Source organism: Melospiza melodia, chromosome 2 (assembly GCF_035770615.1).
Source record: "Melospiza melodia melodia isolate bMelMel2 chromosome 2, bMelMel2.pri, whole genome shotgun sequence".
NCBI lineage: Eukaryota > Metazoa > Chordata > Aves > Passeriformes > Passerellidae > Melospiza > Melospiza melodia.
In genome coordinates, this window is record NC_086195.1 from 65,509,892 (window position 1) to 65,651,661 (window position 141,770).

Here is a 141,770-nt window from a genome sequence, read left to right on the forward strand (position 1 = left end):
CGGTCTCCTTTTCCCCCCTCATATGTGCCAGCGGAGCCTTGTGCTGGGGCAGGGACAGCAGGGAGGACAGCGCCGCCAGAGCCCGCCGCGAAGGAGAAGCCATGTACCGCAGAAAGATGAGAGGGTAAAAGAAATTAAAACAAAAAAAAAGAAAAAGCAGTCCAGCTTCAGCTCTGTGTTGTTGCTGCTGCTGCGGCCCGAGGGCGTCCCTGGCCGTGCAGCCCCGGGAGGGGAAGGGAGGGAGGGAGGGAGTGCTTGGTGTCCCTGCGGGCTCGGGACGGGCCGTGCTGGTGGCACTGGGAAAGGGCGAGGGAGCGCTGGTCCCTGAGCGGGACCTTGGTCCCCTGTGTCACTGCGGTGCACCAGGGGCTGCACTGGGCTCCCAGCCTGCTGGGGAAGGTGCCGGTGGCTTGGAAGCTGTCCCGGGAGCCATAAAGCAGTGAGGAGCAGCGGGCACTGGAAAGCCCCGGGAAGTGTTGGGGTGTTGGGGCAGGGCTGCGCGGAAACTGGCTGGCCCCGACGCCGGGCTGCCAGAGGGGCTGGAAGTGTCTCAGACAATTTTCTGTTCCAGGGAGGGGGAAGTTTTAATGCAAGTAAGAAAAGAAGTAAAGAAGTATAAAGAATTGTTATAAATGAGAAGCGTGACTAGGCCAATATTCAAGCAGCAATCAATTTATTAATTAATATGGTAAAGTATGAGCAATGCAGTGCTGCGTACGGCGGGAGAAGTTTTCCCTCCAACTGCACATCGATAGTTGAGGCTTACAGGTATTTATAGGGGTACTCATAACCCTTCTCAGCAGTTTCTATTCCCTATTTTTACATCACAGTTCTATACACTATTGTGATTTAGTTTTTCTCAGGATGTATCCCAGAAAGGAGCATCCCCAGATGGTGGGGTCCGGTTTCCGAAAGAAGAAAGACAAATCCCATCTGGTGAAGTCCAGCTCCTCGGATGTGGGTCCACCTTTTAATTGCAAGGACTATTGTTGGGGAGGATGGAACAGGAAAGCCTTATAAATATGATTGCCTGGCAAAAGATTTTGAGAATATAGAAACTATAAGTGAGATTGAAACGAAAGCAAGTTTTGAGTTCCCTTAGTTACTGAATAACAGGAAAACCATGGTGTGGCCGGCTGAAGGTAATCCCCTTTTGAAGAAACAAGACCCTCTGCAAGCAGGCAGGTCCAAGGGTCCGAGCAGACCCTGCCAGCTTGGCAGACAGAGCCCAAAGAGTAAGATTTAGGGTTTAAAATGTAACACAGTATGGTAATGTAGTGATTTTTATAAGTTGTATGGAAATGTTATAGGATATGCATGCTGTAGTAGATCGGTTGATAAGAATCTGAATATTCAACACTAAAGATGATTTATTGTGTTGTAACGGGAGCGTAACTGGAGCTTCGCTCTCTTCTGCACTTCTTTTTCTTCCTCTCTTTTCTCGCTCTCTTCCTCCTCTCTTCCTCTTCTCTTTTCGCGCTCACCTCTGCACTTCTTCACCCCCTCCTTTCTACATGCTCTCCGCTCTTAAACCTTTAACTCTCTTACACTTTAAGCCTCTCTTCTCTCGGGCCTGCTCCGAGCTGTGGCTGGCAGCTCCCGGCGGGCCCTTCACCCAGGCCCTTTGCAATAAACCACAAGTTCCACGAGCTGGCTTCAAAGAGATCTCGTCTCCGTCCGTTCCGACCGTGCGCGACCCCCGTCACTCCTACAGACTCTCGCACAGGCTGTCTTACAGACTTTCTTACAGACTATAAATCTCGTAACAGTGATGTCCAGCTTCCCTTGGTCGAAACTATTAATCCTTGAGTTGATGTTCATCTTCCTTTCTCAAGCTGCTTTTCACTGTTTTGTTAAGGTGTGATATAATCATGTTTCCTTTTAATATATTCTAAAGCTATAGTTTCAAAGATCCTTACAACAAGCAATATTCTAAAATTATACTTCAAAAGGTTATTATTGGAAAACTCTTTAAGGCTTAGCTACAAGCAAAGAGCAACAAGCAAAAAGCATCCTTAATGCTTTAATTCAAATGGTCCTAAATCAACTAAGGTTAATTGAGAACAAAGGATAGGTTCAAAGGCCTTCTTCCATGCTTTACTTTCCTCAGTTATTATTAGAATTTGTCTTTTTAACTGTCCCATGGTCGGTTTCCACACATATTACAATCAGAAATACACACATTGCCTGTAGGTACCTGACATGAAACACAGCTTTGTATTTCACAGAATGCACTTGGTAAAGAAGTGCCTCGGTTGTGCAAAGCATTAGCAAGGGACAAAAAAACGTGGATTAGAGAAGTTTTGACAAATTTATGCTCATGTATTTTTAGACATTGTCATTATTACTGTTATTATCGTGCAATGAGCAGAGTTTTAAATAATTTCTAATAGAAAGTGTTAGAGGAAGGAAGGAAAATTATTAAATATCTATGATGATGTGGCTTATTACACAGTTTTCGTAAGACATTCGTATTAGGAGCTGTTTTGTGAATTTTAAAATAACCTCATTGCATTCCTGTTCAAGTTATGGATGGTGGGACCATACAATAGGAAATATAGAATTACCACATTTTAAAATGTATTTTGTAATCAGTCAATACATCTTCAAGGTTTAATGTATGTTTACATCGCAGCTGCATATTAATAAAAAAGAAAATAAAGCCTAGGAGATAGTTATGTTGCTGTCATCCCTCTGTCATTTTCTGCCCTAATTCCTCTAAACATTTTGGAGTACAGTCCATTTTTCATATTATTAGTCATACTTTACAGTGCATTTCTCTGCAGCTCTCAAATTCTGAAAGGATTACAAGTTCACCTCTCTGAGATTGATGGACCTGATTTAGAAAGAAAAATTATAATGTTTTCATCTTTATAGCTTTAATTATTTGCTAACTATTAATTTTATCTCATATTTGTATCAATAGCTGTTACGTGACTGATTTTTTTTTGAGTTAGGCTCTATGTGTATGTGTGTACCATGCATGACAATGCTGAACACTTGGTGATGACTACAGGCACTTTAAAAAAGAGTCGAGGTGATTGCATGAATTGGGGCAGTGTATCTGTAAACTCACAATGTAAATATTCTCTTATCTGACTTGGGGAGAAAAATGAATACTGCCTTTCTGTATGTATTCTATAGTATGTGAGTGTTTTATCACAGTTTTAAAATTTCTCATTTGTCCTTCTGGTAGTGTTGTTTAAATTTTCATTAATCTACTATTTAAAAATAGCAAGTAATAGCTGTAGCAAATATTATTAAGAATGCAGACTTTTGGTCATATTTTACTAAGCCAATTACACCATAAATTTCACTCGGCTCAACACATCCCTAAGGTGTCTGTATCTTGAAGATTAGTGTATTTCAAGATTGTTCTAAAGAAATAAATTTATGTCCCTGAACACAGGACACCCGTTGCAATAGCTTGTTCAGAGTGTGCAGTATTTTATGGTCATAACACAGGCAAGAGGGTGCTTAAAACCTATTTAAGTAAGACTTAGAAGTTTTAACTTGTGTGTTATAATCAGATGGGAACATCTACAGGTACCTTTGAATGAATTAAATCTCTCTAATCTGTTGTGACATTGCTTTCCAAAACCTTAAAGTTATCTTCTGTAAAAATTAGATTAACTGAACTTGGCTTGAATATTGGGAGTTTAATGAATTTTCTTTGGTGAATTTCAACCAGTCACATATTTTATATATTTATTGTGAACATATGATATAATTATATTATGTATATGTTGTTGCCTTCTGATATAAGGCAAGGCGACCTGGTTTCGAGGAGCAGCACGGCGACCCAAACTCACCAGGGTCGCTCGGGCCAAGGAACACGCAGATACCAATGTGGTAGATGGTCAAAGGCCTTTATTGTCTCATCTCGTGGGGCTTTATAGTCTAAGGGGCTTCTCTACGTCAGAGGGGGTCTGCAGTACCATCTATGGTTAGTAAGGAGTGGAAAGTTACCAGGAGTGGAAAGTTACCAGCATTGTTAGGGGGGCTGCATTCCTGGTGACATTCCTGGGGTGATCTCTTATCTCAGGGGATTAGGGAAAAAGAAGTCCTACCGCTCTCCGTCACATCGGCATGATCTTCTGATCACCTGTCCCTGTCCTACTACAATATGTTGAGTTTTACATATTGCGTTTTACAGAAATTTAAGCTAAAAGACGTTAACTTCCAAATAACATAATATAAATAGAAAAAAAGCATCTCTTTAAACATCTTAAATGAGAAAGCATAAAATTTGAGTCTGTGCTTCAGTTTGTCCCTCTTGGTGTTTTTTTTTAACAAGCGACTAAAGGAATTAGGCATAATAAAATAGTTACTCCTGTACCATAATTAAACATTTGGTTACATTTACATTTACATAAATTCAATAGAAAGTCTGATAAATAAATCTGCATGTGTGGTTTCTTTGGTTGAAATAAATGGAGTTTACGTGGAGAAGATCGAGAGAGACACACCCCGTGGTTTATAAACTGGTTCCTGTGCGTATGTATTTTAGTGTGCAGGAGGCTGGGATGAGGAAGGAGACAGGGTAAGGAGACAAAGGCTTCTGACTGACTCAGATAAATGAGATACTTCTTTGCATAGGTGATAAGTCCTGCAGATAGAGAATATGTGACAGTTACTTTTTCTGCAAGATTTCATTTGTCCGTGGCTCAGACTGGGGGGTTTTGCAACTTTTTTTGTTGTGCTTTTTGTTTGTTGGTTTGGTTTGGGTTTTGGTTTGTTTGTGGGTTTTTGTTACTAATGAGTACTAATCTATAAATCAATTTACAGGCTTGTTGCTTCTCTCTTTGGAATCTGATCAGTTGCATACTGTATTTACTCTGAATTATTCTAATGTGGAAAAACATATATCTGAGGTGCATTCTCATTTATATCTCTATATTAGGCAATTGTACAAAGGCTACATAGTGCCTCTGGAGGCTTCATAGTTTATGCACTATGGATAATTACTGAGCATAAAAGATATATTGAAGACTACTGGCAGTTTTTGCATAGGTCCTTAACTAGCAGTATTTAGAAGTCCTTTCTGAACTCAGAAAATATCCATCCTGGGAGTTGCATCTTTTTGCATAAAGTACTTATTTCCTCTTCTCTCAAGCAGTACGGTGCTGACTGTGCTAATCCTTATGAAAGTACAAACAGCAAGAGAATCCAGTAAGGAAAAATATTCAGCTTCATAGTGCATTTATTATTATTTTTTTGTATTAGTTTTTACGAAATTCACGACAGCTCCCTTCATTGAAAAGTGCTACATAGGAGCCTTGTAAAAATGTCTGACAAAAAAAATATAGAGAGCTTTTAGAAACACTCCCACTGATGGGGAAGAGGACAGGCATGGGGAGGGGGAAGGCAGTGAAAGTTCTGCTTGCAGCTCTGGAGGAGGGGAGGATTAACAGTTCGAGGTTTGGTTCCTTTAGTTCCTTTACCCTGCCTGGTTATTGCCTCTCCGTTTTCCTTGCGTTGCTGTTCTCGTGCTTTGCCCTTCTCAGTTCTCCTCTGATTTCCTCCACCGTCCCCCTTTTTAATGGAGTACTAGTGAAAACAAAGCTGTAACCAGTGATTCCTGGAATTTTCTCTTCTGTTTCAGCATGTATATCTCTAAGAGAGCATTAAGAAAACACTTTGATCCCCGGGAGTATCCAAAGGAGACATACCTACTGTGCAAGCTGAAGTGGCGTGGGGGCGTCAGATCTTGGCAGCACTGGGTCAGAAATGACGATTACAACGATTGCCATGCAGAACAGTACTTCCTGGAGGAAATCTTTGAGCCAAGATACTACAATATCTGTGACATGACCTGGTACCTGTCCTATAGCCCCTGCTGGGAGTGCTGTGATGTAATTCGGGATTTCCTGGAGGAGCAGACCAACGTGAACATCTGCATACACGTGGCACGGCTGTACTACGTAAACTATCCAATAAACTGCCAGGCCCTCAGGGAACTTAACCGCTTGGAGAAAGTGACCATTAAAGCCATGGAAGCCGAAGGCAAGGTTTCCCATGCTTTGTGGGGCTGGGGAGGGGTGAGCTGGTGAACTTTGTGAATGGTGAATTGGGTATGGGCTTGCTTCTATGGTGCCCCGCGTCTACTCAGCTTCTTTGGGGGCACAACCATCACCATGCAATGAATGAGAGTCACATCCCAAAAAAGGGGTTTAAGTAGTGCAGGAGAAGAGGGGCAGGACCCTTAGCAACCAGATATCTATGAAAATTCTCTTTTGTTTAGAGATACCATCCTTATGTCACTCCTGAAGGAATGGGGGATATGGTCCTTCTCTCTTGTCCTAAATGCAGTTGCTGGGACAAGGATGGCTGAAAAGCTCCTTTGCAGTTAAGGGAGGGAAAAAAATTGCCCAGAGTGAATGATATTGGTTCCAAATATGGAGTGGACAGCATCCATCAGCTGACCTATCCATGGCCGAGCTGTCTCTGTGATATGGACACAAGGAAGTGCTTAAGAAGTCTTGCTTCCTGAGCTTCTCTGGTATCTGAATAAACTCAGGTTAATTATCTTGCTTCTATTTCTCCAGACTATGATTACTGTCGGGAGACCTTCATACAGCGAGATGTCCACTGTGATTTCTCGCCCAAGAGGTTTCAATCAGAGATACAGAGGAATCGTGTAAAGCTCGAAGACATCCTTCAGGTCAGTACACTCTGAGAGACAGAGGGGATCACATGAAATGATCTGCACTCTGGGGCAACTGAGCTGTAAAGAAGCCCTTGTTCACATGTAGCTCTAGTTGGACTGTAAAGAGTTCAGCTAGACCCTTGAGGCTTTTGAGAAAAGGAATGTACTAAAATCATGGGAACTATCTTGTCCCACTGGGAGAGAAGTACTATGGATATTTTTCCATCATATTGATGCCATCTTGGGTTTTGCCTTTTTTTCTTTTATATGTTCTCTATATTCTTCGCACATAGATTTGGAGCTCTGTAGCCTATTATTGTATTCTAGCTAGTTTTCTCAGTACTTTACTGTGCCCTTTCCCTGGGCAGGGAGACAAAACAAATTCCAGAGCTCCAAGCCCCAGGGGTTCAAGGCCTGTATCCTATCTTGGTTCTTCCTGGGATCCAATGTTGAGAACAAAGTCTTTGAGACACATTTTCATAAACAAATACAGCTAGTACCAAGGGAGGGCTCCAGAGAAGGAGCTTGACCCAGGGGAGAGATGCATTACCACTTGTCCTCCTAACTGGGGCTTTTTATCAATTATGCTGATTTCCTAAAACCAATCAAAACTATATTCACCCTGTGTGGCGGGGCTTTTGTGGACATTCTCCATAACTGCCCCTGGAGGCCTCCAAATAAAACTCCACTTTTTTTATCTTACCTTCTGTACTAAAATTATCTCAGATTTCGTTTTTAGGTTGGAAAAGGCAACAATATTATGAAGGAAAAGCTATGCAGTTTTTCTCCTTTGGGTTCCAGGGAGGGAAATTCCTTGATTTTTACCTCCAGTTCCAGTCTCACCTCAGAAACCCTCCACCAGATTCCTTTTTAACCTGGATCTGAGCATGGGTTTCAGTTTGCCAAATGGTGCCACTCAGCCCCTTTCTCTCAATGTCTGCAGTGGTCTGACTCCCCCCAGTTACGGGGCCCCTGCATGCTTCACTAAAGTCCCTGCCAGATGCCATTCAGTAACTTCTGTGACTGGTTGGAAGGGTACAGTCTCTGTGAGGTGAGAAAAGCTGTTCAAAACACAACGCCTGCACCCTGGGGAAATTCAGCCTTTGCTTGTGTTTTGTGGCAGGCCTCCTCAAGGGCAGGAGAGAGAAAGGTGTGTTCAGCAAGAGTGCTGCAAGTTTGTGGCCCTGGAGACAGGACACTTTGCTTGGATGAACAGGTCCCCGTCCTTGGCTGCGAAGGACTGTATTTTTGAAAAAATCTAGCAAAACTAATATAAGCGCTTCAGCATTTTGATTTCAATGCATTAGAATTTTCTGACAAATGCTATTTTTAGTGAATGAGAGTGAAAGAAATCTGTGGCTATGTGGGTCATTTTTTGTTTGGGAAATCCATTTTATATGGCATACGTGGAAAAGTAACATCTTGGGCTACTACAACTAATAGCCTGCTTCTGCCATGTCCATTTCAAATCACAGCAGGTTCAAAGTGCAGTTGGAGGACGTAAATGTCATACTTCTATTTCCATTTCAGGATCTTCATTTGTAGAATCAAAGAATCACAGAATATCTCAAGTTGAAAGGGAGCCAAAAGATCATCAAGTCCTTCTCCTCCCATGACTACCTAAAACTAAACAACATGACTAAAATCTTCATCCATGTTATAAACATTTATGTAGTAGTTGGTTTTCACTATAATTTGTTTAGTTTAATTATAAAATTGTAATTGTTTTCAGATAATTAGTGTAAGTCTCAAATTGCTTTTAAGTGTGGTAAAATTTGTAAGTGCTTGTGGGAACGTAAAAGGAGAAATAAGGCTTTTAACGTAAAAGGCTTTTAAAAGATGGAAGTGGGCTTGCAAAAGGTGTCTTTTAAGATATGATTATTATTGCAAAATGTATATTTAAGATAGCATAAGTGAAAAGCAGAAGACCATAAAGGAAGAGTTCCAAGCTTAAGATGGCATCAGAAGAGCACCCTGGACTGCAACTATTGAATTGTGCAAACGCTGCAAAAATCTGAAGAAAGATTGAAGTCAACCAGCCCAAAATAAATCTGCAAAATCTTCTGAGGGGGTAACACCACTGTAACAGTATAGAAGTCTGCAGACAGAAGAGGTGGGTGTGCCTGGCTGTGGCCGTGCACCCAGCGTGCGCTGTAAGTTTTACTTTGTGATTATCCCCTATTATCATTTACTAAAACTCTTAAAAATTTAAGAGGAGTGGGCTTCATTTCTGATATCAGTGAAGAATCTTTTCCTAATGTCCAGGCTGAACATCCACTAATGCAGCTTCATTCCATTTACACCAGTCCTATCACTGATCCATGGTCTCAGGATTACATAAATTTCAGGATTACCTGGTCCCAAGTGGAGAATGCAGCACTTGCACTTGTAATATTTCATACAATTGGTGGCTGCTCAGCTCTTCTGTATCCAGATCTCTCTGCAGGGCCTCTTTACCCTCAAGGGAATCCACAGATCCTCCTAGTTTAGTATCATCGGCAAGATTACTTGATTTTGGTTCCTACATTTGATTCCTTCATTCAGATGATTTATAAGAACATTGAAGATCACGGCTGTAAAAATGAGCCCCAGGGAGCCCCAGTGGTGGCAGGTCACCAGCCTGATGTAAACCCTTTGGCTGTAATTTTTTGAGCCATCAGCCACCTGCTCACCCAGAGCCCTCTGGACTTATCTCGCTGTGTGCTGGACATTTTACCCTGGTGGTAAGGTGCTGAGGCCTGAACCAGGATCCTTGAGCCTCAGTAGTGCTATCAGCAATATGATATCATTTTTTTGTTGAAACATGTATTCACCTTTCTGTATTTAGAATCTGGACAAGGCCAGGTCCATTTTTCACTACTCTATTTTTTCTATCTTTCCTTCTTCCTTTCTCCCTCTGCTTAAAAGTTCAAGTCACTGCTGCCAAAGGCTGCCCAGAGATGGCTGTTGCCACATGTTGTTCAGAAAGGTTAAATCTGCAGAAATTCAGGCTGTTCAGAAAGGTTTGCATTATTGCTGCTACAGACTGTTAAACCGATCATACAGTTTTAATTGCTGCAGCCTATAAATAAAACTTTATAATTGATGGCTTGGTGTTGTTTTGCCTTAATTTAGCCCAAGGCTATTCCAAATGTTGGCTGCGTCAGAGGAGGTGGTCCAGACGTCCCTCTCAGGACCTGATAATTGTCTCTCAGAATAACCTTCTCCATAACTTTACCAGGCACTGAAGTGAGACTGACAGGATGTAATCACCAGGGTCTTCCTTCTTACCATTCTTGAAACATTGGAACAGCACTGTCATCTTCCACTTGGCCTGGAACCTTTCCCGACTCCCAAGGCTATTGAAAAACAATGCAAGATCCTGCAATGATATTGGTCAGCTCATTCAGTGCCTTGGGATGAATCCCATATGGATTCAGGCCCCATAGATTTGTGCTCATCCATCTGGGGCAGCCACTCTTGAACCAGTTCAAAGTTGTCTCTGAATTATCATCCCCTCAGCTGCGGTTTTCTGTGTTGGGGTCCCAGGGCCCATCATCTGGCAAGAGATGGGCAGGATGCCAAAAGGAGCGTCTCTGGAGACCTGCTGTCCTCTCAGATAGCCTTGTTTCCTACCTCATGGTTGAAGAGGAACAGAAGTGAACTTAAAACCACAGAAAATGCCTCATTGGGGCAGAAAGCACAGTGCAGACACTGTATCTAGCAGTGACAGAGGGACTATTTTTCACAGAGAGCAGGCAATCCTGGCCACCAGCTGTGACTTTTCATTATCTGTCCCACTGCATTTGGGAACCCTGCATCTCACCTTCAGTGTCCGTGTATGGACCTGCTTTCACCCTGTCCTGCCATCAGCATCCACAGTTTACTGGAGCAGAACATTCCAAAATCTTATAGTTAGCCATGTAAATAAACACTTGTCACTGTTTTAAACTGATCTACTAATCACAGTAAGTGTCAGTTCTTGCTGTAATAATGTCTCATCATTAATCACTGAAACACATCTGCATTAGAAAGACTGTGCTAACCTAGAGGATTTCCCACTGTTTCAGTGGGAGCTCTGACATGTAACCAAGAGCAGTACTTGATTTTAAAATGCAGCTTCAAAAATCCACAAGTGCTCTGTTCAACAGAAGCAAATCCCCCATCCACCAAGAGGTGTGACTGTGGAATGATAATTACAGTACCCATGGTCATAGCATTTCAGCATCTCCACTCAGATAGCTAAAAGAAGTAAGTAATTATTTTTATTTGCAAGTCCATCCTGGAAGTGGGCCACTAGATATATCCACTGGAAACTCCTTGTGCTTTTAAGATGTTTTTAAAGAGGCAGGGAAAACTGATCACACAAGTTGCTATGGGGGGGCTGGGAAAGAGAAACACAGATGATGTGAAACTGCTGAACAAAATGTATAAAGTGGACCAAATGTTTCCCTTTCCGTCTCCAATCTGCTGGCACAGGCTGCCAAACAAAGGGTATCAGAGTATAATCTTCCCTGCAGCTTTGGGGGTGGTTGTTGATGCCCTGTCTGTGCCAAGGCTCATTTTCCTTAGTCCTTGTTTACACTGTCCTGTTGGCTTTGTCTTGCCAGACTCGGCCCGTTCACATCACCAGTTTTTGTTCAAAGCAAGCTTTGACATTCCAAGGTCACGAGCAAAGAACCCCAAGTTGTTTTCACAATAAAAAAAGAACAAAACTATTATTATGGTTATCTTGACCGCCCTCACTTGCGGCTTCCACTGACACACTGCCCAGGAACTGATATGGTCCAGAATGAAGAAAATTAACTCCATCCTTGATGGTGTCCAATGGCTGCAATGCCTGGTCCTGGTAGATATTTTCTGCTTTTGATGGAGGTTTTGCCTCCCATGACAGCTACGCTTTCCAGGTGAATTTTGGAGAGTTTAACCATATATTGTTGTCATTGAGCTATCCCTGAGTGCTTGGAAAAGAAAATCTCAGAGCCGCAAGTTCCTAAAGCTGCTCTGAACACTCTCCTTGGTACATGCCATAGAAAATCATTGCTTCTCAAGTGAAATCCACCTGGTTATGTTGTCCCCCTCGTATTTAAAACTCTGGTGGTTGTGTGGTGACTGACTCAGGCTCTCAAGCAGGGCATGGGCACTAATTCCCACAGGGTCTGGGGTACTTGTTCTGCTTCGTGCTTTGACAGAGTGCGTGCCTTGAAACAAAGACACAGAAAGGAAGCAAAATAAAGACAAATATATAGAACTGCTGTGACACAAAGTAGTGTGAGAAGACTGTAGAAGGACTGCTTAGAGTAGAAAAGCTTTCCAAAATAGATAAATAAAACAAGATACGTTTACTTGCAGCTTTTTCTTTTCACACTGACTCCTCATGAAGTGTCTTTAATGAGCTGGGAAATTTCTACAACCTCACCAGCTGTGAAAGAATTCCATCACAAGGATATCAGGATGTTTTGTTACCCAAGTAAGCATGCAGATAAGCCCTTCCCACCAGCCAATTATTTTTCACTTTGCCTGCATCAGAGCTCTGCCTGCGCATCCTTGTGGCTGGCTGCCGTGCCACCTCACTGTTCAGAGTCAGCCTCATAAAGCTCACCCAGCAGTGGCAGGGTGCCACCAGTTATCTTAATCTCTTATGTTTTGGTTTCCGCACATGGAGGCTGAGCAAGACTCTCAGCAAAGTGTGGTGACTCTGTGCAGGCTGCAGAAGAAATGAAAGCAAAGGTACTGGGAGAGATAAAAGAGTCATGGGTGGGTGTGCTTATCAGAGTTGCAAAGTAATATGCTGCCAAGGAGGTGGATTTGTGTATCTACACGCTTGTTTTTATATGCATTATTGCATTATTGTGCATACACATATCTGTAAATATCTGTAAGCATCTTCATGAGTGTGAGCTTATAGGTTCATACATAAACACATTTTAGCCTTCTTTAAATGTGGAGGTCACAGAATAAATCTCAAAAGGCTCTGTGTGGTTTTTCTTTCCATAAAAAAATTTAGATACCTACTGAGAAAACTCCATTAAATCCAAGTAAACACACAGTGGATTTTCCTTTTACTGTCAAATGTGTCAGCAGCAGAACACTTGAACTAACACAGGATTTACCATTTCAAATTAAGTCCAGGAGGCAGCCTGTTAGTGGAGGCTGAGACCTAAGCCTCTGTGGCATAAGCCCCAGGATTTTGTCACATTTAAATTTAACCTTTCTCTTTGCTTCCAGACTTCCACTTGGTGATTGTCACCTCTTTCCAATACATCATCCAGGTAGAGAATAGGCACCTATAAAATCCTCAGAGATTTGCAAATTAGGATTTTAGCTGATTCAAGCCTTGTCCCTTTTTGTCTTCTTTGATGTCTGATTTAACTTTCCTTCTGTGCTCCTCTTTCTCCTCTAACCTGTCCATCTTCCTAAATTTCTTCCATATGTTTCCATTTCTAGGACTCTGTCTCAGCCCAAATTTGTTATTAGATGCACATCTTGGGTTTTGAGTGTCAGATTAGCTAAAAGATGCTCGAGAAAAGGGAGTGTAATAGTCATGCTGCAGACCTGTTTTGCTGCAATCTCTTTCCTGGGAGACATCTGAGGAGACCTAGCTCCCTGATGCTCTGTCCTCCTCTCTGTCACCCAGTGTGCATCCTGGAGGCCCTTTGTAAAATGTTCTGAACAAACTGTGATGCTTTTAGGTTATTTTCCCTGCTGAATCTCATCATATATATACGGCATGTCTCTACTACCACCAAGGGGAATATTCTCATGAAGGTCTAAGGAACCTGGTGTTTAAAGGAGGCATGAGTAAGTGTCTGTCCACCATTCTATGTACCTTTTGCCGTGTATGTTCCTCCAAAATGCATTCAGGTTCACAGGGCATACAAATGAGAGTGATGGTTATTTTAAAAAACCTTTTCCTGGAGTGGTTGAGATATATTCAGATGTTACCAATAGCTCAGCATCACAAACCACCTCTGCATTCATCTCTTACATTACCTTAAGCAGTTTCTGTAAGGGGACATTATTGACTGCATGAGAAGTAGAATAAAATTTTTTTCCACAATTGTTTGAGTAATACAAGACTCCACCTATATAGATAACCCTTGCCACAGGCACGTAGCAATTTAAAGGGATACTGGATTGCTGCTGGTTGCTCATAAAAATCAAAGAACAGGTGTCCCACCTAGTTGTATGATCCTTATGAAGGTCTTCATTCTCCTCTTGACTCACTGAAGCCTAGTGCCCACAAACAGAATGTGCAAGTTCTTCTAGAAGTATGAAAATTCACTCATGTGGCAGCCTCATCTTCCTGATTTTATTTGGGCTGAAGCAACTACTAAATTGGAAAGGGATTAGTCTCCTCACATTTGGCTAACAGAGCAATATTTCCAATAATTTTTTCATTTTGGCTTTCCACCATCTCATACAGCACATTCAGCTTCCTGGAAACACCTGAAAGTGTTGCATTGCTGGTTCCTTGCTTGCACATTTTCCCTCTCCACTTTCTGTGGCACATTGGTGGTTTTCTGTCAGGAACTACTGCTGCTAATCAAGAGAGTCTTTGCAGACTAATCAGACTAATCATCTCTAAGCCTAATTCACCCCTGCTTATTTGTAAATATGTACTGTAAGGATGGGGCAGTGAAGGGAGTTTTGCAGCACCAAGCATTCCTCTCTCACCGAGAATCACACCCATGAACTCAAAACCATATTAGCCAATCATGGTTTTGTTTCAACAATCTCTTGAGTGTTTGAGTTGCTCCCCTTCACTCTTCTGTGGTAGGAAATAGTGCAACCACCAGGGAACAGTTCTGTGCTGACAAGGGAGGAGTGACCTTGCAGCAGAAGAGGCCTCAAGGGCAGACTCAGTGTTGGCACTGCCTGATGCCTGCCACAACCACTCTTCTCCTTGGCAGAGAGTCCTGCCAGTGCCTGAATCCCCACCCCCTCTGAACTTCACATTCGTGTACGCTTCCAGCTTGTTCTCTGCCCTGGTGGAAAACGAACACTTTTAAACAACAGAATACTGAGAGCTTGCTGCAGAGAATACAAATAAATCACTCCCTTAGCTTTAAAATCCCACATCCAGCTTGGCACCAAGGAAGGCAGTCTCTGCATTGTGCATCAGGCCAAAAATAATTTTGTCACAAAACCAGAAAAAAATGTGAATGACAGAGACTGACACTACCTAAGGCATTCTTTTGTAATCCCTTTCCTCTGCAAGCCAGTTTTGGGTGTGTCAGAGGAAAGCTTCTCACTAGAAACCAGCATGGTTTCAGTAATGTTTCAGGTTAAATGGGAAATATTCTTTTGCTGCATCTTGTGAGAGTTACAGAACTGATCACAGTAAGGTGATCACAGTGAGGTGATGCCCAGTTCATAATGCTGAGCAGATTTCTCAGGGCAGTGGAAGATGCCTGCTCTATTTGCATCAGTGAACTGATATCATGACCGCTTCTGCAGATACTCCACAGGTGGCTCAGGTCTTGCTCTCAGTGTCCGCATGAGTACAGAGATCTTCTCAGTTGAGATATTTCAAAAATATCTGGATGTTCCCTCACAACACGGTGTCCACTTCCAAACTCTCCTGGCTGGTGGGAAGCTTGCGTAGAGTCAGCCTGAGAGTGGCTGCGCAGTCAGTGACCACAGCTCAGAGGTCACACACGAGGAGTGTCTGCTTGATTCTGTGAGGACTCAGGCTCAAGGGGGTGTGAGCAGTGCTTGGAACGCCACGGGAGAAGTCCCACCAAGGGAAATGGCAGTGACCACCATACCCGCTGCAGTTCCACAGGCTCGCGGGTTCTGCACACGCTGTCTTCTGTTTACTCTTCCCACTGGCCTCTGCTCAACTTCCTCGTGGCATCTGGGTGTCAGAAAAGTGACGTGCCATGCCACAGCTGTGTGGCTTGGTGCCATTTGTGTAGATGTTTTTCTCTCTCATCACATTGGGGTGACTAGAGAAGATTTGCTCTTCTGTTCTGGAGCCAGAGTTTAAAAAGAAATGTAATTTCTGTCTGCACTTCAAAAAGTGGCTCACCTGTTAGGTACCTGGAAGGAAATCTTGTACTCAAGGCCAGATCAGTTTCTGAGTGGGATCACCCCCATTTGCAGTTCTTTGCTGCCAGAGGCTTGCTTTCAGCTTCAGCCAGCTGGATAGTACAAATGTGAAGTCACCATTAGGAAATGCTCAGCTAATCAGCAGCATTAATAGGGCCCAAAGATCAGTGTTATGATTCAGGAATAGAAACTGAAACTAATGTAAGACTTATAAAGGCACACCAGTCTTCCAGGAAGCAATGCACAAATCCAGAAATACCCAGGGCTGCTGTTAGTGCCAGAGGTAAGTACATTATGTGAAAGGCAGGCCTATTTCTCAATAATCATGATATTCACTGTAGTTGTATCTAAAGAAGGAGTGTAGAAACAAATGTGTATTGTTGGCATGAGGATACATAGGAGACAGATGTGGATTTCTGTTTTATATCTTTGAATACATTACTGTATCTTGAGTCTTGGGTCCAGCTTCAAAATCTTTGAATACATTACTGTATCTTGAGTCTTGGGTCCAGCTTCAAACTATTAACATAATTTTTTAACCTTGGTATGGCAAGAAGAATTCAAAATCCAAAAGAACTTTTACTGTGAAAAGATATCTCAAAGGCATTTAAGAATGGAGCAATTTAGTTAGCTAATGTATTAATCTATTTTATTTTCATTGTGATTAATAACTAGAATATTCTTCTTAAAGAATCAGGGCAATAAGGCTGTACTAGTAGTTGATCATGTCTCTGTTGATGTGGAAAACTATTTTCTTCATGTTAAAACGTAATTTTACTCTGTATAATTCAGAATTTCTCATCTTCACAAGCTAAGCTGCAGAAAAATGCCTTAAGTATCTTAATTCTAAGTATATACTAAAAGAAATCTATTATATTATGTATAATTCATAAAAACAAAAATGAAAAATAAAATTAATTATTTTTATTTTAAAAAAATTATTTTATCAAATAAAATTATGGTTCCTAAATCCTTAAGTTTCCTGTTGGTGGATTTTTACAAAATAAATAATTTGCCTTGATTACCTGCAACTGTTTTCCTCTAGACCCTCAACTGGGAAGGGATGAATAAGTCATGGGGCCAAAGTTGCTTGCCACTATGGAAGATAAAATGTGTATAATCAGGCAGGGCTGTGTTGCCACCCTGTATGTATTTGTTACCCTCTTTTCTGTACAGATTTTTTTTTCCTCGGCACTGATATTTTTTTTTTTAGTTTTTTAGAAACTTACAGATTAAGTAAAGATGGGAAGTCGGTTGTGGAAATGTTTTTGCCTGGATTGCCAAGATTATGAGTACCAATGAGAAAATGGCTCAAGCTTTGCCTGTTCTCATAGAAGTGGTTTGGAAAATTTAAAGGGATAAGACATTTGATTCTGCTCTTTGATTAGTCAGGGAAAAGCAGATTCAGTACAGCTGAAATCAGGGAATTTAAACTTGAGTATTTACACAATCAACCATAATGTGCTAAACTGAACAAGGATTTGTGTACAAAATGGTTTAAACAACCATCAAGTTCAACTTCCAGGTAGGAGTCCACACCTCTTGCATCGCAGAGTGCCTATCCTGCTGTGCTGTGATTACTTATTGAACCCTTTTAGAGAAAAGAGATTTGAGAGGGTGTGTATAGAACTGAAAGGTGTCTGGACAGAATGGGCAGAGGCAATTTTGTTTTCTGACCTGCTCTCCTCAGTGATTCACAAATCTTTTCTACACAGGTCCCTCATCCAGAGAGAACAACCAAGGGTAAGAGATGCAGCTCTGTCACTCACTGCTGCCTGAGCCACTTGGCAATTTCCAGAGACACCCTTTTGCCTTGTTTTATTCTTACTATCCCTTTCCTCAATCTTCCTTTTCCAGTTGCCTTACTGCTTTGACTGGTGCTGATCTCTGAGGGGCGATGAGTTTGCTTACCCACCCAACAGTTCTTGAGGAGGTGCTGGGGGTGTTCTGAAGCTTTCATCAAATTCCAGCTCTAGATCGCTAAATCGCGACATTCCTCAAGCTGCTCATTTCTGATGGGAAAAGCTGGGAGTGGGAGTCCTGGCTGATATTGAGAGTAGGCAATGCATAATGGGACCAAACATCATTGAAGTGATGGGATCACAGTACTGCTGGTACTCTTCTTCAGGTGGAAGATGCAGCCGGAAGACTTCCAAAGAAATTTTTCACCTAGACAAAATGGAAGGGTGTACCTGCTGTATGAAATCAGGCGGAGAAGACGTGCCATCCAGAGGAACTGGTGCTCAAACAATCATGAACATGCTGAAATCAACTTCCTGGAAAATCATTTCAATAGCAGGCCACGAACTCCTTGCTCCATCACCTGGTTCATTTCATCTAGTCCCTGTGGAAACTGCTGCAGAAGGATTCTGGAGTTCCTGAGGTCACACCCTAACGTGACCTTGGATATATATGCAGCCAAGCTGTTCAGGCGCTTCGATATCCGGAACCGACGAGGTCTCCGCAGCCTGATGATGAATGGAGTCACTATACGTATCATGAACCTTGAAGGTAACCCAGAAACTCTGTCTAAGTGTGGATTGAAAGTTCTGGGATTATGTGCACTCTTGGTTTGTAACAGAGGTGATGGCTGGCTTTGGGGAGTGTTATAAATGATCAAGGAGAAAGCCAAATTAATTACTGCAAGGCAATTTATTTTCACTACTGAAAACACGGTCCTCGAAAGCTACAGCCAAAGAGACAGCGTCAGGCCCGGGATCGGCGCTGGGTGAACCAAGATCCAACCTCTATAGCATCAGACCTCCCTCTGTTCACGAATGCCGTCTCCAGCAAGGCTGTTTTATAGAATTTTTTGTGCCTGAGGCAGAGGTGCCCCAATGTCTTTTGTCACTCTGCATGTGTATGAGGTTTCTTTCACTGCAGGGTTGGACAATTGCTGTTCCTTGGATGGTGTCGGGTGCTGATCATGTCAGGAGAAGTTGGGTATTCAGATGTATGTTCTTGATGACTTCTGTTATCTTGATTGATTGATGACACTTATCAGGTGCTGATCATCCTTGGGTGTTCCCGTGTGGTTCCAGAGGCATCCCATCTCCACACTAGCCAGGTCTTTTTACTTGTTAACGAGGCATTCTTTCCTGCTGCCACAGGAGTGTCGCAATTTCGGTGTGGTAATCTGCCTCTGGGTTGTCCGTGGTCAGAGGCTCGTTGGATGTTTAATTTATTTTACAATTTTGGTTTTTATACATTTTCCCCCTAAGCATGAATTATTTCACATTGCATATTACAGGGAGGATTAGTGAGTGCAAAAATGTCACTCTCTTCTGCCTTATTTCTTGCCCAGTCTTCCCCTGCACAGCAGCAGGACCAGCATGGTCATTTCCTCTTGCCAAATCTGAACATGAGGGTTGGAGGTTTCTCTAGCTATGCGCACCTCCTTTATATGCAGTGTAAAATCCTATCCCTCCTAGAATACACATGCAGATCAGCTTGCCAGCTGCATCGAGTAATTGATTTCCCTTGGTAGCAAGAGAAGAGCAGGAAACTTGTCTAAAGGACACTTTCAGATGATGCATCACAGAAGATGTGTCTTGCCTTTTTGTTGTGTGTATCTTGCTTGCCTGGTAATGTTTGGCTGTAAAAACAGTCCAGACAAGCAGCTCACAAAAAGGAATGTATATTTGAAGAGATGAACCTCACACACCTGTGTGGATATTTACCACTGGAGTGTGGAGCTATGAAACCCACTGGATCAAAAGTAATCTTAAAGGACATTTACTTATATTGGGTGCGCTGTCTCTGGGATTATAGCAGCAGATCATTGTCAGAAGCTCTGGCCATCCTATCAACACTAAGATCAATATGAAACTGCTAAATGTTAGTGTGTTCACTCCAGCTTTTCCCTTATCATTTGGATAAGTCAGACAGATTCATGATTGAAGCAACTTGTCTTACCAAAGCTGTGTTCTCAAGCACAAGGCTGCCAAAAGGAGAGCCTGACCTGCTCTGACTGCCTGTCCCACTTCCCTTTTCACTCCTGCCACTTGCTGATTCCTTCTCTCTTGGCTTTATGCCAGAGCATGCTATTTGTGATGAGGGTTACCCAAGCCACCACAATGATCAATTTCTCTCTCTGGCAATTCAGTTTTAGACATATTGCTACTCTGTAGAGTTTTGGTTCCCCTTTCCACTAACTTATTTGTGTAGTTATTTGTGCACACCTCGTATGAATATCTTTGTCCTTTACTGTATTCTTACTGAGAAACAAATGACTCACTGACATGTTAATGAAGAAAGAACTGGGCATCCTTTCATCAGGAGTGACTGGGTATCTCTCTTCTTAGATTACAGGTACTGCTGGAGAAATTTTGTTGCACACCAGCCCGGAGAAGATGATTATTGGCCCCAGAACGTCACTTTATACTTCATTTTGAATAGCATAGAACTCTTACATATCTTTTTGGTAAGTAGACACCTGAAAAAACACCAGGAGCAAAAATAAATGAAAAAAAATCCAAGGAAAAGGAGATTTGGATGATCCCAGCAATGGTGTTAGCAGAAATGAGAGTAGGAAAAATAAGCATAGGCTTGAAGCTTCATAAACAGAGAGCCAAGCAGGCAAGAGATTGCCAGAGGACTATGCTGCTACATTGTGCCTTTTTGTCCAGGAGCAGAGAAGAGAAGAGATTGAGCACTACTCTCAGATTTTAACTAAGAAAAGGGTATATTATTTCAACCCTTTGCATGAATCAGCTACGAGTTCACTAGCTTGCAGCTTACCCGAGCTATTTGACCCCAGAAACTCCTTCAGCTCTGTAATCATTATTCAAGTATTCTCTTTTTGCCTCAGGACAGGGCCATGGATTTCAGTTAAGTTCTGAGCAAGTTCAAAAGCCCAGATGGGTGGATTTACCTTCAGGATCAGAGTTTACATATTAGAGTACAATAGGACCAAGATCTGCTTTCCATTGTTCTTGCAATCCATACAACTGCAGAAGTTACTTGTTCAGCCTGATATCCTACTCAGAAAGAGGAAGTGGTCTACTGAACAGGAGAGGAGACCAGGACTGGAGTAAACTGTGGGGCTCAGCCACCCTTTGTGGGGCAAGCAAGTTCTTGCTTGAACTGGTCCCTCTGTGCAGAATGGATGGCAGGAGGCAGAGGAAGGGATGCACAGAACTGCTGGCAGGGACTTAGAGTCACAGACACAAACCTAACCCGTTTGTAGGATCGCCTTGTTTTATTTCTGGCTGAGGAAAAGGTACACATTCACCTCATTTCAGTTCCATCCACCCCAAACATTACACAGGGCTTTCAGTACCTCAAGACCTGACCTTTCCATTTCTTGCCTGAGTAAGACGTTCAGGTGACAGGATACACAGTCAGTAGCAATGTCCAGTCAATCAGCTGATCTAACAAAGTGCTTTATGCAATGTAATGGTTTAGGAGACGTTTTCCCCTTGGCTTTCAGCCTTTCTGAGTCTCCTAATGCCTGAGATGATTAAATAATTTAGCAGCTTACGCACGATCCGGGCACGGTGCGATGCCTGCCGGGAGCTGAGCAGAGCTGGCTGCTCGGTGCTCCTCAGTGCTGACAAACTGCTGCTGACTCAGCACGGGCCCCTACAGCGGTACAAGGGCAATCTGCCCTTCAGGCCTTGGTTTAAAGAGCCAGCTAACAAATTGCCTGTCCCAGCAAGGCAACCTTGGTGATTTCTGCAGAGTCCTGCCAGCTGGGAAGCCTGCTGGAAGTCAGGCACTTGCTGAACTGCCCTGCTGCCTCAGCTAAACACAAGCCACCCCTCAAATGAATGTGCACAGGGCCCATCATCAGTAGTTCTAACCCCCAACCCTCCACAGAAGGAATGGGAATGCCTGTGTGCTCAGCCCCTTTGAACATCCTGCCCCGTTTTACTAATTATGCAGAGGTGTAATGAGGTGAGTGAGTTCCAGGCATGAGCTCCAGAGAAATACACACGGTTGCATCAAGCCCTGGCCTCACTGGCAGAAAAACACTGAGGAACCAGAGGGGATGTAGTGGAGTCCCACTGCAAAGGGCAGGGGATGGGAGCACTTGCCCTACAAGGAGAGGCTGAGTGAACAGGCTTTCCTTGACCTATAGAGAAGGTGGCTAAGTGGGAGCTTAGTGCAAACCTGCAGTTTTCCACTACATAAAGGCAGTAAAGACGTAGCCAAACTCTCCTCAGTGATGCACAGAGAGAAAACAGGGTGACACACACAAGCTGCAGTGAGGGAAATTCCAGCAGGATGGAAGGAAACGTCTCTCCTGACAATGGTGCTGTGCTGGAACATGGTGAGGCTGTCACCTCCATCCCTGGAGACACTGAGAACTTCCCTCTGAGCTGCCTGGTCCAGCCTTGGAGTTAGCCATGCTGCAAACATGGTGTGTGACTAGAAACCTCTGGGGGGGCCTTTCTAACACCCCAAAAAGTTTGCCTTTCCACAGGATCCAACTCCACTTCCCCTGCATTCAGTTATGCAAGTTGCTACCTTTTAAATGTTTCTGTTTGTAAATGGTCTGTATTTCTAGGAGTGGCGTACATGGCACAGTAAATTATGAGGTGCTGCCCTGTTGTCTGGAAAAATGTATCTTGAGGGAGATTATTTAACACATTGAAGGAGGATCAGAGTGATATCCTGGAGCAGATGCTTCATTTTCAAATTCTCTATAATGCTGAAGAGACAGCTTAAGCTTTTGGTATCAAAATTTTAATGTTTTTTTTTTCTTCCTCCCTAGGAGCTTCCTCCATTTCTGGCAAACTGAATGCTAACAAGCCTCACCACTATGCTTTCAAGCTCAGTTTGTGCATCAATACAAGACCAGAAAAGCCAGTCGCTGGCAGTCTTTTCTTCTGCAGCCTTGCTAACTTTCTTGCTGCCACCAGAGAAGACTCTTATCACTGTCTGGGCCTTGCTAAGCACTGAACAGAACAGAAGGAGCGCATGAGAAGCCATCAGGAAGTGGGGATGGAGACCATGCCCCACAATCAGGCCTTCCACGTCTGCAGATTCTGCAATCAGATTCTGCAAGGGTCCTCTTGAGAGGCCAGCATGTAATATATTTCATGCTCTGATCTGTTCCAAAAAAGTAATCAGCCGTGCATTCTTGCTTTCAGAATTTCTTATGAAGATCTCTTTTATGGCTATGTGTGTATGCTTCAGAATATATTTCATACTATTAGAGTATTTATGCAATACTGTAGTAATACTTCATTTTAAGGTTTTATTTTTGAGTGTAAACTTTATTTATGACTGTAAAACCAGTATAATAAAAGGGAAGATGTCAACATTGTGGAAACTTTGCTTTTCTTGTTCCGCTCCTTGGTAGACATCCTTCCGTTGTAATTCCACACTCTGGAGACATAGGTGTTCATTGCAAACTGGGGAAACAAAGTAAAAAGTCTCTGCTTTTCCAGCTGGAAACACAGAGTGGAATGGTGAAATAGGAGATTTTGAAAGCTCTGAGCTCTCTCTACTGGAAGAAGGCAAAAAGAAGCGACAGGTGTGTTGGGTCTTGCAGCAGTTTTGAATTTGAACAGCAAAAAGTGTAGATCATCTGAATGAATCATGTGGGGAGCTCCATGTGTCATGATTCCCAGCCTCTTCAAGCAGGAGGCCTACTGTGTGATGCCACTGGGGAATGTGCTGGTGCTGGGACCTGCAACATGCACAAAAGATAACTTGAAGAACAAGGCAGGGGCTGGTGGGAACTGTGCCCATCTCTTCCAGTTTATTTATGCTTGTAGCATGCTCTGTCCTTGCAAAAATCTCCAGATGTTTAGCAGACTGTTGAGACAGCCAGAAAAGCTGCAGGCTGAGGAAGCAGCTCCAATCCCCACAGTGTGGGAGTGTATCTAAGGCTGAGCACAGCTGGCTGGGGAGTGTCTCCTACGTTAGACAAATAAGACAACTCCAAACAATGTATAGCACAGCTAAACTTTTCTTTCCCCTGTCCAGGGCCTCATATTGGATGTCACATGCTCTCTTTTTGGACATTATGGTGTTTGCTCCTTTTTTACTTAGGGAGCAATCAAATCACTTGATCAACATGCAGCTTAGTACAGCAGGGCCCATAGCCATTCATGCCCAGGGCTCAGCCCTTTCCACTGAAGGCAGGAGGACAAACTTCCTCTGGTCTGTTTGGAAGCTTGCCAGTTCCAAGTCAGCCCAGCAAAGTTTTTCACACTGGTTTTATCTGCCAGAGTGAATTTGCAATCTGCTGTATCTCTGCTGTGCCCCTACTGGCATGTGAAGCCTAGAGGCGGGTCTACCACACTGGTAGCCTTTGAAGGTAACCACAGAAGGCAGCTGGTCTGCTCTGAACTTCTCCTGGCCCTCTGGACTGGTAAAAACATTGTGCCACCTTGTAGAGTGGGATAGTTCTTAAAGTGAATTAATGACAGGATTATAGTGGGGAGACATCAACACCCTCCCTGTGCTGGAACTTGGGTGCAACAGCAGCAACAGAAATGGAGTTTTAGCCATATCTGATGTGGGTTTGGAAGCCTGAGGGCAAACCTGCCTAAGACAAAGTGTATGGGAGGTTCAAAAGCCAAAGACAGCCTCCAGAATCCTTGCCACCCTTTGGTGCCTCCCCATCTGCTCTTGCAGCAACCTACTTTCTCCTTGCCCAGCAGGGGCTCTGCTCCTCATTGCTCATGTTGTCTGAACGAGGGGTCTCTTCTCTGCCAAATCCCTTCATCTTTCCTCTGCGAACCAAATCTGACTTCCATCACTGTGAATATTTAATACATATGTGAAGAAATAATGACATTTCTGCTGCTAGGAACGCTAAAGGGTCAGCACCAGGGAGAGGAGAAAAACGACCTCAAAGACAATGCTGGACACAAATACATGTAGACTGAAAACCCCCTGAAGGGACAAGTTGCAAGGGAGATTCCATGACCCTGAAACCCCTTTCTATCCTGATTTCCAAGTACGAGCACGCAGCAGAGGAGGAGAAAAGGAGGGAGAAGCCATGCTTGTGTTTGCAAGGGTCTGGAGTGTGCCTTTGCATTGTTCAATGGTAATCTGTTTCTCATTACTGCAAAGTCCAAGGACACCGTGTACTGACCTGGAGGAATGATGTGTGCAGCTGGGGGAATGATGTCAGTGTCCTGCTCCTCTGTGGACACGCTGCGGGGCTGTTCACAGACAGGTTTGGGAGCTGTTTGCAGCATGGATCAGCATCCCTTCAAGGCAGCACCCTCTGCAGGGTGGCAGACCCCCCGAGCACCAGGAGATGGCAGCCATGCCCAGCTGTCCACACCAGCTGCCATCCCATTTTCCTGTTTCCTCTCTTATCAAGGACTCCACAGCTACCTGGACGTGCTTGTGTTCAGAGTTCATTGCTGCAAACCATGCAGTGTTGATCAAACGAGGCTGGGGTTTTCAGCCGGCACCAAGGCCCCTGGTCTGGCTGTTCCCCACAGCCTGGGGAGGAAACGCTCTCCCAGAAATCACAAGCACCCATTTCCCACAGCTCAGGCAGCTGGGACTGCAGGTATATTTGCCACAGTCCCCTTGAGAGCTTAGCTTCTGCCCACGTGCATATAAAGAAGGGAGACACCTAGAATAGCACACCCACAATCTCCATAAGGCTGTAAAGATAAGTGGTTCTCAAAAATATATAATCAGTAGTGAAATGTTCACTATATAAACAGTCTCCAAAGCAAGAAAAATATCTTGGGTTAATAAAGTAATGTTGCTGCATAACAGTCACCCTCCAGGGAGTTATTCTTGGCAGAGACACCTAAAGCGTTTGAGGCTGAATTAATTTAGAACACCAAATTAAAGAATAGCTTGTAACAAACAATATGAATTGGTTTTTGTGAACAGAAAAAATGCAGTTAAAACAATCTTGTGTGCAAGAGAGCTAAATTCCTATAGCTGAACCACTTGGATTAACTCTAGAGTCCACTCTGAATTTAATCAGATTTATGTTCAAAAGAATCTAAATATAGGATGTATTCCTAATATAGCTCATGATTCTTTGCATTTACTCATTACATTTTTTTCTCCTCCTGTACAATGTCAGCTGTTGTCATGTTTCAACAAGTATCTTCAACTCAGTGTTAGTCAAAATTTAATCAAAAGCTTGTATCTCAACCCCTTTCTAAGAAAATTGTAATTTTTTCTAACAATTCCACTGAGAAGGACAATGATGTTGTACAGGTACAATGTTAAAAGTTGAAAGATGAAGATTCTTTATACATCTTTGCTTCTCTTCTAGTTTTGTGAAGCATATTGTCAGCCCTTTTTTGTCCAGTGTGGTCGATTATGAGTCATGAACGGGCACAATTGGCTGGCCATCAATCAAAGAAGTATCTCAGATAACTTCAGAGGTTTTTGGTAGTATTTCTAAAGTATCCTAACAATTTATCTGCCTTGATATGCTGGGTGACATTGTCAGTAACTTCAAAGCTACAAGTAAAAGTATGAAGACAGTTTAATATTTCTAGGTTGTACCTCCAGAAATCAGAAAGAAAAGGTGGCATGTCAATCCTCGGTGTCCAATATACTTCCTTCACCCACATGATACCAAAAAAAGAGACAAAGCCAGATGCTTGTTTGTAAGACCTTTATTTATATAAATAATATGCACCATATGAAACAAATATACAACACCATGCTTGCAAATTAATGCTTTGCAAAGGACTGTCATTGCTATTCCTGGTCAAAATTTCCCAAGCTGAGAATGCCTTGGGAGCCTGAAGTCGAAGAAAGCTTGTGAGGCCGCTGGTTGTGACCTCTGCCAGCAGGAGCAGGCCCTGTAGGGGCAGAGCTCTGCTGTCCTAGCACCAGGGGAGGTGTTCTGAGGAGCTTCCAGCCCTACCCAGAAGGAGCACAGAACTTGCAGCCACCATGAAGGAAATGATAGAGCACACCCAGAGTGTGGGACACATTCAGCCTTGTGCAAACCCCAAGAGGTTGGACTGGAGAGGGCAATCCAGCTGTAATTCAGGGGGTAGGAAGGTGGTGGTGAGCAGGCATGTGCTGTGAACCCGTATCTTCAGCTTGTAAAGACTGTGTCCACCAGATCAGGAGCTAATGGGGTCCCCTAGTGGAAACGGAGTGATTGCCAGGCAGGAGGATGGTTTGGTTTTGGCTCCTACAGAAGATATCTATTTACAGGCTAAAGAGCTTTGTGTATGCCAGGATTTTCTCTGGCCAGCTCTCAGTAGAGTCACATTGCTGGCCATATTATGGGCAATAAAAAACTTGGAAAAACAAAAGACTGTGGGACTGTAAAGGTGCCTCCAGCAGAGGCAGCTGGCTGGGGAGGGAGCACATTGCATGTCTGGTCTAGGGGGAAATGCTCAGAGGATGAAGAGCACTCCACACAGTGAGATCTGTGGTGCTCTGCACACAATCCTCTTAGAGAGACCTGCTGGCTTCATGTGAGGTTTTCAAGCTGAGCTACCTGGGCTGTCAAGGACTCACTTCAACACTCTCTGCTGAGCTTTCCAGTGGTTGGTCAACTTTGCTGTTAATACATAGGCTGCACCACCTCAGTTGGGATGGTTTTCCTACCAACATCCAGGAGGACAACTGAACCATTTCACAGGGGAGGACACAGAGCAGCTGGGTGTAGTGCAGCTCTAAGAGCCAAGAAATGTGCTCCCTGAAGCCTTCATGAAGTGTGCAGGTCAGTGCAGTGCCAGTGAGAGCACAGCCACACAAAGAGCTTTGCAGGCTGTCTGCTCCCACCTGGGCAGGGCTGAACCCAGAGCTCCATTTAGTGGATCACCTGGATTAGCTCTGCAGGGACTGAGGGGAGGCAAATCACTCTCTGGCAATGTCACTGCAATCCTGGCTGTTCCCAGTTAGCAATGGATAAGGTGTGAGCCTGAGGAAGGTGTCTTCACAAGATCAGCCTAATTCTCCTTGGAAATGAAAGTAAGGGTAGTCTTATCTCTAGACACAGGGCTGGAAGGGAGATGTAAGGAAGGAAGAGGAGAAAGATCTGTTGTAAGGGAGAGAGTTGGAAATCAAAGAGCAAGTGTTTGTGAAGTCTTCTGATTGCTGATGACTTTCACTTCAAAGTCCCAGAATTTTAAAAGCATCTCGTAAATCATCTACTTCATACAGCGGCTGCAGGACAAAATAGAAATGGTAGGTCAGTTGTCAAGTGAGCAGGAACCCATGAATATGAGGAAGGAATGGCAGGAGATGGGATGAGAGGGGGAAGAAGGGGAAGTGAACAAGCAGAGGAGAGATGAAGAAAGTTGGAGGAAGAGGCATAAGGGATGTGGAAGATGAAGACATGGGAGTGAATGAAGAGGCAGATGGCAGGGATGAGCAGCAAGTGCAGAGAGGAATTATAGAGCGGAATAAGCTGGGGGAAGAGGCACTGGAAGAAGAAGGAGAATTGTCCCTTACCAGGAGGATTCGTCGAAGTTTCCTGGCAAGATGGACAGAGTTTTCATGCAGCCCTTCCCAGCCTTTGAATGCCTGTTCCCTGTTCTCCACAAATGTGTTCCAGCAGTAGAAGTAATCTGTGCAAGACATGGGGGAGTTACAGGTGCTCGACAGGACACTGATCACTAAATCATCACACTCTGCATCATCTTCTCTGGCTCCTTGCCCTTGCCCTTCTCCCCAGCACCCCTTGGCCCTCCATCGTCTCTTTCCTGCCTGCACAACTCACCTTTGAAGGTCATGATGGCGATCTGTGCCCCTGCCTTGTGCAGGCGCCGCAGCCCCTCGGGCTCTGCCTTGCGCTCCTCGCAGAAGTAGAGGCGGGCCATGAAGATGCGGAGGCTCAGGTTGGGGTAGGAGCGCAGGAAGCTGGCGATGTGCTGGGCGCAGTCGTAGCAGGGGCTCCAGGAGGTGAACCAGGTGATGCGGTAGCAGCGCCCCGGGTCCAGGTCCCAGGCTGCGATGTAGCGCAGGAAAAGCACCTCCACGTGGCAGCCCATCTTCGGGAAACCGGGAGAGACAGGGGCCAGGAGTCAGCGGGGTGTGACAGGGACAGGGAGGGAGGCTGGCCTGGGTGGGGTGTGAGGGAGGAGAAGCAAGGTGCGGGACTTCTCTTGGGTCGGCACACACGGGGACAAGGCACGGCAGCGCTTAAGGGCTAGAGCAGCGCTGGTGGGCAGTGGTGTGGAGGGATGTGGGAACGGGATGGGCGGGAGATAAGCGGGAGGGTAGGGAGACTGGAAAAGCAGCAGGGAGTGTGGGTGTCTCGCTGATAACACACTCCGGGGTAGCACAAAGCACAGCTTTGCCCGGAGGCTGCATCCCTTAAACGGTGTGAACCAGCTCAGCCCCAGGTGTGTCTGTACCAGCTCAGCCCCAGGTGTGTCTGTACCAGCACAGTGCCCAGGTATGTCTGTACCAGCACAGCCCCAGGTGTGCCTGTACCTGCACAGTGCCCAGGTATGTCTGTACCTGCACAGCCCACAGGTATGTCTGTACCAGCACAGCCCCAGGTGTGCCTGTACCTGCACAGCCCACAGGTATGTCTGTACCAGCTCAGCCCCAGGTGTGCCTGTACCTGCACAGCCCCAGGTGTGCCTGTACCTGCACAGCCCACAGGTATGTCTGTGCCAGCACAGCCCCAGGTGTGTCTGTGCTGCTGTCACAGCCCTCTGCTCCCTCCTGCCCCAGGCAAGCTGGAGCTGCGGGCTCCAGAACGGGCTGGCAAGGTGTTCCCTCCCCCACCTGGTTGCGCAGGTATCCAAAATCTAGGGAGCAGGAGGTGGCGCTGTCCCGGCGCTTCACCACATAGCACAGGTAGGTCTCACGCCGGCCCTTGGCCTTGCGCAGGTTCCTGAAGTTGTAGAGGAAGAGTCTCCTTTGCATGAGGATGCTGCAGGAGAAGACAAGAGAGAATTTACATTTACTCATGCAGCCAGTTGTTTACCCTGTCTCTGTTGAGGGCTCAGCACCAAAAATATCCTCTTCACATCCAAGCCTCTCTGTACGAGAAGAGGGTCGGTAATTTGCATGAAATGTTCTAGGGAAAGGATGCAGACGTGACTCTGGGGATGAAGCAGGTGACCTTGTGAGTGGAAATGGTGTGCGAATTAATAGTGATTAGTCAAACAGCAACTATGGCTGGGCAGAGTGTGAAAGTATCTGAAAATATCCAGAACGTGGACACCAGTGAGGGAGGAGGATGAAGGCATCTGAGAAGGCCTGTGAAGATGAGAGGGTGTGGAGTTCAGCCATCAAGAGTTGTTATTTTTGCTGTGTGAAACCCAGAAAGTCCACTGGGGCAAGGGATGGACCAAACTAGAATCTCTCCAGAGAAGACTGGACTGAATGCCTTCCAAGCAGGGCCTAAAAGAAGAGCAGAGTTGAAAGTGTGCAGGGCCAGGGAAAGATGCCATCCAGCAGCTGAAGGAATATATAAATGGTAGCCATGCTGACACCTCCCCAGACACAAGTACCACTTCCACAGCAGACAGACATCAAGACTGGCACGGGGCTGCTCCTGTGCCCAGGGACCATGCTGGGGAGAGGCAGCAGGAGCACAGGGAGGGGGTGAAGCAGTCATGAGCCATTTCTAACAGCCTCACTGCCAAGTGGAGGGACACGGGCAGCTGGGTTCATTGAGGTGAGATACTCACCTCCCCCGCAGCAACGCAAAACAGAAGTGAATAGGTTAAAAATAATCACGTCCTTTGTCACCTTTATCATCTTTTCCCATTGTTAGGCTGATGTTCAGTTTAAGCTGGGGTAAGTTTAAGAGATACTGAGCTGGGTTTTCCCAAGGATCTCCAATGAAGTGTAGAAAAGGGGAATTTGGGTTTGTTGGGAATTTAAATCTGAGAGTCTAGGCACTTGAATGCACCCTTCATCGGTTTGCTAGTGTGACCATAAAGCTTGAGCACTGCAGAGCACTTAATGACCAGCTGACAGGCATCCTCTCTGGCCTTCCAGGAGCTTCTGCCCCTTGTGCAGCCTGCCACATGGCCACTGCATCACAGGTACTCATTCACAGAGTCATGCTCATCCTCTTGCTGCCTAGTGATGTGCTTTGAGGCTGTGTGTCACTCCCTACTGCTCCTCACCTGCATCACAGACATTCTCCCTCAGGGCCTTGCTGCCCTGATTGTCCCACAGACAGGCACACGACTCTTTCCTGCCCTGTCTCCCTCAGCCTGCAGTGCACAAATGCCTGTCCTGTCACACAGAAAGAGGAAGCACACACACACACTCAGCTATGCCATGCTTTGTGCTGGCAGGCTCCTGCAGGAGCACATCACATTCAAGCCTTCTGTTAGAAGAAGGTCCACAGAGAAGACTGCACACACTCAGGAGGGTAAAGCATCCGCATTAAGTATCTCATTAAGCCCAACAACAGTCTGAGGCTGTTCCTGGAGGTCTGTCCAGGAAGCTCCACACCAGAGCAGTACTGCAGGTTGTGTCAGGAGCAGAGCACGAGCTGATCCCCCTGCATTCCATCACCCCTTTCTCTGGCTGTTCATGGTGTGTGCCTGTTTCCCATACCCACTGTATGTTCTTCATCACCCTTCTCACTCTTGGAGCTGACCCTACCACCTTGGATTCACCCTGTTTCCCTGCCTTTGTGCAAACACTTACAAATGATCACCTGTGTATATTCCTAACACACACATATTGGTCTCCCTAATTTTTTTTTTCTCCCCAAAATTATCAACCAGTCGTTCACCACAGGTTTCTAAGCCTTAGATGTGTTATTGCAGGGGTATGGAAAAGACTGTGCCCTGTAACAGAGGTGCTGGAGTGGGGGTCTGTTCTGTGGTGACAGATCCTCAGGTTGTCCAGAAAGGATAACCCAGAAAATTGCACAGGTGTGATGGGCCAGAGGCTTGCAAAGCACTTACCTGGGTGTGCCACAACTGCAGAAAACAGAGCAGAGCCTTGTGCACAAGGCAACTGCTTGCTGAAGAAACATACAAGCCAGGTGAAAAACAATTACAATTATGTTGATGTTTCATTAAAACCCGTATGTAAAAATGCTTTTTATCACATCAAAAACATAAGTGAAAACAGACTTTCCCTTTAAAATTTTTTTAAAAGTTTTGGGCAAAACCATTTGCTTTCAAAATGTTTCTGATTCTTTTTATAGTTGTCCCTTTTCTCATCTCGTTCAATTTTTCTCTATTCAATGTCTTTGACCCTGCAGAGTCGCATGTGGATGCAAATAAGGGTGAAGAACAAGAAATGACCCCAAACCACAGAAAAATAAAATTACGATCACTTAGATTATTTTTCAGTTTCAGAACAAATTGAAGACAATTTGAATCACGGAAGACACTTGTTCAACTAGAAATGTTCATTAACATCAGCTCTTTTTCTCCCTTTCCTCTGGAGTTCACCATCCCAGGGTTTTTGGGGGTTTTTGGTGGTTTTTTTTTTTTTTCTTTTTTCTTTTTTTTTTTTTTTTCTTTTTTTTTCCCCAGGGAGGATTTCAGAATATGGCAGGTGCAAACAGAAGAATGAATGAACACATGTTGTGTGGAGCAACTGAGCAGATGTCTGGCTAGGTGTAAACTGCTGGATACACAAGCAACTCCTATGGCTATAGCATAGCTCAGGGGAAAGCAGCAAGGACACAGGAGCTGTGATTACACCTGGGCACTGAAGAAGCAGCCTGAACAGAGATCTTCTCCTCAAATAAAGATTCATGAAATCAGAGTGAAGCCCCCTGAGTGTGTGCATAGTATGCCATTGTGGAGAATGATTGGCCATAGTAAGCTCACAGACTAATTGCAGTGCAAATGCAATTGGATTGAGGGGCTTAAGCAGCAGATAGCATCTGACTGTTCATCCTTCTGTTATCATCCTTTGTTTCTAGAAAATAAAAACAATGAAAGGAACAGAGAATAGCCACAAGAAAGAAATGACAGAAAGGGAAAAGAGCACAGGTGGCAGACAGTGAAAGAGAAAGAACAACAGAGGCACAGAGATGCAAGTTGCAAGAGCAGGACAGGCAGAGAGTTAGATCAGTGAGTCAGACAGGGAAAGGGAAAGGGATGGTCAACACCAGAGGGAAAGCAAGTAAATTCTGACAGAAAGACTCTCATCTCTCACAGGAGCAAGAAACTAGAGACACTCATTTTACCTGTCCATGACTCCCAGGGTCTCTCTCAGGTGATGGGATCACAGGGAGGTTATCTCGCAGACTCTGTGCAGCCCTCTGACCTGATGTACAGAAATGTGGACTGGCCTGTGTGTCCCCTCCCCATTCACCCCTATCTACTCCCTGCTGGCTTTCATCGGGGTGTGGTTGAGGGAGGAGTTAGAAGGGTCTCTGGAGCTGCAGGAGCTGAAGGAAAAGGTGTTGAGATGCAAAGGGGCATCAGTTCTGAAAGATGCTCAGCGCCCATTGGTCACCACCACCCCTTGCACTGCCTACCAGCCCACCCCACCTGCAAAATTATTCTGCAAAAATATCAATAGCATAACAAGGCAGGAAACATTGTCTAGTGGTTAGAGGGGGGCCTGAGAGCTTGTGTACCACTAGTGTGAATGTGGGCAAAACCACACCATCCCTCCGGGCTTCGCATCACGCAGCTGTGCAGGGATGGTGGTGACCCTGCCCTGCTCCAGCACAGAGGCTGCAGCTCTGTGCAGCAGCCTGGAGCCACCCTGCTGTAAGGAGCTCAGGAACAGCAGCTTGTGGGCAGACTTTCCCTGCTCCTCTGTGACCCCCTGAAGGCCTGGCGGCTGCATGGAGCAGCAGTGAACTGAAGATGAGAGTGAGAGGGACTCAGCTCCCAGGGCTCAGTGGGGAGAGGCTGGCCTCAGCTTGGCACCTGAACATTGTCACGGGTGTCTGAGCCCTGTCAGCATGCCAGGGGTGGTGGCAGACCTGCACTGCAAAGCTGCACCCAAAGCACCGGTGGGGAGTGACTCTGGGCCTGATCCTGCTGTTCCAGGTGGTGCTGGCCCCAGCACTGAGCTCGGGCAGGGTGACAGTCAGGACCCCGTGGCTGAGTCTGCGCTGTCACAGCCGGGCTGGCACTCAGGATGCGCACGCTTTGCTCTGCCAGCACTGCTCTGGGCTGCCCAGGCTCTGCTGCCCTGGCAGCCAGCCCCTGTGCAGGGCTGAAGGGCAGCGAGGCTGGGGCAGTGCCTTGGGCTGGCCAGGGCGCCCGGAGGCAGCCAGGGCACGTTCGGCTCCGCTTCTGCCCCAAGCGGGCACGGCTGAGCAGCAGCGCTTTTGTTTACCTCATGCTAGGGTAGCTCTTCGTTTTTTCTCTGCTTGATTTACTTTCCTTATTAATTTTACTGGTTTTCAGAATGCTGAGGCTTTGTGAAACCAGTATATGCAAAAACAGGCAAAGGAGAGATGAGTTGCCAGAACAGAGCAGACTCTGTAGCCCAGTGCTTGGAGAGGACTTGTTTTTGAGAGCACAGAGCATGGCATTCCACAGGAAAAGGAGAAGCACTCCTGCAAAGCCCAGGCATGGGCTGTCCTACTCCTCAGGGAAATGCCTGGGTAAGATACAAACTCAATGAACACATTTTGGCAGCTGCATTGGTCTCAAGAGCTGTGGCAATTATCCTTCTTGAGGGTCTGGCTCCTAATGCTTCACCAAAGCTAGAAAAGACTGAAATCCTTGAAAATCCCTGTCCTGCTTAACAGAGCCTAAGAGAAAAACTCTGGCTAATGAAACAGCTGTCCCCTTTCAGCCTTTGCTCTAGTAGCACCTTGTGACAAAGCTCCTAGGTCAGAGCAACAATCACACTTTAATACTAGATTTTCCTTTAATAATTCAAAGGGCACATTTGTTACACAGGACATAAAAAAAAGAGAAAAGCAAAAACAAAAAGCAAAACACTCTGGGAAATCTGCTTCTTAGAGATCATAACCATTTGTGTTTCATTCAATAAATCAAGTAAATTCACCTTTATTCTTGTGCTGGTTCTCAATTTTCAAATTTTCATAGTCAAAAGATTGCACAAAATTTTATATAAATTTTCTACTTTGAAAGGACTCAAAAAATATCTCCATGGCCAGCCTGGTCCTCCCCATAAATTTAATTGGTGCAAAATTATTTTCTCAAAGGTTTTACATGTCAAGTCTCATAAAATGTATAACTAGATCCTTTCTCTGGTCCTGGCTGTAAGTGGAATTCGTCCTTCCATGTTTAAAACATGCTCTTTCCCCTAAATGTTGAGAGTTTCTTTGCTCTCCACAGAGATAAAAAAGAAAGAATGGACGAACAAGCAGATCAGCTATAATTAATGGCAAGGCTCTCAAGTCTAAGCACTGCTGGAGGCTTTCTGATGCCCTTCATTTAGACTGGTAACTTCCTTCACATGTGAGGGGCAAGTGCGCAAAGTCAGTGGCAGAGATTCTCTGCCTCTATCTCTAATCCCCAGAGCAGAAATCTGCTGGTGTGGATGTGCTTTAGGGCCTTGTAGCAAGTCTAGGGGACAATTCAAGAGGGGACAATTCAAGAGGGACCTTCAGTTCCTACGCAGTTCTGCCTAAAACAGGAGCTGCACTCTCTTGCCACAGCAAGATGCTGCTCATTGGCAGATGTCGCCCATGCTCTGGTTAAAAAAAAAAAAAAAAAAAAAAAAAAAAGAGTTTAGAAAACCGTGGAAAGGTTGCTGATCTCTCATCTCCTTACTTGTCCAGCTTTCTCCCTGGTTGTAAATTTCCAAATCTGTTACATGTGTCAAGCATAGACTGGGAGCTCATACCCAAGGGGTTATGCTGACCACTTCAGTTTTCTGTCCTTTCTGTTCAGTGAAAACCTCTTTGGAGATGGGAGAGGAAAATACTGACGATGTCTCCATCATGGTTTCTGATCAAAGCCCGGGTCAGGTAAAGCTGCTGGGGAAGGCTGGAGAGGGTCTCTGTGCTGCTGTGTTTGCACTGTTATCTAGCAACAGGCTCTGCTCCACCTTTTTGGGATCATGGAAGAATGTTCTAGCATCCCTTCAGGTTTCTTGTACTCTTATTGTCTGTCTTGGAGTGAGAACAGAGAAATAAATGCTGGCTGAAGAGCAGTGGTCAGGTGTAAGGTGGGGTGAGAAGAGGAATGCCACCATTACTTTTACGAAAGATTCAGAAAGGAAATTACCAAGAAATTAGACAGCAAAAATACAGTGAATAATTTAAATTATCTAGCCCCAAATCAGAGGAGAGGTTGCTTGTTTAGTCAACAGGAAGTCATGTGTTGGTGTATGCCATTATAAATATATATTTATTTTTTCCATTCACCCTTTGCTAAGAAATTGCCTTTTGAAAGTAGCGCCTCTGTCACCAGTTGGTTGGTTTTGCACTGAACACAAGAAACGCAGACACCTGCTCACCCTGGCCTCAAGAGAAAACCTCAAACAGAAAAACTTTCTCTGCTCCACAAGTGCTGATGCACCACAGAGATGGTGACTTGCATGGAGATGCTGAGCAGGGGAATGGTGGAGCTCCTTGCACTAAGGCACTGGCAGACAAATAAGCTGTTATGCTTATTTATTATAAACACATGGAACATATTCACTTAATATGAGCACATACTAAGCCTGAGAGTATACATCAAAATGCTTATTTATTACACACACATTGCACTGTGTTCACTCCACAAAGATTCCTCACCCTCCTTAGAATGACAGACTCATCACAAAGGTAGTGCTCAGGCACCTCTGCCAGGCACATCACTCCCATTACTCCTGGGTGGAGTCCTGGGTGGAAAAGACCCCTCCACACCAGATATAGAGCAGCTTGCTGTTAGGACATGGGGCAGAGAGCCTTGTCCCTAGAGCTGCCACCTCTTCCTGTGATGCAGCAGTGGATGCCATGCCTGGGGAGAGGTTTCAGCCATTGCTTTACAAAGCAGTGATTTTTGCGGAATGTGCAGCACCACAGAGATTTAGAAAAGCTGTGAGGATGTGTGTGTGGTCTGCCTGGGGTGGACTTCACCAGAGAGGGATGGTGTGGTGCTGGGGTTTGCAAATGCAAAGCCAAAGCACTGTGGGGTGAGTGTCACGGAGGCTGCATCTGAATTAGACAAGAGCAGGGATTCCAGGTTATGAGAAGGAAGGGGGAAGTAAAAAAGGCAGGAGTTCAGGATGTGTGGGAGGGTGAGTTTACAAAACTTGCATTGCTGCATGCTGCAGGATTGTCAATGCTGCCACTGATGCCGAATTGAGGGCATCTGGCTGCTGAGTGTGCACTAAGGTTGTATGCTACTGTGTGTTTTACTAGCAATTCAGCTTTCCAGGCTTGCACTGCAAAATCTTTACCTGGAGACTTGACCTGCAGTTTATTTTTGTTTCACTGTTGAGCTTGTTTTGGTGATGGGGGATAAGGCAAATTAGGGTGAAACTACAGAATTGAGTGTACATTTTTAACCGCAGTCCTGTGAGCGCTTCTCATTCCTGCCCTGCAGCTCTCTGCCAGCCCAGCCCAGCCCAGGCCTTCTTACAGGAACCAATAATCCTTAATTCTGGCCCTGTGACCCCACAATTATTTTGTCTCCCTGCCTCTATTAGTCCCCTCCACCATGTCTCTAGGCCACAGCACTTCCAGCCCTTGCTACCAGAGACAGACACCTCCTGGGATCACCAGCACGAAGGCAGGAAAGTGTTGGGGAGTTTGAGACCTAGTGAATGGCTTCCCCATCATGACTGCAGATAAAAAATGTGACCAAAATCTACATCCTTATGCTAAATGTCCTCAAGTGTGTTTTCTGGCTTGAGGCCGTGACATGGCTGGGTGCTTACCTCATTTATGCTAAGATAAACAGACTCTCTGATGAAAGCAGAACTGCCCTGCCCATGCTGAGAGATGGGGGTAGAATACCTACCAGAGCTGCTGCACCCTGCTGCTTGCCATTGCAGCGCCTGCAGCTTCAGCCTCCAGCATGCTCTGCCCATCTCAAGTGGCTCCTGACTCTGTGCTGACCTGGAGAACACCCTCTGCATGCCCAGGGAGCTGCAGCCACTGTTCCAGTGTTGCTCCACTCTCCTACAGCTCAGCTCCCTGCTCTGGGCACCTCACACCCTGTTTCAAATCAGATTTTCCTGCTCCTCAGTGGAAGTCACTGGCTCCATATCTCTGCAGTCATCTGCTAGCCACAGGGAGAAACTTGGTTTTGTACTGCTGTTTTTCAGGCTCACCTCCTAGCTGTGGTTATGGTTTTGCAAACCAGTGTTGCCTGCGATTAGCTCATGTTTTTGCAGCGCTGCAGGTCGTGCTACTCCGTGCAAAAAGAGCTTGCACTGAGGCCTGGGTGGTAAATCCTGATTTTAACTTCCCTGTTGTCTTTGGAGAAGTACTTTGTTGGAGAGACTGAGACAGGAGTCTTGAGAGTTCAGTAAGAAACTGTGTGTTGGATGTTCCGTGGCTGTCAGTTGTGTGCTGAGGACCTTGCAGTTGTACAAGGTTCCCTTGGCTGGAAGTCCTCACGAGCATCTCTTGATCTTGCACTCACATACACAGCCAGGTAATTTCCTTTTTCCCAGTCTGTGCTCAACATGGGGACCCCAGATCCACTCCTCTCTTCTATCATTTTTGTGCAGGTACAGGTAAGGCACAGGCAGATTTACTTAAGGGTGGCTAGCTTGGTCCTGTTGCAATTTGGGAAACAGGGAGCAAGGCCAGCAAAGCTTTTGGACTGGAGAGGCAAAAATCTACCATGAAGCAGTGCCCCTGGGGACTCTCAGGGAACAGAAATGGCAAAGAGGTTTGCAGAGGCTACAAAGAGTTCAGACATCTTTCCTAAGCTAAACCAATGAGCAACTACACAGAGAGCAGCTGATGGACAGTGGAGCCAAAAGAGACAGAGTGTGATGACAGTGCTGGGCTCAAGCAGGGCTGGTGAGAAAATCACCGGAGCACAGAGAGTCTCAGGAGCAACTACACTCACTGCACCAGGCAGAAAGGAAAGGCTTTTGAAGGTGCCAAGAAGGCAGCAAAGGCCAAGACCCACCTGGCCCTGGACTGGCACTGCCAAGGAGCCCTGATTAGCTCTGGCTGTGAAGAAAGTCCCAAGGAAAGTCAAGATGGCCAAGAAATAGCTGCAGGATATGAAAACTGACAGACCAAAAGAGGCAAAGATCCAGCTAAGGGCAAAACCGTGAAACACAAGGCAACAAACCCAAGGCATAGAAATTGAAAGTGACCTCAGGGTGAGAAGGTGGTGCACAAGAAGTAGATGCTGTGTGACCATAGAAAAAGTGGCCTGCTGCAGGGACACAGACTGCAAATCCTTTAATTAAACCTCTGTTTTTTGTAATGTTTTGCATTTTTTAGCACAATTTCCCCAAAGGAAGAGAATTTATTTCAATAGTTTTAAAAATTAAATTAAATTAAATTTGTGCTTTGTATTAATTAAAAGTTTCTTCTTGTTATTTTCTTCAGTTGACTGCAGCAATATTGTAGGGGAGGCAGTTTGCTCAGAGATGCACAGCTAAAAGAAGAGAGGCAGCAGATGAAAGATGCAATAAAGGAATTTCTGATCTGACATCAGGAAACTATTCTCCATCTTAAGTGTGGTGCAATATTAGAACAACTTGTGGATTCTCCATCCCCTGCTGAATTTTTCAGAATTCACTTGGACAATCTGAGCAATCTGAGCAGCTTTGAAGTTAGCTCTGCACATTTACTCTCAATGTAAGTTTATCTGTGATCTTAACTGGGAACATATGCTATCTCAATAACCACATTTATTTAAAAAAATGAACAGCTTAACCAGCATTTATTCTTATATTTAAGCAGGTGAGATCTGACATGTCTTATTAGTTAGACACATTGAATTACATATGCTTCTCTATCACACCTTTTTGCTAATTTGTGACCAGCTGTATTTGTATGGAAATTGCAACCTTAGCAAAATGCCCCAAATTGCATTCTGATAGATAATTTATTAATTAAATGAATGGAATGTTTTTCACAATTCACTTTTTAAATATACTTCAGCATACTAGCAACAAGCACATGCTGTTTGTATTTAAACTGATACAATTCACATTAGTGAACATGTTTATTTTTGAGAAAATAACTTACACTAATAACAAAAGTAGACAATCAAATACCTTTGTGGCATTTCCCACATATTTTTAAATAACTTTTTAAAGGGACTAAAATCCAGCTCTCTATTTTGTGGGAGTTTATTCCAACTTGCTGCATTACAGGCCCTAAGGATGGCAGGAACAGAGAGAAAAGGCAATGTGCTAAAGATCAGAGAGCAGGGGGTGAAGAGATTCAGAACTGGACTTCAGATTTCCTGTGCCCCAGTCAAGGAGCTGCTCACAACTGGACAAATGTGCGCTGTCAAACAATGTCACCATGTGGCGTCAGGCGTCAATACTACAGGATAGTGTACTTTATTATCTCCAGAAAAAGTTGCCCAAACAATTAAAATGAAAAATTAAAGCTAAAGTCTCTTTTGGTTTCAACCCAGCCATTTGCTGAGTAGAGGAGCTCTTTTTGGGTGGGTGGCAAGGACCAGACCCCTCTGTGAAGGACAAGCCCACACGGCAGCCAGCAGTACATCCCTGCGGGATCCTTCCAAGCTGGGATGCCCGATGTCAATGCTCTTTGTTCACACTGTGGGCTCTTGAGGACAGGATTGAGGCAACAAGTTTCAGGAGCTTCTAGGTGACATGTCAGCTGCTCCCAACAGCCCTCCCATGCTTGTTAGCCCCCCATGCCCAGCAGTGCGGCACTGCCTCAAACTGGGGAGCAGACACTGGAGCACAGGCTTTAACCAGCAGCCTTCAAACTGGTCACACAGATCGGTACTGGGGAGCTGTGACAGCAAGAGCAGGAGGAACAGCCATTGTGTGGGAAGCGACCACAGAGCATCTAAATCCTGCTCCAGGTCAGGAGAGGTTGTGAAAATCAGCCACAAATGCAGAATCATGCTTCTAAAAACAGGGCTCTGTCAGCTTTCTTTGTGGCTAGCCCAACTGCATAAGCAGCACACCTACCTGGAGGCGTATTTAAAACCACTTCCCTAGCTTGCAAGAGAAAGTGCTGTCCAGATATTGTGGCAATTCAGGTTGGAGTGGCAGAGGTGATAAATCTGGGTATGGGACAAGCGCCAGTGAAGTGTGGGCCGACTCTAGTGTAAGGGAAAAGGAAGAATAAGCTGAATTACAAAGAGTTGATGGCATATGTTGTGCTTGGCTCACACAGCCAGGGGAAAGTGCCAATGCAGGAGCACTGCAAAGGCTGAGTTTATGAGACAGAGCAGGCTCTGGCCTGTGTAGGAGGGAGCTGTGTCTCCAGCCACTGGGGCTGGGGCTGTACCCACCACAGCACTCTGAGATCAGGACACCACAGCTTCAGCCAGGAAGGGGAGTAGAGTGTTGTGCAATAATCTGCGTTGTGTGGTTTAGTCCTGAAGATCTATGGGGCACTCTCAGAGGCAGCTTAATGGGTAATTTGGCCCACAGCCACTTTTGTTCTAGAAATACCATCTAAATGCAGACTTGACTGCTTGCACTTGCACTGTTCAGAGTCCCCACATCTTAGTGCTTCATCTTTTCAACCTAAATATGATGTACAGTCAATGCCTGATGAAACTATGAAAAAGTCAGAAAATCAATGAAAAGGAAAATTTCCTAATCTTTTTGACCTAGATGTGTAATTTTTAATGTGGTCTCTCAGTTATTCCCATTGTTGAGTTAAATGGTTGTAGTGAACAAGTTTTTTGCTGCTTATGTGATATTTATTACAGCTTTTCTCTTATTTCAGTCATCTTGCCATTTTATTTGGACATGTTAATTCTCCACCAGAAAGTCATGGCATGTGTATAGTAAAAAGATGTGTCCTCAGCACAAATTTCACAGGCTGGGAGGAGTTATCCCTGTGTTCAGCAGCTAACAATTGTCAGGAAAATCTAGCACAGCTATCCATGGTAAAAAAAAAATGCTGGAGAAAATGTTATATTTCTCTAGGAAAAAAAAGCATTCCCAGGAACTCCCATGAGCTGTGATTCATGAGTGAGAGGAGGGTGACAGCAGAGGACTAGGCTAGCAGGGAGTAAAAGGTTCCAAATGATAGATTTTATATGGATTCAAGTCTCCCCACAAATCTGGAGGAAATACAGCAAGAGACAAATAAACCCAAACACATGAGATTTGCCAAGAATAACAAGAAATAAATTTTCTTTTAATATGGATTATATAGACTCTACCATTAAAACAGTGTTCTCCTGGACAGGAGCACCTCTTCCTGTCCCTGCTGAAAGCAAGAAACAGAAAGGCTTCTAACCACTTCCCAACCTGTATGAAAGTTAAATTTCTATATGCTGTACAGTAGCTATGTTACCCAGTTATGTATCTATAGTGACGAATATTCACCTCTAAATACAGAGAACAGACTTGACCCAGTCCAATTTCCAAGATCCATCTCCATCCTACCTTCCTCCACACAGGAAATTTTCACAGGTATCCCTGTGGCATGGAAGACAGTGGCTTGAATGTCGTTGAGATCAAGCTCTCAGTACCCTCCTCTCTACAGAAATGTGCACCCTCTCAGTACAAAGAAATCCCTCCTTCATTCCTAGTCTCATGAGCCTGGAGTACTCGCGAGGAGCATCACCCTCTGAGTAGCAGTGCAGTGTTCCCATATGTAGGATAAAATTCTGGTCACTGCATGATTTGGAATTCTTTCTCCTGTACATTGGATATAGAGATTTAGCCCATCTAAGGCTAATTTTTGGGGGTGTCTTCCCCCCCACAGAGGATGTGACCAGCTTCTTGCTGCATACAGCAGAAATGCAGGTCCTGGCAAGATGGTCCTACACTAATTGTTTTGGCTCTTTTTCCCAAACATCTGCCTCTGTGCAGCAAACTGTCCCCAGAACTGTGTGACCCTGGCTCTGTGCAACAGGGCAGTGCTCCTGCAAGCCTGAAGGGTTCAGCAGATGATGTGAGGGGACTGAATGCCAAATCTAGCAAGCTGGCTTTCAGCTACTTGGGAACAACACAGAGATCCTAGAGACAGGGTCTTGCTGATCCTCTGGTGCCCCACAGAATCATGCCACTAAGAGTCACATGGAGTGATTAGTGCAATTCAGACTGCTCTTCCCTGCTTACCCTACCTGGTCTCATCACAAAAACTGCCCATATACCTGGAAATGTTCTCCATATACCTAGAAAACGAAGTCTGCAAGCAGACCAGACATCCAGTGCTGCCACAGTGAATTCTTCTGCCCAGGCTGGCCTGTAAAAGCACTTACACCTGCAGATATGTTTACCTTCCCCATCAGCACCTGGCCCTGTGCGGGTCAGCACAGTCAGAGATTCTGCAGAAAAATCCCAGGTGCCAGATAAACAGCAATCCCAGATAATGATTCTGCTCCCACACCCAATTCCAACTTGCAACTCCCTCCTGCTTTGTGCAGGAGCTTCCAGGTCAGGAGGTAGGAACTCAACTGGAGATTGAAAGCAGGCACAGCAACTGGAGAGTGTGGAGGTAGCCAGACCAAGACAAGACACCAAGACAAGAAAATTCATTGCAAGGTCTCAGTAATGTCAGGTCACACAGGTTCTTCATGGGCTTTCTTGGGCTTAGGAGTGGAGGCAGCTGTAATTACTGCTCCCTGAAACTTGCCTGGAATGGGCATCAAGAGATGGCTTCAGTGGGAAAGGAGGGACAAGAACAGAGGAGAGGAGAGGAGAGGAGAGGAGAGGAGAGGAGAGGAGAGGAGAGGAGAGGAGAGGAGAGGAGAGGAGAGGAGAGGAGAGGAGAGGAGAGGAGAGGAGAGGAGAGGAGAGGAGAGGAGAGGAGAGGAGAGGAGAGGAGAGGAGAGGAGAGGAGAGGAGAGGAGAGGAGAGGAGAGGAGAGGAGAGGAGAGGAGAGGAGAGATGCAGCACTCTGATCCAACATAATCTTTTTGAGAAAAATATAATGCCATACTAAATCCAGATTTTTTCCTTTTGGTAGGAGATGTGTGTGAGGGAGGCAATGGGCTTGAGTCAAAAACTTCCCAGAGGTAGTTATAAATGATCTGTTGCCACCCAGTGAGGGGTGCCTTGGGTTCAGGACAGCTCATAGCTCATCTCCCAGTTCTGTCACTTCCCTGAGGCCAGCAGACACAAGGAGGAGAATGTGCTATCACACAACAAACTCAGTGGCTTGGGAGAATCTGAGAGGCTCAGGCTGACCAACCACATCTGAGCTCCTGCTGATGCCAGGCAAGAAATTTAGGGCAGGAGTCCTAGGGCATGAAGGTGAGATGAGATGTAGCTTAAGGCATCTGTACCATTGGGAGGACTTCATCCTGTCCCCATTTCTGGGTCTCTCCAGGGGCAAAGCAAGAGAAGGTGCAGCACATTTATAAGGACCTCTGGGAAATGAGCAGCTCACAGCTTGCCAGGCAGAGTGTGAGAGAAAAGAGGAGAGAGTCCCCTGTCCTAGTAATAGATTATAAAGATGACAACAGCTACCATGACAGATTGGCAGAGAGGATACTCTGTGCCCTGCAGCACCTGAAGAAGAGGATGTAGAAGAAGGCACAGAAGCAAGGAAATAACGGGGGAATCACAAACAAGAAGCACTTGTCTTGAACTGTAGGTAGTGGATAATGCTTTCTCTTCTCTCTCTTCCTTCTCCTCTCCTACAGTTGGTGCTCACAGAGCATCAGGCCTGCGCTGCTGCTCCAGGAGCTGTCTGCAAGGGAGAGGCAGGGGCTGCCCGGAGCGGCGGAGGCGTCGAGGAGGAAGGCCAGCCAGCTGGCGGCAGATCTCATCTGAAGGCAAGCACACACACACAGGTTGACAGATAATCAAAGCTTCCTTCCATTTCTTCTCCAGCAGAATAGTTAGAGGCACATCCTTCACTGCATCTACAGAGGCTGTTGAAACTGCTCAATCCTCATATACATGAGGCAAGCAAAGCAAGTCCTTAGGCTTTTATTAATTTCCTTCTGGCTTTATGCATATACATTACATGTTAAAACCACTTGTATTTTGCTGCAACAAAGATTGCATAAAAAATCTCGACTGGATCCTGCTTCTATTCATGAACAGAAATACTGAGATTTACTCTTTAACCTCAAAAGAGTGCAACTTTGAGTAAGGGTGTGTCTGGGACTACTAGACCATGATCAAGATTGAGGAATAGAGAGCTATCATATTTTTTAGTACCACAGTATCTACTTCCCAGTTTTTTTATCATGGCATGTGTATTATGTCCAAGACTGCATTGCATCAGAGCTCTTTCAAAGTCTAGGGAAGATATTGCATGTGGATCAGGGTCTAAGCCAACTAGTTAGCTTGGAGACTCTATCAGATGGCTGCAGGTGTCCTTCTAGCTAGCCTGTGATCCCACTCACCTTGCATGACCTCGTTCTCCTTGCAGATAATGCGAGTGCACACCTCCTTGTTTATTACGTACATGCGACGCACACTGCGGCATTGCCGGGATCAGCAAAGGAAGGCACGGGGACACAAAGAAACAAATGAGGGGAACAGGGAATAAACATGTATATTCACTAGTGAGCAGGCAAATCCTAATTATTTTTTTATTTCTTAGCCAAGAATAAGGCTGCTCAATAGGAAAGTAATCTTTGTAAAGACTTAATGAAATCTTTGAATCATAGGACAGAGTGAGTTGGAAGGGACATTGAAAATCACCTAGTTCCAAACTCACTTTCTTGGGCAGGAATGCCACCCACTGGGTCAGGTTGCTCAAGGCCCCACATCAGTCCCTGCCTTGAACACTCCCAAAGATGGGGCATTGACAACTTTCCTGGGCAATCTGTGTCAGTGGTGCCTCACCATCCTCTGAGTAAAGAATTTCTTCCTGACAACAAATCTAAATCTCTCTTCTTTCAGTTTAAAACCATTCCCCCTTGTCTTATCACTATTTTCCCATGTAAAACGTTGCTCTCTCTCTGTTTAATAAGCTCCTTTTAGGCACTGCAGGCTGCAATGGGTTCTCCCTGGAGCCTTCTCTTCTCCAAGCTGAATAATCCCAGGTCTCTCAGTCTGTCTGTAGGAGAGGTGTTCCATACCTCTGATCATTTTCATGGACTTATAAATGACCAAATACCTTAAATATGGATTACAATATGGGGCATATTACAGCTCCTTAGTGCTGCACAGACTGTAGCCATTGTGCTGTTTTGAACAATTACCCTAAAAGGAAGCTCTGGGGACAGGATTCATCTCACCAACAGGTTCCCAGAGAAAACCTCTAGTCTTCAAAAGGAACAATTTTTGAACCAGACCTACCATTTCTGAGCAGTTTCGAGCGCTTTTCTTAGGGACTGCTGGTTTCTTACCTTGTAACACAGAGGTAGCTGATACACTGCTTTACTGGCTTGTGAACAGAGTACAGGCGCGTGCAGGGGAACTTTTCCTCACGGCAGTCTGAGAACACACACACAAACACGGAGCTTCAACCCAGCATCATGGCCAGGTGCACTCATTCAGGCACAGATACAACCTCATCACTAGGTACAGTCCTCCAGGCTTCTAGGGGAGGACCCCAGCCTCTATTGTCACTCTCCTGTGAGAGATGGGGCTGGTTTAAAGAAGAGGAAAATAGTGCAGCCATTTCTGATCCCCTTGCCCCACAAGACAAAAGGAAGGGAAAGTTGAGTGAAATGCAAACCAAGCCCACTGGACACCCAGAATACAGAAGGCACATGTTGTAAAGGGGACAGACACAGATAAACAAAATGTAAATTTTAGTTGCATATTTAAGACATGGGTTCTAATAGATGTGCAATTATCGCATTTCAGGACGCAAATCTAGTTCCTAGTTTTCCAGACAATCAACCCTGTAACTAACTAGAATGGATTTTCTACTACAATTCTTCTACTACTGTCCAATACAATGGATTTTCTTGCACATCATTCTGAAATGCCAGGTCTTGGCCACTGGAACTGACACAATATTGATCCATTTTATCTGGTCTGCTGATCTGCCAGCTCCTCCCTTTCCAGGAATGCCATCCAGGAGAAGGCTTCAGCTTTCACTACCATCATTCTCCAGTACTTCTAACTCAAGGAACAATTTAAAGCAATTTTCCAGGAGACAGAGCTGTGTGCCCAGCCAGAACTTCTCTGGAGAGCTAACAGGGTGGGTGAAAGTGGGTCTGGGAGAGGGTGCAGGCAGCAAACTTAAAACACACCTGATGAAGCCGTGGCTGTTTCGCTGTCAGACTGAACTGGAAGACAGAGGGTAGCAAAGTTAGTTATTTACCATGGTTCCTTCCTAGGAAGCAGTTTAATCAAAACATATATCTGGAAAACTCTTTTAAGAGCCTTCTATTGTAACTTATAATGTGGAAAGAGATTTCATTGTTACTGACATGAAACCATAAAGTAAAAATCCAATCTGAGTCTAGTGCCAGCTATGCAGTCAACAATGCTAAAAATTTGCTTAATCTTTCCCATAGAGCATTACCACTACTGTTGAAAATTACAGTGTATGGACATTCTGACTTAAAAGGCCAGGTAAATTTCTTTAGCTGCTGCAGTTACCCTTTATGGAGTCAAGAGGTGAAGGACTTTGTGACTGCCCTTCATAAGGAACAGTGACACACACCTTTAAGAAACAGCATCCCAACACCACTGGCTCTTTAATGTCCATGACAAGGGGTCAAAAAGAGGCAGGTTTGTTACTCCCTCTGATAAAGTAACCCCTCTGTACCACAGCAAACCAGTACATTTTATAATTTACCCAGTAACAAACCGGAAAGGAATTCAGAGAACTGACTGCCAGGGGCAAGTTCTTATGAGCAATTACAGGGGGCTTCTGCTTCTGCTCAGGTGCCAGAGTGTTAGCCAGAAGCATTAACAAAACATGTGTGTTAAAGAGAATTAATCTTTTCAGTGTGGGGCTTAGGGGCAGTCAGAGAAGGCAGGATTCCAGGTGTGTAAGGGACTGTGTGAGGAGAGGGAGGAGGGTCCACAACATGCGTCTGCAAACTGAGAATAAACTCACCAGGAGGAAGAGGCACAGGTGGTGTGGCAGCTGCACCTGGAAAAAGAGATGTACTGGAAGATCTTAATTTGAGCTTACAGTCTCTTTCCTCCTGCCAGTGCTCTGCTGATGTCTTACCAGTCCTGACTAGCAGCCATCTCACATCTGGTTCATAGGCAATGCTGACTGTGGTGTTGTTATTATCTGATTTGTCAGAGTACCTGCAGACTTTCCCTGCAAATATGCTGGGTGTGCTCGAGCTGACAGGATGCTGCAGAGCAAAGATGGGTCCCAATGGCACATCCTTTGTGAAGAGTTTTGGGTAAGCATTTTGAAGCCCAAGTTTGCAGTAAAGGCTTCACTTTTACTCTTTTACTCTTTAGATGTAGGTCAGTCACCACCAGTTTGGTCTGGACACTAAGTCCTATCTACCTTCCTACAGACTGTCAGGCCTCATATGCTGAACACAGCTGCTTCACCTCCCATCCCAACCACAAAGATCATACATCTTGTAGATACAAAATTGTGCTTCCACTTTCCTCTTCAGTGTTGTCTTGAAGCATGGAGAAATGACTCTTCAACTACTTAAAGTTGAAAAGAAGGGTATTTATTACATGTGGTATAATTTCTAAAGGCACGTGCAAGGAGGAATCACAGACTCTTGTTCTCTATTTATCTAAGAAAGGTTTTATATATTCATGTGGTTTCTATGGATGCCTGATACATAATCATTACCTGCCCATTTCATATTATAATTAGCTGAATATCTATCACAGCTGGGCAATTGTATCCTCTTAATTTGGTCAGTGGGATTTTGAAATAAGGGAGTGGGCATTTGGGAGGAAGAAAGCCACCTTCCTCATGGTGAACTCCTCACCTGTGTCCGGTTGGCAGGACGTTTTCACCTGCTGGTCACGGTCCAAGCCCTTCTTGTTTGATTATTCTTAGAGGCCAGTTATTTTTATGGTTTCTGCCCTTCTACAGTACTCTGTCTATCCCCTCTCATTCCTAGCTTTACTTCTGGATATCTTTGTCACACTTTAACTAGGGTACATGATTCTTGCTAGCCACATTTCTAACTTAACTATTTAACTTATTTAAGATCTTAACCAAAATATGCAGTCTTTTACTGTCTTAATTATATTCCTTAAATATATTCCTATTGACTCATCTGCAGTTTTCAATTATCCTAATTACATGTCCAGCTGGCCTCTTGACTCAGTCTCATGGCAGTCTGACCCACAACAAATACTGCAGCCAGCAGATGAGCAGAGTCAGGGCAGAGGACAAACTGTGGAGCTGATGCTCTAGAGAACAAGACACCACTCTCAGATGAGTTCCCATACACTCAGAGCACACTCCCCAGAAACAGCCATGCACAGCTGCCTCTCTCTGAGCCATAGCATCGACCTCATGTGTTCTCCCTCTCCCTGCCCTGCCTGGTCTTCACCACCTCAGAGGGATGTGTTTGAAACACTGCTCCAGCAGACAGAGAAACCATCCCCAAGGCCAGTGGTGACAGATTTGAACTCAGAGTGGGGTTGGAAAAAGTGGGGAGGCTCCTTCTTGAGCCTCTCTTTTCCTCCATTTCCCATTGTTGGAATTACCTACACTGCCATCAGCTCTGTGTCCATCTCCTGGGGCCATCTCCACTCTCTAAGGACACGCACTGCATGCTCTAAGTGCTTGTCTTCCAAGTGCTCCATCTACCCATCCCTTCACAGACATTTTGCTGCCCCCCTGTGACACAGCTGCAGGCACGGTGGGGCAGACAGTACTGAAAGAACAGAATTTCCACTTCCCCACTCCAACAATGCTCAGGGTTGGCTCTACTACTTTCAGGAGATTTTTGGCACCTCTGTCTCCTGAGAACTGAAGCACATTTGCTACCAGTCAGGAGAGACACACACACAGCCTGTGTCCCAGTTTGAACCTGTCCAATTTCTCACCCTCATCATTTAGTCTGTTTGTTCCTGCCACCTTCTCTGGGAGCCAAGGATGTGTGAGCTTTAAATTTCATGGCTTCCTGCAGTGGAAACCTCTTCAGGGAGCCCGGGTACATAAAGTGAGATTGGCATTTCCTTGGAGAATAGACCATTAAGTTACCCTAAATTCATCTCCCTGTGTGGAGCACGAAAAGGGCTCCCAGACAGCCATAAGTGCTGGAAGAATGCTGCCACAACTCAGAAGTGGGATGAGGAGTTTCTGGGCATAATGGGTAATTTCTGTGGCTGCCTAGGCAGCAGTGGTGAAAAGGGAAAAAGAAGCATGAAGATGCCAAGAGATTGGAGCTTACCAGAGCTGTCAGGGGGAACTCCACCTGGAAAAGAGAATGTCCTTGAATAAGCTTTTCTTTACTTTATGGTCCCTTACACAGCCAGCCATAGCCAGCTTGAATTACCTCTCCTGCCATCACAAGCTCATGACACAGTGGGATCCAACCCAGCAAACACATAATCAAACACAGTACCCCCAACCTGCCCGTATCCACACCCCTTTCTGGTGGCTAGACTGGGACTGGATTTCTTAGTGCACATGTTGTATCAACCCTCAGTGTATTTTGGAGGCATATCTTGACTTCTCAGATATGGCTGCTGTTGGCAACTTGATGGGAAGGAAAGACTTCTGAAATGAAGGTGCTGAGGGGTCTTGCAGCACTAGGGACAAACAGCTGAGGGCGCCCATGGCACAGAAGGAGGGAGGCAACCCCAAAACCTAGCCTTGACTGCAGAAATTCATCAGTGGATGAGTTTCTTTGAAAAGCAATTGATGGCAAAGCTGAGGTAGAGAGGTAAAGCATGAAGGAAAGGATGCTTGGAGGACATGTTTTGACCTGGGTTCTGAATAGTTTTCTGGGAAACTGCAGATATTACATATCATAGGATCATAGCTGGGAGATGGCTGCAGGCTTAGCCAGGGGCTTCGGGTTTGAAGAAAAGACAAGCCCTTGTGGTCCTTTTGGGTGCTGAAGCATGATGCAAATGTACATTCATCTTATCTTACCATATGGCAAAAATGGATTAAGGTCCAGAAGGATAAATCAATTCACCCCCAACAACACAGCCAGTAAGAAGATCAGTCAATATCCTTTCCCAATGGCCTCACTACTAGAGCACCATGCCATTTGTGCACGATTCTCCTTAGGATTTTTCTGAGCAGCAGTAGAGTTCCCCAAGCATCTCATGGTTGAAGATGTACCAGCTTTTGTGGACCTCCTACAACCCTTGACTGTGAACATAACTTTGTACCCTTCAACTAAGTGTTCAGGACCCCTGCACTAAAGAATTATTTGTATAGAGCATGTAACACCAAGCATCATGCCTTGGGCAACCTGTTTAATCTTCACTGAAAAGTAAGCTTGCAATATCAGAGACAAAGAAACAGAGAACAGTATTTTCTAGTAAACAGGCTGTAACTCCACAGGACAAGTGGGTCACATGAGCAATCTTCAGCACATTAACATGCCTGTAATACTTACCAGTAGCAGTTTCTGGTTCTTGCCCATTGACCATCCATGGAAACCAGTCTGCAAGAGAAGAGAGGGGTGTAACAAAAGACAGATTTTTATAGTCTGCAGGTTTTGTGAAATTTTAATGTTTATCTATCCAGGAGACACCACTGCCCTCTGCTGAAGGGAGCAATGCTCTCTACTCAGCCTCAGCCTCCACTGCTAGCTGCGTTTGCTGTTTAAAGGCTCGTGGATACAGCAGGTCCTGATCCTATCCCTGCTGCTTCCACCAGGGGCAATGGCTAGGCACAGGGACAAGTTAGTAAATACCTCCAGATCTGCTACCAGACTTTGCCCTTCTGAAACCTCATTTGATGCATTTTGAAAAAAAAAAAATCAATGTGGCCTCCCTGCTCTGGAGGCTGAGCAAAATCCCTATCTCTATTTTATAAAAGAGGAAACTGAGTCATGGAAATTATTCACTTGAGGGCACGGGTTGAGTCATTGGTACAGTAAAAAGCAGACTGCAGGTTTTGTAGCTCCTTAGGCAAATCATCCAGCCTGGGTATGGAGCACAGAGCAGACAATCTTTCCCCTCTCAGCCTCTGGGTGAACCGGAGAAGACGAATGATGAAGGCTTGGCTGTGCATACTACATGGAAGGAACTGAAGCTGGGCTAGACTGTTTGTTTGTTTAAATATAAAGGGTGACAGAGCAGCTTCCTTAGAGCAGCCAGGAATAGGAAAATATTTCCTGCTAGCCACAGACAAGGGAAATGTCTGCATAACTGGGGTGGGATGAAGGAAGGAGTTGGCAGGAAAAAGCCAGTGATCTGGGGCACTGCAGGAATGTGTGCATGACCAGCCCAAAAACCAGCACATCCCACTACATCCTGCGGCCTCAGCCTGCAGCTTTCTGCTCTTAATGGGAGGGAGCACTGTGTGGGTAAAACTATCAGGTCTGGAGTTTTTGTCATAGCTCTTCCACATTCCAAGGGCAGTTACTTGCAGGCCACAGAGGGTCTCTTGGGACCCCTACATAATCCTGCTCTACAGCATTACAGGAATTACTGGACCCTGATATTCTGTTCCCCACCCAGCTGCCAGCTGCTGGCGATTAACCCAGGAAGGGCCAGACATGCATAATAACTTCAGAATACAATCTAATACAGCCCAAAAATTCCCCTGTTCTGGATAATCTCTCAATTAAAACAAGTGGGAAAGAAAATGGTGTTGAGCACCTTCTCATTTGTTACTGATGCAAAAGGAAGGATGAAAATCCTGAAACCATTGCAGAAGCCAGCAGTGCTGGATTTGAAGAGATGTGTAGAAAAGACAGGGTGGCTCTTCCCCTTTTCCTAACTTTGAAAAGTCAGCTATTACAAATCTTGTTTCCCCCTAGGGGTTGAATAGAAAACCAATCCAACTCTAAAACAAAAGGACATAAGTGAAGTGAAATCTCTGCATACCAGGCAAGGACAAAAAGGTTGATTTTCTTATCCACCTTCAATCACTTCAATTTATAATTACTATGGTACCCAATAAACAAGCCTTATAAACAACTGGACTTTCTTATCCAAGCTGCAGTAAATTCATCCTTGAGATCTAGAACTACAACCTTAACCCACCAAATTTGTAACTTACCCAAAATCAAAAGAAACAATGAGAGACCAGCTGGTGATTCCTGTTATTTTCCAAGTTAAAACAAACAAACCCAAAGAGAAGTGCTAAAACAAAATACTCAAGAGTAAGAAATATTCTTTTCGGGCTTTCTTCATGTACAATAAAAACCACGGCTTTTTTTTCCCTGTTTCAAATTGTAGCCCACCTATAAGCTCATCTCTTGGATGCCTCACCTCCCTGCTTCACAGTCATAAACATGACATTGTTTATGGAGCACCTTTAAAGGAAAAAGGGCTATTTGGAGCAGAATCAGGATCAAGGAGGGTATTAGAATAACCTAGTTTGAAAGTGATACATACAGTCTTTCCTGGACAAGGCTTTGCCGATTCACTGAAATTAATATTTCACTATCTGTCCTGAGTCTTCTGACTATAATGTCTGATGCTACCCTCTTGTTTTATTCTTTTTTGTTGTTGTTGTTGTTGTTGTGCTTAAAAAAAAAAAAAAAAAAAAAAAACTGATCTGAATTTTTGCCAAAGTATCTCCAAGAAAACAAAGTAATGGAGACACAAAACAGAATAACAACCACCACCACCACCAAAAGCAGAAAACGGTCTGAACTACAGAGGTGAGGTTTCTCAAAACAGCTGTACAAATACTACAAAACCTCCCAGCAGCTGAGTGGCGGCTTGGAATGAGGTCATTCCAGCAGGAACTGCTAGTGACACCAAACATGTCACAACTGTGACAGAACAAATTTTGCAGAGCACTGGGAAATGTCCTACAGATCAGGCATACACAGGTGGTAAAGCAGTAAGCACAAAGCACACCTAACTCTCTTTCTCAGTTTGATCTGGATGTTTTGCTTACTGTAACATACCTAGAGTAGAAGCTGTGGACCTTTGTCTCTTGTGACTCCCAGTACTTTCTGGAGAGTGTCACAGATGGGAAACTGTTTCCAGTTCCTAAATTTCTCCTTACAATCCCATATTCACCTTGCCTTTCCTGTTCAGTCTTTCCCCCTTCTCCACCCCTCTACATATCTTTGCCTTTGTCCTTAGATCATTGCACATTATTCTGTGTAGGAAACTCAGCAGGGCTCAGGTGGGGAAGAAATCCTTCCCCAGGGCATAAGGACTCACCAGCTGGGGACAAGAAGAGTGTTAAGACACAAAACAGTATACGGATTCCAGAGGTCTTCATCCCTGTGGAGTGCAGGAGAGAACAGAGGAAAGCTAAAAGAGGAACTGGTGTACCCTTCCCTACACCTCAGAAACTTTGCTGCTTGTATCCATTTTCTTCTCAAGACCATTTGGTCTTCCCAGCCTCCCTCCTGTCTCCCTCCTCATGTGGCCAGTATCCCAGTTATTTCTGAAACATTCTGGACTGAACTTATAACACCACCTGCTTTGCTTCTCTTTCCCACCTCCTTTCTCGAGTCCCCATCTCTTTTCCCAATTGGATGGCTAAGCCCTGCTCCACACACACCCTCAGCATGCAACGGAAAGTTTCCCCCACGTTCTCTCCCTCCATTCTCTTCTACTCTTCAGTTATTTCGAGGAGCACTGAAAGAAAAGACAGGGTCCCCATCACTTACTGCAGCCCTCAGCTTCCACTCCCTTCAGCAGCAGACGCTCTGCTTTTCCCCTTCGGCGCCCCCCCAGTTTGGCTATTGGGTAAATCACATGCAGCCACACCCAGAACACGTTCTCCTTTTCGTTGTCTTCAAAATACAATTTCTGGGAAAAGAGAAAAAAAAGAAAAAAAAAACCCCAAGAAGCCAGCGAGATGGAGGGATATGGTATCATCATGCATGTGGAATGAGGGGGGGAGCGAGGAGCAGCAGCCCACACCCTCATTCCAGAGTTTATTGTCCTCCAAAGGGGCTCCTCCCATTCCCCCAGGATGGCCCAGCACCAGGGATGGATTCCTGGGTCTGCGTTGCACTCTGGTGTCCCGTTTCGCCCTGCCCTTCTGCGCAGCCCGGCTTCTCCTCAGGCCGCTACCTCCAGCCACATTTCCCGACTCAGCTGCCGCCAGTCCCCACCCAGCGCTCCGCTGCCCTTCCCCGTTTCCCTGGCTGCCTGTGGCACAGGGACATGCGGAGCCCGCATCCCGTTCTCCCGCAGGACGCGCCCGGGTTCTCCCCGCGCCGCGGCACCGAGCGGGGCCGGTGGCGGGGGCAGGCGGGCTGGCAGGGCCACCGGAGGGCAGCGACAGCGGGGACATCGCCCCGCTGCCTCGCTGGCGCTTCCCGGCCGCATGGAGGGACTGGGCTTCCCACTGCGCCAGGCTCGGGGCGGGCAGGGAGCACAAGGAACGGGAACAGGTACCGGCCACGGGCCACGGGGCTCGTCCTGCAGCGCCGCTGCCGTTCTGGCCCGAGAAAGGCAGGCAAAAAAAAAAAAAAAAAAAAAAAAAAAAAAAAAAAAATTAGGAAAATGAGAGAGACACAAACGGAGAAGGAAGACGATGAATGAGACCTGACCTTCACTGCCATCCTCCTGGCTCCCCTGTGCCTCCAAGCACGGTGCATTTTATGACTGACGAAGGTGCAAGCCCCACAAGTCCCACTGGAATAGCCAGTCTCCCCTAACCCTTCCTCCAACAGCCCCGGGATCTGACCTCCTTCTGTTGCTTTCACTGCCTTCTTTTCCCTTTACTACTTCTGTAACAACTCTGCTGGGTTTGAGGAGGCACTGGGTGAGCTTTAAGACACAATCTCAGTCCTGGAGTCAAGGAGAAGGCTAGGAAATACCCCCAGTTCCCTATCTCATACAGCAATGAAAGACAGAAATCTTGTAAGGGAAAGCTGTGTCCCCTAAGGCTCATCCTGGTAGCTTGGTATCCCCATTTTTCTCAACTAATTGCAAGCTGAAAATAAAACCCTACAATGCCTTATACACAGTTACTAAGGGAATGCTCGCTATATCCTCCTTGCCATGCCAGACCCGTGTTGCCCACACCTGACACAACTGAAGCCACCGCTTCTTACCTGAGGGTGGCTGAACACTGTTTTTGGCAGTGCTCAAGAGGAAAATGACTGTTCCTTCTTATTTGTGGTCCTCCCAAGACTCCTGGAGGATGCACGGATGGTGGACCACACCAGAAGAGGTGCAGAGGGGCTGGGGAAAACTAAGCATTTCCCTGCTCACCGGGGCAGCCCTCTGAACCCAAACACCATTCCTCTCTTTCCCTGGAGCAAGACACCACCATTCCCACTTTCAGGGACCAGCTAAAACTGAGTCCATTGGAAATGCTCAAGAGGTTGTTAAACAAATAGAAGGATATGACAGAAGTTATAACCACACACCAGTTCTGGAAGTCCACATAGCAGTATGTTTGGACAATTTTCCATACACCTTGGTTTGGCTTTTGTTTTTCTCTGTGCCTCTGTGTTGTCATTTGAGCTGTTACTGCTTAAGAGGCTAACTAAAACATCCTGAAGGCCTGGTGAGTTTTCAGCACATTTATTTGGAAATTTTCATTGATGCCAAATGTTCTCACCTACCAATATGTTGATGTGCCACCATCTCCCACAGAGCACCGGATCCACGGCCAGTACTGGATCAGGTTTCTGCTGATTGCTTTTGAGCTTTAATTTTTTTCTCTGCGAGTGGAAGATATTCTCCCTCAGCTGCTTGGTGGGGGTAGATCCCTTGTGCTAGCAGAACCCCTCTATTTGGAGAGCTTGGTGCAGATGGGGGCGATGCTGCTGGTGGTGGAATTGTTGGCTGGAAGCTGTTCAGTATTTTACATACCAGACGAGCCGCAGAGAAATAGCTGGAGGTGTCCTGCTGCTCTTGCTCGCGGTGGACACCGGAGGGAGCCGCAGCACACCGTCATTTGAACACCCCTTTTTCTCTTGCAGTCCAAGCCCATTCTCAAAGAGACGTGACGCTGCATCTGCAGGCCTTCATCCTGTATGAAGCATCTCCTCTTAGCTCTCCTCTTTTTCAGCCTACTGGATTAGTAACTGTTCAACTTGTATTTTGTGATAGAAAATAATCTTGATTTCCTTCCCTCCATTCCTTGACATTGACAAAGATTGCTGGATGCCCTTCATGGCTGGGAGAGACGAATACTTCACATACTTCTGCACGTTCCCTTCTCACTGATGTTGCTTGTTTTCTGCTTTGCATGCTGCTGTCCTCCATCACAGGGTATCTTGGGGGAATCTACAGCTGATGACTCAAGGTAAAGCACTCTTTCTTCTAAAAGTTTAAAAGGTATCAGTGCCACAGTATGGCGGGAAGAACTGCTCAAAAAAGAACTCTTTGCCACAGTAAATGGCATGGGTGACTCATAGAGGAAACACTTCCATATATATATTCCCTCAAGTGCTGACCCCAGTGCCTGTAGGTGTTTACCTAAGATCAGATGCAGCAACAGTGATTCAGCAAAAACTTATCTTTCCAGTTGGTACTGATCCCATTATGTTTATCTGGGATGCTGTAGTAATGGTAGCATATTTTGGATAAGATACAAAATCAGCCTTCCTGGAAATTAAAATCTCCTGGTGCATTTCACCCTGTAGACTACTGCATCTGAACAGACAGTCTAAGTGATCCTGGGGCATGCTATTTGCAAAGGTCTTGGAGACTTTTACCTCTCCTCTTGGTTTCTCTGGCCTTCCTGTATCCTCATGGTAACAGGGCATTAAGTTACATCTGAGTGATAAGAAATTAATGAACTGCTGTGAGATCTGTGAATGCATCATGTCAATAATGCAGCTCCAGTAGTCACATGAATTGGGGTTGAAAGGAATTTTCTTGGGACCTCACTGCTGATGGGCTCCTTTAATACCTGGGGTCTGACACCATCCTGCAGTTGTTCCACTGGTGTTGCTGAGGTCATCAGTGGGTAGGGACATGAGTTAAAGGCCAGATCCATCTATCCTCAATTTTGGGAGCTTCACATCCTCATCACATTGTGGAAGAGTGAACACTGCCAAGTACAGGAGCCTAGACACACAATTTGTCTCTATTTTACTCATAGTCATGTTTTCCCATCTAGAAAAATAAGGAATTCTTCACCCCTTTATTTCCAAATCAACAAGGCAGTGCTTAGAGGGCAGGTAGTCTTGCAGTCACAAAATACACTAAGGTAGTCCATGAAATTCTAATTAATACTTCTCAGCTACTCCACATCTGTTTGGCATTGTGAAGAACTGAGCACAAGAAAAGGAAATCAGTGAGCTCTTTGCTCTTTGGTTGGTGATTTGGCCCTGTGCTTCAGGCTTCTCATGGCGAATGTGGTTATAGCGAGTTGTCAGGGCCTTCTTTCTTCACTGGTGGTGCTTTGGGGTTTCCTTCTCTGCTCTTTCTGTAGTTCTTACTATCACAAACATCCTTCCTTTCTGATCCTTTTGTACTGTCTCAGGGTTGATTCTTCCTGGCTGTTTCACCTGTTTCTCCACCCTCTCCTTTCTCCAAGGAGCTGAGCTCAAATACAGCTTTTCTCAGGGAACTTTTTCCAAAACTGTTCTCTCAGGGGATGCATAACATTTTAAGCTTAACAAACATATAAATCCCTCCTGCAGGCTCAGTTATGTGTCCCCATACAGACTCTGGAGCACACAGAAACACCATATTTAATTCAGCTGGTGCAATTTTATACACAGATGAGGCTGCAGACACAAGCAGAACACCAGCAAGGACATGATGGATTCTTCCTTCCCTTCTCCCATCTCTTCTGGACATCACAAACCCTGGAGCAAAGCCAGCAGGATTAATCCTCCTGTTGCAGCCCAGCAATCATGCCCTGGAGCAGTAACCAGAGCTGGCTGAAGAAGTCACTGCTGGGAAGTAGAGCTGTGTCTTACACCGACACAGACAGGTTCACAGAGCTGCTCTGGCACAGATCAATTCACAGCTGAGCTTTCCAAACAATACAGTATCTGTCTTAAAGTCCAGCCTCTTGTACCATTTTATTGTCATTTAGTAGTCCTGCATGGTGGAAGAGATTTTAGTGGTTGTGTCTACCCTAACAGTCCAAAGCCAGCAAAACTATATTAATTATATTTCAAAATAGCATACCCTCTAAGCTTTTAAATATCATTGGTGAAGGGGGCAAAGTTGTCAACTTTAAAAGCCATTTACTTTAAATTCTGTAATGTTTATGAAAGATCTGTTGTCAAAGCCTTTTTAAAAACTGGCCACATTCAAAATATTCAAACTGAATATGTTGAAGTTCTCTGTGTCAGCATTGACAGCACTCACCTTGCTTCTGAAAGGATTTAAATAAGAAGAACAAATTGTACTAAGTCGAAGAAATGCAAATGATGTTATATGTTAGCAGACAGACTGATGATGGTTTACATTGTGGGGAAATTAGGAAGCACCACTTTCAGGTTTACATCCCTCCATTTCCTATACCTTCACAGGGACTGTAAAGTCTGACTTAAATATTCATTTGTGCTTTATTCTACAGTTGACATTACAGGAATCTGAACAAAGATTTCGGGAATTACTGAAACCACATTGATATAAATCATTGTGTTTCCTGTAGGTACTGCTGACTTCAAACACGTCACCTGAATTTTCCTGTGACCTTCCCTGGGCATAGTCAATATTCTATTCAATAGCAGACTGATGTCAAGGCAAACAATGTTAATGAAAATCTGTCCTGATGTGAAATGTGTACATGTAAAAGGCCTGCACTGCTTTAGCTCACCTCAGCTTTAAAGAGATGAAAACAGCAACAAATATAGACCATTCTATATATCAACATCAACAGCACCTTCACAACATGCCTGTAAAAGGGCAACACTGGTAGCTTAAAAATCTACTTTGGTACTATTCTAATGATTTCTTGCCTCTGTCCATCAATGCAGCTGCCCTGATATGTATCTTCTTATGAGAAAACCTTCAACTATTTACTCTTGAGTTTTCTTGCCATGTCTGCCATCTCAGGTTTCTCTCCAATTTCATTCTTGGGGTTTTTTTTTGCTATGTTTTCTTCCTCCTGCATCTAATCCCATCCCCCCCCCCCCCCTTTCTGCATTATTCCTTTGATTCTGTATATGCCTCCTTTCTTTCTTTCTTTTCTTTCTTTCTTTCTTTCTTTCTTTCTTTCTTTCTTTCTTTCTTTCTTTCTTTCTTTCTTTCTTTCTTTCTTTCTTTCTTTCTTTCTTTCTTTCTTTCTTTCTTTCTTTCTTTCTTTCTTTCTTTCTTTCTTTCTTTCTTTCTTTCTTTCTTTCTTTCTTTCTTTCTTTCTTTCTTTCTTTCTTTCTTTCTTTCTTTCTTCTTTCTCTCCCTCTTTATCTCTCTCTTTCTCTCTCTCTCTCTTTCTTTCTTTCTCTCTCTCTCTTTCTCTGTTTCTCTCTTTCCCTCTTTCTCTCTTCTTTTTCCCTCCCCACAAGTGCTGTCTCCTGGTTTTTCTATCTGAACAAGCTTTTCTGACTCTGGCGTTCTCTCTGTCTCCTTGGTTTCCTTTCAATCGCCCTCACTGGAATGTTGGCAGAAACATATTTTTCTTTGAAACAAAGAGACTAAATAAGTAAAGGAATAAATAAAATAGCTGGAAGCAGATGGGAGGTCTCCATTCCAGGAGGGTCTGTATTCTGCGAGCTTTTCTCACTTCCTAGCAAAGGAGGAGATAGTTGCACTCCCTGCCCACCCACCCTTGCCTCACAGGGAGCCAGCCTTCCCCCTCCCCTGGTGTGAGGACCTTGCTGGGAGTGATGGATTGCACTGCAGCGAGGGCTGGGAAACACTGCAGGGAGAGGAGGGGGAGGGATGAGGAAGGAAGGGGAGAGGGAGGGAAGAAGGGAGGAGACTCGCTGCCAGCGTCAGCCTAGGAAGGATGTAACGGGGCTGATGAGGAGACACGAAGGGGGGATTGGAAAACGAGGATGGGGAGGGCATGGCTGGGAGAGCGTGCGTTTCTGCAGGCAGCACGGCTCCGATGAGATTGGTGAACCCAGGAATGATGGAGGCACCAGGCAGTGGGGGCAAGGCTGGCACTGGGCAGCAGGGAGACGGGCGGGGAAAATGGAAACGACATAGAGAAAGGGAGGAGGAGAGAAAGTCGGAGCTAGAGAAGATAAGGCTTTGGTTGTACAGCAACGACAAAAGGACACAACTCTGGAAATCTGGATTTTTTTGGAGCTGTAACAGAGGAGGCAGTGTTGATGTAGAAACACTCAAAAGGTCAAACAAAGCGTGCTGCAAACTGTACTGAAATGGGTTTTCATTGCACTCCGAAGGGTGGTAACGGGATGACCTCTGGGCAGTAGCGAGGTACATCTATGCGGCCGAAGCTACTGGTGATGGAGCTTGCAGCGTCTGGCTGCAGCGGTTTCATTGCCCTGTGGATTTTGGCAAGGGGGATGCGTCCTTTTGCCTGGGCACTGCGAGGAATGCAGATGACCTCCTCCCCACTGAACCAATTGCAAGTGCTGCTGAAACATGAGTTGTCATTGTTTGTTGCCTTTCACGCTTCTCTTCTCTCTCTCTCTCTCTCTTTTACTATACATTTCTCCATCTGTTCCTCATTCATTGCCCAGATTTTTCCTCCACCTCTCCGTTTCCAGCACTACCTTCATCCCTCCCTTCCTCTCCCTCTCCCCTGCCCACTCGCAGGCGCAGGGCTGGGAAGGGAAGGGGCTCGGCGGGACCCGGGGCTGGCGGGGATGGGGAGCGGGGCGGGGGTGCTGGCAGCCATGCGAGCAGCCCGGAGAACGCTGTCCCGCCCTACAACTTCGCGGAGAGACCCTTCCCCCTCCCGCCATCCACTCATGCTCCTCTCGCCATCCCCTCATCCCCCTCTGGCTACAGCTGGCTCTCCGCCCCCCATCGCAGCGCACCAGCTGCCGTTTCCAGCTACACTGACCTAGTTTTGGCCTCCCTGCGAGGCACCTCTGTGCCCCTCCTCCCTCAGCACCTGGCGCAGGAGAAGGGAAGGGGAAGGGTCCCCTGGCACTGCAGGGAGCCTCCTGAGCACGGCTCCCATCATGGCGCCGGACCCTGCGAGGGGAGACCAGAACAGGAGATGCAGGCGCCCGCCCCTAATCGGCTCCATCGGCTCCAGGCAGGCGAGCGCAGTGGAGCGGGGTGTGTAAGCACCCTTGCTAGCGGCGAGAGGGGGCATCAGCCAGGTGAAGAAAAATGAAGAAACTGCTCCCCACGAATGAGAGAAGACAACCCTCAGATTGCCAGCTCTCGTCAGCTCCGGTGACAGAACTGCCGGACACAAGAGGAAAACACTAACACGACTGGGATAAACTCGAGGACATTTAACCTGCTGCCTGAAGCTCTTTAGCTCGGAGGGCAGATGTTTATCAGACTTAATGCAGCAAAGTGCCTGCGAGATATAGCCATCCTGTGGTTGCATCAGATCCTTCCCAACAGGCACCGAAATCCAAAGTCATCACTGCAACAGCATTCATCAAAAGACAATGGGGAAGGAGACAGCAAAGGGCAAAACAGGAGTCAAAAAGAGGTAAAGGAGCAGGAAACAAAGGCAGGCAGGCAGGAACTTTCTCAACTTGGTAAAGGAAAAATGCAGACTGGGAAAAACAGCTGGAGAAGGGGCCAGGCAGACGACAGGGACTGGAAGAAGAGAGATACAGACAAAATGTTTTCCTTTCAAATGAGTGTGTCCATCGAAAGCACATTCACCCTTCTGTCCAGCTCCTCAGTACCGTTCTGTTTCCCTGCAGCAGAACTGCAAATCAGTTGGGAGAAATGCACTCCTGCCTTGTGGAACTGGGAGCTGCTGGTTATATACCAGTCTTTGAAGCTTACCAGCTGCTATTCATCCTTCCCTTTGTTTCTGTGTGCAACTATGCCCGCCTGGGCTTCTTTGTGTCTCTCAGTCCTCAAACTGTGCCCAGAATAAGGATAACAGGAGCCTCTGACCTTCTCCAAAGTTACCTATTGAATGAGATGCATGCACTCCTCCCTTATGTCCCCAAACGGTCGCTGTCTGTCAGAAAAGGTCTTTCAATGCCCCTGCAAGCCCTTTTCTTCTGTCAAGATTGTACCCTGAGCCTGAGACTCGTCTCAGATGCTGGGAAGAAGGGGTTCCCATTCCTTCTATTCCACCACATGCAAACACCACCGTTATTTTGTCCCAGTATTTACAGCAAAATAATTATTTCCCCCCGCAGTAGCCTGCTGGCTCCCTTCCCACTGCCTGGCATAGGAAACGGGCAGTCGCGCCCTCCCCTTGCCGGTGCGTTCGGCACCGGCCGGCCCCCCAGCCCACGACTGCAGTCCAGCCCTGCAGGGGTTCAGAGGTCCCCGAAGGGCGCTACCCGGGCAGCATCACCCGCGCTGCCCCGGCCCCTCTGCCCTCACGCCGCTCCGCCGTCCCGGGGCGCTCCGAGGCCGGCCCGCGCTGCCGCTGGCGGCACGGCGGCGCTGGCAGCCAGCCCGGCGGCAGAGACCGCGCAGCCGCCGCCGGCCGAGCCGGCTGCCACGGGCAGGGCCGGGCTCCTCGGCACCGCCGCCGCCAGCGCCGCCGCCGCTGCCCGCAGCGCCCCGCCCGCGCCCGGGCGAGGAGGATGCGGGTGCGCGCTCGGGTGCGGGGGGCAGCGGAGGCGAGCCTGGGGCTGGACCCTCCCGCGCTGGAGCACAGCCTCCCCACGCCGACCCCTCAGTGTGTCCGTGCCGGCAGCTGCGGCGGGCAGTGCCCACCGGGCTGGCCCCACCCCGACGCGGGGGCAGAGGAGCAGCTCGGCACTCGGTGCCGCGGGCAGCAGGGCATGGAGCTGTACATGGGGAGCAGGGCCGCCTCTGGCGTGGGAAGCCCGTGTGTGTAGGGCAATGGGCTGTGTTTATGCCGAGACATGGGTGAGTTCGGGTTTGATGAACCACATGGAGTCAGGCACATGGGTGACAGACCCACCTGCAAGCGGGGGGTTCACATTCTGCAGGACATGGTGTGGCACTGAGTCAGTGAAACTTGGAACTTTCTGCAGACCCCCTTTGCTGGGAGTCCTTTGTGTTAGCAGTAGTTTCTCCATTTTCTATCTTACAGTAGTTAATTCAGAACAGGAATTAGTGTAACAGCAGAACCAATGAGAAGCTGGGGTTGTATGAAATTAAAGATGAATTTGCACCACTTGGCATAGCCCTCGTTTTACATGGTATGAAACAAGAATGATACGGCCATTTTCCTGTTGAAACACAGGCCAGAAGTTGTTTCCCTTCAATGGACCATCTGCGTTCACATGTGAGCCCAAGCATTCATGTGTGAGCACAGGCCTATACCTTGCCTTCTAAATATTTTTTTTTTTACTATTCAGTCATCCAAGAGGGAAGCAGAAACATCGCTATGAGACTCAGCTGACCAAATGAGTAGCTACTGAAGACACAGGGGAGCACACAGCACATGGGAAAATGAGTATAAATAATTAGGCTTAGCAACATTTGCAGGCTGGACTTTCCATCATTGTTACATCACAAGGTCACACACTCAACTAGAGACAGTATATGAAACTTTACAATGTTAATAATGGGATAATATCCTGCAGGCTTTGGCTTCAGGACTAAACAGCTGGTTTGCAGTTGTAGTGAACTCAGTGACAAAAGATGTTTCATGGAATCAACCGTGCAATCAGAATTTGCATACATTAAGGCTTTGGACCAGTCCTTACATTATGCATTACAGAGTGCATGGGAAAAATCTCAAAAGAAAGGTGCCAGGATTTGTTAGTGTTCAGAGGCATCCATTCCTTGTTGATACTACAATTATAATTCTTCCCTAAAGGGTGAAGCTTGGTATTCTTTCTGGACCACTGACACTGGGGGCACTGTCCAATATTGTTCTTGCACAATAAAATAGTAAGAATTTTGTTCTGAGAAGAGATAACACGAGAGACCTTGCCTTCACTGGCACAAAAAAAAAAAAAAAAAAACAAAAACAAAAAACAAAAACAAAAAAAGAAAAAAGAAAGAAGGAAAAAAGGAAAAAATTAAAAATAATAGAAAAAATAAAAAAGGTCTTGCCTAATTCTTGGAAACTATAACATCTACATGTAACTCAGTTGTAGTGACAACTCTTTATTAAAAAAAGAACTCAAAAGCTTCTGCAGCAGTAGGCACATCTTAGGTTGGCACATCCTAAGTAATAAATTGACCCTTTCTTCTGCTCTACCTCTCCAGAAAGGGCAAAAGTCTCTCATGACTCATTCCAAACTCACTTAGATTTCTAGATGATAGGAAATTGTTCTAGAGATATAGGGTATACAACCTGGGACAAAGCTCAACCAATACAATTACAGCAGCTCAACGAACAATAATAAAAAGGATACTGGGCTACATTTTTGCATAAGAGAGCACTAGGAATGTAAGTGGTAGTTGGCAGAATAAATTGTTACTGATAATTGTAAGACCCAGCTGAAGTATCCCAAATGGTTTGAGATCAAATACCTTACTGTTACCATGACGAGTGTTTTTCCTGCACTTGTAGAATGACTTCCTCTTAGATGTCTTATAACCAAACATGCATTTGTATGGCCAAAAATCTACATTCCTGAATTCCCCAGCTGTGCAATTCTCCTCTTTCCACAAACTGCTAACCATGTTTGAGCAGCAGAGGCACCTGCTTTACCACTTGGCTGCTTACTGAAATATATATAAAAAAAATCTGCTATTACTGTGTCACAGTAGTTATATAAATCCTAATGCAGACATTTTTCTTTCCTCTTTGCTTTATGCTGTCTCAAAACCAGCATGCGATTCTTACTCTGAAATACGTGTGCATGCTGGCAATGTGCAGTTGTTGCACAATCTTCAGCAGAGCAGCGATACCACAGTAGCTCTTTGTTAGCAAATTCTCTGTGTAAACAAACCCCGTGCACCTCACAGCCTGAAATTACAACTTTTGAAAGTGCGAACTTCATGCACATGGGAACTCTGTTCTAGAAGGCTTCAGAGTGTAGTAATTCTGTCAAAAAAGTAGTATTTTGCTTCTGTCAAAACAACAAAAATGCTGTCTAGCATTTTGGTGTTCTTTATCTATATCTATTATCTATTGCTAGTTTACCCTGCTGGTACTTGCCTACGATTGCCTCCTGCTCTCAAGTTGTACTTTCAAGCTGGCTTTGAAGTGGGTGATAGTATCTTTTTCCTTATACTCTTGTACAGAGTCAGAAGGAGGGGAGCCTGAATTTGGAAGTGGTTTCCACCTTGCAGCTGCTAGAAGCCAGAAGTCTTGGCAAGCAACACAAGCAGACAGGAGAGCATTGGATGATGTCTGGGATTTTGGCCTCTGACATCACCTGTGAGGTAGCCTTGCCTCATACTCATTAAGCAAATAGTTTTCAGAAGAGGTGCCTGAATCACATGTGAGGTTTGGGGAGTAGGACCCAGATGTTTGTAGAACAAAATGAACAAACTGTCGTTCAGGTGAGAGAATTAAGATGGGTAGGACAGCACTGCCACATGCTGAAGGGGTAGAAGAAAGCAGGTTGAATGGGAACATTCGTGGTAGGATGGGTGTTTGGGAATGACCAGTGGTTGTGTCCCATATTTGCAAAGCTGGGAGTGCAACACAGGTTATTGAGGAACACACGTGTTGCTCCCCTGGTGTGCAGTGTGAGTGTTGTGTCTAGAGGTTCTGAAAGTTGGGTGAAGGAGAAGTTCACACAGGAAAATGTGAAATATACAGTTGATACAATATAGTGAATGAAAAGGGTGTGGTACCGAGGAAACTGAGTAGGCGTGTCACAGAAACTGATCAACAAGGTGTGTCAGTTGATAAAGGGGATGTGTCATATTTGTTTGCTGCCAGCAGTTATTATTTTAGAGAAGTGACAGCAGCAAGGGATGGTGCAGCCCTGGCTACATGCTGGGTATGTCAGGCACATGATGCTGTATGATGTGCGGCATGGGGGACATGTCACAGGACATAAGGTGAGAGGACATAGGCTTAAGCTGTGCCAGGCAAGGTTTCTGCCAAATATTAGGAAGAATTTCTTCACTTTCACACAAGAAAGTGTGATTAGATATTGGAAAGATCTGCCCAGGGAGGTGGTGGAGTCATTGCTCCTGGAGGTGTTTAAGGAAAGACTGGATGTGGCACTCAGTGCCATGATCTACTGCCATGGTGGTGTTCAGTCATAGGTTGGACTCGGTGATCTCAGAGGTCTTTTCCAACCAAATTGATTCTGTGGTTCTGTCACACATTTACCTGTCACACAAACTACAAGGGTTCTGGCTTTGCACACCACATGCCAACAGCAGTAGCGACAAGCACAACAGGTGTTGTATGTTTTGCTGCACTGACAGATGGAGCAACTGGGTGGGCATGGCAGGATCTGGGCTGGGGTCTGCCAGGGCAGTCGGAGCTGGACCAAAGCCCAGTCTGGGGTGGGGGAGAAGGGCAGGAGTGGGTGTGAGGAAGAGCATGAGGAAGAGCTTTGTCAGCAGGCTGTGGGATGTGATCCTGCCCCTCTACTTGGCCTTAGTGAGGCTGCATCTGGAGTGCAGTCCAGTCTGGGTTCCTCAGTAAGGAGAGACATGAAGCTCCTGGAGCAGGTTGGAGGGGGAATGAGGATGATGAGGGGACTAGAGCAGCTCTCTTGCAAGGAAAGGCTGAGAGAATGGGGCCTGCTCAGCCTCGAGAAGAGAGGGGACCTTAGCAATGTCTATAAGCAACTAAAGAGGGGATTCCAAGGGGATGGAGCTAGGCTCTGCTTGATGGTGCCAGCCACTAGGTCATGAGGCAACGGGCAGAAACTGATGCTCTGGAAGTTCCACCTGAATATGAGGAAGAACTTCTTTGCTGTGCAGGTGCCAAGCACTGGAACAGATTGCTCAGAAAGGCTGGGAGTGTCCCTCACTGGAGATATTTGAGAACTGTCTGGACACAACCCTGTGCCATGCGCTCTGTCTGGAGCGGGCAGATTGGACCAGACGATCACTGCGGTCCTTCCAACCTGACCCATTCTGCGGGAGGCCTCAGCCGTTAGACAGGAGTGGCCTCGGCCACCTCAGCGGTGCTGCCGCCGCTCACGAGTTCAGGTCGGTTCGGGTCCACCCGGTTCGGTCTGATCTGGTTCGGTCCGAGCCGGTTCGCGCCGAGCCGGTTCGGGCCCGTCCAGTCCGGTTCGGCTCGGTCCGGTCCGAGGCATCCCGGCGCCGCCGCCCTCGCACTCCCCCGCGCCCGCCGCGCGCGTGCCAAGCCCGGCCCGGCCGTTACGGCACCGCCGCCGCTTCGCTGTGAGGCGGCGGGAGCGAGCGCGGGCGGCGGCGGCGGGCGGGGGGCTCGGTGCAGGGAACAGCCGCGGCCTCCTCGCCTCAGCCGCGGGGAGGAGGGACACCGAGGAGGGGGAAGGCGGGGTGGTGGTGGGGGGGACGAGCAGAGCGTCGCGTCGCGTCGCTCGCTTCCCTCTAGGACCGCGCCGCCGGCGGGGAGGAAGGGGGGCGTCTCCCCGGAGCCTTCGTCGCCCCGCGCCCTCCTTCCCAGGCCCGGTGCCGGAGGGGGTGGGGGTGGGCGCCCCGCGGGTCCCCTCAGGCTCGGCGGTGCCCGGGGCGGGTGAGATGTCGGGCTGAGCGGGCGCGAGCCCGCGGGGGTGGGGTCCGCCGTGCCCGGGGAGGGGGCGGGCGGGGGGGTGGTTGGGACCGTCCCCTCACAGCCGTCCCGCCCCGCCGCGCTGCGCCCATGGTGATTGTGCTGCATCCCCCGCGCGCGGAGCGGGGCGAGCTGCCCGCGCCTCCCCGCCGCGCCCGCCGGGGCGCCCAGGTGGGTGGCGGAGGGGGAGCGGCGGCGGCGGCCGCTCGTGGTGCGAGGGGAGAGGGGCGGGAGGGGCGGGGGGGCCGCGCCCCCGGCCCGGGACCCGCGTTCCGCGGGCGGGTCGGTCGCGCTGCGAGCGCGGGGTGGGTGGGGGCCGCCGCCCCGCGGGCTCGCTCGGCGGCCGCGTCCCCGCACGGGTCCGTGGGGGTCGGCGGTGGCTGTGGGGGCTGATCTTCCCGTGATGGAGCCAGGGGGGTGTGTGGCTGGCGTTGGGTCTGGCAACAAGATCTTCCCAACTAGGTTTCCTCTCCCCTTTTGTTTTCCGGTGTTTAAAAAAGAGCTGGTGGCACCTCGGTGCCTTTACTGCCTGACATCTTACCAGGGGCTCCGTGTTCCAAGCGTGCCACTCTGTTAATCTTGGATTGGTTCCATCATTTAAGCAAGCATCCTCTAGACACGTTATTTTGGTTTGGTTTTTTTTTTTTTTTTCCTTTTTTTTGTCACCGTTTATAAACCGCTGTTTATTTTCTGTGGCAGCGTGGGTTTTAATGTATGGGAGTACATGCTCCTTATGCATAGGAATACACGCTTCTGAACTGAAATGTACTTTTCTCCAGTCTCATCTGAATCCTAAGGGTTATTCTGGGGGAGAGGTTTAAAGGTTGAAAGGCTCACAAATAAATAGGAATAGTTTTTGTAGGTTTAGAAACTTAGTTTCCTCATATGTTCCCCTGTAGGTACGGATTTATCTATCCATTGAACGTACATTTTTAAGTAAAAGAACAAACTGCTTAGCTTTGTGGGCTTTTCCCCCCTCAGAATTGCTTTCTGTGATAGTATATTTGTGTAAAATACTTAAAGTTGCACATTTCCCCTAATTATGTTCATGTCATCATTTTCTTTTGACTTTGCTTACTGTTTTGAATAGCACCTTTTCTTCCTTTGGGATTTAGTTTATTTCATGCCTTTGTATGTTTATGTCTAATAGGGATGTCTCTTCTTTTTTTTTTTTCTCCCTAGGTGTTGGTGACTTCAGTCATTTAGGGGTTTAGTTCTGAGGAAGCAGAGACACAAGGATTGAGTTTCTTTTACATAGAAAGCTACAGCTCTTCACCAGTACTCTTTTTACTCCTTCCCATCCTTCCCTGCTCCGTAGGGGAGAACAATTTGGGAATTATTTTAAACATTCATTTACTCCCGCTTCCCTCCCTCAGAAATCTACCCTGGTCCCAGAGGCATCCGCTAGACAGTGCCTGACAGGACCAGGAGAGCGTTACCATTGCTTGCTTGCTTTGGGAGCTTCAGTAGTGCCCTTCCCTCCTTTGGGGTGTAGTGCAAGGAGGCACCAGAACACCTCCGTGCCACCCTTGTTGGTTAGTCGAGGATCCAGGAAAAGGGGTACCTAGCAAGACACGTGACCTCCTTAAGGGAGCCAGAACTGAAGCAGCACTTGGCACGCTGAAGGAAACACCCATCTTTAGTGTCTTTTTCGTCTTCCACTCCTTCCTCACCAAATTTCTGGTAAGTCTCTTCAGCCCATTCATTCACGCAGTGCATGTTTCCCTTCCCCCACTCCAGGCGCTGGGAGAGGCATGCACGGAGACTGTGGGGTGGGGGAAGGGAGGAGGGAAAACTGGCTGTGTACACACGGATCGGGGAGGAGAGGGGGTATTGCTGTACCACACTGCGGGGGAACCTGGCACAGGTGGAAATGCAGCTGATGTGGGAGGAAATGGTTGTTTTATTTCAGCCGGGCGTGCGTGCGCACACAGGGACAGTGGAGGGGCGTGAAAAAGCTGAGAGCCTGTTGTTGGAAAAAATACCAGGACCAAAGTAGGAGGATGGCTGATACTGACCAGTATTGGGCTCATGTTGCAGGGAGGAAAGAGAATGAATTATTCGGTGGTGATGGGGAAGTGGGGTGTGTGAATGAGGAATCTTGCCTTCTACTTGCAAGCGTGAGCACAGAGGTGGAAAGATGGGGGATGTGGATGTCCGCCTTTCAGAGGCAGCCCTGCCTGGGAGGATTGCTGCTAGCATCCTGAACATCACTCAGTGCAAAGGTGGAGACAAGGAGATGAAAGCCATCGTGGGGAGTGCAGTTGCCCGTCTGCAGGGGTGGGAATGAATGGGAACAATTAATATATTCCCATGTCCTTTGGCTGTTGCAGTCTACAAATCTCAAAGGGAAAAGGAGGTGAATACTGTGATGTGCTTTCAAAGAGGTGTGCTTGGGGTTCACCTGCCTGCAGAGACTTTCAATTCTCCGATGCATGTGTAGAGGGTGGATGATAATGCAGCAGCAGTGGACAGATTGTGCTGCAGCTTTTCAATATATTCTATAAAATGCATTTAAATAAATACTTTAATTTTTCAGATTCTTCAGCTTTTAAAAATGTGTTCTTTCCAAAGATTCTCAAACAGTTATGTGACAGTCTTAGGAAAACTAGTTTCTGGTACGTAAAAGAGGAATTTTTCTTGATGTTGGCCTTAAGCATCACCATGAAGCAGCATTGTCAGGAACGAGTTGACTTATCTTGGATTTATTTTTCTAAAGATGTCAGTTCTTTTCTCTATCACCATGTGATATATTCATCATCCATACATATTTCGTTACATTTTCTTAAGATGATCATCATTCTGGTATCTTTGTGTGGAAAAAAAAATCACTTGTGCTTTATGCTCGAAACAGCTGTGAACTGTTTGCAGACCTGCTCTCCCTGTGACATACAAAGTCCTATTTCTGGGGTGCTTCAAATACTGCTCTCTTCTCATTAAGATGAGACAGAGATTTCCATGACAGTGTATGATGGATTACATGCTGGGTCATGTGCTGGACAACTGTTCATTAGCTGTTTAACTGGTCTGCTCTCTGAGATTGACTTTATAATTCAGATCTGCCTTGAGTGTCTCCTGAAGGAGATAACTTGAAAGCGTCTGCCAACCATTCTTAGGTCTTCACTGTCTTGAAATGCATCCTTCCAGCCGTTCTAGAAAGTGCTGTAATGGTAGACATGATTGGTTTCTTTGGAAATGTGTACTCAGTTGCAAGCCTTAGCTAATTTATGATGAAAAGGAAGTCAAAATACCTTTTCCAGCTTGAATAGCACTGTTCTGAAAATGAATATTAAGGGATAAACATTAGTGGTGTTGTTAATGTTACTCATAGTCTGGCGGGTGCTTGGAGCAATGTTTTTCCTAGTTCTTCCTTTTCCCATGGCGGTTGTGACTGTCAGTCTTTTGCTCATTCCTTCTCAATTCCCTGAGATTTTTATTGTCAGTATCTCAGATGTAAGAATTAAACATGTCTAGAGGTATGCTAAAACTAAGGTTAGGCTTTACCTCTCTTTTAAACACTGAAAACTGCGGAGTTTGTGTTATCTGCACAGTGCTGTAGCTGAGAGTCTGAGCCAAGCTCTAAAAAAGGGGCGATTCTGGGAGGGGCTGCTGGTGATAACTGTTCCACTAAGGTGTTTCCCAGATCCCACTGTAGGCAGTGGGTGTGTGCTGCAACATCAGATCACAGCTTGAGCAGGTGGAATAGCTAGATCACATTGATCCTTGATGCTATAAACATCTGGGATTCCATTCATTATTCCCATAGGGAAGACACAACCCAGACTTTTTAATTTACAAAAGCATTGAGTAGTTGCATCGTGAACAAAAAGAATATTGAATTTTTTTTGCATACTAGATACCTTTTATCTTAAGCATTTATCAATAATACATGAATTAATCAGTATCTCCTAAAAATGGGTTTCTTGCTTCATCTTAAGGGAAATACATCACGGTGAAAAAGAAAAAGAAATGAGTCTATTTTTCTCCTGCTTTTGGGTTTTGAAGACAGGAGAACGAGTAAATGAGCCATGGAGACCAAACTCCCATTCCTGGAGGGAGAGGGAGGTCTCTAATCTTCTCTGAAGAGAACAGCTCCTTCAAGGCAAAAAGAGTGGTCTTCAGAGAAGATTTCCAGATCTCTCTAGACAGCTGATCTGATTGGCTGAATTCCCTGTTATTTCGATAAAACATATTCATACATGATGTAAAGTAGAAAAGAGCACAGTGAGTGCTTTTGTTAGAGCAGCTGCTAGAGGTGTACTGCAGATTGAAGGAATGTGGGAGGAAATAGGTTTGCATGTGCTGGGGAGGGAAGGAAGCTGCTGTGTGATTGCTGGAGTAAGGCCTGCCTTAAGCAGAATAAGGGTGCTACAGCTGAAAGTTGGGGTGAGCTTTCATTCCCTCTATAAATTGCAAGGAATCTGTTTCACGCAGTGTGTTCCTGAAGCAGTTGTGGCAGCGTCTGCTTGGCTGGAGTGACACACAGTTTGATTTTTATCACAGACCTTTTACTTTGATACCACCCTTTTTCCTTCTCCCAGTCTGTTACGTGCAGTTAAGTTTATGATTATTTTTTGCCTTTGAATTTCATAAATCTGTGAAGTAGTTATTGGAAGATTGTGCTTACTCTGACTGTAGTAGCTTTGAGTGAAAAGTGCACTTCAAGTGGCCATCTTGAAGTTATTTAAACATCTGCTCTTCCCCTTATATATACCATAGTTAACTTTGCAATAGATGCTCTCATGGATTAGGAAGTATTCTTTGCACACCCAGCATTGTCTGAGGTTGTGTCTTTTAGATTGAAATGGGTGGAGCTGATTTTCAGGGAAGAATTCTGGCAGTGATATCCAAATTCAGAGCATAATGCTTTTGTGCATCTGACTGCAGGGCCAGCTTTCCTCCTACAAACCATTTTCTTGAGAATGTGGAAGGGATTTTTAAGATGTTTGGGTTAATAGGGTAAATGCAAGTTTTTTAATGTGAGATTTCTTGCACAATCAAAATAGATTATTCGGTGGGACTGAAACTGATGAATATATTCTGGTTTTAGGAGCAGAATGTTAGAAAAAGAAATTCTTTTGGGTAGAAAAAAGAATGCTATTGGGTTGGAGGTGAAGGATCCATGATTTAGGGCCGCTAGCTTCTGTCTCTGCTGCTGGCTTGTCGCTTGTTCTACATTGAGCTTCTCAGTCATTACTTGCAGACTTGAGATTGTTACCTGCCTTTCTTATGATAAGATGGGAGCTTTTGTATATACATTTATAAAACCATTAAGATTTTGAGCAAATAAGATGTAGTATTAGGAGAGAGATGAATAGCCATACCCAAGGCATTTTTATACACCTGCTGTATATCCACATTGATATATATGGACAACCCTTCTTGACAATGTTGTAATTTCTTTCAAAAGTAGAAGATGGAGGAAAGAGAAGGATATTAGCTGATTTTTAAGGAATTAAGTGCTGAAATGACAGTCAGGGGAAGGTGGTAGTGTATTTAAGGGGGCGTTGGTGGGGCCATGTAGAGAAGAGATTTGGGAAAATTTGAAGCAGATTGGCAAAGAAAGCAAAAATGGGGAGAAAATACTTGGTTCTTGTATTAGTGTTAGAACCAGTACTGAGGGGGAAAAAGCCTCAAACCACAAAAAGCCAAACTAAAACCCCAAGCAGGCAGAAATATGCGATGGTATCTGATTTATGTATTTTTTCCTTATGGCTGAGGAATCGTGTGCGGTGCGTTTCCCTGCCCCGGGCGCTCTCCCGCGGGTGTGTGGGACGGGCCCGTCCGGGCCGGGGGCAGGGCGGCGCTGCCCGGCAGGGGCGGCAGGTGGCGCTGCTGGGCGCGGCCAGCCCTGTGCGAATGGCAGCGCCGGGGGCAGTGCCCGGGCCCCGGGCCGCGCCTGCGGCGGGGGCATTCCTGCCCAGAAACACAGCCTGTCCCGCCGCCCGGCGCAGGATGTTGCTCCAGGAAGTTCCCTGTAAACTACCGCCTCCAGACATGCATTGTTGAGGGAGACACAAGTGGGGCAGGGTCTGAGAGATGTCAGCCATTGCCAGCCCAAGCCTCATCTTGTCATTTTCACTTCGAGCTGCTTTGAAGAACAAAGAGGTTCTTGAAGAGATCAAAAGATACTCCTTATAACCTCCCACACCCATTTTTCTGCAGGGAGCAAATGCTCTTTTTCCTGCTTTACCTTGAACATCTTGACTGCATTGAAGGGCTGGTCTGGATCTGTGATCGTGTTTCCATAGCTTCTGCCTTTTTCCAGTCTGTTAGTGTGAAGAACTGTAGTTCTTGGCTTTATTGCTGCACCTCATTTACCAAATCAATGAAAAAAAAGTCAGTCTTTGTGTGTTGTTACTATGGTTCTCAGTACCATGAATAAAAATGTCCACTTAAAATTTTATTTTCTTATTAAGAAAAGGTTGTTGTGGTTGGAAAAAAAAAAGTTTTTTAATACTAGAAAAACCTAACTGTTTCTTAAGGTTGTAACTAAACAATCCTTTGTCCTAAGACCTGCTGCAGAAACTAAAATTCTTTGTAATATCAAGTGACAGCAATTATATACTAAAGGTGGTTTTATATTTACATTGTGTGCTGGCAGCAGTCATTTTGACTACCAGGCAAAATTCCTGTTTCTATCTCAGAATTCAGTTCTGCTAGGAGCTCATGTCAGTTACATTGGTGAAAGTAATGATTTTTTCATCTTTACTTTAATAAGAAAGTTTAAAGGTGGTACAGAAAACTGTTCTGGTTTGCTCCAGAATTCCTGTTCCCTACATCATGCTTGTTTTTCTTGAACACAAAGGAGTAGTCCATTTATGCACCTGTAATTGGTTTACAGCTTTAAAAATAATTCAGTAAAAATATATTCAGTCAAAAATAGTCCAAGTGCTCCAAAGCAAAAGGAGCAGTACCTTGCTATTATCTCTTCTAACCCTATTGAAATTCTTCAATTGAAACTGTGTTTTCAGTTCTTGGGCCTGAATTCATTAGTGCTGTTTATGTGTAAAGGTGATTTAAAAAATGTGATTTGAACCAAGAAAGGGCTACCACTGAAACTCTGGCCCAGATTTTGCTTTATTTTGCGTGTGTTAATGTTCTGACATTTTTTTGGTGCTCCTTGTTCCATTGGTTTTTCCATTATTATGTGTTCTGGATACTACTTCATATAGTTCTAAGTATATCTCACAGCAGATGTGAAATATTTGTGAGAGAAAAACAGTCCTAAATAGTTACCTGGAACATTCTGTGGGAATGAATTTCTGTTCTTCTGGTCTGCTTTTTTAACCTAAAGGGTTTATCAACACTCTACTGTTCTATATGTGAGGGAAAGAGACGACTCGAGTCTGTCACTGGGTTTTTAGCAGTGCCTAGGAGAGGGGCAGAGTTAATAGAAGGAGTTATCCTAATCATGAAGCTGAAATTCTGGCCTTCAGACGTGACCATTCAAATTGTTTTCAGTTACATATTTGTGTACTTTTTGAGGAGAAAGCTGGGATGAGGACCAAGACCAAATTTCTAGCATTTAGCGTTCATGGAATGTAAATGGATTTGTTTCTGTTGTTGGTACTTTTGTTTGCAGAGTAGGTGTAGACATTATTTTGCTTCTTGGAGGTTGGGAGTCTGTTGAAATGGACTGACTTGTGCAGAGGAAGTGGGACTTAGTAGAGCAGGGATCATGAAGATAAGAGCCAGTGTACTCTAACAGAGTCTCATCTTCTCCTCTGTCTAGCAGTTCCACTGGAAGGAGGCCTTGAAGGTTGCAAGACAAGTCCAAGATGTGCAGTTCAGTTGCTCCCAGGCTGTGGTTCTTAACAGACCGCCGCATCAGAGAAGATTACCCTCAGCAGGAGATCCTGAGAGCCCTGAAGGCCAAGTGCTGTGAAGAGGAGCTGGATTTCCGGGCCTTGGTGATGGATGAGGTGGTGCTGACCATTGAGGATGGAAATCTTGGTGAGAATGAGCTCAGGCTGGGAGTGTGCTGAAAGGGTACTTGGAAAAAGATTGTAAAATGGAGCATCGGTACTATTTAATAACAAATCCCATGTATGCCAGACTGCCTGCCATTCATCTAAATCATGTAGATGTACATCATACAGTTTTTTTTAGAAAGTATTATGTTAATCAAATATAATCGCTCAGTTTGCTAGTTTGCATTAGAAGCACTTTTACCTTTCCTCTGCAGAAAAAAGAGGAGGATTGTTTCATTTTGGTGAGTTCAGGGTAAGGACTACAGGACCCCTGAATTAATAAGAAATCATGGAGTTTCAGTACTTGAACTTTGTGGGTCACATTTAAGAGTCTCAGAGGGACTTTTTTCTTCTGTTTGTGTTCTGGCTCCAAAATAGAAAACACTGGAAATAATGTAAAATGAATTTTCAATGAGCAGTACAAAGTGTCACGGAACTAGGGGTTATAATGTGATGTAACTAAAGCATGCTGCTGTACGGATGTGGAGTTATGTGAATTCCAAAAACAGTGCTGATAAAGTATGTGCATCAAATAATTTGAGCTATTACTACAATTTACAGTGTTAAAAACTAAATGGTAAGATTTCTGTTCTATTTTTCTTCTAGCTTTTTTTTTCTTTTTCCTGTGATGATTAAAAAGGAAAAGTAAAATGTTAAGTTGCATTAGAAATGTTAAGTAAAAGGATTATTACTATCTTATTACTTACTATCTATTACTGTAGATAGTAAGCTTATGTGATGGGAAGATACTAATACCACCAATGTCAAGCTGTGTAACACTTATAATTTATTTCTGTTTCAACATTTTTTAATTTGGATTTCCTAAAGCAAGGAGATTGCAGTGGGGTTTTTTTTACCTTTAACTCTTTCATTCCTCTTCCCCATTTATCAGTCAAAAAACATGTGTTGCTGGAGATCCAGGGAAGAATTACATTTCTGAAAGTTGTATTAGATTAATTTTGTGTGGGAAGAAAACATGAAAGTCTCTCAGCTGTGAAGAAGAGGCTGCCATGTAGACCTTGGTCCTCTTTGGGTAATCTTATGTGGGAAGGGAATCATAAAACTGACTCTGGGGAAGAACTTTGGTCAGAATTTATACCCTATTTTGGCATGAATCAATCAACTAAAAACACATGCATGGTAAATCCAGTACTTATTATTCTGGTATTTCTAAACTTCTGTTTACCTTTTTTGTCTTTTAATCTGCGGAGTCATATGATTTTTATCACAGATAGAAATTCTGTAGGATGTCTTCAAATCAAGGTAACTTCTTGTCAGAAAGTCTGAGTTCTGAGCGTGCTTTCCTTTGGACAGTGTGTGATGGGAACATAGGCATTGTGGACTGTAGCTGCAGTCTCTGAAATGCATAATTAGTCCTTCAGCATTTCAGAACTGTTTTTTATTTCTTGGTGATTTCTTGTTTTCTGTCTTGTGTCTATTTTTGGGGAACTAAATAGGGCAATTGTGAATTGTGGACCTTTTTGCTCTCTTCTGTCTAATGTCTCCTAGCACTGTGTCTATTGCAAGGAAAACGATAAAAGAAATGAATGTTGGAAAACTAATATTGAAGAATGTGTAGTCCGAGAACAAGAAAAATTAAGAAAATTGCTAGAACAAAATACAAGAAAAGGGAATTATTCTCATACATAGTGTTCATTCAATATGATGTAAATAACGACCATTTGAAAAAGAGTGAGATAAAAATGCTGAAAAATTGTGGATAGAATTTTTTAAATAAGTAGTCTGGTCTGTCTAATTGTGTTGTTTTGTTCGGGTTTTTTTTTTTCTGAGGGGTGAGAATTGTCTTGTATCAAACAATTCTTTCTCTTGGAGAGCAATGAAAAATCTTCTCTCTTAATTTTCCAGTTGTGTTTTTTCTAGAGCTTTTGCTTTGGTAAAGATTTCTGCTAGAGGACACAAGCAAAAGCTTTGTGTTTAATTTTCCTTTTTAAAAACCTCAGTTGGCCTAGGAAAAGGTGTCCTGTAACAAAATCCAGGAGGTAGTGCATTCTGTACCCTTTTTGTTATCTACTGTCGTGTGAGGGATCCAGGTTGAGTAAAATTTTCGATGACATAGAGGAGTTGATGAAGAGAATGTACCTTCAGTGGATAATCATGTGCTTTTGCTTGCTTTTCTATTATTATTTGTCTTGAAAGCTTGGCAATTCAAGGCTCAAACTCTGAAGGCAATGCATGATATTGGAGGAAATAATAGTTGGGGTTTTTTCCATATATTCACACTTTGATTGGAGCTTTTTTTGTCCTTTAAAACCAAGAAAATTTCTTAAGTAAATTGTTAGAAGAATGTTAAATTTACACAGTCAAGTTGGATACTACAGGGTGCTATTTAAAACCTCAAAAATTTGGTATTTCTTTAGATGATAGAGTCAGGAAACCTTCTTGTGGACGTGCTGACTGTCAGGAACATGGCTGGAGACTTCAGAGACCAAAAGTTTAGTATAAGATATTAAAAAGCTTGAATTATTTACTTCACAGGGGTAGAGTGGAAAAGATACTTCTAAATTTAGGAAAATTGAGCAGAACCATGGGATACATACATGTGAAAATTGTCCCTTCCACAAACCACATGGCTTATACCTTAACAGTAGAGCACACTGATGCAGATATCACTGATGCTCAGGCCAAAGTCAGAAGCTTTTGTGATGCAGAGATTTACAAAATTTGTGTCTGTCAGACATGATAGGATTTACTATAGCCAAAGAGAAAGGGGGAGGAGGGGCGTTGTTTCACTCAGTGGATTCAGCAGCAGCCACTCCTTGGGGCAGGTCTCTGCTGTACTGCAGGGCAGGATGGGAAGTGTGGCTGGATTCCCAAAGCAAAGCAACAGCATAGGCCCAGCAATCCCTGCTAGTTCCTTTTCCTTCACAGCTGAAACTCAGGATGACCCAAAATCCCAAGCACCCCATACAAGCCCCGTATCAACAGCCACATGGTGAACGTGTATGCAGCTCAAGATCCACCTTAGATACCTCAACACAGCATGAGCCCAGACGTGATTGTAAATCCAAGTTAAAAGATGTAGAATTCGTTTTTCCTTTTTTAGTCTAAAAGGATGTTCTTAAACTGATTTATGCTTAAATGCTTTTGGAAATAAGTTCAACAAGTGTTTTTTGAAATTAGCAATGGTTTATGCCTTACTTGAATAGGTGTCTGCTTACCCAAGCCATGCACTCCTTTATCTTTTCCACAGTGGCAGTAGTACTCTGTAGATTTCCAAGGAAAAAGCTGACAAAAAATAAGTGGAGGAGTAGAGCTGTATAAATTCTCTCTGCTTCTCTGGTGGGTTGAGTGTGCTGAGATGGTTACTGAATCAGACATGCACAACATTGTTGCACAGGAATGGACCAGAATACGTGTGTGGAAAAAAGTGGAGGGTGATACTGGGCTGGTTTGATTTAAACTTGCGCTGTGTAGCTGTAGCCCAAGTTTCCTAAGAGCTAAATTCTTGAAGCTAAACCACTCTAGGACAATCTAAAGTGGAGCATCTGTGTTCCTCATGTCCTTTTCCAGCATTGCTGTTGCTGCTTGCCTTGTAAAGGACTTCATGTCTCTCTTGACTTGCTTTCATGTTGTACCTCAGATAATTAAAAAAAAGCTTCTTCTCTGTCTGCTACTTTGGAAGATCTTGCATTTGTGTGAGTTGAGTTGGCCAATCCAATGGAAGATTACCTCCAGCAAATAATTAACAGTTTTCTGTTGGATTAGATTGTTGCACTAACCCTTTTTGCGGTCACACGGTTCCTAGTTCTGGTACACAGGCAAGGAAGAATGGGGTGTTCTTTCAGGGAATGGCTTGATGTTGATTTAGCTATAGGTCCAGAAATGCTTCAAAACAGGAATTTTCTTGTGGTTGGGATGTCTGATTGTGTCAGCTTTAGGATTATTTTGTTTGTGCATGGCATTTGGTATTTACCAGATGTAAGGATTACAAACTGAAATGTCTAGTTTTCTAATCTAGTTTGGCAATTTCTATATTTATTTGAAATACAAATACAAATAGCAAGTAATGCAACAAAACTCTGCAGGACATTTTTTAGACATTTATTTGAAGTCTTAGCAGTGAGTCCTGTCTAAATGTGTACTTTTAAACTATATGTCTAAGCTTGCTAATGCAGTGATGTAACAGGCTTGAGGAGTTGCAGCTAAACAAATTACAGCTTGTGAGCAGGGGTGTGTAGTGTGAGATGAGGTGGAGGTGAGGGAAGCTGGTAGGAAAATCCCACCCTATAAGAGGACTTTGCGGACAAGAGACAAAACATACCCATGGATTGTCTCTTCATTCTGAATATTCTTTCTTTTTCCGTGTGTCCAGGATTGAGTAGTACCTTTCCCCAAGGACTCCAGACCTTACCTGTAGGACAGCATGGTTAAAGAACTATTCTTCTGTGAAGAAAATGTTAGGGATATTTGGATCCTTCCCTCATTAAAAAGATATATAGTAATATTTTCATTAAATTGTTTTGCTACCAGAACAGCAGAAATTGGAATTCACTGCGTCAGCAATTTACCAATACCTTTATTGTAGATTTTTGGAATCTCCATATTTTCTGATACTGTCCTGTGAAGGAAAATAGTTTTAAGGAAAGTAGCTTTGATGAACTTTGAACTGTTGAAGATGCTGGAGTGACTTAAGTATAAAACAAAGTATTACCTTTTCCTAAGACTTACTTGGCTTTTCCTTTGGGAATGTGAAACCAGATGGTCAGCTTAGGGGAGGAATAAAAAGGGCGTAAGAGTCGTGTATTCTAAAACAGTAATACATTGTGCACAGTTAGCTGGCTTTTCTTCAGTCAGATGGGTAGCATATGGAAACAGATCTCTTACCTTCATTTTTTCTGCAGAGGAAGTATTAGAACATAGATTCTTTTAATTTGGTAAAGGTTAGTCTGCTGGTTTAGGCATCTGATTTAGGGTTTCCAATGTGGGCCTGAACTTTGCAATGGGAGGCAGTGTCTTGTTTCAGTCTTTCATCTTGCAAGATGTGCTTTTGTTTTGTGTGATCTATCCTTCATTTCTTATTTAGTTTGAACTAGTAATGAGTAGTTGTGATCTCTGATTTTTTTTCACACACTGGATTAGACGTAATTTGAAATAAACATGGAGGAATTGGCTTAGTTGAAAGATTTCTGTAAAGTATAGAAAGCTGGGGGGAAAAAGGTAAGGATGGATAACAAATTCTTGTGTTTCCATGTAATGGTAAGAAAAAACAAAAAACCACCTTGAATCAGCTAGATCCATGGCAAGAGAGGGCTTTTACGTATATGAAATGGTTTCCACATCAGAATATCAAAACTCTTAATATTTTTGTACAAGAGGGAACATAGTCATGTCCTCTTCCTTCTGGCTATGTCAGTAGTCCCCTGGCACTTGTTAGTCCAGCAGTGCACCTTAATGTAAGAGCTTTTCCTGCAGCATGCAGCAGTGGGAATGATGGAACAGAAGCAGGCAGGCTTGGCAAGGTGCCTTTTTGAGCACTGCAGAGTTGGCCTGTTTCCTGCTATTAACTACAGCCAGAGCAGCCATTACTTCCTCTGCAGAGTTGGGAAATTGGTTTGTGACTCAAGTGAGAGCAGGAGAAGGAACGGCATTGTGTGCAAAGGACTGCAAGGTGGTTAGGCATGAGGTGGATTTTGTGCTGTGGAAAGTGCTGGGCTTAGAATCACTTGAAACTTCATTTTCGATGTTCTTTCACTGTGGAAATTGATCACTTCCAGTCAGATTGATGCTAAAACCGTAAGCATTACTGTTAGGCAGCTATGGACTATATAGAGGAGATTTTGGAATGGTAGCTCTGTTTAGAGGTGGGTGTAATCTAGTATGTGACACCCCAGTATTACATACCCAAGACAAACACATCTCTACTAGAAAAAAAGTAACATTTGCTTTATTATCATGTTTTAATAACAGTGCCTTTCAACAGTTGCCATGTATGTTAAGAAGAATTGGTTTGGTTTTTTTCAGAACTATGACACCAAAGACAACTTTCTTACAATGCATATAGAAATAAAGGATTTATACTCTGTAACCATCCTGGGTGTTCTTGCAGTTTTCTTCCTTCCTGTCAGGGATTTCTATTCTTATGTGAATGATTGTCATCTTAAACTGATGCTAAAATAACAAAGGCTAACAGTGAATTTGATCTTCTCAAAATTGTTCTGTTTCTTCAGTATGTCACCAGTTGCAGATATGGGCTCAGTCCAAAGCCACCTTGGCAAGGTAGAGGGGTAGGAATGTTTCTGCAGGGAGGTATTTATTATGTTAATTTCAAAGGGCTATGTTAAGGTCTGAAGTTTTTCATTTGCATGTGTTCTAGAACAGCCAGCCAGGAAAATGAGACTTGTAGGGCACATCATCTTGAACATACGTGCATGTCATCATATCTGAAAATGCCAGAAAACATTGCCAGATTTTTAATTGTTGTAAGAATTCTCAGGAGTGACCATCTGGATGATAAACAATGTAAAAAGGGACAAAAGCAAGATGAAAGAAGTGTTTCCATACATCCTAGATGAGAAATGAAAATTAGCCTAACATTTCACAAGACAGTCTAACTGGTTGGGGGTTTCTGTGTCACTTTTCCAACAATCCCTGTTCCAGTGCTGTGTCACCTAAGCAAGTTTTGCTGGCACATTTGTCTGAGCAGTTGTATTGTGAACTGAGTCTGCATACTGATGTGGTTTTAAACCAGTGTGTTCTTGGTGGCAGGTGTTTTTTTTAGACTTCATCAGCTCTCCGAGTCAGGAGCGTGGCTGCACAAAAAGTTCTTCAGCACATAAATCAGAAGGGCAAACTGTGTGTTGGAGTGGGAGAGATTAGAAGATAGCCCAAGTATTGATGTGAAAAACTTCATTTTATGGAACTGACGGCTATGCTTGCTCTCCCAGATTTGTGATCAGAGAAGTACCCTTATCACTTGTTCTTTAAGCAATTGACTTTGTCCACCTTTTCTCAAGTCTGGTAATTGTCCATTTGTGAATGGTGGGTAGTTGATTTTCAGTGATTGTGAATGTGAGACAGACTGGTACTGCTGAACCTTGGCCAGTATTGAGATGGTCTTCCAGTGTGCAGGCCTGTGTTTGGATTGATAGGGGCTTCTAGGAGTACCAGTGTCCATGGACAAGTCACTTTATTTTCTTATTTTTATAAACTCTTACGTGTGAATTTTGGTGAAATACCAGTTTTAGCAATTACAGTTTCCTTTTGTATCTGCCCTTTACTGTATGGAAGGAGGGGAATGAAGAGCAGAGCAACAACAAAAAGAATGTCACTACTGAAATTATCAATTATTTTTTATTTCCTTGTATTGTAAATAATTAACATTTACAATGTCATAAAAATCTGTAATGGTGTCCTTATAATGATTATTCTTTGAATGGTAGAGCTTATATGATTTCCATCTCTCTAAAAATCTAGTTCATTTTAGGATTAAAAGTGTGATAAAATGCCTTTTTATTTGTTGAAAGTTAAGCAAGTTGAAGCAGAATGTGTTAGAGCTCTGACAACTTGAGCAGAATACCTGACAGCAAAGATATCCTGCTTATGTTGTGAGAGGAACGCTGCTTGAATTGCACTAATTAATTGTGTTAACTTGTAGGAAACCTTTCTTATTATACAGAAAAGTTTTCTTGCTCTGTACTTCAACATAGGGCAGGAATTGAGCTGGGGACTCTTACTGTGTTTGTTACCCATCCCGACACGTCTGTGAGTAAAGCATGGGAGAACAGATATTGGAAGAGACACACTAGTGATTTGATCCTTTTTGTTAAGATGTGAAGTAACAAAGACTAGGTATGCCAGTGCTCTTGATTTTTAGGTGAGAAGGGGGTTGGACTCCACTGATACAGTTATTGGGGTCAAAGATTTTGTTTATTATAATAGTTGTAATGTAACACCCATGAAATGATATGCTCAAAATCCATGCTATCAAATCCTGTTTCTTGGCAGTTTCTGTCTAAAGAATAATTAGATCTGGTAGGGAAACACAGCAGTCAGAAGATCAATAAATATTTCCCTCGAGTTCTAAGAACTTGATTTGAAAGTATCCTCTAGGTGTCATGTCAGTTGTCTTGTTGTGTTGATACGATGCTGGGGAACTTTGAGGGGGATGATTTCCTTTTAATTGAAGTTTTTTCAAGGACAGAAGAAGAAGTCTTTTGTAAAAAGCTGTGTAAGTGTTCTCCTTAGTTGTTCAAAATATACAGCTATGAATTGTTTGACAAGCAGTTTAGAAATAGAGGGTAGACAGAGCTGTTGGAGCACAATGCAAAGGTGATTCTCATTACAGGTCCTTTTGATATGCTCTCTATCACAACACTGGGCATTCCCCGTCCCTGGGATTTACAGGGGTTTAAGTCAACTCAAGCCCATTGCTCTCTTCAAAACTCTTTTGGCTAATCATTCTGTTTTTATTCTCTAGGTTGGGCTGAGCCCTGGATACACTCCCCCATGCTGGTTTAGTTACCTTGGGGAGACATTGAGGCTCTTGCTGCTCTCCTGGACAAACATTTACACATGCAATTGATTCACTCAACCGACAGTCAGACAGTCTCCTAAGTGTTACAAACCTTTATCCTAAAAGCCATCTTCTGGTCTCTTTTGTCACAGAATGGTTTGAGTTGGAAGTGACCTTAAAGATCATCTCATTTCACCCTCCCTGCTATGGGCAGGGACACCTTCTGCTAGACCAGGCTCCTCAAAGCCCTGTCCAACCTGCCCTTAAACACTTCCAGGGATGAGGCAGCCACAAATTCTCTAGGCAGCCTGTGCCAGTGCTTCATCACCTCGCAATCAAGAATTGCCCCCTAATATTGAGAGCAAACCGCTCTTTCAGTTTAAAGCCATTCCCCCTTATCCTGTCACTACGTGCCCTAGTAAATACTCACCATCTTTCTTGCCGTCAACTTTCAGGTACTGAAAGGCTGGAATTTGGTCACCTGAAAGTCTTCTCCAGGCTGAACATTCCCAATTCTCTCAGCCTTTCCTTATGGAAGGGGTGCTCCACCCCTCTAGTCATCATATGATAAGGTCAACTTGCTTAGCCACAGATGTGGTCAGTCGCTTCCCATATTTTCCTAGAGCTTCACAGGCACATCATGTTTGCTCATCTCTGCTGAGCCTTCCCAGGAGTTCACTGATCCATCATGTGGAGAAACGAGCTGTGAGTACATAGAATCTGGAGTTTGGGGCATTTGCCTCAATGTTAGACTTGTTTAGCCTCTGTCTTTAGTTGAAGTAGTAAGTACAAGTACATTTCTTCCCAGGTTCGTGCCCTGACCTTAGAGATGGAATATTTTCATCTTTGACGTGCTAGCTGTATGCTTTATGTAACACAGAGTGATATGATACAGAGAGAGATCAGCTAGGAGGGCTCTGTGGTCTGATGGCTGTGTCAGTATTTGGGTCCCATATCCAAGTAACTGTCCTTGAGTGATGAGGTAAAAGGGTATCTTCACCACCAATTTGGCTTACTGTGAAAAGTGCCAGAATCCCTTTGTGAATCTAGTGTGAAAAGTCAAGCTGCTTCTTCCAAGGTTCTTGTCATGCTCCAGATAGTACTGAATTAATGAATAGATTATTTTGGTCTCCCCAACCCCAATAAAAGTTACTTGCTTTGACATCTCAATGGTTGACCTAACTGCTGAAATTGCTGATGTCCTGTCATTATGCTTACTTCCTGGTAAAGTCAGGATTTATTTAAAAGTATAATTTGAGACACTGAAGATGGTAAATGGATGACAAGTCCTAATTTATAATGCCTTCTTCCTTGCTTTCCAGTAAGAAGAGCATATTGTTTTGCTTTCTGTCTTATATATGAAACAAAATAAAAACATCTGTTGGCCAGACAGGTGACACTGGTACAAAACTGCTACTTCACCTAGTTTGGGCAAGGAAATTTTGAGTTTTAGTACTGATTATGTTTTAAGTCATATATTTATGTCTGATAAAACATTGAATGAGGATTTTTTTGACATTGCAGATAGGTCTCACATCACCTATCTTAATATAACAGTGGGCTAAACCTTTGCATCAGATTTTTATTGCTTAGAATTTGTCCTTATTAATAATACATTTGTCTCTTAAATGGCTCTTTGAGGCTGTCTTGTGATTTTTTTTTGCCAAGTCATGCAGTGGAAGGAGGGCTCTTCAAGGAAAAAAGAATGTTTTACCCCAAATCTGTAAGGATCTTTTTGGATGGAAAGGCTTGGAACAGGAACTCAGTTTGGCTGAAGTGGCTTTTGCTAGTGAAAGTAGACATAAATTTGTCCCAAATATTTCAAAAAATAATCTGTTAAGCATCTTAGAGACTTGTTTAAACTTTACAGCTAAACCATTTGAAACATAGCTGTATATTATGGAAAAGAAAGATCCTCTGCAGTGTCTGCAGTGAGATGGAGGATACAGTTTGGTCTGAGCACACAATTTAAAGTAGGGATCTTCTTTCATATTGGTTATACCTCTTCTCTCTGACACAAAGACCTGAATGGTCCATCCAAATATAATGGGGACAAGATGATTGAAGATGGTTTGGGACTGGGGACTGAGGTGCCAGTGAAGAAAGATGTGGTGTGAAGGCGGTGTACTTGGCAAACATGCTGGAACAAGAAACAGTAACAGGAAGTGATTGCGGAGAAACTCTTGATAGATAAGGAGTTGCTTCCCTCATGAAGGAAATTGGAGACTGGAACTGGTGGGAACACAGGTTTAATGATGAAACTTGCAAACTGAACAAGGAGATTCAAGTGGGAAACAAGTTTGAAGGCAAAGCAGGCAAGTGAGTGGTTACAGTGGTATTTAAAATTGCAGTCAGAGAAACTACATGACAGTAGGAGAAATCCATGGTTTGGAAACTAACTGGAATGTCTGAGGGGATCAATTCTATGGGGGGGATGAATGGGAAGTGAGAATCTGGGACAAAGCAAGCTGGTCTCACCCTCACATGCTATTCCACCATGTCAGGTGTTACTTAGGTGTCAAGGGATGAAGTTTGCTTTTGATTATCTGCAAGTATGAAGATAAAATTCTCTTATGAGTAGCAGCAGCAAATGACCTAAACTTACAAATTGGCAAAATCATATTTGGAATTTTGTCTTCTTTGTTGTGTATTTGTTTTCAGCTACTACATTTTAAATTACTTAATAGCTTGCTACTTTTTTGTCAGCCTCCTTAAAGTACATGGTGTTCTGCTCTGGAAATGTAACTTGCAGTATGGTGGAGAGGACAATTTGTAGGATGCCTTTTTTGTGATTACAAAAATTTGTGACAATTGAAGCAGAACATTGCTGGAAGAAAAAAAATGTTAGTCTGGTGATTTAAATTGAACTGCTCAGAAATTGCCCTTAATTGCATGTTTTTGCATTTTCTGAGTGCCCAGACTTTGGATGATAGGATCAGCTTGATGAAAGAGCTGAATACTTAGATCCACAAATGAAGTCAATAGAACAGCATGAGCAACTGAGAAATCATGATGCCTCAAATGTGGCATCTAGAATTCCTTTGTCAACACTTATCTCTGGGTTTCCCTCCCCCATATGGGGATCAGTAGAATATTCCCTGATTTCCTGTGGTGTTATCAAAATTACTTATGACTGTGAAGGACTTAGATATTACTGTGATAAGCACAATACATAAAACTCAAGAAGAAATTAACGGTGATATGTTTTATGCAAGGATTTCAGTATACCAATCCATGGATTACACACTAAACAATGTAAAAGAAAATACAGTCCTCAGTCACTACTTGTTAAATGAGTGCTGTACCTTCTATGCACATTAGGTATCTGCTGTGGGGAAAAATAATATTTGTTTGTGTAATTGAAGACAGTATGTGTGTAGATCAGTGCTACAGACATCCTTAGTTGTGGCTTTTTCTAACCTTTGTGTGCTTGGCTTTGTGGCTGCAATAGTTTTCTCTTAATGTAGCTTTTGAATGTAATATTGAATACCTACATTCTTAGTAAATAAAGTACGTGCACATAGGGACTGTGCTGGATGCATCAACACTATTTACTATCCAGGTTTTGAAAAATGTAGATGTAGGGGAAACCAGGAGTGCTGGAATGATAACTAATTACTTGGGTGACCTAATACTCTTGTCTTTGAATAGTAGTCCATGGATAAATTTACCTTGAAGATAATGTGTATTCTGTCAGTGACACCAAGGAATTTTACCTGAATACCTGGGGGAGTTGCTCTTATACTTTGTTCTCCCTTCTACTTGTTTCATGAATATGTAAATTGACATGTCCCCATTGTTATTGTACTCGACTACTCTGGAAATTGGCTTATTCCATTCTTGGAATTCAGTTTGCATTCTTTTGATAGCACTGCTTTCAGTGTTTATATTTCATATTTTATGAGGTGCCTTGCAGGCTTTTTTCATGGTTAAGGATATCTTCATAGATATAAAAAAAGTAATATATTACTTTTGGACATCAACATTAAGTGTTGGGCCTTCTGTTCCTGGATGAGGAACACACTCAGAGGGTGAACTACATTCTTAGTTCTGTGGTCAGGCAGGATGCCCTGCTTTGAGTTGAGATTTTTCTTAATATGTAGAAAGGGAGCACTAGTGAGCCCGGCTGAGCCTGCAGTGGCAGAGGCAGCTGGTTGTTGTGATAATGAAATTATTTTTTGTGAGCTTCAGATTCCTTGCACCAACCACACTGTTCTAGAAAGCAGAGCCATGCAAATCTTGCCTCTCCGTGTTGAGGGTTAGCTTTCTTTCCTATGTCATGCCTTTTCCTTCAATGAATGTTGTTGTTAATAACAGGAGAGGCCACACCAAGTTCTCCTGCTAGTGTTACTATGTGTCCTTGTTCCCCTGACTCAGACAGCATTCAGGAATATCCTGTAGACTCGCAGTAAAAGTTTAACTCTCCTTTGTCTGGCGTGCAGTCTGTTGCTTCTTATTCCCAGTGAGACAAAGTTTTGGTAAGTGTATCTTAAAAATCCTTTTAAGGTTCGAAGTAGCTTTTTCCCCACAAAACTAGACTCAAACTCAACTCAGGTCCTAAAGGGTACTACCCTTTCTTTCCCTGACAGCTTTCTGCGTCTTTCTGTGAAGGCCTGTCTTGTTGGATGACTACATCCAGGAAAATGAAATGATGATGTGTGAGGCCCATTTTCAGTTGTTTCTTTAGAGCTTAACAAAGAAAGCCTACAACTTCTTTCCTCACTTTGTTACTTTGCTTTCCAGACAGGATTTGCCTTTACCACATATTAAATTTCTTCTTTGATCTCTTTCCAAATTTCCTTGTGGTCAGAGAATCAGGCCTTGGGTCCTGTCTCTCCTCTACAACTGTCAAACCTATAAAAGCACTTTCCACTTCTAGCATGAAGAACTTGATCTTTAATTTTTAATGACTAAAAGAACTTGTCAGATGATCTTGATAATGCAAAAGAAAGACAGGATGTTGCCCAGTGAACCCACATATCTAGTTTGGGATATGAAATAGGGCATTGTGGAGCAAGCATCCTACTGTTACAGCTGGGCATAACAATAAGTAACTTAAGAGCCCAGGCATACTGCAGGAGAAGGCCCCAGAGAGTCAGGGGGATAATTGAGTTTGAAAGGGACCTTTAAAAGACATCTGGACCAACCTTCTAGTTACAGAGGCCAACATGAAAGCTATAGCCAGCTCTGAAGTTAGATCAGGTTGCTTGGGGTGTGTGAAGTCAGGTTTTGAATATCTCCAAGGATGAAACTGCCACAGCCTCTCAGTGTGTGACAAAGTTAGACCACCCTCATGGAGTGGGTGGTCCAAATATATGGTCACAATGTGTTAGTATGCTGTATCAGTTGCTGGGCTCTTGTCTAGCTCTGTGCACTCCAAAGCAGAGCTGCATGTGTGTGATCTACTCCTTTGTATGGGGCACAAACCCTTCTCATATTCACAGCCTGTCCTTCTAAAGGAGCCTTTATCCATTCACCACAGTACCTCAGGCATGCAAACTATCCAGCTGCCAATTGAGCAGAGATTATGGGTTGAAGTCATGGTAAGTGCAGGTCGAAATAACTTGGTATTGACTGGAAATTTTTGAAATGTGCATGTTCATATCCTGCTTCCTTTTCTTTTTCTGTCAATCTTCCCAGGATCATTCTGGCCTAAGACTGAAATGGTTCTTTGTGCCCTCCTCCTTACATGCTTGGGACTAAAGGTGAGGCAGGATTCTGAAAGTGCATGCCCTTTGTGGATGCTTGGAGTTGAATAAAGTTCAGTGGTTGCAGGCAGAAAGGATTCTGTACATGTAAACTGCATGTCTTGTTGCTTGTAATTGTTAGTCCTGCTCAAACAGCTCTGGCCACTGGGTTTTTGTAGCAGTTTTGCTGCAAATTTTTCTTAACCTGAGAGCGTGGAAGCCACTGGAGAATGTATTACCTGCATAGGACAGGGGTTGGAGAAACAGCAATCAGTCTGATTGGTTTGGTTTTACAAAGCTGGAGGCTGGGCTAGCATAGTGACAATCGAGTTGTAAATGCAGAAAGAATACCCACCTCACTATAGATAATTCTAGTCTCAAAACAGCACTATCTTGACAATTTAAACTGTTGAGATCCTTGCTGTCCTTGCTGTGATCCAGGTTTCTCTGTTGCAGTTGACACCTGGATTCATCAGATCCTGCAGTGAGCTTGTTCAGCTTGAAACACCTGCAAGAAATTGAATTCCACAGAAGAACAGAAGAGTTTCCTGCTGGTGTGGGAAACTTACCAGCTCACCAGTGGGTCTGTGTATGAGTGATAGGGAGTGGGTGGTACATGCCACTGTAGGATTGCATGGAGCTGGAGAGTAAAACTGTTGGCAGCAACAGGATTTAAGTCAAAATTGCCTTAGAACCACAACCTTATGTGAGTGCTTTCTTCAGCACGGGAATTTCTAAAGGGGTGCTCATTTCTTCCCCTTTCTTGCTTAGGTCTTCCAAGGTTCATAGCATGCTGTCAGACCTTTTCCTTTCAGAGTTTTTAATCTTTTTAAGTTGGAATGAATGTAAATTGCAATTCAGTAACTAAGAACAGATCAAGAGTGGCATTTGGTAGTGAAATTCCAGGATTGTGTTGCTGTAAAATGGAAGAACTTGAAGAAAAATGTAATCTGCAGATATTTAAAGGTGATTCTTTGAGTAATCTGTGGAAGAGCTAAATGAACTAAGGAGACTTATCATACCTGAAGTGGTAAAGCTTTTGTTTCTCTCTCTTCTGATGAGAGCTGTAGATTCTTAGTGGTTTTTATTTCTTTGTTATTTGGGCGGGTGATTATTTCAGACAAGAGAGCCTCAGATCATGTAGTGTAGATGAAATGTTTATAAAGATACTTACCAGCTTGTAGGGATTGGTCAGCACAGAATTACCCTTACAGTCTGGAGATTAGTGGTAAATTGGCTGATCTCTTAAATGTGTTGCCTTCAGAAGTCAAAACAAGCTGATAGTGGGAGGGCTGTCCCATCTACTTGCTTTAGCATGGTGTCTGTGAGTACGGTACTACCACAACATGATTTTTGTATTTGACTGGACTGGTTGGAAGGACTGTGTAATAATGAGGAACATTTTCTTTCAAGAAGAACGTTGTAGATTGTATGGAGTGTATTAATTAGGGAGCATACTAAGTAAGTATCTTAATTAGTTAACATGGTTTTGTGACTAGGTGGAAGCTTCTGCATCCAGATCAGGTGCAAAATAATACTGCAGTGTTATATCTGTGTTGTCATTACAGTATGGACATGGAGCGTGTGTACAGCTATTGCAATGTAGTTTTAACCCTCTAAAGTCAGAAAGAGGAGACAAGCTCAGTGAGTTTGCTTACAGAGGTGTAGGAAAAATGGATTTCTTGGTTCTTCATTCATATACCTTTGATTTGTGTATGGTTCTATGTTAATGTCTGTCAAAACTAAGAAATTTTGGGTTATAGCTTTTTTAGAACAACTTTTTTAGGGGACTGAAGGTGCTCATGGAGGAAAATACTTTACTCACAATGACACTTCAACTGTTGTATACTGTATGTCCAAGTACCAGGTTTTCTCTGACACATTATAAAAACCCCACAAAACAACAGACTCTCCTAATTGACAGGAATTGATGTTATCTCTGCAAGCTTTAGAGTCAGGTTTAATGCAATTTTACCCAAAATACCAGAGCGAAATTCCTTCTTTTAAGAAGGATACATTTGTTTCCAAAATAAGTGCTTCCAATTCATAAATTGAATGCAGTTTTGACGAGGAGGGCTTTAGACTGCAGTGACAGGTCAAAACAATAAACTGAGGGGATCTGTCCAGTCCCCAGAATTCAGGCTCAGCTAAATATATTTAGGAAAAATTGGAAAGGAGAGGGAGTTGGATAGAATTTATTAAAAGTTTTTGACAGTGTAGACATTGTTTTATAAGTATTTTTTCTGTTATGGGAGACAGATATGAAGGATCTGTGTCTTCATTACAAATTGAATCTCAGATTGCATGCTTCTCCACTTTGCTTCCGCACTTTGCTTAAGTAAATAAACGGCATCTCCTGGTGTCAGAAGGTATTGTTTGGTAGCAGACAGAGATGAGGTGCATTATGGTAGGTATTTTAAAGGTATTTAGTAGGTTTTGATATTACAGGAAAAAAAAACTGATTAATCCCAGATGGGAGGAGAACCTGTTATGGGTGGCTTGAAATCTTCCTTGGGATTTCTGCTCTTGGAAAGACCTTTTCAATCAGCCTTTTTATTTCAGGTGTATCCTTAACTTTTTTTCTTCACTTGCTATTCACAATGAACAGAAACAGCACATGTAAAACATGGGAAAGACTGACTGAGTGTTAAGAATGGAGTTAGTTTACAGTAAGGTTAATTTACGTATATTTAGCAATTCTGGGTTAATTGCTGGACTTGGTTTTAGAGATGTTTTACAGCCTTCATGATTTTATGATTCTGTTCTTGTTCTGTAACACTCAATTAGGATGGGATTGTTTAGTGTTTGACTTTCTGCATTTGAGCTGGGGAAGGGATTCCAGAACTTGTTATTTCTAAGGCTCTCAGTGTTGGTAGGCTCTGGATAGATGATACAGGACGGATACCTGCCACAAGTGGGTGTTCTTTCAGTTGAAGATGCCTTAGACTTCTAAAACTCTGTCAATAATGCTTATTTGACCCAGGAATGTTCTGAGATCACCTTGTGGAACTATTGTACAGAAGTCCTAATGAGATACAAGAGGCTCACCTAAACCATGTAGAAACTAAAATATCATGTCTGGCTTATAAACAGATGTCTGCTTTTGAAGTGTGATCTGTGCTGAGCAGTGGGTTTAGGTAAAGGTTTCATCATAAGGGCTTGCTAAATCTACAGCTCCTGATTTCCAGAATACATTTTTTTTCAGAATACAGTGGCATAGTACTGTTCTAGAGAGATCAATTTTGTCTCTGCTCTGTGTGATTTCCTTGGTACTGCTGAGTTGTGGAAGTGTATCCTGGTGGGAAAGCCTTTCTGGCAAAGTTTTTGTGGAGAAGTAGGGTGAGGTCATATTAAATACATAGGGTTGAATGTTAATTTGGTTTGAAAAAACTAGTGAGCAGGATAGGAAGGGAGAGAATTTGAACTTAAAACACCCAGCACAGAACTGTTGGAGAAATCTGTTTCTGTGGACACTAGGGTAAAAAATACCTTGGTAATACTAGATACCAAAGAGGCTTTTACATGGCAGTAACATTTTGGAGGAATTGTGACAACTTAATGATCAGACTAATAAATTGTGGCTGTTAGGTGATAAGTGATATAGGAAAAATTCCTGTGCAACTTCAAAGGGAGAAGTTCAGTTTGGTGTTAATGAATTTGTGGTTCTCTAAAATTTCAGTGCTTAGCTGCCTTTCAGAGGTTAAGTTCTGGTTCAAATAAAATTGCATTTGAAGTGTGATACTTCATCTAGCATACAGCTGCCACGAGCAGCCACTTCTCAGAAGAGGAATCTAACTTCAGTGACTGCCTCTGTCTTTGGCAAAACCCCCAGGAATTGTCAATTGCTCCAAAATACTTGTATATTTCAATGAAGTTGTGTTTTTCAAAAAAGGTTTGAAAAAAGAAGTTGGAAAAAAAAGGTTTATCATCCAATTTCTGGAAATTTTATGTTGTTTATAGTTGGATTATAAGATAGATACATAAAGTTAAATTAATATACCAGCAAGCTTTTGAGATATAGAGTAGTATTTAATGAATATTAATTCTGCTTTTGTTAATTATTCCTTAATTCTGACACAGTCTTGGCAGAATGTATATTTGAAGTATGCTGAGTTTTGAAAATTTTAGAAATTTAGTTGTGAGGGAATGTATATCTTGTTATGGCAGTAATCTGGTGTTTAGGTTTGGGGTATCTCCCTTCTGAGCTTTAAGCTTGCTTTAACATGGCAATTAGGGTGAAACACATTTAATTCCCTGCAAGTAAACTGTAAGTAATTATTAAACACTTTATAATGATTTAATGCAAATATTATGCAGTGTCTTGTGGGTGACAGATATTGGGAGGACAAATGAAATAGGAATGCACTGATTTGAGAGCAGGAGTGATTCCAGGCTTGTAGAAAAATTCAGTGATGTCTGTGAGAACAACTGATGAATTGTGAAGAGCAAGTAGCAGGATGTAATATCATCAAAATACGAGGAAAGGTTTGTGTGGTAGAAGGCTTGCCTGTTTCTCCCAGCTGACTGAGTTGAATTCATTATAGCCTGCTTGCTGAGTGACTGTTCATTTGGGAAACGTTAGCAGCTCCATGGATGGGTGGATGAATAAATTTGTATAACAAAGTTCTGAGAGCTGGAGACTTTCAGGGTAGCCTACAGATCTCTGAGGAAAAATCTGGGTAATATATCTGGAAGTTCCCAGACCCTGCTAGCTCCGGTTGGAAATGTGGTGGGAGCTGGTGTATGTTTTATGCTAGTGAAATTTGATTCAGATTTTATTTTTTGTAGTGCTGCATGCATGATGACCAACCACTTATATGCTGGTATGTCTGTTAGAAAAAGTTAGAAAATTCCACATACTGGATCTGTCTTAATACTGAAACACTTTTCCTGCTTTGTTTTACTTATGTATTTCCGAGAGCTGGTGTTCATTAGGGGCTTTGCTAAAGACAGAGGTAGGCACAGCTGAGGCCACAAAGTGAGGATTTTTTGCATAGTTATCCATGTTATACATGGAATTACACGTACATTAACTGTGTTGTCATGTTTGGAAACTTCTCATAGCCACACAGTTCTCAGACAAATTCTGTGAAATATATACAGGAAGTCAAATGAAAGATGCACCTTTTGTGCCTCATTCCTGCTCTTTTTATCTCTTTGGTCAGAAATGGATTTGATAGGTCATGAGCTTCCATGGGTAGCAAGGCAATGTATCAGCTGTTTCCAGGCACAGTGAAAAGCTTAATCTTTTATAAATTTATTTAATTTTACTGAGGTTTAATCTTTTGTTAAAAGTGCTTGATGTTTGCTAAAGCAAGATATATAAAGCATCTGAAAATATTTTTGATGTCCTTGCAATCTTTGAGTTTTTAGACTTACATTCTGAAACTACATTCTTTCTGTGAAAGCATTTGCATTGTTTCAACTAAAAGTACAGTTGTTTGTAACATGCAAACTGGACATGAGCTATTGCTTTGCAGTAGTTACTAATCTGCTGATGAATGAGTCTTGTAGAGATTGGAAAGGATTTGTGTAGGTTGCAAATGGAATATAATGAGTTTCAAAAATGTAAGCAATTTAAAATACTGCTTGGATGTGAATTAAAATGCTCAGAAGCCACACACAGTTGCTTGAAATCTCAATCCTTTTTAGCCATCCATAATGCCATCATTGTGTGTTTTTTCCCAGAGTATGTTTGTCCACCCTAAAATTGTACTAAATCAGGTTTTTGAGAGACATCTGTCATCCTGAGTATCTTACAATATGAATAAGCTCTGCTGTGCTGGAGGTTAGTGTCTCAGGAACTTTGTAAGAATGTAGATGCACATTTTCTGATCTCACAGGTAACATCAGTAGCAATCTCTGCCTCTTTCTTCTGTCTTTAGTACAGTTTAATGCTCTGTTTTCTGTGGTTTTCACAGGTTTATGTGATGGCTTCTACCTTTTGGGTCAAAATAATCCTTTTTAGCAGAGACCAGCTGCTTTGCATTTTAAACTTGCCTGCTGTTCTTTGGGAGTGAAAAGCAGGAGAGTGGCTGGGCCAACTGATGAATAATCATGCATTTACCCACTCAGTTCTATCATGTGCTGCTTTGAACTGTTTTTGAGAGAAACTTGAGGCTCTGACTTTGAGGTGTAACTGGTGAGGTTTATTCCCAGGTGATTACAGTTCACATTGCAAAAATTCCTTTTGTACTTTGTCTGAATACTGTGATGATTGGTGTCTAATGTTATAGGTGTACCACGTTCCATTTTGGAGAAATTTGTCTTGCAGAGGAAGAACAAAGATAGCTGGAACTGAGTGAAAGAATACGTCTCGTTGAAGAGCAGGGTTTACATCTGTTTTTACTATGTGATATTCCAGCCCATGAGTTTTTATGTCTTAGAACCAAAGAATACCCAAATATTTTGTGATAACCTAAAAATTGTTCATCAGGCTCTGGTAAAGTGGTTGTTATATGATGAGTTATATGAAAGTTCACAGTATTGGATAAGCTTGAATTTTCCTTTCCTGGCTTATATTATTGGTGTTTTGAAGGACTGTATAGCTGTCTCTTTGCTGTGTCTGCAATGTCATGGGCAACCACTGAAAATGTCAACGAATGGATTAACTTGTTATTTGTCAAGGTATTTCTGTATGATCTGAGTGTCTGCCTTCTGTGTGTTTGTGAGGTCAGCTCATTGTCCACAGGCAACAGTGAGTGTAACCTGCTTTACTGTTTTGGGATCAGGATGACCCGATAACTGCAAAGAAAAGAGGGTTCATCTCAGCTGTGTGCAGTTTTGTGTGCCACACTGTGAAAAAGGTCACTTGCTTTGTTGAACCTGGAGAAGAGGAGGCTGAGGGAAGACCTTGAGTGGTCTGTAGCTTCCTCATGAGGGGAAGCAGAGCAGCAGGCACTGATCTCTTCTCTGTGCTGACCAGTGACAGGACTTGAGGGAGTGGCCTGAAGCTAGTCATGGGAGGTTTAGGTTGAATATTAGAAGGTTTATCACACAGAGGGTGTTTGGGCACTGGAACAGGCTCCCCAGCAAAGTGGTCACGGCACCAAGCCTGACAGAGTTCAAGAAATATTTGGACGGTGCTCCTGGGTACATGGTGTGATTATTTGGGCTGTTCTGTGCAGTGATAGGAGTTGGACACGATGAGCATTGTGGGTCCCTTTCAACTTAGTACAATCTATGATTAAAAAAAAAATTAGCTCTAAACCACTATGTAACATCTCTGTAGTCTTTTTTTTTGCCTTATTCTTCTTTACATTCATGAATTAGTTCTTTGGAAAAAAATTACCCCTACATATTAGTATCTTCTGTGTTACTGCTTTCAGCACATTATAGTGAATAAATATTATTTTATCAGCCCACTTGGCAATAATGACCATTAACCTGATTCTTAACTGATGGGTCTCAGATGGAATGCTGAATGCATGCTTGTTCCAAAATGGCAGAATCTGCTTCTCCTTTTTACTGTAATAAAGCTGTTTCTGTTTGCAGCACTGTGTTGCTGGGAGACTGCAGCTAATTTTTATGGTGCATATCAGTAGTAGTGATTCAAATTATACATTTCATTTAGTAGCTCTTCTTTCTGTTTGTAAATTGCCTTCTGTAAGGGGAGAGAAATTTTGTTTTGGGGAGAACAGTATCCAGACCAGAGAATATGACTGAATCTGAAACAAAAGCTCAGACTGTTCTGTTGATAGCATCATTGTACTTCCAAAGTCACTTCAGGGGGGATGGTGACCTGGCTAAATTTACACCAGTCTGATAGTCAGGTCTAACACAGGTACTCAGAAGAATTCCAGGTGAGACAAACACATCTCCTCAAACTGCTGTTTTTCTTTTTCAGAATCCATGGTGCAAAACTTCAGCATGTGGCGTGACTTTAAAGCAAAAGAACAAAATAGACTGAGAGATTATGAATTGGAAAACTGTGTCGTTTTGGTTCACAACACAGATAACGGTGGCAATTTGGGGCTATGTAGAAAATAGCCCTTTTTAGAATGATTGTTGCACAGCTTGCATGTGGATCAGGATGTGCATGCAATTACATTGGCAAAAAGTGGGTGTAATTGGGCATGCACCTAAATGGAAAAATACATGTGTAAGGTGGAATCTGACTAATAAGTAAAAAAAATCCTCTGCTTGCTGAATCTGTACTCCTTTTCTGGCTAAAGGAGATGGTAGTCCATTTTGTGCTGTTCACAGTCTGCTTAGGTTTGTAGCAGTGTCTTGTTTTTAATCTTGCCTGAGATGCCTCTCTAAAATGGGGTGTGTGTGTGTGTCTGGAGCCTGCTTACTTAAACACGCGAGTCATGTCAGCTGCAATGCGGCAGTGCTTGGTGCTAATGAGGTGAGCAGCCAGAGCACCCGTCTGCTTATGTTTGCTCATCTCTGTGCAATTGTGGCTGTGGGGATTGGAAAAAGGGATTTGTATTGGATGTGGCTCTGTTTTGGCCTTTCCAGAGTGTGGTTCTGTGTTCTCCTGAGGACTGGGCAGCACATTTCAACTTCCATTTTGGGAGTTGGGTGGTTGCTTCATTATGTTTAATGCAAGGTCTAAAATACATCCTGGCTGGGAGAAGAAAAGAAAAAAGGGAAGTACAGAGGGGGAAAACCCCCCCTTCTTCTCTCCTCCCTCCCTCCCAATTCTCCCCAATTAATTCTAATGCACCTTGAAATGAAATATATCGCTTGGCAATCAGTGCCTTCATGCAGAGTAGATACAAGTCTGTATTTGTAATGTAGCATCTTTGGAATACAGTAATCAGGTAATAAAATTTGGTTTGATCTCACAAGTTACAGGTGGCCTTTGGCAGGCACAAGATGCAGATGCACTGTGATTTCTCAGCTCACGTTTTTTGGTGTTTTTTTTTTTTTTAACCCTTTAAGTGCTGATAGCGGTGTGAGCTGAGGTTTTTTTTGCTGAAGTCATAAATTTTTGCTTTGAACATAAGGCAAATAAATATCAAACCTTGTTTGTCTTTTCCTGTCCTCAGATGCCAGATTGTCTCCATTGAGCTTGATGCTTTCCTGTCCAATCCTGTTGTATGCCTATTCCCGCAGCTCGTCTTTCAGTGTTTCTTTTTCAGAGAATTAGCCTGTAAAACTATAGGTCATGATTAAGTAATATATTGATCTTGGTGGCAAAGCTGGCTTTCCTTCTAGTTCTTGCCTTTGTCACAGGGTGCTTCCCTGTTAACTGATAAAATTATTTCTGACTACTTAATTTAATATTATTCAGATTGTTGAAATGACCTGTTAAAAATACTGCTGGTTTTTTGTGTTTTTTTAAGGATCGTACCTAGTCTCTGTTACTTTGGCAATATGTTGTGTAACGTGGTGCCCCAAACAGAGGGATCAATACAGCTGGGACTGGGAAAGGTATGAACTGCATCCTGTAGGCAAGACCCAGCGGTGGGAGGCAGGAAGGAACCTCCTGAGCTGTTGATACAGTAGTGTGCAGCTTACACCCATAGAAAGGGTGGAGTGTCAACCTGTAAACAAATGTCCATCACCCTGGGAAGGAGCCCAAGACTGTGTGCCCTAATTAAGTCTGGTTTTTGCTTGGTCCTAGTTTTAAGTGAGTTAAGAGTGACATGAGTGAAACAGCATAGCTGACAAGATGCGTGCTAGGGAGAGTTGTGCTGTTTTAACACTTACTGTTGAAGTCTGATATCTCTGATCACAGATAGTGCAGTATCTGTGCCTGTTTACCTTCTCCTGGAGACCTTGTGACTTAAGACTGGGATGTTTTTCCTCTTCCTTCTTTAGGTCTCCGGGTGAAAGGGGAGCTCATTACTGCTTACCCACAAGTGGTGGTTGTGCGTGTGCCAACACCTTGGGTCCAGAGTGACAGCGACATCACAGTCCTTCGCCACCTAGAGAAGATGGGCTGTCGATTGATGAATCGTCCTCAAGCCATCCTCAACTGTGTCAACAAGTTCTGGACGTTTCAAGAACTTGCTGGCCATGGTGTGCCTCTTCCAGACACTTTTTCATATGGTAAGGCTGTTGGATCAAAGAGGTAGCATAGTTGCCTAGACAACTTGTGCTTTTGCAGTGCAAAAGATGTAAGTTTTGGAAATCCATAGAAATTTAGCCATGAGACCAGTTCCACGGCTAAGTGTTGAGTAACCAAAAAGGAAGTTAAAGTTGTGACACCCAGATTCTGGTTTTGTCTTTGTTGATTAGCTTTTGATGCTTTGAAAAGAGTACTGGAACTGTACCTCAGCCTTCCAAGTAACTGACTTTGGCTGTTAGTGCTATAATACTTTCTGTTCTTTTCCAATTGCCTAAAACAGCAGACAAGAGCTTGGGGTGCTAATGTCATAAGTACCACAGAAAACTAGACTTACAACCTGAAAGTAGATTAAACTCCTATATGAATAAAAGTGTCTGCAAATACATTAGTTTTTGGGAAAGGACAAGAGTAGCAAGGAGTACCATCCCTTGTGTTCACCTTTTAACAATAGTTTAGGCTTTGTTTCCCACCAAAACAGTTAATTATAGTTTATTGTGACTGCCTCTGGAATCTCTGGTATCTCTGGTTCCTGACAGAGTGCTAGATTAGAGGAACCATTTGTCTGAGCTACCTTGATGCTGTTTCTGCTTTTAATTACAATCTGTTAAAGAGCTGTAGATACCTCTCAACCCTCTGTTCCTTCTGGGAATACCAGTGCTTTCTTCCTGTTTGTGTGATTGCATCAATAAGTTTTTATAATGGGAGTGTTACAAAATGAGAAAAAGGATTGACAAAACCATGGCTTTCTGTCAATTACTATGAATTACTATTTCCATCAATCGCCATGAAAACAATTTGAGAAGAAACATACCCTTTCTTTATACATGTGGCTGCTCTAACTTGTTGAGAAAGGAATGAGTTTTTAATTTTCTTGGGGAAGGGGAGACGATGAATGATGCTTAATAATTGTAGAACATACCAGTTTGATCATAACTTCCTCCCACTTCTGTTGGTGGCTGCCTCTGGAATTTGACAGAAGGATGGCTTTCTTTTCATTTTTGTTTTTTTAAACCACAAGTGTCAAGTTATCAGTGAGAGCTGACTTGGCCAAGTAAAGCAGGGTGCGCTGGATGACATGTTACTCCATGACATGCATTAAACTCCATGGCAGGGTTGTGATGGCTGCTGCTGACTTTGTGACTTTGTGTCTTGACTTGACTTCTGCACTTTACTGCATGATGTGTTAGAGGGGGCTCATCCCTTTGTCTGCTGACTTTTCTCTTCTGTATTTCTTGTGCTGTGGTCAGCCTTCTTTGAACTGAACTCAAGTAACCTTGAAGTATCAACCATAATTGTGTGAATGGCCATTAAAAGCTACACTCTAAGGTCCTTAGAGATGCAATGAGATTAAAAGGTTGAAGTACTACTTCAGGATATAGAGAGAATGAGATACAGGAGACTTAAGCCTTCGGAAGTGGGGAGGTGAACTGACCAGGTCTGGATTGTTGCTGCTCTGTGGATTATGCCTTGTCATCACGTTCTGTGTTGTTTTCCTGGTTAGTAGTTTGGATGGAACTGTTACTAGTGTTATGTGTCTGCTGCTTTCCTGTTAGACATTTGAAAAGATGGAAGTTGATAAAGTAAAAGGAATAAAATGGAACAAGATGGTTGAATTGGGGCATTTGGATTTGGAAGATTAGATTGAGCCTTTTGGGATTGTGATCAAGAGGCCTTGGTCAATTTGTGTCTTCAGTTCAAAAGGAAGTAGGTCTTAATATCCCGCACATCACAAACACCTTCAAAGTCTGATCATGCTCCATGACCAAGGTCCTCCTCACTGATGATTTCTCTGCATTATCTAAGCTGTAAGGGTGGGAGGAATGTATGGCAATTACATCCCAAATTTGGCCACAGCAGACCGGTGGCACATAATGTTGTTGGTTTTCTTTTTGCCAGGTGGTCATGAGAATTTTTCCAAAATGATTGATGAGGCGGAAGTGCTGGAGTTCCCTATGGTGGTGAAGAACACGCGGGGTCATCGAGGTGGGTGTGAGGTCAGGGGTAAGGGCGAGGACTGTTCTGAGCAGCACTCCAAGATTTTGTCTCATGAAGGAATAACAGTTAAGAAGATCTGTTAGGTGTTGGACTTCTTTCCAATACATCTAAATTCTACCACCCATGAATGCTGAATGTTGAATAGGCTACAGCACTGGGAAAGAGTTTCAGTAGAACCCAGCCTTGGAAAGGCAGGGGGCAAAGCGTTCAAAATTATGGTGCATTGGTGACTTCTATGGGGAAAGCTTTGAACTGGAATAATGGGACGTCTGGAGTTTGTGAAGTTGAAAGAAGCCTACGTGGATTTTAGGGATGTTTTTAAATAGGCCTAAAAAATGAAATCTCAGTTCATTCAGTGACTTCTTTCCTACTCAACTTCATCTATAATTAGGATTCCGATTTAATTAAAATCTTATGTATTGTTTGTAAAACTGAATCTCTGTTTTTCAGAAAAATACCTCTGGCAGTGTCAGTGGTATTACTGCAGGTTTGGATTAAATTGCACTGTTTTTAGTATTTTGTTTTAACTGTTGAATATAAAACAAACATCAACTTAATTTAGTGTTAAATAGTGGTTACTAAAGAGAAACCATCTTTAAATCAATTCCAGAGGTTATTTGCACAGGAAGTTGCTCTGTTTTTAATATATTTTAAAACAAATTTTATAAATATCAGATCTATAAAGAGACTAAAAATGAAATTAAGGCACAAAACCAGGAGTTACTTCAAACAAAATCATAACTAGAGGACACCTCTTCTTTCTTTATGTCTGTCAGTTTGCTCTCACTCTCTGCTGCTCCTCTTCTACTGGCATGAGTGCTTCTGTAGCCATGTAGTAAATAGATTTAGGAACTGATGTCAAATGGATCTGGATAGGTTATTTTTACTCCAGTTAGTTTTTTACATGACTTAGCACTTCCTTGCACAAATGCTCATGTTGACGTAATGGAAGGGAGCAAAACGCTGGGGCTGAGGAAGATCAGACCTGCTGCTGAGAGCAGCAATACCTGTTAGTGTGGTTTTAAAGTGTGAGTGGAGCTCCAAAGCCAAGGTGGAGAGTTTGATGTTGCAGCAAGGTGATTTTGACAGCTGTGGAATATCTAAGACAGTGGATTTGACTTAACACTGCCTTTAGTGGAGATCTACTAAATAATTTTAGAGTTTCAGCCATTGATTTTCTTCTCCCTTTTTTAGCCAGGATTCCTGTAAATCTGTTTATAAGTTTTGCTTTAGAGCACTTTAAATTCCAGGCATTTTAATGCAAATTTATGGAAAGTGCATATCTTTTCACATTAAGAGAGCTGGGGAAACTTTTTCAAATTAATTGAAGAGCAGCCATTTGCAAATTATAAGTAAAATAAATAGGTAAACGTGGTCATAGGTACTGGTTGATGAATAAAGGTCACACTCTTCTAGCCAGTTTTTTGTGCAGCTTGCTGCTGCAGCAGATGGGCCAATCCTGGTTTTACCAAGATGTCATGATGGTGGATGATTTGCAAGAACTAAGTGGCTCCTTTCCAAGGCATAATTCTTCCTTTTCCATTTCAGGAATACAGTAGGATTATTAATTGTCTATACAAGAGTTAAAGTTTGGAGTGGGAGAAAGGACATGGAGGTTTTTACTTTTTGTGAATTTTAAGCTTACATTCTCATGTCTCTGTAGTGAGAAATTCCATGTTCCTCAAGCAGTCTTCTGTGTTATGGAGACCTTAAATCCTATCTAAACAGAGACTGCTGTAGTAGGGCATAGGAACACTTGGTGGAATTCTTTACACATTATTTATCCTAGTTCTGCTACTGCTGCATTTCTGTTCTCTTACTTAAGGAGGGCAGTTTATCAATTTATGTTTGTACTCTGTTAGCACCATAACAGAATTGATTGACAGTTCTGCTTCAAGGTAAAGTGGGCACCTTATTGAAAAACATGAATCTAATATGACATAGAACCCTTAAGAAAGGGGAAAAGAAGTTGGGAAATGTAGGTAAAGATGGAAAGGGATGCAGTCTTGTGCCCTGGAAATTGGATAGAAAGTAGTTCAGGGATGACTTTAACCAGTATGAATACAACTGGAGAAGAACAAAGAAGTCTTTGGTGTAGTCTAAAAATAAAAGGGAATGAAATTATTTATTTTAGGTTAAAAAATCCAAGTCCTAGAGATGTTTGCTTGCAGAAAACCTACTGATTTGTCAAGAGGGTTTTTTTTCAGTTGTAGGATAATCCATTCATTTTATGTCTTGTGGAATCTTCTGCTAAATTATCTTGGATACTGTGGAGTGGAACATTTTCCTCTGACTGTAGTTGTTCCACTGCAGACCTCATTCTGGAGTTGTGAGCCCTTTTAAGTATCGGGAAGAGCAGCTCTCAGGAACTTCGTAACAGAGAAGCGGGTGGTTCTGCAGTGGCACACTAAGACTTCAGAGTTCTTAGATGCCCAGTGTTCAGCAGTTTCATGTTGGTTCTTGTGTGTCAAAGCTATAGGCTGTGGGTCCTGTCCTCTTGGATGAACAAAATTGTTATGAATTACATGTTGGCTGCTCTTTAAGTATTTCTTCCTTTTATTTCCTCTCACTAAGGACTTGTACCAAAAGAAGTTGAAACTGCAAGACCATCTCCTTTATCTAAAGCTTTTTTCTTTTTCCTTGCTTCTTTCTTTCTCTCTCTGTTTTTTTAAACTCATGTCTCCTCAGCTGTCAGTACTTGAACACTTAAAAGCACTGAATCAGTGGAACACTCTTGTCCATGGAGGAGTTTGTAAATGGATATAAGCTACAGATGGGGCCTCTGAGAATGGGCAGTGTGCCCGTCAGAGGTTTTACTTTCACGTGCTGAATCATTGATGCAGCTCAGATGGGCAGCTGCTTTCAACACCCTGATGTTTTTTCCTCCATACAGGTAAAGCTGTGTTCCTGGCACGAGACAAGCACCATTTGGCAGACCTAAGCCATTTGATCCGTCACGATGCCCCGTACTTGTTTCAAAAATATGTTAAGGAGTCCCATGGCAAGGATGTGCGCGTCATCGTAGTGGGAGGCCGTGTGGTGGGCACCATGCTCCGCTGCTCGACAGATGGGAGGATGCAGAGTAACTGCTCACTTGGTAGGAAAAGCATTGCTCATAGTTTTGATCAGAATATTTCAACCCAGTTGAAAAATCACAAAGCTGACTGAAGTAAGCTGCAGGTTTTATTTTGTGTTAATTGTGCTTACTGCTGGGGGTTTAAAGGGGAAACGTGAGAGTAAGGATTAAGTAAGAAACATGTTGAGCAAACAGAGAAGGAGAGATGATCTTTGCTCAAAGTGTTTGATAGATGGGATGATGACAAGCATGGGAAAGTTCTAGAACACAAATGGAGCAACTGATGTGGTAATGGCATTTTGATGCTAATGCTATGTTATCATTTGTTTCATCCTGTTGAGAGCAACAGAAAATGAAGGAAGAGAGAAAGCAACACTTAAGGGAGGTGGAGGAGTCAGTCATTTGGCAAGAGAGTAGAAGAAAATGATAAGTGAGAAAGCTGTTGAAGGCAATAAGCAACCGGATTGCACTGTTCATTTTCTGTGCTGCCTTAAGTCTATCAGGTTTCTACCTGCTACCTCTTCCCACAAAGACCATATCTGGGAGAAAGAGGAGGTTACTGCATTGATTGTAGCATGTTCAGAACTGAGATTCTGCATAGGTTTGGATGTTGGACTTGAGAGTTTCTGAGGGTAAAAGGAGGCAGGAGGCTTGAGGGTGACTTGCTGAAACTGTACCGAACCTGAGCAGGGATGGGATAAAATGTGTTCATGTATAGTGCAGTTTTGGTTAGTCAAAATGCCTAAGAAATTTTAGTTACTACTTCATGCAGAGGAAATATAGCCTGAAAGATTTTTCTGCTAATTTTTTTTGTTTGTTTATTTGTTTGTTTGCTTCTTATTATTTGGGTTATTTTTCAATTTAATTATTGCAATAGATGAAGCTTGAGCTAGATAATACTTGAGTGGTGGACTGCGAACCTGACAGCTGAGGTTCAGACATAGATGTTCCCTAATTCTTGCTTTAGAGACAGTAACCTGTGATAGCAAGTAGAGAGGTATGTGAGCAGATGGTGATGTCTTAATCCCCATTCCTCTCAATTATATCTACAGTTACAGTTGTAATCTTACCAAGAGCTCTAGGTTTAATTTTGCTGAAATATTTCTTCTGATCACGTACAAACATGTAAGGAAAGCCTCTACCTTAGAAGGAACAAGGGTGGTTTGTTAGTTCATTTTTTTAATATCCTGGGGTCATAAAAATGTGTATTTTTTTTTGACTAAAAAGTCATTACTTAACTGTTTTTAAACAAGTCATAATCTTGACCTGCCAAAGGCAGGTCAGAATCTTTTGAAATCATGGTGTGGCATCACGTTCATTAGTAGTCACTGTGGAAAGGAGGTCACTTTCTGAGTCATCAGCTGTGCACTTGCAGGCTGACTTTGAAGCTTCCCAATCGAAAATCAGGGCCCGGTTGAGAAGGATCTCAGTCCCTTGTGACCTGAGTGCAGACAGCAAGTTCTTTTCCCTTTTTCCAGGTGGTGTAGGAATGATGTGCTCGCTGAGCGAACAAGGCAAGCAGTTGGCAGTCCAAGTGTCAAACATCCTGGGGATGGATGTGTGCGGCATTGACCTGCTGATGAAGGACGACGGCTCATTCTACGTCTGCGAGGCCAATGCAAATGTAGGTTTCATTGCCTTTGACAAGGCTTGTAATTTAGACGTAGCTGGTATCATAGCGGACTATGCCGCTTCCCTGCTGGCCCCCGGCCGCTTGACGCGGCGCATGTCCTTGCTCTCCGTGGTGTCCACGGCCAGCGAGACTAGCGAGCCAGAGCTGGGCCCTCCAGCTGGGGCCGCTGTCGACAACATGAGTGCTAGCTCCAGCTCTGTCGACAGCGACCCTGAGACCACGGAGAGAGAGTTGCTCACCAAGCTCCCGGGGGCTCTCTTCAACATGAACCAGCTACTAGCCAATGAGATCAAGCTCCTTGTGGAGTGATGCCACGTGTAAATAGGTGACCAACAGAACTCTCTCTTGTAAATTTTTTTTTTAAACCAACTTGCAATGCTGTTTATCAGAGACGCTCAGAGGAATGAGGAGAGGGGGATGGGTGTGTCAGTCGAGAGAGCAAAAGTAAAAGGCACACGTGCTGTGATTGCTGTCCCTACTCATTTGCAGAACATTAAATTGTCTTCATTCTTAGTCAGTTTTATGGTGGAGATACTCAGTTCGGAACCAAGCAGCAATTTTATTTGGATGCTGCTTTGGTCCCCAGATATATTGCAGTTCATGTGTCTTCACAGGAAAGCATTGAAGCGTGATTCACACTTGAAGATTTTCAGAAAGTTGTCTGGCAGCTCTCTAGAAACTTCTGTGAATTGCTGCACCAGTTAAGTCTCTTCTACCTCTGTAAGGCTTGATCCTGTAAATTGTTTAGTGCCTCAAATTCTTTATGTGAGTTGAAGGTATTAAATACCAAGTATTTCAAAATTCCTTGACACCTACTGTTCCTACTCTTGCAGATGGGAGCTGTAAGTTCAGGATCCTTTTAAAGTCATGACTTTCTGACCTTGCAGGATATGGCCTTTCAAATGATGAGGCTGAGAGAAGTGTCAGTTGACTTAATGTGAACTTTCTGTAAAAATCTGTAAATTGTACCATCTTGATATTAAGTGGCAGCTTTGTGTCTAAATTCCTTTTTAAAGGATACTTCTATTTTTCTCATTTCAAATCCTGATTTTGGAAGGTATATAGGGGAATTGGTCATATTCTATTTGTGGGCAGAAGTGGCACGTTTTTAACTACTTTTTGCATGGTTGGAGGAGATAAACAGCACTGTAATGTTTGGTATACAAAATGATGTTTAATCTAAAAATGTGAAAAAGAATTACACTAGTTTAAAGCAAACGTGCATCGACTTGTATTTGTTAGTGTTTTAGTCTTTCTGAGAGAGATCTGCAATGTTAATGTTCCTTTTTCTTTAATACATGCTAGTCCAACACTCCCTTCTCTATGCCTGCATCTTTAACAGTGGCCAAAGTGAAAACACCGCAGACTGTTTGTTAAGAAAACATTGAGTTATAGCCTGTACATTGGTGGGGGGTTGTTTGTTTGTTTTTGTTTGCTTTTTTTTGGAGGGAGGAATGTGGTAAGGTGTGGAGGAGGGAAGAGCTGGTTAAAAGTGATTAGTCATCCTGAGGAACTTTAGAATAAAGCTGCAGTTCATACAATACTTACCAGGCTTACTTTTTCCCCACTGAACATAAGAACTTGATGTTGGCATAAATCCAAAGAGTATAACTGGGGAGAAATATTCAGTTCTTAGCTTTGGAAAACGTGGCAGATTTGAAAAAGGCAAAAAAAAAAACTCAAAAAAAGAAGGAAAAAGAAAAAAAAAAGAGCTCAGCCAGAGTTTAAAAAAGAAAAAACACCAACAAAACCCTAGGTCCACAAACAATTAAGGGATTGATCCTAGACCCTTACATATGTGTGGTGTGAGTGCACACACTCGTGTGTGTTTGTGTGCACAATTGTTTTGCTTTATTTTTTTGAGAGTGTTGGCTGTTTAGCTCCTAATTTTTTTCCAGACTTCCTGATTTTCCTTAATCCTTCTGGCTGTGCGTTTTGTCATTAGCCTTGAGCTGGTTTGGAAAACAGATAACCAAAACAGATACTGAGTCCATTTTTCAATCCCTGTCTTCCTCCTCCTTTTCCTCCTCCTTCTCCCTTTTCATTCCCCTCTTATTCTCGGGGTTCATAAAGCCCTGGAACTATATATATATATATATAAATATATATATAAAGATAAGCCTCTTTTTTAAAAACAAAAAGTAAAACGTTTACAATTGAAAAATCATCTTGTGAAAATAGGTTTGTTTGGAGGGGGGTTGTGTGTGTGCAATGCTGCTGTTTCCTGGATAGTTTAATGGAGCATGTCCCATGTACCCTCTGAGGTTCTGCACTGCCCACCTCTGTGGCCCTTCCTCACCTCTCTGCTGCTCTGCTGTTTTACCTTCACTTGGACCTTAAACACAACTCACGGACACTATGCAGAGAGTCTTCAAGAGGCAATAAACAGAACAGTATTAACCTACTTTATGGAGGTTTGATCATGCTTCTTTGTACAGTTTGGTTTTTTTATTTTAAAAGGAATGTAATAAAATGACTTTTTTTTTTTTTGTAGAATTAAATATTATTATTAAAATCAAGTGAAAGGTTGACTGTTGGTGTTAAGCAGGAGGGTGGACCTGCTGGTCCAGCAAAAAAAAGATCATCAGCAGTAAAGGTATTTTCAAATCCTTCTTACTGAGCCTTCAAGTGCACAGGTTATACCTGAAGAATATTAAGGTCTTCAGCTTCTGTGAAGAGTTACAGAATGACAGAACATGAAAGTAACCTAATTCTCTAGTCACTGAGCAGTAAATTGTCTCTTCCACGAGCTCTACTTCCCTTGCTTGTTTATCCAAGGGGAATTTGGGGTGGAGGGTGGCTCGTTTTTTGTTGTTGTTATTTTTTCTTTTTTTGTCTCTTCCTTTTTACTGGTAGGTGCCTGCATTCCTTGACAGGCTGATAGGATCAATCCTTCCCTTTCTAGCTGTGACATACGTTGAGCACATGTGGAATAACAGCAGGGAGTAAACAGGTGCTAGTTGGTATACAAAGGCCTTTTCTATCACAGGAAACATCTCTTAGATGAAAGTTAACTGAATATTCTGGATTGTTTTTTTGAATCCCCATAGTATCTTGTAGCTCACAGGAACCTTACATTTCTAGCACCCTTTCAGAACGTCTGGGTTACACCTCACAGTTATAAAATTCGTGAAGTAAATATAAGACTTTTTAAAAAAAGACCAAGTGGGATTAGAGATTTGCACTTTGACTCCCTCCTGATAGGTTGCTCCTCTGTTGGTGCTTCCATGACTAGTTTGGAGATAAGTCTATGCATAGTGGTCACAGAGGGAGACAGGATTTGAAACATCCTGTGCATGTGTTTATATATCGGGTACTGATGCTGAGTGAAAACCTTGCTTGAGGGTTCATTTGTACAAATGGGCACACTTGTCTCATGTATTACTCCCTGCTTAACCCACTGCTCCTGAAACAGTGAAATGCAAAGAATGGCCTGGGGGTGCAACCGGGGGTGTCTTGTTTTTACTCAAAGGGAAAAACACCAACTAAACTAGTCCATGGTTACCAGGCAGTGTTTCCCATTGAAGGTGAACTCCACAGATATCAGCTTTATACACTTTATTTTCTTCAATTCCATCTGCTGAAAATCACATGCTAAACTTCCATACAGTTGCACTAACACTACCTCCATGTGTGGGTTTGGAAGCATGGCCTGAAAAAATGATCAACATAATGGTGGATTACAGTGGTGCCAATACAGCTGATGGTGATACAACTATTTTTGTATATTTTAATGTTTGAAAGAGCCACTTAGAAATTTGTTTGCAGGAAAAAATTTCTTAAACTACGTCTGATGAAATTTTGTTCTCTGTAACACTGGAGATTTTATTCTGTTCAGCTTACTGTGTTTGTAATTGATGTCTTGCTGTCAATGTATGGATTGTATCCTAATCCTTGTATTTAATGCTTTAATGTGTTTTATAAAATCTTTTCTTGTAATGTTACAACACCTTATCTGTAAAACAGTGTCAATGCTTGATGTTTACATTGACTGTTACATTTTTTGTTCTGAGCTGACGGTCAGTCTTGAAGCCTTTTCTCCCACTTCGTGTGCTATCTTTGCTGTGAGATATTTACTCGGGAAATAACCTCTGGAACATCTGGGTATGTCAGACGCAAAGGAGATACTTCTTCAGATGTTATACCCGACTACAAAATCCAACGAATGAAACCAGTGACTCTGGCTAAATTCCCTCATTGCAAAAATCTGTCAGTTAAATACATAAGGGACCATAAGGGCTTAGAGAGACTTTGAAAACAGATTGTACAGTATCTTTCTCATGGCTCGCTCTTTTTGAGAAGGTTTATGGGCTTTATGGCTGGTGTGAGACACACGACCCACTCCTGTTCTCTCTATGGAATAGTAGGTGCTCGGACAGGTAACTTCTGTTGCTACTGTCTTTTTAATTTTTAATTTTTTCACTCTTTTAGGAATTGTTTTAAACTGAACACTGCAGTATTTATAACCAGGTGTTTGCTGCCTTTTCCTTTGTTTTATTTATTTAAATCTTTCTTAACCTTTGAGGGTGACTTTTGGAGCATTCTGATAGTGGATCTGCTGTTGGAAGTCTCCAAGCCTCCCATGTTTCTAATTTGAGTTGAAAAGCTTTTGTTTTTTTTTTATTTGTTTAAAACAATGACACAAATTAACTGTGCGGATTTTGGGTGGGATTTGCTGTTGTGCTATTTTGGATGACTTATTCTCCTTTTTTTTACAGAAATGTGTTCTAACAGTTCACACTTTGTTACTGTTCTTTGCAAAACTTTTCAGGAGCCAAAAAAGTCAAACAATCCAGAGAAAACCCCTTCTCCCCTTTCCGATGGCAAGAGTGAGAACTTATGAAAAATCCTTGCGAATGTTCCTTCCTAAACTTTTCCCCCCAGTAATGCAAGCGGGTAAAATGGTAAATGCAGCAGTTTGGTGACATCCAAAACCGACCTGTTGTCAGGTAAATTGACACTTTTCTGCTCTTACTCTAACCTTGATAAGTTTGCTAACTTGTCTGCCTTCCTTTCTTCCCATCAGTTCATTTTGGTGATACTTGTTGAATGATTTCTTTAACCAGATTTAGAGAAAACCCTGCTTTACTTCCTTATTTCCCCTCCTTGTACTTGTTGACTTGTAAGAAAACTGTCATTGTGCTTTACTGAGGTGAGACAAAAGTGAGTCCCCCATGCAACTGTATGAGGGATAGTTTTGTAATACATTAATTCTCCTTCCTCTTTATCAGTTTTAGGTTGTCTTCAAGTGTACTGTTTTAGCTTAGATTTTTGAAAGATATGTTGCTTTCCATTTGCTAAGTGAACATAAAATATAACTGCAGAAGTAAGTAGCTGATAGGAATGAATGAACTAGTACTAAGAATGTTAATTCTATTAAAATTCAATAGACAGGATCCTGTAAAGAGGACAGATGGATGAATATGTGTGCTGCAGAAAAAGACTGTTGAGCTGATGATTTCTGTTTGTGGAGGATGGGGTGACACATTTTATCTTGCCCTTACTGCAGTATCAAAGCACTTGTACATTTTATCCTTCTCTGGTAACTCTCTCCCTTAATCTCAAACAATGTAAAAATACTGGGTACTTAATATTTTTTTACTTAATTTAAGGGGGAGAATGTTGTATTTTACTCAGAGGTAAAATATAAGACAATTGGAATACTCTTCCAAGTTGAAGAATGTTAGCCTGCAAACAGGCTTCCAAGTTTCCTGATGCAGTATTATATTTCCCAGGACATCTGTAAAGAATTAGCACTTGTTTCATATTATTTTTCTGTGTACATTAATGACTCCTCTATACCATCATAAAATAGTCAATTTTTCATAGTCTCAGTTTGTATTTTCCTGAAAGAAAGCAAACTTACCAGCAACATAATAAATTGTAGCTTCAAGTTAAGGTGGGAGGGAATAATTTTAGAGCCAAATTTTGCTCTCAATTACACTGAGATAAACCTGGAATCACTCTGTGAAAGTCAGTGGAGTGAAATCCGATTTCACTGGTATAATTGAGTGTATAATTTGTGTCTTTTAATTTTACTTGCAAGGTAATTTTACAAACCTGTTATACTTATGTTTCCAATGCTTTTTCCTTTCAGACATACCCACTTCTTGCGTCTCAGCATTGGGCAGGCCTATTCCTTTATTTGTGTATATTTTTGTGCATCAGCTGCTATAGGACACGGGTGTAACACTTTCAGGCATGTGGTTGGGTGTCTTTTTGGGGTTTGTAATAATGTCTAAAAATAAAAATTTCTTTTCCTCAGATTTATTCATTAATTCATGTTGGATCAAAGTTTTGCATCTCTAACCTGATTTTGGATACATATTATGTGAAGATTTTCTTGAAAGAAATACAGTACTAGTTCTTTGCAGAGTCTGCAATTCATCTTTGGTGGGGAGAGTTTACCAAAATTTACTGCATTCTCTAATATTTCAAGTTTTAATTTTTAATGTTGCTTGAAAGGTGGTTTTACAGATCATGCTCCTTCCTCTTTACGGAATGGCTTTCAAAGCCTTGTGTTGATCTTGGTTGTGCCCAGTGCTTTGCCTAGAGTATGGGGAAATGTAGAACTTGAATAGGCCATGACTTTTAGACAAGGGATGATGATTATCTTCATGCTGAACCAGAACTTCTTCTATATGCCCTTCTGCTGCAACAGAATAATAAAACTGGTAGGTGGCAGCAGCAGCAGAAGACACTCATGACTGTGACCTGAGAAACCTCCAGTACTGGGAGAAATGGATTGCAAAGTACTAACTGGAGTAAGGGGAATGGAGAAGAGAGGCAGAGTCCATGAACTGTCCCTTTGAATGGTGAGTCTGATTTACAGAATTCTGACCATCAAAAAACTGCTTGTAATACAAGAGGCACATTGATCTCTCTCAGTTGGTGTTTGGTTACCTGATACCCTAATTCTCTTCTTTGACTGAACAATCCAGTTTCCCCTCTGCCTTTATAAGGCATAGTACTTGTCTTAAAAATTAAATTTCACCAAAATCACCACATTTATAGAGTACTGGAAAATAAGGCTGAAAAGAATGCATCTAGCCCAGTCATTCTCTGCTCCACAGAAGACTGTTCATATTTGTGCCATTGGTGAAATGTTCATTGTAACCTAGTTTAAAAACCAAGGAATAAATGAGGAAGATTCTGCAAAATACGGAATTTTATTTTATGAAGGTAAAAAACATCCTTACCATCAGCCAATTGTCAGCCTCATAGGCTGACAGTCTGACTGCTTTTTTTGCTACTTAAGATATATGTATGCCTTAGAAATGCCTTGATAATAAAGAACAATGTTATTTTTGGAGATTTCCTAAATCTCAAGGTAGCAAAAAAAGATTCGAATCACCAACAGTTAACATTCTTTTTGGAAGTGGGAAATGCAAATTATATAATGGTTCTGAGTTAGTGGTTAAGAGTTGGTAGTTTCAGCCATCTCTTCAGTTCTAAACGGCTCTGAAACTTCTTTGATTGCACATTCCTATCAGGAAAAACATTTTAAATATGTGCCCCAATCAGATGTTTTCCCAAGGTACATATGTGTATTACTACATATGTTGTAAAACTTCCATAAACCCAAGAAGTTAAAAAGGATGAGGTAAAGATTAAATAAAGGCTATTTTGAAACATTTACTTAACTGTATTCATTAATGGTGAAAAAACCATTTTCACCCTGCAGCCTTACAGATTGTCTTGCAAAGCTTCCTGGGGAGTGTGGGCTCCTCTTTGGAGACCTCTGATGTAGACACCATAAATATTTACTGTTGCAGATGTCATCAGGATGTTCCACTGTTACAAAACCTCCATGCTAAGTAATTCTCCTACTAGAGATTAAAATGCTGACTCTCTAGTAGGATGACTGCTCCTTCTGAAAAGAAAATAAGAGGAGAGAGCAGCACAGGAAACACTGATGAACTGCCTGACACAGGAGAAGTTTGTGTCTGGATCTGCTGATAATATGGAGAAACACTTTGAAGTGGATTGGGAAAAAGGAATTATGTCAGAATATGTACTAATACGAAGAATACAGCAGTAGCTTTTGTATTTTCATACATGTTTCTACTTCATTTACAGCTAAGCATCAGTAGATAAATTCCAAATTCTGTTTTCTCTTGTTACCTAGAGTAGTCACACTAAAATCAGGAACAACAATTATATACAGGAGCTAAGCTGGATCTGAATTTTGATATCCAGGCAGCTAAATAGTCTCCAGTGCACATCAGGTACCACTAAGGACCGTGGACAACTGATGTGCTTTTCTCATTAGCTTCTTAGTTATCATACAGCCTTTGAAGGTATTCTGTGGACCACAGGCTGGAAATCCCAGAACTGAATTTTTACAGAGTGAGATTGCATGTGCAAAATGGAAAATATTTTGGATAGAGAATTGATTTGGATCTTGTTAAATATAATAATGAGCAAAGTCTGTGTATGAGATGAAGCTCTTAAAGAAAGAGTTTTAAATCCAGTCAGGCTGGAGATGTGATGAAGAGAATTAATTTCTGATAGTAGAGGCAAAGGAATCTGAAGCTCATGTCAGTCTGTCATCAGAGATAGAAATGAGGCAGGAAAATAGATTTTGCTGATCTTGAGCATTCCCAGCTGTTGCTGTAAGGAGGAGTCTCACCAGACTTGCCATATGTAATATATTCTAGGCATACTGGCCCTTGGGAACTGGATCTTGGGGAGAAGAGCTGAAAGGTCCAGTGATGCACAAACTAAGTGTAGCACCTGCCGACTTGAATGGGTGTAAAGGTGTAACTGTAATGGGATTAAAGGTGTAACTGCACTGAGTTTACATGACAGTAACATTTGGGAAGAAGGGTGTTCCTCTGGCCCTGGACATGGGTCTGTAACTGCTGCTTCTCAGCTTAGTAGGAGAGAGAGGCACATAAAGATATGGCAGCTTTTTTGATGAGCAGAGACCAAGGTGACTTAGTCACTGGTCAGGAAAGAATTTTTTTTTTTTGTTATAAACAGGAAGGCATTTAGAACACTTTCAGATCCTTCACGGTTCTCCATGTGTCTGTCAGTACAAAACAGTTCTGGTTTTGTTTTTTTTTCTTTTAGATGTGACATACCCCAAAGCATCCTGTTTTTTCTGCAGCTTTGATGTGGTAGAGATTTGAAGAAGACAGATTATTTTCCATTCTTGTCATAGACTTTCACAGGCAGGCAAGGGGTGATATTTGTGAAAAGAGGAAATAGATAGGTTCCTCATGCTGACTTAATAGTAGGTGATGGATTAGGCTGATAAAAAACTTAAAATTCACATTGCACCTATGCAAAGCATTTTCAAGGTATTTCTGCATCCGTCCTTTGTTCTCTTTAGAAACAGTACAACTGTTACTAGAATATACAGTCTGCATAGTAATATGTCTGTATTAAGCTCTGCCAAGTCTGCACATGAAGGGCTTATAAAAGATTTATGTGAATTTCTGTGTCTGCTTTTTTATTTGGAGGCAGGTTGCATCTATGTACAGTATTCTGTCGTAGGGTAATAGATATTTTTTGCTTATTTGGAAGGAGGGAACTGTGTTTGGACAGTTAAATATATAATACTGTTATCCATTTCTATAGGAAGCAGAACAGCTAAGAAAAACCATTTTTGTGTTAGACAAATTACAATATAATTGAGGTTTTTTTAATACAGGAACGAAAAATAAATGTTTCATTAAAAGGTCATTTGACTTTTTTTCAATAAAGTGTTCTAATAGGAAGAAACTGATTTCACAGAGTCACAGTATTAGTTAGGTTGGAACAGACCTCTGAGACCATCAAGTCCCAGCCTTTGAATGAACACCATCTTGTCAGATAGACCATGGCACTGAGTGCCACATCCAGTCTTTTCTTAAACACCTCCAGGGATGGTGACTTCATCACCTCCCTGGGCAGCCCATTCCAATGCTTCACAACCCTTCTGTGAACAGATTCCTCCTCGTGCCCAATGTGAACCTTATTCACTGTTGTAATATATAAAATTAAATTAATTAATTTATCACAGTTGCTAATTTCCAGAATTTATTAGGACAATCCCTCTTGTACAAATTATCATTTGTTGTTGGAGAGGGAGGGAAGATCCATGTTACAAAAGCCAGTAACTCAGTTGTTGCTACCTCTTTGGCCAGTCATGCATTTCTTTTGTGCAGATTTCCTGGAAACAGTGACACTGCTGAGCTTCCTTGATGCTTAGTTTATCTGTGTTGTAAAATAGTTACATTTTGAGGAGAGAGAAACTGAAGAGGTGAAAACTGTCCATGGTGTTACATGTACTGAACGGGAAGGTGCTCTGAAGCAGAGAAAGAAGCCTAAGCAGTAGCTGTATGCACAGTCATCCTTTTGGTGATGGAGACAGGAGGAGGCCAGGAGTCCAGATGAATGTTTCAGTTACACCTTGATGAGGAATGGGAATGTCACACTGACTGTGCAGCTGTATATATTTCATCTGTAAATATTTCATTTGCAAGAAGTGTGGTTTGTCCAAGAGGGTGTGTGCAGTTTCCCCTCCTGGCTGCTACTGTGCAGAGCACTGCTTGATAGTCTTTATTCTCTGGTAGTCTTTATTCTCTGGATTCTTTCTGTTCAGTGGTATTGTGCATTAAGCCTGAAACTTGCATTTTGTGAGTGTTAGGAGGAAACTCAGTGTGCTTGTGTATATATTTTCCCATGCATCTAACCAACACAAGGTGACAGAAACAACACAAATGTTACAGTTACCGTGCCCACCGACCTTTACAACATTGTATGGGAGGGGTAGTGCAGTTGTAGCGTGATGTAGGAATGCTTGTCCATGCCCAAATAGAAATGGTTGTTTACTAGATGGCAAGTATTGAAGTTTTATCAGTGGGAGAGCTAGGCAGGAAAAGTCTGCAGTTTGACTTAGCTAAACTTTTACACAATTTTTCCTCCACATGAAATATTTCCACAGGAATCTAAGGCGTGTGGAAGATGCTGGATCACCAGGTGCAGAGATTGAACTCTACCCACTGGAAAGGTAACAGGAACTAGATTTTATCTTCAGAACACAGTCCACACTGCATCTCACTCCTGTATCTGGAAAGGCCTTTTCCAAGGTTAGAAGAGGAGTTTGGTACCCATGGCTTAGTTCTTGGTGTGTCTGTGTTCCAGCTATCAGGGAAGCCAGATAGGTGCTGGATACAGAGATTTCTGTATGATATCTGCTTGCATTTCTGATGTTCATATTTTGGAGCAAAGACTAACTTTTTCAATAATTTATTTCTTTAGGTTTTTCTACAGCAGCAGCAGGTCTTCTCCTGCCTCTCATGGGGACACATAGCCTTTTGATAATGCCTCCTTCACAGTGAAGGGAAGAAAGGATGGATCAGCAGGGATGTGCAATGGAGTGAAGTCCACATGTGGTGTTAACAGTCATGATCCCTGTCTCACTAACTTGGAAAATTGAATAAAAAAGTTGAATTGTAATTAATGAGAGTGTGAGATTCTTTTTTGTACCTTTTCCACCATCTGCCCTTTTTTGAAGGGGTGGTTAACTTGAGAAATCTGTTGATACTGTATCAAAGCTGCAGCTAAGCCAGAAGAGTAAAACCTATTGGGTATTCTTCACTTTATTAACCATTTTTTTCCCTCCAGGAATTTCATTCCTAAGAGTTCCAAATGCTTTATATTGACATGAATAATCTTACCAAATGCCTTAGATATTTTAGCATCAGGCCTTTGATTTTATCAGTCATGTTACGAGTTCACCCAAGTCACTGAGGGTACAAGTCTCCTGAGTTTCAAAAGTGAAGTCACCATACTGATCGTGCTGTACTTCATGGTCACTTTGGTGACTGCTAGAGAAAAAGAGAAGCAACTTGGTTAACCTACAGAGGTAATGTGCCTTTGGGTTTTGAAGCCACAGTGGCAGGGCTTGTTACAGACATGGGCATGGACATTCTTACTATCTGTTGTTTCTGAAGACAGCTAATCTTACCATGGGTTATAGATCTTGCACATGGCTCTCTTGGTTTGTTGTTAGTGAAGCACTGCAAAGGATTAGACACATAGTGATGGCATCTTCATGATGTGCCTACTTGAAATCTGTACAGAATTTACAAAAGTGAAGCAAAAAAAATGTTATTTTTTCTCAAGATGCTGAGTTGGTACATTATCAGTAAACACCTCTTATCCTTGACATTCTTCCTGTTCCTTTCATTTCATGTATTCAGGATATTAATTTCATGTAAATTTTAATTCCTGCTTTCTTTGTGCTTTTTCTAGTAATTTACACATGAATGTACCTAGAAATGTGGCTGGTAGCCTGTCTGCAGCTATGCCTTTGCTCCAGTAGCTGCAGTTTTTGGTTGGATTTTTTGCAAATCTGTGTGTCACACCATTCCTCTGGCACTTCTGTGAGTGGGTGGAATGGCTACCCCAACACAGTAATGGACATTTCATCTCTTGTGGTTCAGTGCCTGTTTGTGTGCTGATGCATATGCTGATGCTTCCTTAAGTGCTTTTCTGCCTTAATATTTCATGCCTAAAAAGTAGAACAGCTGAGAACTTTCTAAATTTCTTCTTAGTTTCATATATCCCATCTTGCTAAGCTTCTTCCAGGCCCTGTATGTATTTCAGTTCTCTTACTTTTTTGTGTGTGTTCAGCAGTGTTCTCTGTTCTGCTGCCTCAAATTTGCTCCTCCTGCCTTCGTAGTCTTTCTTTTTCTTTTTTTTTTCTTTTTTCCCCCCTGGCCTTTCTTCTGCTCTTAACTGGCCCCACATGTTTTTATCCTTGTCCGAAGCACACACGCACATATGGTAGCCTAAGAATATTTCTTACTCACTGTCTATCACTGATAACCATTCTTTGTATTACTCTAAGAGTGTGTTTTCCTTTTTTCAGAGTGAGAAATGCTCTGTTACTACACATTTCCTTTTGGCATTTCACAACCCTAAATGTGTTAGAAGTAGAATAGAAATTAAAAGAAGTTTATCACTGTGTAATGTCTTAGTAGTGAGTGAAAGTTAGCAAATTGCAATACTGAGGAGAAAGTTCCTGGCTTTTGCACTCATTTATCTGTCTTTGTTGAGAGGGATTGGTCCTACAATCCATTGGTCCTGCGATCCACTTAAAAGCTCAAATTCTAGATCTGTGGTCAAGAACCTGTTTGGTGTCATGTAAAGTTTTGCTTTCCTTTGTCTTTCTTATCTTCCTTAGAATTTAAGTACTAGGTATCAACAATTAAATAGTGATTGGATATTCATGATACAATATTCTGATATTACTTGTACAGCATAGTGAAAACAGGGTAATAATAGTTCAGTGCTGATAATAGTGACCTGTGCTGAGATGGTCAGGGTGTAAACAGTTCCTTTTGCACATCTGCATTTCCTGTTAATTGGAATTGCGCTGTTGTGCCAGCTACAGAAGTGGAGTACTTGTAAAACTCTGCTTTGCTTAGTGTGATGAGATCTTGGGGTGGCGTATATTTGTATTGAGGCCAGACTTGCAGAGAGGTTGTGATTTTGTTTAGCATTAGATCTGGAAAACCTCTGTAACTTGTCTGGACTGCATTCCCAGTTGTGCATGATGTAAACAGACAGCTATGTCTTGACCACTGTCTTATTTTTCTGGGTCATTTTCCTTATATTTTGCCTTATCACCTTGGTTGCTTCTCCAATCCACTCTTTCCCTGTCTAGACAACTTGGTTTATCACTGTGCATTTACCTCTCTGGTCTGCAAAATCTAGGTTTGGAATCAGACATTGCATCATCATCTCTCTGACCCTGTCATTCCATGCTGTCATCACTTCAGTGTTTTTCCAGACGCAGCTTTGGAGGCTGCCCTGCTGCCATGGTAATGTTGAGAAGGGAGAGCGTGCAGTGCAACAACCAGGTCACCTCAAAAGCCCCAAGGGTGGAATCCTTGGGAGAGAGGCTGCCACTGTGTGCTTCTTTCCCTTGCACTGACCCCCTTAGTTTAGCTGGTGGTGCACAGGCCAGTCTGATAAGCTCACCCCTACACTGCTTCCTGGCTTGGGCACTTCAGCCTAGACATGGGCTGGCTGTGGAGATCAGCCATCAGTGGGTCACTGCTGCTGTGCTCTTCTGTGCTTTGCACATGTGCCTGGTGCTGAGATGATGCCAAGCTCCTTGGTCTCCTGAACGCTGGCCCTCATCTGCTTTGGATCTACTATCCCAGTTGGTGGAAGGGAGTTGAGCAAGTAGTACTGGGCTCCAAAATCATGTTAAACACATTAGGAAGGGTTTCTGTCAGAGATGGAATACACTTCTATATTTTTATCAGCATTTTAATTCATATTTGTATGTTTTATAATAACACTTCTGAAGATTTCTAATGAAGGCAAAAGTCTTCCTTCTAGTTCTGCTCATCTTTTCCTTCCTGGAGGGCGTATATAGCAGCTGCTGGAGCTGTCTCTAGGGAAGAACCTGCTGCTTCTTCCCTACAGCCCCCAAGAATCAGGAGAAAAAGACAGGGATACAGTGATGTCCTTCCAAGGGAAAAGACTGGGAGGCTGCTCTCTAGCATTCCTGGTAACCATCCATGTTCAGCAGCTTAGCAGTAACAACAGTTGTCCCTAACAGTCTCATATAGGAAGCAGGGAAGGAAGGGACAGTATCCCTTACAGCTGTGATGTTACTAATGCACCAGAAGTCACATTTCTGTGGGGATGAGGGAGGGTGGAGAACTCGGGCTTTTGGAAAAATACAAAACCAATCTCCACGGTTTTCTAGTGCCTTCTTTCCAGACTTGTGGACAGTGCTGTGTTACAGGGAAGAATATCTGCCTAATCTTCCCTATAGCATCCCTCTGCACAGCGTTCTGTGGTCCTGTGTGCAAGGTAAGACTCTGAGGGAAGAAGTGCTCTCTGCAGCCTGAATACTTTTGTGTCTTGGATTGGGGATCTCTGGTCTTAGCCCAGTCTTAGTAACAGCTCATGTATTTTGAAAACAGCTGAATTTGTGAGCAGTGAATGGAAATGAGGAATTGCAGCCCAGTTATGAGACTTCACTCTGGAACAAGCAACCCTTGAAATAGGAGAGGAGGCCCAGTAGAGGGAAGGAAAGAAAGTGTTTTCAGTATCTAAATTTCCAGATTTAGTTAGGGGTATGTGTGCAACTTTCTGTTATAACAGTGCTGGTTCTGATACCATCAATTTTCACATGGAGTCACTTCAGGTGGGAGATGTTAAAGGAGTCCAGCCTTGGTTAGATGCAGGTGACTGTTTGGTGTAGGAGCAAAAGGATAAGATGGGTTCCTACTGATGCTTTCCTGTCTAAACTCTATTCCTGTTCCTCCCATTGCTCTACTAAGATATCTTTTTTGCATTGTGATTTGGTAGGAGGCTTTTTTGCTTTAATTTCCAAGGTCGACAGTTTTTAACAGTTGCAGATTTCTCTCCTGCAACCAAATTAAGTTCTTGAGACTGGCCATTGTTTTAAAGATATTTATGTAACTGTTACCTCACCTGAAAGGATGGGGTTGGGGCACAGAATTACATATTTCTTCTCAGTTTTGTGGGCTGTGGTTAATGTCCCTTTGTGCGAGGCAGTTTTGCATCACTGGTGTGGAGCCCCTTCTGGCTTTTACACCATCTGAGTTAGCTGTGTTTCCTTGGAAGTTTAGTTACTCATTGAGGTGAAGCTGGCATTCAGCATGTGTTACTATAGACCCTACCAAAGATGAGCCTACTCTGGAAGGCCAATTGCCAAAGCAGATGACAAATGTGACAGGACACGGGAAGAGAGCATGTTGGGAGCTATGAGCTGTAACTCATCTGTGGTGCAGTGACAGATATCCATTATGCTGTAGAGTCCATTGGCTGGAAAGAGATGAAAACCAACCAAGATTCTGTCTCTTGGCTGGCCACTATTCTTTGCATTCATCCTGTTTTTCACCTTCCTATAGGGAATTACTGCCAGAGTCACACCACGCTTGCAGGTAGAAATGTTTGTTCTTGAGCAACTGTGCAGCGACAGGAAGGGCAGCAGGGACCCACCTGCCCGGGCTTAGGTGCAGTTTTCTGTCATGAGGGGAGCCCCCAGTGAGCTACATGCAGCTGAAGATGCCAGCAACAAAAGCAAGGATGCAGCCCCAGAAATTTAGCACTGAGGACATTGCAGACCCATTTTTGAACACGTTTTTAAGGTATCCAAATCTTGCAAAATTACTAGTCACAGCCATCAACTTTTGATTAAATTTCCATCTCTTTCCTCTAGCCCACATGATTGGTGTTTAATGTCGCTGCATTCAATATCCCTTGCAGCAGAACACACTGTGGTGCATTGTTTTGTTTGTGTAGAGCTGGAAAGCAGGTCATAATGTGTTGCTTTGGTTGCCTGGAGGAGTTCAGCATCTTTTAATTATGTGGTTTTGGAAGTGTCCTTTAACAGATGTAACCCATAGGAGCTGGAACAGTGAGGATGAGAAGCAAGCTGGTTTGGAGGGATTTGGAAGCAGCTGTTGTGAGCCCAGAATGGTGAAGTGCTTTCAGAGAGGTGAAATTCACGCTCATATGCAATGCTACTCTTGGAAGCTTTTTCTACAATTCCTGTCTTCCCCATTGGTTCTGGAAACCCTCCCAGAGTTTTGAATACACCTCCTCAGGCAGCAGTGCTCCCCTATCACTGAACTTCTGATAAAACCTATCCTAACCCTGCACTTGTCTTTTGCATGAAGAGGTGTGGGCCAGCAGGGTTTGTTTTTCTCACTGGCATGTCAGAAGAGCTGCCAATTGTGTCTGTTTCCAGCTGTGGTTTTGTCACAGGCACCTACCAAGGACTGGTGTTTAAATGGCATCTTCTGCAGTGAAAGAGGTGAATTCCAGCATCCCTAAGTCACTTCTAAGTGTGCTGGACTTGGATCTTGTTTTGCCAAGTGCACATTGGACCCATTAACTTAATGGAGAGTAGGAAACACAAACATGGAAAAACAAAATCAAGCCCAAGATGTCTGAATCACAGATTCAGATATTAACAGATACATCTTGAAGCAAAGATCTCTTTTACTTATTTCTGTTGGTGTCCTTAGTAAATACAGGAAACAAGACAGCATATCCTACTGCATCACAACAGGTTTAATTTATCCCTGCTTAATCAGTCCATTTCAGTGGATGTGATGGGTGAAAAACATCTCCCAAGAGGGCAAGTTAGTTTTCTTGAGGCTGTGTTTCCCTCTGCTGGTGTGGAGTTAATACTGCTGATGGTTTTTTTCCTCAAAATCAAGCTTCTGAAGCTACTTCTTTCTCATGCTCCCAAGAAGCATTTAAATTTGTCCCTCATCATAAAGATTTTATTCCTTATGTGCAATTTATGTGCAATTTAAATCTACCCTCTTTCAGTTTAAAACTTTGACCCTTGTCCTGTTCCAGTGTCTCATCACCCTCACAGTAAATAATTTCTTCCTAACATCTGATCTAAACTGGATCTCTTTCAGTTTAAAGCCATTTCCTCTCATGCTATCACTGCATGCTATCACTTGGGAAAAGTTCCTCTCCAGCTCTCTTGTAGCATCACTGGAAGGGACTCTAAGGCCTCACTGGAGCTTTCTCTTCTTTAGGCTGAACAATCCAAACCCTCTTGGCCTGTCTTCACAGCAGTGGCTCTCAAGCCTCCTGATCAGCTTTGTGGCATTCTCTGGACTCTGAACAACAGGTCCACATCCATCTTATGCTGGGGGTACCAGAGAGGGATGCAGCACTCCAGGCAGGGTTTCATGAGAGTGGAGTAGAGGGGGAGAATCTCCTCCCTTGACCTGCTGCCCACACTGCTTTTGGTGCAGCCCAGAATACAGCTGGCTCTCTGAAAAAAAAGAAAAAACACCGTGTGTAAGAGCCTGGACTATCTGGCAGCATTAAGCAAGCACAGGCAATGAAACTATTTAAGTTAGAGAGCTAATGTGTTTTGAGATCTGAATATCATAGATCCAGTAAATTCGCTGGCTATGCATCTCTGCAGGGAGGACAAGCTGTTGGAAGAGACCATCTAAGCAAGGCAGCCTCTGTGTTCCACACAGGAATGATCTCTGCAGGTGTCTTTTGATCCTGAAGCACCTAGAGTACCCTGGGTATTCCATAGATACCTAGCTCCTCCAAGGTGGGCCTTCTTCTGACCTAAGATAATGCAGATTCTCTTCCTTTTGTTCTTAACAGAACAGCTCAATATCAATAGCAGGTAATTCAGAGATTTCCTTAGCTGGTACACAGCACCTCTCAGTGTAAGTGGGTTCAGGGAAGGTGTAGAGAGGACAGTGCTCAGTGGTATCAATGTTAGTTAAAGCCTGAGAGCTCTGGGGTTTATATTCTCTGACACAATCAGCAGAAGTCATTACTGCTACTCAAAATCATAGTGTGGTGCAGAATTCAGAATTACTGTTCCATAAAGACTGGAATTCCTGAGCTTATAGTGTGGTGTATTTCTGAGGGACATCTATGAAAACAAAATTGTTTTACAGATACCTAGACAATGCTACAGCAAAGCTCTTTTGTGCCAGACTAGTGGAAATATTTTTCAAAGCTGAAAATGAAAATGCTTTATACAATCTTCACATTCAGTTGCTTCAGAGTGTTTGTCATTGTTAGAACTTATTTTGCTGTAGGAGAGAGTTACATTCAGTAGCAATATCTGCCTGCTACTTACCAGTGCAATAAAAATCCAGTGTCTCAGACCAAGCCAGGAAGATTTCTTCCCTGTAGCACTTTAGGTCTTTCAACCCTTCACAAAAACATTGTTTGAACCACTATTTTCTTCTTCAGTCTATTATTTATTAATAAAGATGACTTTTTAGTGGTTATTAATTCAGCTTGCAAAGACAAACTGTTTGTCAAAATCAAAGTTTCCAAAGTATTCTATTCAGAACCATGAAACATAATCCCATATTTATCTAAAAAAAGGGTGTCAGACTTTTGTAATGATCAAGACTTAGGAATGCCTTTGCTTTTAAGTTTGTTTTGTGTAGTTGAGTTTTTTCCCAGTGAGCCTAATCATTCTGAAATTAAGCAAAACTGTCACACCATTATGGATTGACATTCTAAGCCCTAAGACTCAAACAAAGTGAGACCCCTTAGCAGTTTCTTTGATTGTACCTTCTTTTGACAGCACAGAACATTTGGATCAAAGGCCAGCAGAAACATCCAGTTGGAACAGCTTGTTCCATGAACAAGTGCAATCTTCTGCTTCATGGTCTCCTAAACAGTTTTCAGAGCTGCTGCAAGCGTTACCTGCCAGCTGTAGGGAGGGAAGTGTTCAGGTGAACTCCCAGCTCAGTGCACTGCCAAGCCCAGGCTGTAGTTCATTACCATAAGTGGGATCCACAAAAAAAATGGTTTGTTTTTGAATTCCAATACTTACTGATCTATTACTGCAAGTGAAAATCCCATGACACATCTTCTTGTACTTGGCCTGTGACTTTAACATTCTAGAAAAATAAGAAATTAAGTGAAGACAGAAAAGGTTATTCTACTTCTTGTTGCTTGGGAGTGGGACACAGAAGTATGTTGGGTACACATTATCTTTGATGCAGAAGTATTTCTAAGCTGCTGTGTGTGCAGCTCCTGTGTGTCTGCAGGTGCTTGAGAAGTTGTAGCTGAACATAGAGGTGGTTCACACAATTGTTTCCCTGTTCCCACTGGTTTCTAGGCTGAGAGCTCCTTGTCCCCCACCTTTGAATGGTTTTCTCTTTCTTGGCTTCTGGTTGTATACATAAAATTCTCAATAATTTATTTCCCTGCTTTCCCTGTAGCCTCAGTGCTGCTGGTTCTGGTTCTTGGAGGGTTCTGTGGCCAAGTCTGGCAATTCACAGTCGCTGCTTGCAGGCTGTCCTGCAGCCATCCACCCCTTGTGTGTGCCTCTGGGTGCTGCTTTTGACACTTGTGCAGCTGAGCATCATCTGCCTTTCACTTACTGAGTGGTGATGCAGAGAAGGAAGTGAAGGTTTTGAGCAGACAAAGTCAATACCTGTCTCAACACAAGCATTTGCTTCCTGCTGTTGAAGCAAAAATCTCTCTTCACTTTTGGAGTGCTAAAAAGGGATTAGCCAAGTTGCTGTGTGGGGATGGTACATGTGGTGGGTTAGTCAGAACTGCAGGGAGGCTTCATCAACCTCTTAGACTCCAGCACATTCTGAGAGATCCTGTGCTTGTTTCCAAGCTGCAGTTCCGATGAGAGCCAGGTATAAGGAAGGATCTCTGGGAAATTTTGATGTTGAAATTCAGTGTTAGAGCTCCATACCTTCATACTTGGGAAAGCCTGCACTGTGTGGCAGAAGCTTTCAAAGTGTTTGGTGCAAGGAAAATGCAGCCCTGGAGAATGTGACCCAGAGCCAGTAACTGCAGCTGAAACCAGCTGGTTACAGTGAGCAGAAGGAACCTTAATGAGGTGCTACAGTTTTGCTTAGATTAACCTGGACTCTCAAGTAATTTCTGGCCTGTGTAAGAAACAGGTTTTGCATGGTCTATGTGGTTATTGCACACATGGAATGAACCCCAAATTTGCCCAGAAGTAAAAGTTGCAGCCACAATCATGGAATCTCCTCAGGTAATCCCTTCTGGAGCGGCAACTGCTCAGCACTTGTGTAAAGAGGGCATGTCTGCCTGCAAGGCACAGCTATATTAGTGACATTCCTTTACTCTGGAAAGCAGATGTTTCCTGGGGAGCAAGCTGCCCAACAGTTCCTGATTATCCACATTACAGTATTTGAGTGGAGCCACCTCTGGGCAGAAATCCCAAGTGCCAGGTATTTTGCTTATGCCATAGATGAGGAGAAAGAGGATTCTAAAAGCCCAGTAAAGATTTCTGTAGTAAAATGCTCCCTTGGTTTTTATTATCTGATGTTGTTGTCTGACTTCAAAACATCTTTTGTTCTTGTTAATTGATTCAACATCTCATTATTTGTCTGCAGCTGATCTCATTTTGCTTTGAGGCAGAGAAGTGCTTTGCCTTCAGAGCTGTCTTCCAAGTCTGTTGTCTGCAATTTCTGAGCGTGCCTTTGTAGTTTCTAAGTCCCAATTGAAATGAAACTGTAAAATTATCAATAGTTTGTTCCAGGCAAAGTCTTGAATGAAAAGCAATGGACTTAGGTTCTCTAAATTAAGGAAAACTACTCAAGAAATTACCTGTCGTTAGGAACATGCAGCTTTTAGACATCACAAGGAAAGACAGTGATGCCAGCTACAAGTACCATGTCAGCAATGAAACTCTATGTCTTGTACCCATGACTGATGGCAGCAAAGTGTATATGAATGCTCTCTTAGAAGGGCCTGTGGGTCCTTTTTTCCTCCCCTTTCTGGGTGCCTTACTTTGTGGAGACAAGGTGTTCAGTGCAAACAGCCAATACTTTAAGCACTTTCCACTCTCCCCTATGGCCATTACAGTGGCTGTGAAGAGTTTCACAGCAAAGAGCACCTGGAGATGCTGGGGACAGGACATGTAAGACAAGATGGCCACAGTTCCCTACATGTGCTGGAACAGCCCTGGGAAATTGATATAAAGTTCCCAGAGCTTATTTGCAGTCATTGTGGGACTCTTGCCTTAAACTATGAGGGTACGTGCTCAGTGGAGGTTTCTTGGAATCCCAGTTTGTCAGAAACTTTATTCCACCTGCTGCCTGCTAGGTTTGTCTCCTAAGGAGATCTGAAGTGGAGGCAGAGAAGGCAAAGGACAAAACATTAGAGAATGAGGAAAGGCAGCTCAGGGAAAACGATGTGCAAAGAGACACTGTGAGCAAAACATCCCATCTATTGCTCCTGGCATGTGGTCGTGGGGACCTGCCATAAAACACACGAGGGTCTTTGAGTGGATCACACTTTGACTCAAATGTTTTTAAAAAAACTTCAGGATAGGGTCTCCTTCTCAAATAATGAAGGGGCAGTTTTCTTAATGGCTTTTATTGCTCTTACCAGTATTGCTGGGAAATCCTATTGCTAAATAGGATTTCTTGACGTTCAGCTTGAATTTGCCATCACCCTTCAGCTTTACCTACTCTGCCTGTTCAGCTTTACTCTAAATATTTTTCTGCTGCCTTGATCTTAACAACTTTAACATAGTTTCTAGGCTGTGATTCTGCTTCCCTGTCTTGAGATTCATGCTCTTTTTATGAAGGTAAAACCAAGGCAAAAAAAAAGCACGGTAAAAAGGTATAATCTTTATCTGCCCCTCTCTGGCCTTTCTGACTTGTATCTGTGTTTCTTACTGTCCTGCCTCACTTTAAACTGGAAATCCTCAGGGAGTTCTGCCAGAGCTGCTTGAGTGTTAAAATAAATTAAATAGTGAAATGTGGCTTCATGGAAACTCTAATGTCCTAGGGCCTGAATGCCAAGTCCCTGTACACAAGTTGAAACAAAAGAGATTATTTAGGCTGGACAGACATTCTTGGTATTTTACAACATGCCTGGAGACACACTGGGAACACAGTATGGAATTAGGGTGCCAGTGAGAAGAGTAGAACCATTTTCAGAGCCTCCAGTTTTGTTTAGCTGAGAGAATCAGGCAGAGGTAGTTAAAAAGTTAAGAGAAAGACTCATATATCTATTTGCAAGCTTTTTTTAAAGAAACCCAAAACCAAAAAACCCAAACAGCATCCAACAGCTGGTGGTAACTGTGTCTGTCAGCCTTGCAATGGGGTTTAAAACTTTCTTGAACTCTTCCCATAGTTCTTGAGATACTTCCAAGAAATCACTCTACCGATATGCAAGGACAGGAAAAATCAGAATATGCTGGTATGGACTTGTCAATACCCAGAAACAGAACTTATTTCTGAAACTTGTGTTCCTTGATTCATTAGCTGTGGCTGAAGTGTGTTAAAAGAGGAGCTTCCCTGCTATAAACTCCAACAACATCTTGATTTCCAAATATTTGTGACTGGAAAATTGCAGCAGTGGTTGTTCAAGTTACAGTTCTGTGCAAATATGCAAGAACACTTAAAAAAAGCCACAAAGGAAATCATAGGTCTAGGCATATGTGTACATTCAGCATGCAAAAAGAGGGATATAAGCAACTTTTGTTGGAATCCTGGAGCTTCCAGGCTACCGTAACACCTACTAGAGGGCAGATGAATAGAAAATAACCTGCATACATCAATAAAACAGAATTTTACTTTTACTATGTGAATCTTAACAAGCAGTATACCCTCCAAAATTTACATCTGTAGATAATATTCAGAAAAGGCTCATTCTGAGCAGTGGATAATTGTTTCCATTGTTCTCTCTCAACATTTTGCAGCCTCCCCTTCGAACAGTCTCATTCCAGCAACTGCTTTCCTCTGGCTAAATGAGCTGTTCATCCAGTTGCTTAACTGTTTACTCATTTCTTCCCCAGTTATTTTGCTGTCTCTTTGGAAGTTATTAGCATCTGAAAAGGTTTCAGTCTGTCCCACCTGCCCCGTGCAGGGCCTAACAGCGACAGAACCTCAAACTTTGCCCTGGCATCTCCAGCATCACACTGGCACACTTGAAAAGTCAGAGCTGTGAGGCCAGATGGAATTGATTCCTGGTGACACTCTGATTTCCCTCAAGTCAAGGTATCTGTGAGAGATCCCAGGAAATTGTGCTCTGTGTGTTTTGGAATCATGTTTCCTAGGTGAGGCAATCTGTACCTCTGAGCTGTCTGCTAAATCTCACCGAAATGAGCCATCAAACCCCATACCTGTGATCTTCTGCCACTTCATGCTCACTGGGAATAGCAGCCACAGTACAGAAGTTGTTCTGCTGTGCTGGTGAGTTTTAGACAGAGCTTGGTCTGCTGAGAGCGCCTACCCAGTAATATCCAGGATTTTTTCCCACCTCAAGTGCTTTACAGCTTTGGATAAATGTTGGATGAAGGATCTGATGGCAGAAACATAGTAAAGGCACAGGGAATACCGTGGGAAGAGGAAGGGGAGGAGACTGGCAGCTTGGTTTGAGTGTTCATGTATTATTCTTCACTTAGGGGGCTGAGGATAATGGTAGGTGCCCAGTGGGTGTAGATGGTTGGATATAATGTGATATGGGAACCACAAAGAGCAGTTATGGGATTTTTTCCCCCACAGGTAGTGCAGCCAAAGGCCTAAAGGAGGGAGAAGCTGGACATTTTTGTGATTTAGCATAACTTTTTTTGGGGGATTGTAGCAGGGTTTTGAAAAGCGACTAGCAGTCTTGTGCTGAGAAATTTTTCATAGAGCTATTTGAGTAGATACAATTTTCCCTCTCCAGTTTCACCCTCTCTTTCCTCTTCTTTATAAGGTAGAAACAGAAGAGAGGGATAGCGAAAGCTTCCTTCTCTCATTCCACTTGCCACGGGATTTTCCCTACAATGGCAGTTACTGCCATGGTGTCACAGAAGGCCTAAAGAATTAGTTCAGATGTAGCTGCTTAAAGATGGCCAGGATGAATCTCACGGTCAGCAAGTCATGCTCTCTCTGCATAGCTGCTGTCTGTCGTTATTTCTTTCCCTCCATTTTCTTTTCAAGAGGAGTTTGCACGTTTGTTGCAGAATGAGCCATTTGTCAGGGATGAGCCATTTGTCGGGTGCAGGGAAAACTTGGGACGCCCAATATGAGATCAGCAAGCTCGTTTATTGAAGAGAGTATTAGACACTTACACAGCAAGTAATAAGTTAATGAATATTCTGTAATTTACACCGTCCATTGGCCACACCACAACATCAGCTCTTCTCCATTCCTTAGGGGTTACATCCCTCTTTTCTCATGTCTCTTTCACTATTTGTTATCATACTACAGCTAGGCCCAAGGACACGCTATCTTGCAGGTGCAGGACTTGGAATTAACTATGGCCTTGTACTTTTTCCAATTCCTAGCTACTCTCCCAACACACGTAGGAATCATGTGATTGAGCTGGGCACATACTGTGAGAGGGGCTGTTTACTCCTGCAGCCACAGTGCAGCACGCCAGGAGACTCCTCAAAGCCAGGGCGTGCTCTGGGTGCTGGCCTGTGCTGGAGCAGGGGCTCTGCATGATTGTGATCCTGACCCTGTGGATCACTTCTTCTCTGGGAGAGGTGGGAGGGGGACTTGTGTATGAGGCACTGGTGGCCAAAGCCAAGATGCAATGGCAAAAGTGGTCCTGACTGCAGCTTTTTGCTCTGTGCTTAGCTCAGACAGCCCTGGAGGTGGTTGTTGGAAACAGTCAGCTGTCCTATCCCCCAGTGCCAACGTCACAGCAGAAGATGGAGGCTAAGAAGAAGGAAAAGGGATAAGGCAGGTCCAAATTCCTCCATCTTGGGACCCCGAGCCCCCATTCTTAAAACCTCAAAAATCTATTTTTCACCCCATGAAAAATTCAGTATCATTCTACTTAAACTTTTGCGGCTTGTAATTCTCTATATAAGGTTGGTAATTGTTTTTTCCAAGGGCTAAATCAAAGGCACAGGGGTCTTGCCTCTGTGCCAAGGTATCTGAGCTCCCTGGGCAGGGGCTCGAGCCCTCCAGGGCAGCCAGAGGAATTTCCTGGGTTCTGCAACCACAGCATCTCTCCACCCCTTCGCGCTGTTGGTTCTCCTCTTCTTCCAGGCACAGTAACTAGCTGTGACCTTTGCACTCCTTGTGCTAAGGTTGATAGTTTAAATATCCCCAGGTGCATTTCTTTGCAGCTGCACTTCTTGTTGTCTGATCTCATTGTATTTTTCATGGCATGAATCGAGGAGGAAGGAATGGGAAAGATTTTCAGAGAGGGGAGTTTTCAACTGGACATGCACTGCACTTCTTTTCCAGGTAGTGGGAATGACAGGCTTGTTGTGGATCTTCAGAGACTCCTTGACCTTGAGAAGGATGTTGGAAGTATGGAAAGTTGCTTCTGAAGTGAAGGGCACTGCATCCTTTTGAATGCAGGAACACCTCTGAATTCGATGGCATAACTGAGGAAGACGTCTTGGTAGACTGGAGAAGGACTCTAGGAGGGGGAAATAGTGTTAGATCTGGCTGATTAGGCTCTGACTTCCTCCTGTCTTTGTACTAGCTCTGAAGTTCTCTCTCTCCATCCCTCTTTCCTCCTCTGACTCTGTTCCCAGCCCCTCACCAATAGACAGCAGATTTCAGTGCTGGGAAAAGAGCTGGAGTCACAACTGCAATGTTTCTGAGGTCAACTGATGCCAATTGAAATGCTATAAATTATTTGATTAAATAGATTTCAATGAGCAAATAAGAAGCCTTTATTTAATCAATTTCATCCTCCTTTGAGCTGGTAACCAGTACACACTGAACAAATATTGTCAACGTTGCCTTTTAAACCTATTTTTGCTATCCAAAAGAGTGTACTGTGGCTGTGCATGTTTGATCAACCCTGCTAAGTTAATGTTTTAGAGCATTCACTTTTGTAGTTTTTCATGGCAAGAATATAATGAGATAAATATAATTTTTTTTTCATTCCACAATTCATTCCTGTACAGCTTAATGGAATCTAGACTTCAATTACTGCACAAATCCCTCAGCACCTAAAATTCGTCATTAAATAAAGCTGCCTTAGATGTTTTGGATTCACTGAAACTAAGCTTGTCTAAACATATTTGACATTTACATGGATTCAATTTAAACAAGGCAAGATTTATCTCTCAAAAAATAATTAACTGATTGATTTTTTTCCTCTCTTTTTTTCTGGTCAATGTGTTCCTCAGTGTTTCAGAAATAATACAGCTGAGCTCCTCATAACTAGTTCCTATTTGCAGATATGGAGGGCAAAAGAAATTTCCATGCTTTTGCAGTCCCCAAAGGCTTTTTCAGTTTGAATAAGCTAGTCAGTACTTTGAACCAGGTGAATAAACAGGAAAAAAAAAGGAAATATTCTGTGGAGGCATGAACAGACCTCTCTTGTTAAAAACTGGCTGAACACTTCTGTAAAGTGTTTTCTGGGCATTCACCACTGACTTTTGCTTACTCAATAGTCTGCCTTTAAGACATTGTAGGAAACGTGTAGAGCTTTATTAACTTTTTTACTGTAATTACTTGATTCTATTCTAAAACAAAACGGTGTCTCAACCCCCTCATGGCAAATAATTTATTCCTTATGTCCAAACTAAATCTGCCTTCTTTCAGTTTAAAATTTTGCCCCTTGTGCTGTCACTCCAGGCCCTGCTAAAAAGTCACTCTCCACCTTTCTCATAAGCTCCAGTTAGGTACTGGGAGGCTGCTCTAAGGTGTCTCTGGAGCCTTCCCTTCTCCAGGCTGAATAACCCCAGCTCTCTCAGCCTGTCTCCACAGGAGAGGAGCTCCAGCCCTCTGATCAGCTTGGTGGCCTCCTCTGGACCTGCACCAGGAGGTGAATGTCATTCTTGTACCAGTGTCCCCAGGACTGGACGGAGCACTCCAGGTGGGGCGTCACTACAGCAGGGTAGCAAATAATGTAGGTGAACATGGAAAACTGGTTCTAAGGTCTGAACCTGAGCCTGTAAAATTGCATGATTTTTTGTTCTTTTAGTCCTGCAGGCCTTTATCCTGGGGTCTGGTTTCTTCTCTGCAATGTCTCAGGTCAGTTTGCTAGAACTATCCCTGTAGAAGATGAGTTTTGTTAGGTTTTTCCACTGAGGAGTTCATTGGATGTAATCAAAGCTGCCAGTTAACTGAGAAAGTAAGTGGCCTGATCAAAATCAAGAATCTAGCCTAAGACCTGAAAAATCTTCCCACAAATACATTACAAGTAGTTAAATCCTCACCACAGTTTTTCAGGGTGGAACTTGCTTTATGTAGGACCCCAAACTTTACCACAAGGGTCCATTTTGGGTTTTGATTCTTTGTTGAGACTAGAGATGATTTCTAAGCCACTGTGTTAAGATCTGGAAATCGTTGTGGGCTTGGCTGAGCCAATTTATCAATTTGTAAACAATTTGCAATTTCTATAAGTGCATATCTACTTGATGGCCAGATTTGAATGAACAAGTCAGGATGTTGTGGCTAAGAGAAGTCACCATGCCCAGAGTGCTGCTGAGATTTCCTCCCTTTGGTGGGGTGAGTGAGAGAGGTGAAGCAAGAGCCAGGGGTTTGCTGTTGGGCCAAGGAGGTTCAGAAGGGATTAGACTCTTTCAGTGGCACGTGTGGATTTTCTGAGTGTTAGCTTGTGCTCTAGTTACTGCTCCCTTTTGTGAGAAGTATGCAAAGTTGCAGATCTCAGGGTTCACATGTACTCTTTGGAGAGAGATCCATGCCTTGCCTGTGGTTTGAGCACATCTTATGACAGTTTCCAAAATCCCTTGGGCATAATTTGAAATTGCCCAAATTGAATTCCAACTAAAGAAATTAAAGCCTACAGTCTAAAAGCTGGGGAAAAAAAATAGAAAGAAAAAAAAATATTTGCAGCTCTTTGAATGATCTTAGTATAGGGGCCAAGCATTGAGAAAGGCATAGAACAGTTTACACTGTGTTGCCTTCAAGCTTTCTGACCCAGTCAGCTCCTGCTCCTTCTGCTGTGTTTGTCCAGGTGTGTTCTCAGCTCCTTGCTTGGTTTTGGTGCAATGGACAAATCTCCTGCCAAGGCAGCAGAAAGAGGGTGCAGCAGTCTACTTTGCCATTGTGGAGAGATTCTTCAAAGCAATTCCAGTATGTCATGGATGCTAGTCAGGTTGCAGAAGCACCAAGGCCTGGCAGATTTTTATGAGCCTTACATGAACTATGAAATATCCTTAAAGCAAAAGTTTACTTCACTATCAGAACACAAAGATAACAAATCTCATTGTCTTTGCTACACAGCACTGATGGAGTGAGCATGTGTGTGTGTAAGAGGCAAGTTGGAAATGTCAGTGATGAGGAGCATGAAATTTGTGATTGGAAAGAAGGCAACAGCAGAGGAGGCCCAAGGCCTGTATGACATCAGTGATAAGTGTCTAGAGGAGGATGAAGAGTCATTCAGTTGCTTTGATGAATTACTCTGCTCTACAGGCTCTCCAACACATGTGCTTCTTCAAAGAAAGTGAGGACTTCCTCCCCTCTGCACAGTCTCCTATCAAAGTGCTCTGCAGATATGGGTACTTCTCCAGTACTCTCCTCATGTAGTTCATTGAGACCACTGCCTTTTTATTTTCTTCAAAGATATTAGAACACAGTAGTGATTTCCAAGGTCCTTTTCCTCATTCTGAACCATGGACAATGTTATCAATTTATTATATGTATGACCTTTGCTGAGTCTTCCCTTCCTTTTCAGTTTTTGATTCAGGTTTTAACTGTGGAGAAGAGGTTTCTATGTGGTTTTGCATTGCCAGAATGGACTATGTCCTTTGCTCCAGCTGAAGTGTATTTTCAGGAGGAATAGATCCCTTACTCCCCATGGGAATCTTGGCTCAACACTTCTGTCACAAAGGCCTTCTTGGAGCCCATTTAGAGAAAGAAAATGAAGACCTAGAAAGGCTGCACAACCTTGCTTTGCTTTCTCTGCTGCAGAGACTTTGAGTTTGTGACACCTGTGCAGCTGTCAGTCACTGCCTTTGGGGCAGATCCTTCAAATGTATGTTCATGTGACCAAAAGCCAGGTTTGCCAAAGCTAAACAAGGAATAGAGAGCACACCTGGGCAAACATGGTAGGAGGGCATGGTGGGACAGGGTCAGAGAGATCTCCTCAGTGCTGGCCCCAGTGGGTGCAGCTCCTGCCAGAAATCTGACAGCATCTGGACCTCTCTGGCTGTGATTTGTGATTGATCTGGCTCATGCTTTTTATGGGAAAATCTGGTTCTAGACAAAAAATTTGTAAGTTTGCCTGGCAGACTGTTTTCAGAAGTGCTAAGCAATAGAAAAAGAGGCAACGGGCAGAAACTGATGCATGGGAAATTCCACACAAATATGAAGAAGAACTTCTTACTGTGCAGGTGACTGAGCACTGGAACAGATTGCCCAGAGAGATTGTGGAGTCTCCTTCACAAGAGATATTTGAAAACTGACTAGGTGACATCTTGTGCAGTGTGCTCTGGGAGGAATCAGCTTCAGCAGGGAGGTTGGACTGGGTGACCCACTGTGGTGCCTTCCAACCTGACCCATTCTGTGACTGACACCCTCAGTAATGTGACCTCTTTCTTTGAGAGGGACACAAAGAGACAAGAATGGGGAGAATGTGTTCTTCAAAATAAAAAGTGTCTAGTCTCCCTTGCCAAGGAGCCTGACAGTGATTTAGACCAACTCAGAGTTGACTTCTATCAGCCTCTGGCCAGTTATCTCAATCAAGTGAACGGCGAGATGTTCACTTGAGACAAAGGCAATACTAGCACTAACATCCTGTACATAATGTGCAGCCCTCATGATGCATGCCACTCTTCCCAGTTCCATCTGGGAAGAGACTATGGAGAGCCTTCAGAGCAGGGCTCCCGAGTTAGCTGAACACTTCTGCGCATCCTGCTGGTTTTGCCAGGTGAAGAGATCCCAGCTGATTGCTTGAATAACATCATGTTGGGACGCAGGTATGGAAAGCTTAGGCTGCATTGGCACTGTTAAACAGCACTGGGAAATATTTCCAGGCACAGAACTGTAGCTGCCTGTATTATTAGGACAGTCCCTTGTACATCTCAGCTCAAGCTGTCTCACATAAGACTCTGATGTAGTTTGTGGACTGCTCACAGCAGGCACTTAATGTGGTGACTATGCTCTTCTGGAGCAAAACTGGCTAACCAGGACAAATGACTACCCACTGTACAGGCTGCCATCAGTGCTTACAAGATGTCCCACAAATTTAATTTGTGAGTTTTAACCCGACCCTCAGGTTCAAAATCAGAACCAAAAGGCTGTATCCCTGGATGCCAGACCTTTCAGACCCAGGATAATGAAGAACTGGAAGCTGTTCCTGAGCCACCCCCCTTGCAGATGATGCCATGACTAATGTGTGTTGCAGGGCACTGGTGGAGACCTCTGTGGGCCAGGATTTGTTTCCATTTTCCTCATGGTGTGCAGGGAAGGAAAAGTCATTAGGTCATTAGCTCATTAGTGGTTGCTGGCTGGTGGCAGTGCTGCTTCCTTATGCACATGGAAGGATTTGATCCATTCTCAAGCCGAAAGGCTGAGGAGATCCACACCCCTAATCTGGTCCAGGGCTCCTGAGCTCTGTCCCCAGTGAGGACACTGCATGTGCAGGGGGCAGCTCTTGCTGCAGGCTGCACAGCAGCAATCCATCTCCAGCTGAAACAAAGGGATGCAAGTGACAAGTGATCAGGACCTGGCCTGGGTCACTGGTCAGCAAAGTTCTCGCTGTTTTTTTGCTGTGAGAAGTCCATTTGGTCAGGTGTCTCCACGGCAGCCTTGCAGGAGGGCATGTTCTGAACTGGTGGCTGGCAGCCAGGGTGGCTGCTATTGGCTAAGGGACACTTGGCACAGAGCACTCATCCTAGCAGCTGCTGTGTGGAATCTCAGGAGACAGGGAGAGGTGGGGAGAGGCTGGCTCCTCCCCACATCCCACCTCTTCATTTAGGCTGTGCTAGAAAAAAATTGCCCCCCTATAAACAGCCTCAGAGATTTCAGAGGAAGAGAGCCATTTGAGACGGGGCAGCAAGAGCCCCCAGGATGAGGATAGCCATCTTCCTGAGCCTTCTGCTCCATGCTGCAGCTGCTTCTCACCAACTGTGAGTGATGCGAACTCCTGTTTCAGTCTCTTTCATCAGTCTAGCTGGATGGACCACATCCCATGCCACCAGCTCTCATGCTTCCTGCTCTGTCAGTCACCCCAAGGAGTAGATGAGGCATACACCTTGCTTCCCATGCCTTAGTTTGACTCCTGCAGGTCAATACAAGCTTTTTGGGGGTCTTTCAGGTCAGTCCTTAGGCCCAGAGATGTTTGCTCTGCAGCTGCAATGCAGATCAAATAATTGGTGTCTAGAGTGCAAGGTTATGAACCCACCTCTTCTGAAGACAGCATGGGATATTTTTGGAGAGTTCAGGAGATTACTGGAATAAGGGGTTTGAAAAAGATTAAAGGGCTATACTTAAGCTAATCAAGCAGAAACTATTTCTCAAGTTTCAGTGAAGCAACTGCTTTGCTGGGCTCACTGTTGCTTTTGAATGTCGAGGGAAGCCATGGCACATTGCTGCAGGATTCTGCAGTAGTGGGCCACAGCAGAGCAGCTCTTTTACACCTCTTGAGAGCTCAGACTGATACCACCTCTGCTGTCTCCCCCACCACAGACATTACCTGGTGGTGATCCCTGCAGCTCTCCGGTACCCATCCACCCAGGTTGCCTGCCTCCACATCACCTGCCATGAGGCAAAAATTCAAGTGAATCTGGCCTTGGAGCGCTCTGCAGGACGGGAGCTCTTAATGCAAGAAACCATCCAGAAGAAGAAGACTTTCCTGTGCACTAAGTTCTGGGTGAGCCACCCTAGGCAAATGCCATCACTGATTTTCCTTTCAGGAAATTGCTTGTGTTACTCCCAACCAGGGGTGACATGGCTGGGGTCTACTTTGTCCTGGTGTGAGCCTTTCAGGAAGGGAATGGGTGGTGTCCAGGGATGCACAGCCCAACACAGCCTGTTGGTTAGCACTGAATTTCCTTTCTGAATCGAACTTTGAAATGAAGTTTACATTTGTTAAAATCTGCCAGAGTTCTGGATACCACCTGTGTCCCTCTCCTCCATTACAGACCAGATGAAGCAGCTTTAGCTCATTCTGAAGGACTTGTGCAGGTTCACAGCTAAAGCTCGGGGAAATGGTGTCTTGCAGGACATACTGCAGTTTCTGTAGCACCTGAAGTCAGGCAGCAACTCAGCTCTTGGGAGCTACTGAAGACTAGTTGGATGGAAATTAATATTCTTGTTTTTCTAAACAGCATCTTAGAGGTTATTTATTGTTGGTGAGAACTTAGCAAAGGTCTGGGATAAAGCAGACATGTCTAAGCAATATCCCTTCTATTATACTGTATATTCTGTGCTGAGGCTGCTGGGGTTCTTGGCATCCAGAGTCTTTCTGGTTGTGTTTTCTACAGTGGATTTCTTGCTTGTAAGTGCTGGGTAGCTCTGAAAGCCTAGCATTTGAGGCTGCGCAACTGCTTGATCTCTCTCTTTTGAATATCTGCTAGCATCTCTCACCTTTCTGTCATCTGTGGGATCTCAGCACCTCAGGACTGAGGTGCAGAGAGACCGAGACCACCCTTGGGGGGCTCGGGAGTCCTGGAATGTTGCCAGAAGTGTCTGGTGGCAGGACTTTGATCCTACACAGGAGATGACACCTGTATGAGGACTGGGAGGATTTTACTGGGTGAATGGTGAAGGGATAAGTTAATTAAGGTGTAGAACACAGGGTTTAGGATTTCTGTACAGGGGGGTCTAGAGAAGTAAGATGGAGGAATTGGGGCGTGTCCTGTCCTTCTTCTTCTTCTTCTTGGCCTCCATCTTCTGTGGTGATGGTGGCACTTTGGGATTGGTCTTTACTAGAAGTGCACCGGTTAATAAGGGTAGAAGGTATTGGAGAAAAATTATAAATATTGTACACGTAACTTCGGGTATAAAGATAAGTGACCGCCCTGGGGACTCTCAGTGTGCCCATGGCTGACTTGCTGTGCAGACCTCTGTCGGGCTGAAAGAAAATCTCTTAGATAAACAATTAATAAACACCGAGACCGAAACAAGATCAGAAGTCTCTCCTCGTCCTTTGAAGCGCCGGGCTGCCCAAGGCCACTCTGGGCCTTTCCAGGTCTTTGAAACAGCCGAGAAAAGAGAGCAGAAACCGAGCAAGTGGCATCCCTGAGCTAAACCGGACATAAATCAGCCAGCAGGAGAAACAGAAAACCAACAAGCATAAATCAGCCTAAATCAGCAAAGAGAAACATGAAAATCTACAGTCATCTGCCCATCTTCCTGAGGAAGTCTAAAGAGCAAAAACTGTCAGGTGCTTGCTTGTCACCAGTGGGAAAAAGGAGAGATTCCATGGCATGCAGGGCCTCCTGCTGTTCATACAGGACTGTGTGAGATCTGGATGTGATCTGGTTTCAGAGGTTGTTGCTGATTGCTCCCTCCTGGCACAGTGGGAGGGAACCAGTGAGTTGTTCCTCTTTACTGTCAGAAGATCACCTGGGGCCTGTGTGCTCTCCTCTCTCTGGCTGTGCAGGTTGCCCCTCCAGCTGATGGCACAGAGGAGGTTGCCACTGTAAAACTGACCATCACAGGAGATGGGGTCAATGTTGAGGAGCAGAAAAAGGTCCTGATCTGCAAGTCCAGGAATGGCACCATCATCCAAACAGACAAGCCCATCTATGAACCTGGGGAGACAGGTGAGATGCAAATGGGAGCAGCTGAGGGTCCCAGGCTCTTTGCTGGTTGCACCATGTGGAAAGACTGTGATGCCCTGCAATGCATGAACTGCCCTAGCAGAAGGCTTTGGGACCACATCTCTTGCTGAATGGTGTTTTCAGTGTTGTAACGTTTGATTTGTGATAGCTGTGGAGTTGCAGGTGGCAGTAGATAATGATAACCATGTCCATGGTACCTTCCATGTGGGAATGTTTGTGTCAGACAACAAAGTGTGTCTAGAATGGAGACAGGAGCTGGGGAAGCACATGGAACAGGGGTCTGTAGGGAAAAACTGAGATCTGATAACGTATTTCCTGATTTCCTTCTCCAGTGAAATTTCGCATTGTGACTCTGGATGAGGAATTCCGTGCACTCAACGATTCGGTAAGCGCATCCCGGGGGCTGCGGGAGAGGCTGCCTTGTACCATGCATGGATCCTACCTCCCTTCCACCCTGCTCAGCTGCCAAAGCTCCAGCTTTTCCACATTCACCCCGGCAGGTTTTATGAGTATGCAGAGGGCAATAGGAGCTGCCAGGGAGATGGCAGAGGTGTGCATGTCTCTTGCCCATCTTGGTAGAATGGTCAGGCAGCTGCAAGAATGGGACATTGATTCCTGATGTGATGGTGTCACAGGGGGAGTGAGCAGATTGTAAATCAGGTT

At 43.6% G+C, this 141,770-nt stretch overlaps 6 protein-coding genes across 12 annotated transcripts in view; 4 read left to right on the forward strand and 2 right to left on the reverse strand.

Moving 5' to 3' along the window:
* LOC134415140 (C->U-editing enzyme APOBEC-1-like) overlaps positions 1 to 9,734 on the forward strand; it is a 9,836-nt gene extending 102 nt beyond the window's left edge. Inside the window, exons 1-4 of one of the 2 annotated variants that reach the window (XM_063150437.1) lie at positions 1 to 124; positions 5,606 to 6,006; positions 6,549 to 6,664; positions 7,773 to 8,172. The exon at positions 1 to 124 is cut by the window's left edge and continues 102 nt beyond it. In XM_063150437.1, the coding sequence (XP_063006507.1) occupies positions 102 to 124; positions 5,606 to 6,006; positions 6,549 to 6,664; positions 7,773 to 7,901 (669 nt within the window). In that variant the 5' untranslated portion in view covers positions 1 to 101 and the 3' untranslated portion in view covers positions 7,902 to 8,172. The other variant, XM_063150438.1, reaches the window with a different exon arrangement.
* An 8,083-nt stretch (positions 9,735 to 17,817) lies between these two features.
* On the forward strand, positions 17,818 to 20,516 carry LOC134414994 (C->U-editing enzyme APOBEC-1-like). The gene is made up of 3 exons (XM_063150319.1): positions 17,818 to 18,193; positions 19,987 to 20,105; positions 20,493 to 20,516. Exons 1-3 carry the CDS (start codon positions 17,818 to 17,820, stop codon positions 20,514 to 20,516), a joined length of 519 nt encoding a protein of 172 aa, XP_063006389.1.
* A 5,825-nt stretch (positions 20,517 to 26,341) lies between these two features.
* On the reverse strand, positions 26,342 to 32,836 carry AICDA (activation induced cytidine deaminase). Its single transcript, XM_063150439.1, has 5 exons — positions 32,721 to 32,836; positions 29,330 to 29,477; positions 28,314 to 28,584; positions 28,046 to 28,161; positions 26,342 to 27,757 (listed from the first exon to the last, which is right to left on the reverse strand). Exons 1-5 carry the CDS (start codon positions 32,726 to 32,728, stop codon positions 27,704 to 27,706), a joined length of 597 nt encoding a protein of 198 aa, XP_063006509.1. The 5' UTR covers positions 32,729 to 32,836; the 3' UTR covers positions 26,342 to 27,703.
* An 8,864-nt stretch (positions 32,837 to 41,700) lies between these two features.
* MFAP5 (microfibril associated protein 5) lies at positions 41,701 to 54,495 on the reverse strand. The gene is made up of 9 exons (XM_063148646.1): positions 54,169 to 54,495; positions 53,714 to 53,776; positions 50,980 to 51,027; positions 49,798 to 49,821; positions 47,523 to 47,558; positions 46,708 to 46,743; positions 45,853 to 45,940; positions 44,902 to 44,975; positions 41,701 to 44,316 (listed from the first exon to the last, which is right to left on the reverse strand). The coding sequence occupies exons 1-9, from the start codon at positions 54,428 to 54,430 to the stop codon at positions 44,198 to 44,200; spliced, it is 750 nt and encodes a 249-aa protein (XP_063004716.1). The 5' UTR covers positions 54,431 to 54,495; the 3' UTR covers positions 41,701 to 44,197.
* Positions 54,496 to 67,406: 12,911 nt separating this feature from the next.
* On the forward strand, positions 67,407 to 118,402 carry RIMKLB (ribosomal modification protein rimK like family member B). 6 transcript variants are annotated; one of them, XM_063148653.1, is made up of 11 exons: positions 68,183 to 68,267; positions 69,279 to 69,779; positions 75,832 to 76,052; positions 100,001 to 100,231; positions 102,147 to 102,233; positions 105,139 to 105,342; positions 106,800 to 106,945; positions 111,726 to 111,903; positions 113,616 to 113,769; positions 117,888 to 117,953; positions 118,205 to 118,402. In XM_063148653.1, exons 3-8 carry the CDS (start codon positions 75,878 to 75,880, stop codon positions 111,795 to 111,797), a joined length of 915 nt encoding a protein of 304 aa, XP_063004723.1. In that variant the 5' UTR covers positions 68,183 to 68,267; positions 69,279 to 69,779; positions 75,832 to 75,877; the 3' UTR covers positions 111,798 to 111,903; positions 113,616 to 113,769; positions 117,888 to 117,953; positions 118,205 to 118,402. The 6 variants fall into 6 exon arrangements, with proteins under 6 accessions (XP_063004720.1, XP_063004719.1, XP_063004721.1 ...); XM_063148652.1 differs by having other exon boundaries at positions 111,726 to 113,769; XM_063148650.1 differs by lacking the exon at positions 68,183 to 68,267 and adding an exon at positions 67,407 to 67,546 and having other exon boundaries at positions 106,800 to 113,769.
* Positions 118,403 to 139,141: 20,739 nt separating this feature from the next.
* LOC134414298 (alpha-2-macroglobulin-like protein 1) overlaps positions 139,142 to 141,770 on the forward strand; it is a 21,786-nt gene continuing 19,157 nt past the window's right edge. Inside the window, exons 1-3 of the mRNA XM_063148660.1 lie at positions 139,142 to 139,192; positions 140,927 to 141,089; positions 141,440 to 141,492. Of these exons, the coding sequence (XP_063004730.1) occupies positions 139,142 to 139,192; positions 140,927 to 141,089; positions 141,440 to 141,492 (267 nt within the window). The remainder of the gene's footprint in view (positions 139,193 to 140,926; positions 141,090 to 141,439; positions 141,493 to 141,770) is intronic.

Bases quoted from the DNA above. Each gene is read 5' to 3' on its own strand.
- LOC134414994 (XM_063150319.1), top strand. From the start codon at position 17,818: ATGCAGCCGGAAGACTTCCAAAGAAATTTTTCACCTAGACAAAATGGA. The intron at 18,194-19,986 runs GTAACCCAGAAA...CTCTCTTCTTAG, and splicing joins ACGTATCATGAACCTTGAAG to ATTACAGGTACTGCTGGAGA. The intron at 20,106-20,492 runs GTAAGTAGACAC...TTTTTGCCTCAG, and splicing joins AACTCTTACATATCTTTTTG to GACAGGGCCATGGATTTCAG.
- AICDA (XM_063150439.1), bottom strand. The intron at 28,585-29,329 runs GTGGGGGAGGGA...GGTTTCCCGAAG, and splicing joins TTGGATACCTGCGCAACCAG to ATGGGCTGCCACGTGGAGGT. The intron at 28,162-28,313 runs GTGAGTTGTGCA...TGTCTTGCACAG, and splicing joins CGCCATCATGACCTTCAAAG to ATTACTTCTACTGCTGGAAC.
- MFAP5 (XM_063148646.1), bottom strand. From the start codon at position 54,430: ATGAGGGTGTGGGCTGCTGCTCCTCGCTCCCCCCCTCATTCCACATGC. The intron at 53,777-54,168 runs GTAAGTGATGGG...TGCACTCCACAG, and splicing joins AGTGGAAGCTGAGGGCTGCA to GGATGAAGACCTCTGGAATC. The intron at 46,744-47,522 runs GTGAGTTTATTC...TCTGTCTTCCAG, and splicing joins ACCTGTGCCTCTTCCTCCTG to TTCAGTCTGACAGCGAAACA.
- RIMKLB (XM_063148650.1), top strand. From the start codon at position 75,878: ATGTGCAGTTCAGTTGCTCCCAGGCTGTGGTTCTTAACAGACCGCCGC. The intron at 76,053-100,000 runs GTGAGAATGAGC...TTCCTTCTTTAG, and splicing joins CATTGAGGATGGAAATCTTG to GTCTCCGGGTGAAAGGGGAG. The intron at 102,234-105,138 runs GTGGGTGTGAGG...TCCTCCATACAG, and splicing joins GAACACGCGGGGTCATCGAG to GTAAAGCTGTGTTCCTGGCA.